General features: G+C 42.5%; 14 protein-coding genes, 1 long non-coding RNA gene and 1 other non-coding gene across 20 annotated transcripts in view; 10 read left to right on the top strand and 6 right to left on the bottom strand.

Moving 5' to 3' along the window:
* Positions 1-916, top strand: part of LOC121618460 (inositol-3-phosphate synthase 1-B-like) — a 7484-nt gene extending 6568 nt beyond the window's left edge. The window contains exon 11 of the mRNA XM_041953976.1: positions 1-916. This exon is cut by the window's left edge and continues 498 nt beyond it. The gene's annotated coding sequence lies outside the window, so the exon portion shown is untranslated.
* Positions 917-1404: 488 nt separating this feature from the next.
* tpgs1 (tubulin polyglutamylase complex subunit 1) lies at positions 1405-3676 on the top strand. The gene is made up of 2 exons (XM_041954448.1): positions 1405-1851; positions 2538-3676. The coding sequence occupies exons 1-2, from the start codon at positions 1514-1516 to the stop codon at positions 3184-3186; spliced, it is 987 nt and encodes a 328-aa protein (XP_041810382.1). The 5' UTR covers positions 1405-1513; the 3' UTR covers positions 3187-3676.
* A 778-nt stretch (positions 3677-4454) lies between these two features.
* LOC121618858 (protein ALP1-like) lies at positions 4455-8300 on the top strand. Its single transcript, XM_041954488.1, has 4 exons — positions 4455-4721; positions 6221-6769; positions 6853-7013; positions 7198-8300. Exons 1-4 carry the CDS (start codon positions 4557-4559, stop codon positions 7625-7627), a joined length of 1305 nt encoding a protein of 434 aa, XP_041810422.1. The 5' UTR covers positions 4455-4556; the 3' UTR covers positions 7628-8300.
* A 3832-nt stretch (positions 8301-12132) lies between these two features.
* On the top strand, positions 12133-38890 carry gna11b (guanine nucleotide binding protein (G protein), alpha 11b (Gq class)). 2 transcript variants are annotated; one of them, XM_041954386.1, is made up of 8 exons: positions 12133-13240; positions 24284-24468; positions 26516-26670; positions 28502-28630; positions 29674-29802; positions 32303-32432; positions 32649-32802; positions 33493-38890. In XM_041954386.1, the coding sequence occupies exons 1-8, from the start codon at positions 13105-13107 to the stop codon at positions 33681-33683; spliced, it is 1209 nt and encodes a 402-aa protein (XP_041810320.1). In that variant the 5' UTR covers positions 12133-13104; the 3' UTR covers positions 33684-38890. The 2 variants fall into 2 exon arrangements, with proteins under 2 accessions (XP_041810320.1, XP_041810319.1); XM_041954385.1 differs by lacking the exon at positions 28502-28630.
* Positions 38891-40420: 1530 nt separating this feature from the next.
* On the top strand, positions 40421-50383 carry LOC121618297 (TLE family member 5-like). The gene is made up of 7 exons (XM_041953715.1): positions 40421-40802; positions 44189-44286; positions 44928-44991; positions 45436-45480; positions 45569-45631; positions 45859-45933; positions 46447-50383. Exons 1-7 carry the CDS (start codon positions 40776-40778, stop codon positions 46684-46686), a joined length of 612 nt encoding a protein of 203 aa, XP_041809649.1. The 5' UTR covers positions 40421-40775; the 3' UTR covers positions 46687-50383.
* Positions 50384-53229: 2846 nt separating this feature from the next.
* On the bottom strand, positions 53230-75347 carry plpp2a (phospholipid phosphatase 2a). Its single transcript, XM_041954492.1, has 6 exons — positions 74985-75347; positions 57932-58083; positions 57583-57845; positions 56560-56617; positions 55489-55665; positions 53230-54408 (listed from the first exon to the last, which is right to left on the bottom strand). Exons 1-6 carry the CDS (start codon positions 75043-75045, stop codon positions 54259-54261), a joined length of 861 nt encoding a protein of 286 aa, XP_041810426.1. The 5' UTR covers positions 75046-75347; the 3' UTR covers positions 53230-54258.
* Positions 75348-76442: 1095 nt separating this feature from the next.
* On the bottom strand, positions 76443-91952 carry LOC121618352 (interleukin-6 receptor subunit beta). Of its 2 annotated transcripts, XM_041953816.1 has the most exons (16): positions 91839-91950; positions 91439-91501; positions 90173-90321; positions 89007-89157; positions 87237-87415; positions 86992-87155; positions 86571-86736; positions 85519-85601; positions 84949-85180; positions 83350-83538; positions 82230-82334; positions 81002-81148; positions 80287-80424; positions 80092-80188; positions 79831-79912; positions 76443-78177 (listed from the first exon to the last, which is right to left on the bottom strand). In XM_041953816.1, exons 3-16 carry the CDS (start codon positions 90228-90230, stop codon positions 77443-77445), a joined length of 2526 nt encoding a protein of 841 aa, XP_041809750.1. In that variant the 5' UTR covers positions 90231-90321; positions 91439-91501; positions 91839-91950; the 3' UTR covers positions 76443-77442. The 2 variants fall into 2 exon arrangements, with proteins under 2 accessions (XP_041809750.1, XP_041809751.1); XM_041953817.1 differs by lacking the exon at positions 79831-79912 and having other exon boundaries at positions 78061-78177; positions 91839-91952.
* Positions 76720-76784, top strand: LOC121619044. The gene has a single exon (XR_006007507.1). It is a non-coding gene; the product is annotated as a small nucleolar RNA SNORD42 (small nucleolar RNA).
* On the bottom strand, positions 91835-96273 carry theg (theg spermatid protein). The gene is made up of 7 exons (XM_041954020.1): positions 96212-96273; positions 96068-96129; positions 95913-95970; positions 94391-94517; positions 93229-93382; positions 92917-93144; positions 91835-92040 (listed from the first exon to the last, which is right to left on the bottom strand). Exons 1-7 carry the CDS (start codon positions 96271-96273, stop codon positions 91835-91837), a joined length of 897 nt encoding a protein of 298 aa, XP_041809954.1.
* Positions 96274-97681: 1408 nt separating this feature from the next.
* Positions 97682-104728, bottom strand: shda (Src homology 2 domain containing transforming protein D, a). The gene is made up of 8 exons (XM_041953838.1): positions 104561-104728; positions 103419-103668; positions 103131-103232; positions 102837-102999; positions 102019-102276; positions 101742-101916; positions 100572-100691; positions 97682-98831 (listed from the first exon to the last, which is right to left on the bottom strand). The coding sequence occupies exons 2-8, from the start codon at positions 103662-103664 to the stop codon at positions 98645-98647; spliced, it is 1251 nt and encodes a 416-aa protein (XP_041809772.1). The 5' UTR covers positions 103665-103668; positions 104561-104728; the 3' UTR covers positions 97682-98644.
* A 418-nt stretch (positions 104729-105146) lies between these two features.
* On the bottom strand, positions 105147-109776 carry yju2 (YJU2 splicing factor homolog). Its single transcript, XM_041954296.1, has 8 exons — positions 109653-109776; positions 109219-109319; positions 108013-108157; positions 107716-107850; positions 107456-107637; positions 107188-107341; positions 106186-106357; positions 105147-105930 (listed from the first exon to the last, which is right to left on the bottom strand). The coding sequence occupies exons 1-8, from the start codon at positions 109674-109676 to the stop codon at positions 105809-105811; spliced, it is 1035 nt and encodes a 344-aa protein (XP_041810230.1). The 5' UTR covers positions 109677-109776; the 3' UTR covers positions 105147-105808.
* Positions 109777-111802: 2026 nt separating this feature from the next.
* LOC121618845 (cocaine- and amphetamine-regulated transcript protein-like) lies at positions 111803-112705 on the top strand. Its single transcript, XM_041954473.1, has 3 exons — positions 111803-111937; positions 112054-112134; positions 112598-112705. The coding sequence occupies exons 1-3, from the start codon at positions 111803-111805 to the stop codon at positions 112703-112705; spliced, it is 324 nt and encodes a 107-aa protein (XP_041810407.1).
* A 4079-nt stretch (positions 112706-116784) lies between these two features.
* Positions 116785-128044, bottom strand: LOC121618965. 2 transcript variants are annotated; one of them, XR_006007455.1, is made up of 4 exons: positions 128012-128044; positions 124424-124543; positions 122350-122576; positions 116785-118408 (listed from the first exon to the last, which is right to left on the bottom strand). It is a non-coding gene; the product is annotated as an uncharacterized LOC121618965 (long non-coding RNA). The 2 variants fall into 2 exon arrangements; XR_006007454.1 differs by having other exon boundaries at positions 122380-122576.
* LOC121618963 (microtubule-associated protein 1S-like) lies at positions 117888-126696 on the top strand. Its single transcript, XM_041954621.1, has 7 exons — positions 117888-118454; positions 118581-118589; positions 118765-118851; positions 119556-122062; positions 122150-122288; positions 122367-122584; positions 124407-126696. Exons 1-7 carry the CDS (start codon positions 117938-117940, stop codon positions 124560-124562), a joined length of 3633 nt encoding a protein of 1210 aa, XP_041810555.1. The 5' UTR covers positions 117888-117937; the 3' UTR covers positions 124563-126696.
* Positions 127616-132472, top strand: LOC121618961 (interferon-induced protein 44-like). 2 transcript variants are annotated; one of them, XM_041954619.1, is made up of 9 exons: positions 127616-127741; positions 128404-128897; positions 129027-129078; positions 129216-129411; positions 130058-130210; positions 130323-130494; positions 131348-131448; positions 131576-131737; positions 132009-132472. In XM_041954619.1, the coding sequence occupies exons 2-9, from the start codon at positions 128417-128419 to the stop codon at positions 132015-132017; spliced, it is 1326 nt and encodes a 441-aa protein (XP_041810553.1). In that variant the 5' UTR covers positions 127616-127741; positions 128404-128416; the 3' UTR covers positions 132018-132472. The 2 variants fall into 2 exon arrangements, with proteins under 2 accessions (XP_041810553.1, XP_041810552.1); XM_041954618.1 differs by having other exon boundaries at positions 131576-132472.
* A 456-nt stretch (positions 132473-132928) lies between these two features.
* Positions 132929-135520, top strand: LOC121618962 (growth arrest and DNA damage-inducible protein GADD45 beta-like). Its single transcript, XM_041954620.1, has 4 exons — positions 132929-133035; positions 133718-133819; positions 133960-134176; positions 134448-135520. The coding sequence occupies exons 1-4, from the start codon at positions 132998-133000 to the stop codon at positions 134550-134552; spliced, it is 462 nt and encodes a 153-aa protein (XP_041810554.1). The 5' UTR covers positions 132929-132997; the 3' UTR covers positions 134553-135520.
* Positions 135521-139350: the final 3830 nt, after the last annotated feature.

Genomic DNA, 139350 nt, shown 5'->3' with positions numbered 1-139350 from the left:
CTGCATAATATTGTTGAAGGCAGGCTATTTTGTGAAAGTATAATTCACAGTATTTTATTGTTGTTCAGGATTAACCATTTATTGAATATTTTAAAAAGTAAATGCTGCATTTTAGTTTTCTTTGCGGTGGTTGGATCTTTATTTAAGTCGTTTTCCATGTGTCATGCAATTGTAAAATACAGTTGTACAGTATAGTCCTCAGAAATCGTTTCATGTGTTAAACAAGCATATGTGACACTGATGTTGCAGCTATGAAAATGAAATTGATAAATTGCTGTAATTGTTTGAATATACTGTACATTAGCGAAGTGAATGAGGGGCATCTCCTGAACTTACTGTATTTTGTGTGATTGTGTGTCGCTGCCTTTTTGTCGGTGTTTCTGTGTGAAACTACAGCCTATGACAAAACATGGAGGTAGTTTTGACTATTTTGTTAAAGAGCAACACAGGCTATTTATATACAGTAAATGTTTTAGTATTGTTAGAACTTCAAATATCTGAGGTATGAATTGTTGTGTTTGTCTTTTTAATTCACCTTTCCTCATATTGAGCTGTCTCTCAAGTTCAATTATGCTTTATTTGTGTAAATGGGTAATAGCCATTGTTGCAAAAGAAACTATATGATACACCATATAAGAAAGACGGCAATGTGAAACAAGCACATGCAAAACCAGTGTCTTTTAATCTATGATTGATATTAGTCAAGTGAGTATCTCCTTTGTGTGCAAGCACACACTGAACACTATGGCTGGATGTTAAACCTCAGTACGTGTTTTGTTTTGACTAAAATGTGTCTCCTCAGCACAGATTATCAAGATGGCGCTGAATGTCTGCTGACTTGTTCACATCTATCTGTTCTTTTACAGTTCCTGGCTTAAATGAAATAAAATGAGATTTTGATGTCGTTGCATTTGGACAATGTTCTGATTGTGTTCAGACATAAATATACTGTGTCTGTACTGAATTCCAGGTATTGTAAAATCTGGCTCAGCTCTAATGCACACCATTGCTGGTGGTATAAAAGTCAAGGTCTGTGAGATATATAGTTTAGGTTATAGATTTATTTTATCTTTTGAAAAAAAAAAAAAGAACGGTCGAGTGAGCCAAACAACGTTATTCTATAATTTTGATAAAAATGTGTTTTACTACATAACAAATCGGGGCCAGGTGTTAATTTAGTGATGTGTGGAGTGGGAGGAAAAGGAACTTTTTGTCCCGCAGCAGGTCGTTTTTTCCCAGGGGACCCCGCCATATTGTTTTTGGGCTGGGATTTACGCACGCGCGTCAGACAGCGTCCCCAGCAACCAGCTCGAGGGGAGTGATGGCGGTTATAAGGTTTAGTAGACAAGTGTTGAGTTTGGGGGCTTGACAACCGTAAATCACCGGATAATTTTCTGGAGTTACAGATCACCAGTATAAATCGACGGGTATAAATTGCTTCGTTTCCTGTCTGCCGACCGTTAGCGTTCAATCACTTCCGCTGCTGTTGCTGCGACACGAGACGTCAGCAGCAATGGCGGACAAGGAGAAGCGCCGGTCCGGGGCGACTCCTCCAGGGATGCTCGAGAGCAAAGCCACCAAGTCGGACAGCGACAGAGACTTCCTGACGCAGGCCGGGGTGGGCGAGCTGCTCCGCGGAGCCATCCTAAAGATGGTCGAGGCCAGGTCGGATGATCCCATCGGGTTCCTGGCCGACCACTTTTGCCACCTCGCCTCCGTGACAGAGACCGGCACAGCTGGATGCGGTGATGGGGATCAGCTGAGCAACAGCCCGCTGAGCGCAGGCGCGCAGGAGCAGCAGTATCTCAACCGGGCGCTGTGGCACCTGCGGCTGGCGCACCATTCCCAGAGGTCTGGGTTCATTTCTCAATATCATCCTAATAGAAGCTATAATCGAGCTCTCAAATATTCTCTCACTGCGCTAACTGAGACTTTTATTGTTAAAAATGGCGCCCCTGGGTGTCTGGTAGACTCCAGACTGACTTAACTTATTAATGCAGGCGTTCTGTTTAAAGCTCTGTTTAAAGGTGTAGCCTTCCTTTACTCTCATTGTGAAAACCATAGTAATATTACGGATCCCTCTGTGGCTGTAGAGAGAAATATGTATCGATTCAATCATATCAGTGCATTCCCACGTTTTGGTTAATGTGTTTAGCGTATACTATGTTGAACACAAAGGTTGGCATGAGATGTAATGCATGTTTGCGTTTGCCTTTTTTATTCCTTTAATTCATCAGGGCGACAGTTTGACTTCTGATTTCTGACAGAAAGTGAAACTCTTGACACTGTATTAATGATTTGACCTTATTGTTGGTGACTCAGCAGCCAGAGAGATTTTGCACAACCTGGCAACCCCAAATTTGATCTTATTGATGGCTTATAACAGATCTAAACACGTGTAAACAATTCACTTATGAGCAATAAAGCCATTAGTTCCACCTTCTAGACCCTTTAAAAAAGGCAACATTGACATATAATTAAAGATTTCCTCTTGACAGTTAGAGACTAAAATCTTTCTTTTATCTCACTGAACTCAGATCTGCCTTCAGCAACAACGTCCGTGTGGCCTACGACCTCCTGAACCTCACCGGACCCCGCAGACGTCCGGGTGAGGTCCCTGAGGGCCCTGATGGCTCCTGCGCTGACAGCCAAACAGGAGGAGGAGGAGTGAGAGGAGGCCTCTACACACAGACTCTTCAGTGCCTGTGCAGTGAAGGTGGAGTCCCTGCCTCCACCTCCGCCCCGCTCCTCCGACGCCTCCACTGCCAAGACCACGAGGCCGTCCCTTATGACGTCTTCCGCCATGGCGTACTCACATGTGCGGTTTTCTCAGACTACATCCGGCAGGCTCAGAGGCTTTACGCTGAAGTGTGCTGCCCGGACGAAGGGCCTGCCTCTCGGGCACTGTGCCTGGCCGTGCTTGGGACCTTAAAGGAGGCCCTGGAGACCTCTCAAGGCTGTGACCCAAACCGCTGTGCTAATGCTAATACTAAAGCTAATTCCTGTCTGGAGGCTAACATCAAGGCTATACGCTACCTGGAGGCCAGTGCCAAGATCTCTCCATACAAGGTGGCTCAGGCCGTAGCCGGGGCACAGACACGGGGCCCGGGTGGTGATATGGACGCAAAGGAATTTGAGAACGCAGCAGCAGAGCTCTTCATCACTCGAGTGAAAGTTGTGTCCTAGAATATTTTCTCTTGTATAATTTATGAATGTACAGCTACCTAAAGTATATCCTAGAATAAATGATATCCCTCTGTGTGCCATACCCTCTCTAACCTCTAACATACTGTTGCCTAAATTGCAACAATAGCTACTGAACACCCAAATAACAACAAATAAAAAAGCAGAACATATCACATCACAGATGCACTAAACCCAGTAATTCCATTGTTTGGAAGATTAACACTAACTGTGAAACATACTGCTTGATGTCTGTTATTGTACTCATTGAAGTGGAAGAGACGAGAAATCGACATCTGCTGTGACTAAGCAAGCAGCGCTGTGTGAAGGACAGCGAGTCCCTTTCATAGACTAAATGCATTCCTGCAGATCTGTGCACATCCTGACAGCTTTCATTGTTGTTTTGCCTTTGCCGTGAATTGCTCAGATTAGAAAGTAACACTCTGTACTGATCTGGATATAATGCAATCCACTGCAGCAACTCTGTAATAAATCCTGCTTTTTTTTTTTTTACCTCATCGCTTTCATGTTTTGTTGAGATGGATGCTGATTAAACTCACACATTTTGGAGGCTGTAGTTTGTGATGAGGTTGAATTGCATTGCATCATATTTAAGCCTTTCTAATGTCCTGGTAACCATTTGTTACCCAGTTTTACAGGAGCCACTCTCATATGCCGACCTGATGAAGGCACTGTAGCAGAATACATTTGAGGAATAAACAAGGATTAGAGGAGAAGAGTGCTGCACGTTGATGTTCACTTATTTATCTCAAATCGAAAGAGAGTGCAAAGATAGAAACCCTGATCAGTCAGAGCAAAAGAAAGAAGCCCGCAGATGGAGTTTGAGAAACAAAGATGAATGGATAATAAAGAATAAAAGGGCTTTTAATTTTGTTCTCTTTACCCTGGACTCACGTATGCATGAGTGAGTCATCATGAAGATCAAGCTAAAAGAGACTGAGAGAAGTACAGCTCCTAAAGAGCCTAGAATGAGAAAATGAGCAAGGCCCCAAACATGTACATGATGTAAAAGAACTGAAACATGAAAACATTTTAATAAGATTAATCAATCAATCAACGTAAAAGTGCCTCAAAATGTGCTTAAATACAGCACTTAAGTAATTGTAGGCTGTTGCTTTCCACTAGTGAAAATGTAACCCGTCAGGATGCAGCGCTCTCAGTTTCAGCCACTAGATGGCAGCACCACTCTGCTCAGGCACTAAGTGAGAGAAAGCGGAAGTACACTAAACTAGTTCACAGCGTATGTTGAAATGACGGGATCCACAGCGACACCTGAGCGCCTTTGTTTACATCGCGTTCCTGATCCTAATCCCTGATGTCTGGCGTGCTGCCTCCCGGTTGAACTCGTCAAGATGGAGGAAGAGGAGCAGCTGCGATCCTTCATGTTCCTCATGACCTACATGCTGCTGAAGCGCAGGAGAGACATCAACAACGCCAACATTCAGAGGCGCAATGAGATCCAAAGACGCATCAGACACCGGCAGTACTTCTTCCAGAGGCAGAGGAGGATGCTCATGGTCAGTCCCTGCCTCTCCGCCTCACAATGTTACATGTTGCATTAAACATGCCACACTGGCTGTACTCTGCTTTTAGCAGTAGAGGAAGAATAACTCTTTACTGCAGTAAAAGTAGCAATACCACAGAAAGAAAAAAAAAAATTTCTCACAAGGAGAAGTTCTGCTTCCAATTTGTACACAAGTAAAAGTAGTTTAAGTACTCCTTATGCAGAATGGCCCATTTCAGTCTAAAGTCATTTCAATCTAAATTAAAATACTGAATTATAGTTGTTGATGCATTAACATGTACATCACTTAAATGTAACAGCTGGTAATGAAGGGGCTTATTTTTTATAACATATACTGCTGGGTAATGTCTGAATTTCACAAAGGGATAAATGGAGTCTTATCTTTATCCATAATAATACACCAATATGTATTTGTTGTATTACTGATGTGAATATGCAACTAGTAGCTGAAGGTATCAAATAAATGTAGTTAAGTAAAAAGCACAATTTCACTGTGAATTGTATTGGAGTAAGTAAAATCAAGTCAAGTCAAGAGTAATTGTACTCAGTTGTGACTCATTTTTAATTATCTTTGGACACTTCCTGGGATGTGTATCCTGGGATCTAAACACTATATTTGTGGATTGTAATTGTTATTTTTTCAGTAATTGATCAATTTAGAAAATAGTAAAAAAAAAAAACCAAAAAAAAATAGCCATCACACTTTGTCAGAGCCCTATGTGATGTCTTCAGCTGACTTGTTTTGTCTGACCAACAATCCAAAAAAATTGCAATCATATGAATAAGGAGAAAAATAAGAATTGACAGCCCGAAATCACAGATTGTCTGGCTTTTTCTCAATAATTTACTGACTGAAATTAATAATAGATTATCAAAAATTTGGCAGATTAATTTTCTGTCAATTGACTCATGGACTAGTTGACTAATTGTTTCAGGCCTGAGCATAAAATATGAGAAAAGCTGCAGTTAAACAGTCAATAGTTAATTGTTAGTGTATTTACATTTATTGGTATAAGATTTGACTTTAAATAGAATCAACTTGATCAGGTAGAATTTGTATTTCTTGCTGTAGTCAAAGAAACCAAACAAAACATTTTCCCATTTACAGGTGCAGTGAGTCATTCTGGAGAAAGAATTCTGATATTTGCTGATTTTGAAATTCAGTTAGCAGCAGGTGGCATTCATGCTTGTGCGCAGGACAAGGGGACGGGAGAGCGAGAGGGACGGAGAATCTGGCACACCAATGGGAATGCATTGTGAAGAAGGAGAGATGGAAATATCAACAATTTGGCTTTGGAGTGACTCACCTCACCTTTAAGAGAAAAAGTACAATGAATTCTGTAGAATGAAATAGCAGAGAGATCTTTCCAAAAAAAAAAAACCTCTGACGCACAAGACAGTTTGAAAATAAATGAGTCACAGTCTCAGTAGAGCCACAGACTCAGTTATGTAATTTAAAGGAAGTCTTATCTTTGATCATCTTCTCCCCAGATGATGATAGCAGGAGGGATGCGCTCCAACGTCCGCATCCGCACACGCCCCTGGACCACCACTCCGAGCACCGATTGGTGGGAGCGGGTGGTGATGACAGAATTCCAGCCGTGTGATTGGCTGGACAAGTTCCGCATGAGCCGGGAGACGTTCTTCTACCTCTGTGACAAGTTGAGGCCCCGTCTGGCTCGTCAGGACACCAGCTTCCGCCTGGCGCTGCCGGTGGAGAAACGCGTCGCAGTGGCTCTGTGGCGCCTGGCCTCCAACATCGAATACCGCACCATCAGCACCCTGTTTGGCGTGGGGAAGTCCACCGTGTGCAGGTGTGTTAGAGACATGTGCCACGCCATCGTGGCGCTCCTCAGCTCCATCTACCTGCGCTCCCCCAACGAGCAGGAGCTGGAGGATTCAGCCCAGCTCTTCCTGTCATATTATGGCTTCCCTCACTGTGTGGCTGCCATATCAACGCTGCACACAGCTATCATCACCCCGTCGAACAACGTGTCCGACTACGCCAACCCTGCCGGCTGGCTCTCTGTGCTGTCTCAGGTAGAGGCGCTGCTGCAAACACATGCTCGCCAGCTGCAGCAGATTTTGATTTCTTACCTCTTTCTGTCTCTTCTGTGCTTCAGGTGGCCGTTAGTGGCCGGGGGCAGTTCTGGGATGTATGTGCCAGTTTCCCAGGCGGGACAGACCCAGGTGACATCTTACAGAACTCATCGCTCTGGGCCACAGCTGCAGAGGGCGGACTGTCGCCTGCCCCGCCACCTGTCTTCATGGGAAAACCACTCAGGTGAAGTTAAAGCAAACTGCATGACAGTTGAGTCAGGAACCATTCATATGCATCTACTGTATATGCATTACATGTAAACCCTGATACCTGAGAAGTTGGAATGGTGTGTAAATAATAAATAAATATGTTGCAGTGCTGGTAGGATGTCAAGTATAACTTCCTGAAAACCATCTGTTGTGTCTAGATATGTGCTGCTTGGGGAGGCCTGCTACCCTCTCCAGAGCTGGCTAATGAAAGCCTATCCCGAGGAGAAGGGCAGGAGGGCCAGCCACACGCTGACAGAGCCACAGCGGCTCTTTAACCGGCGGCTCAACAGAGCGCTGCGCGTGCCCGAGGAGGCGCTGCTGAGGCTGAGGGCACGCTGGCAGTGCCTGAGCAAGAGGAACGACTGCGGACTGGACGTGGTGCCCACCATGATTCTAGCCTGCTGCATTCTGCACAACATGTGCGAGTCCCACGGGGACACCTTCAAGGCGGAGTGGCAGGGGGAGGTGGCCGAGGCAGAGAGCCCTCAGCCCGGCCACAAGCAGCTCGTCTCAACCGGCATGGACCAAAGTCACGCTGAGGAGGTCCGACACCTTTTCTGTGACTATTTTGAAGAGCACAACAATTGAAAAAGCTTCCAGCAGAAATTGAACTCCTCATTTGTATTTGTACTTTTACGTTATACTTTTAGGCATACTGTGTTGACATGCATCCGAATGCTAACAGTAACCACATGTGTTAAAGCGTGGCAATGTTAGCATCGATCTCAAAGCATAGTTAAACCTAAATGAACCGGACGTGGGCAAAGGAAAGTTTAGACCGACTGAAAATAAGCTAAGTCTGACTGTGTAGACTTGTGCCTGTCATATCGAGTCTGAGATGTCTTCAAATTATAATACATCCATGGAAAAAACACTCAATTTCAGCAGGAACACATCTTTACTTTGGGGGCCCTAATGTAGCAAATCTTCTAACCCTTCTAACCCTAACCCCAAATCTGGTCATCTGCTTTTGAAGTCTGCAACCAAGGGCTGTCCTTGCAGAACTTGCTCTGTCATGGCAGAGCCAACGTTTACCTGGTTGCAGGTTAATGTTTCTGCACCGCAGCTCAGGCAGGAGTTTTTACACAGAGCACAAAAAACGTCTCACTCCCGCTTGTGAAACGTTCCTGCATCTGGTGGCCGTGGAGCATGCTCAGTAGCTAATGATATCAGAGTTGTGTTGGAGACCTCAATCTCATTGGAGGGACATGATTGAATTTTTTTTATTCATGTACAACAATAATGAATCATTTAATGAACAGAAACGCAATAAATTCATTCAATGCGAACATATTTGTAGTTTGGTGATCAAATACGTGTCCTTGTTCATTTCCTTACACTTCAAGTCTTTTTTGTCTACAGTGCATGCACAAGCGTGAGGTTGATGCACAATGAAATGCATTGAATACATCTACATTTTGCAAACTAGTTGGAGCAGAGTGTGCTGCTCTCTGGACAGACAGCGACACACACACACCTCTTTTGCACCGAATTTACTGAAAGCTGGAGGTATTGTGATATTCCGGATGTGTTGCTTTGTAATATTAGTGTTTGTACAGTCGTGTTTGCAACGTGTGCGCCACTTTTGTGCTGGTTTACATTTTTAATGATGATGTTTCTTGACTCCTGCTGTATTGAGCAAAGTCTTTAGGTGGATCATTTCAAACCTCTCAACATGTGGCAACACTGTGAACAAAGGAGAGAAAAGAATAGAGGCGAGAGCGATAGTGGCTCTTACCAAAGAGCCGGGCAGGACTGCAAGCGAGTGTCAGAAACAGAAGAAAGAAACAAAGAAAGAGCTGGAGAGGCTAGAAAACAACAGTCCAGAACCTCTGGACAGTGGCGATTGCCACTCAGGCGAGAGAAAGTGCCAAGAGGAAGACGAAGCGAGACCTCCAAGTAGATTATGAGGAGGTGCAGGTGGCTCACATAATCAACAAGGAGAAATCTGCAGCTGAGCTCCAGGTGGAGAAGAAGAAGAACAAGGCTCTCTAGAAGAACTGGAGAGAATCAGGGCTTCACACCAAGAGGTCAGCCTAAGCACTGACAACAGTGTCAGACAGCAGGCTGAGGGCCTTCAGTGTGAGCTTGATGAGGAAATTGAGTCTCACGCTGACACAGAATGCCGGCATGTGATCGACACCTTGAGGGCTGAGCAGGACGCCCTTCGTCAAAAGATGGAGGAGGAGATGAACATCTGGCAGCAAAACGTCTTGGAGACTGGTCAGGAGAGAACTGGAGGAGCTGAAAACTCAGCTCAACACGCAGATCTCACTCAACCTTGAGCTCTTCACCGAGCTTGAGGCTGAGAGATATCTATTGTCCCTGTGGAGAAATTTTTCCTGGACTCGGTCGAGCTGTAGTTTACAGGTGTAAACAGAAAAGAGAGAACCAAACAAGAAAGTGCAGCAGCAACATACTTCACAGAATAATATGTATATATATGTATATAAACAAAAGTATATTAAAAATATATAAATATACACACACAGATATACATATATACACACATGTATATACGTACACACATATGTACAGTTGAAACCAGAAGTTTACATACACTATATAAAAAAACGAGTCCTGTACCTGAAAGGCCACTCTCCCAGGAAGAAGCCATTACTCCAAAAGAAACATAAAAAAAGCCAGATTACAGTTTGCAAATGCACGCAGGGACAAAGACCTTAATTTTTGGAGACACGTCCTGTGGTCTGACGAAACTAAAATTTAACTTTTTGGCCAAAATGACCATTGTTACATTTGGAGGAAAAAGGAGGAAGCTTGCAAGCCTGAGAACACCATCCCAACTGTGAAATATGGGGGTGGCAGCATCATGTTGTGGGGTTGTTTTGCAGCAGGAGGGACTGGTGCACTTCACAAATACTGAAGCAACATCTCAAGACATCAGCCAGGAAGTTAAAGCTTGGGCGCAAATGGGTTTTCCAAATGGACAATGACCCAAAGCATGCTGCCAAACTGGTTACAAAGTGGCTTAAGGATAACAAAATCAATGTTTTGGAGTGGCCATCACAAAGCCCTGATCTCAATCTCAATGGGCAGAGCTGAAAAGGCATGTGCGAGCAAGGCGGCCTACAAACTTGGCTGAGTTACACCAGTTCTGTCAGGAGGAATGCGCCAAAATTCCTGCAAACTATTGTGAGAAGCTTGTGGAAGCATATCCAAAACGTTTGACCCAAGTCATACAGTTTAAAGGCAATGCTACCAAATACTAATGAAATGTATGTAAACTTCTGACTCAAGAAAGTAATAAAAAATTGTCTAAACCAAATCATTTTCTTATTATTCTGGCATTTAGCAAATAGAAATAATTTTGGTAATCCTAATTGACCATAAACAGGAAAAGTTTAATCTGATTTAATGTTAGACGGTGAGGAAAAAAAAGGTTATGTTCTTTTTTTATATGGTGTATGTAAACTTCTGGTTTCAACTGTATATACATGCATACATATACACACCTATATACAAGAGAGATATAAACAGATTATATTGCACGGATAGGAAATTATTGTACCATGTATCTTTTTGCACTAAGAGGTACTGTTGGTTGTTTAGCAGTCTGATGGATGTTGGCAGGAATGAGTTTTTGTAGCGGTTCAGCCTGGTTCTGGGGACCCTGAGTCTCCTGCAGGATGGTAGGAGCTGGAACTTATGGTGTAAAACGTGAGTCGGGTCAGACACAATTTTCTGTGCCAGTCTGGTGACAGACTGCTCATAAAGCAACTGGAGGGGAGGATGATTCCTGACCCCTATAATCTTAATATAATCTTCGACCTCACAGTCAGGTTGCTGTACCGATAATCCAGCAAGATGTGTGCATGACTGGCGTGACTGACGTGCTTAACACTGTTTTATACACTGAATAATTACAATCTGCATGTGTGCTTTGAAAAAAAAAAAAAAAAACATTAGTGAAATTTTTTTGGAAACAAGCGTTCACAATTGCTCCAGCCACAGTTTTTTTTTTTTTTTTTTTGAATTGTGCCTTGGACAACAAGCTCTGCTCTTTCAGATGTAGAAGAATCTTCTGCAGGACTTTAAAAGTGCATTTGAGATGTGGTGGGTAGCTCAGGTTTAAAACAGTATATAAGGCCAAATAACAGAGCACAAGCAATTGCTATGTTCCCCGAACCACTAAGCACCTCCACACCTTTAGTCAGGAAGCTGATGTCCTCTGGGTCATCGTTGACCTCTGCACCCTCCTTCTGCATGACATACACTCAAAAGCTTTTTCTGTGGCAGAATCATTTTCTACATCTATGGATGTAACCACATACAACTTGCGCGTGGTTTCATCTCATCTTTGATGCTGTGTTCTAACCAGCGTGTAATGGAAGCACAGTTGTGGAAAATATACAATATTATTTTGCCACGTTCCTGAACATAATGCACATTAGTTGTCTCTTTAAAAGTATTAGAACCGTTACTGTTAGCTATAGGTGGTTAAATATAAACCTTTAAGAGTCAAAACACAGTAATAGATGAAGACAGCTCAGTGTTTGTGGAGATGCAGATGCAGAACCCAAACCTGCAGAGTGACAAACCTCCTCTTGCACTTCCTGGAGTACTGTGAAAAGCTCGTACATGTAGGTGCACGCTGGGGCCACAAGATGTCGCTGCTATCACAGCACACGCCCACCACGGTCATCGCTATTAAGTCGAATGCTGCCTTCATTACACTGCAGATTATTGATGAAGTGATGCTGATTATCTACTTATTCTGTCTTGACGATCAGGAACCATGGTGCACCACACTTTGAAAGATCTTGCTGTATTGTGCAGCATACAGGCAGCAGGTGGTGGACTATTTTATTGTTGTTGCATCGATCTCACATGCATTGCCCCAGGGCATATAAAAACTGAAAAACACCTCTTCGTGATTTAAACATATTTGGGCTTTTTGGGCTTTTTTTGTTGCATCTTCTCATCGACCTAACTTGTTCGCCCACGGTGAGATCCCACCACAAGGACCCGCCTCGTTCATTCAATTGGTCTGTCACAAACCTGTTTCATGCAATTCCCCGTCTGTCACTCAACACCACAGTATCTCCTCCTCTTCGCCTGGCATCAGACTGGTGTGTGCCGACCTTGTTCCAGCGACGAGCTACCCGAAAGCCAGCTGTTTGTGGCGAATATATTTCTGGCGAAAAGCCGCCGGTCCGGCACGCATTTTGTCCCCTCTATCGGGTCGTGGTAGTAGCCGTGCATTTTCCCGTCAAAATGAGTCAGGATGTGATGGGGTGCTGCTCTGCTATCGCTAGCTAGGCGGACAAATTCCTTCAACCAGCTTGCTGTTTCAATCACTGCGGGTTGACACAACGTTAGCCGAGGCGTTGTTAAGCGAGCTAACGGGCTAGCTAGGCAGCTTTCGTAGCCGTTACGTGTAATTTAGCCACCGCTGGCTAATGTAGTTACTTGGTAAATGGACGCATTGCTGCGGCGTGGATAGTGCAATAACGTTTGTAACTCTAATGTTGGCTGACTAGCGAGGACTACTACTTTTACTAGCGAGAACTAGCTAGTTAACGTTGGAGAGACTGCACAGATATCAACTGTTACGGGTTTGGATGTCGCGACACTGCAGTTTTGAACCACTTTTGACGGATTGTGAAGATAGAACCGGACCACAGTGACAGACGAAAATATAGAATTGGACCACTAACTGACAGAGGGGGTTGATGTAAAAAAAAACCCAACAGGTATTGAGTGGTTTATCTGTTTCAGTATTTTTTAACATTAGCTGTATTGAGGCAGAGCATCTCGGGGAGGCCCCACCGTCTCCTGACTCCCTCCCCTGTCCGAATCTCCCGTGATTTGCCGAGAACACCCGGGCGAAGTCGCAGTTGCTGCTCGGCTGGGGGGACAACTTGACAGCGAGGCCCCTAGCTAGTCTCCCCTCCCCCAGTCCCGTCCATCCATCCGTCCAGCCCGACAGACCACCGCCTCGCCTGAGATCGAAGCGAGTGCCGGGGATTCGGGATAAGCTGAAACCGTGGGCAAGTGAAGTGTCGCCGGGTCCCGTCTAAACTGGGCTGCCAAAACCAGTGGGGATGACTCTGGAGTCCATGATGGCTTGCTGCCTGAGCGAAGAGGCGAAGGAGTCGAAACGAATCAATGCAGAAATTGACAAACAACTCCGCCGAGACAAGCGAGACTCCAGGAGAGAGCTGAAATTACTTCTTCTCGGTATGTGGCATGCTAATTCTCAAATACATGTTTTATTGTAATGTCTGCGTCGTTATATGGAAAACTAACCTCCTTGGGCCTTCTTGGCAGTGCTAGCAAATATGCTACTAGTTAAGGTTGCTAACTGGAAGCCTGGTTTGAGTATGAGTAACGTTATGGCATGATATCCGAAATGCGTGGCTTGTCTTTTAGCTTGTTGAGGCAAATTAGTTAGCTGGCTTGTCCAGCCGAATGTCCGCAAGAGCTGGCTAACCAGCGACAATGCATCTTTATCCGAGTATATGTAAGCTATTTGCATTGGTGTGCAGACAACAGCTCATTTGCCATCGGAGTTACTAAGATGTCACCGTTTACAGGCTACCACATGCTTGTCAGTGGGCCAGTTTGACATTATTGACCAGCCCTCAAGCTAATCAATTGGCCAGCCTCAGAGCTGCCACTGTGGTTTGTTAGGTGGTGGCGGTTAAAAGGTGGAGATGGTCGCCTGATAATGGAAGAAGCAGCCGCTTTGGTTTGCTTTCCACTGTTGCTTTCACCAGGTTGCATAACACTTGTACAACTGGACGAGGCTTCAGGTGCTTATGCTAGACCTAGCTTGGTGCCCATTCGTTAATTTATCAATTTGCCTTAATTAGCCTGCACACAGTGTCACAAATCTGCCCTTCCAGAGGACTAAGATACTGAGGGATTTGCCCCCTCATCCTGTAGTCTAGCTGAGTAGGTTAGCTATTTTTATAGCTGGTGTGTGGGCAGGTGGGAGCTGCTGTTGAATAAGTTGCACTGCACTGCATTGATTCATAGTTCTGTGGACACAAAGAGGAACAATAGGCTATGCTTTATCACAAATGTACTTTGCATGGCTTTCAGGAAGATGTAGTCTGTGTGCATGCATCTTCTGACCGGCTAACGTTCAACTGTGTATGCATTATGTGACCCACCAGCCACTAAAAACAACAGATATGTGCGAAAGCTCCCTAGGAATAAAGCAGGTGTCCATTTTTAGGACAATTTGAATTATCTAGGTTGCATGCTTAGTTTCCAAACGTTTGCTCCCATTTCTCGCCCACCTAAAGCAGCCCTGGTTATTTGACATGTGTGTCTCCTTTCATTTCCCTGCTGAATACCTCAGCTCGGAGAAGTAGGCCACACTAGAGCCATGCCATTGATGGGACATATTCTCTTCTGTGTCTTACGTTTAAATCACTATTTCACTCTGGTCTACCTGGTGGCCAAGGTGAGTGGGTCGAAAGGGGTGTTTGTTTTTGTGTCGCAGTTTTGGAATGGTTTGCTTGTGTTCTGCAGTTGTATTTCTCTTGCCAGATGATCAATGAACAGCTGGGTTGACCAAGTGATTCCAGGATGTTAGGCATTTAAGCATAGCTTTTGCATCTTGTGTTTTAGTATTTCCAGAATATTCCTTATTTTTGACAACAGATATAAAATAAAAAAACTTCATCAAAGTGTCAGTGTGTGACAAGCAAAAGCAAGCAAGAACTGTAATCAGTCGTGGTGTAAGTGGCCCATCCTGTGTGAGTTAAGGCTGTCAGTGGACGCCCGGATAAGGACGTGTAAGGCAGGATTAGTCCAGGTCTTAATAGGCTTGGTTAAACACATCCGCTGCTCAGACTTTGAGATGTCACTGACTCCTATTATCCCCAGGCATTATTCTCAGGCCCAGGGCCCTCGGTGAGCTGCCTGCCTCTCCACACCTCACTAGAGGAAGAAGTCAACCTGTTTCTGAACATTTAACCACCACGTTCCATTAAGTGTATTTTAAAGGGGAGATATTGAGCTGCATATTGAGTACTGGACGTTTATCCATCTCAGTAGAATGTAGTGGGAGTTGTTCTGTCATTAGCTACCCTGCAGTTCAGTGCATGTACAGGAGATAGGTTGTACATTTCAGCGAGGCCCAATGCAGTGTATACAACAGCTCCTTCTGGCAAAGCATCCTCAGTTTTAGTTGTACACAGTGTCTCACAGGGAACTGCTGTACCTTCGGTACTGAAATATTTTCGTGTGGAGGTATGTATTTTCTTTTTAACCGATTAGCTGATCAAAATAAAATGATTCAGCAACAATTCTGATAATCTGAATCATTTAAGTAATTTATTGAGCAAAAATGCCGTTAGTTTAAGATCCCAGTTTCTCCAGTGAGACACGTTGCAACTATTCTGTGTATATATTTTAAATGTTTTTTCATAGACTAACCATTAATCAGAATACTAATCATGAAATGAAGCCATCCAATTAAAATAATCCTTTGTTGCAGTACATTAGAAACAGAAACTACTTGAACAATTTCCAAAAGCCCAAGATGACATCTTGAAATGACTTATTTTGCCCGTCAAGCAATCATGTTTACAGTAGTGTAAAACAGAAAAGGGCATTGGCAAATTGCTTAAATGATAAATGGGTAATGAAAAGAGTTGCGGTTTGACCAACTAATAGCCTAATCTCCTAAATGTTTGCGCTCTAGATTGATATAAGAGCTACTGCTGATGCTGCTTGTAGCATTTCCCCCAACACAGTGTTTTTCTCACACCAATTCAGGTCCAGCGTCCCTCCGTGTCTCTCTCCCTTCCTGGCAGGGTTTACGATATGGCCAGGGTGCGTTGCCAAAATAGCTATGTCTCAACAGCAGTTATAAGGTTTGGTTCCATTTTGTGCCAGACACAGGCATGAAGCTTTCAGACTAAGAACACGGTGCGGCTGAATGTTAGTTTTGTAGGTAAAGGCTATAACAACCTCAAGCTTAGCCACTTTGTCAGAAAATAACAACTCTGCCAGGGCTGCAGAGGTGCCCACAGTCTGGCTGCCTGTCACTGAGGGCCATATCAGGCTATACCGCCAGCTTCCTGCTCCACACACCAGTGGTTTGCCTCTACTTGGTCAAAACACAGTGGGCCAGGAGCTCTGGCCTTTGCTGCATCGGGTAAATGAACTGCTGGAGCGAGCGAACGGTCGGTAAAGTGAGATGGAAGGGCAAACGCTTGAGGGTTTCCCAAAGTGCTGACCGAGGTAAACTGTAAGCTCCCAGTCAAGCTGTCAGTGTACGAGTTGGCAGTCGCTTTTCATGAAAATGTGGGTTTCTCATGAAATACGAGGAGAAACAGAATGTCTGATTAGTCAAAAATCCCTACGATGACGTCAGAAAGGCATTTTTGGTCATCAGAGAATTTGTCATGCAGAATATTTAAGAAAAGGGTCGGACAGGGACAGAAGTTGGCTCAGCAGCCAAAATGTTGTGGATGACTTGGTTGCACACCATCCCAGGCAGTCGTTTGCCAAGTCCTCATTGATTGAATTGTTCTTGCTGATCCTCCCTGTCTCAGCAGAACGTCTTGTTACCAGGTTAAGACATCCTTTAGAGGAACAGTCTGATTGAACCAGGAAGAGGATCAGGGGTTAGGCTCAGATGTTTATTGCTGACCTTCCTTCTCTTGCCAAGCCGTCTTATTTTGATCATATATGGCAATAGGGATCTTCTAGCTCTACTCCTCAGTGGTTGTGTGTGTGTGTCTGTGTGTGTGTGAGCACGGTGCTTTTAATGCCAGTGAATGTGGAGCTATGTGGATGGTCAGATGTTACTGAAATCCCCTTTATCATGGTCAGATCTAAGGCTTTTTAATATGGAAATCATTATGAGACAGGCTTGTGCAATATTTGGGGCTTACGAAAATGAAAAGAAGAAAATCTGAAAATGATATATTGGCTGATGTAGATTTACATATGAAATCAGCATTTTTGTTCAAGACTTCTCATATGTACTGGGCGAGACATTTTCACAGTTGAGAAATAAACCTTTCTGGTGGACAAACTGTAATGGAGGCACTGTTTCTCGTTTATCTCACACATATCTTTGGTGTTTCTGTACAGCAATTTCTTGTTTCCAATCGGTGGACATGTGCATATATTGTCCCAACATGTAGTACACACAGCTGTCACTTATTCTCAGTGTAGTTTTATGGAAAACAGACCAGAATGTCTTCTAAAAACAGATCTGATATTGTAGGTAAGTCGTTTTCTGAGCACATGAGGTTCCAAATGCGTTTGCTGCATTGCTGTGAATGGAAGTATTTTGCTGACGCATTGTTCAGTCTGATGCTTCTATAACTTGAGATTTTATATTTATTATATGTATTTCATGTTAATATGTGTTTTTCTCGTAAAAATTCTTGATTTTTCTGTGTTAGCATGAGTGCTAGCACAGTGGCACAACTACTAATACTGCTACTGCTGTTATCCAAAACCTGTCCAGATTTCTCTGAATATCTTTAAGGCCAGGTACATTTACCTCTGGCAAAACAGGAAGGTTCAGCACTACGCAGGTAGTGGCCAATCTGTCTTTTCATTTAAATTTTGTATTTTTCACCTCACTGAATGCCTTTATTTTAAAGTTGACAGCACTAAGCGTAATGGGGGACATGTAATGAAGGTCAAACTCAACAGGAGATGTTGGAGTTGATGGTCAGCGCTTTAAATATCCAGGCCCAAAGTTTGTCTTTATTCATTTTATTTATCTACGGTTCTGTTAGGGCGGGTCGATTAATCAAATTTGATTTTTATTTCCGATTTCTCTTCCAGCAATTATGAAACAATTAAAAAGATTAATGTCCCGCATTATGTTTCTCTTTGCCTTGTGTTATAAATCCAGTGCACCCTTTTCCTTCACGGCAGTGCGCTTCCGCTAAGCTCCTCCCTGAAGGCCCGAACCAAGTCTCAGCCAGGCCGCGGCATGTTTAGTTCAGCTCACTGCGTATAAGCCAGCCGCCGCTGTTTGTGCTGTTGCAGTACAGGTGTTTGGAGTGGCCAAGAAGAATGAGATTATCGCTATTCTGCAAACATTTCTCACATTTTGTACACCAAATATAAACAGCTTTATAATTCACATCATATATTAGATGATGCATTTATGTTTATTACATTATTATTAGAGGACATTTATTTTTGTAGAATTATATTTAAAGTTCAAGGAAATCCAATGAGAAAATGCATTTTTTAAGTTCAGATTTTTATTTTATTATTTTTGCCATAATCGAGCAGCCATATGTTCTTTTGTACTTCCAAAGACCAGAAAAGTGTAGTTTTTGTGCATTTGTGCTAATTGCTTTTGGTTTCATGGAGCAGGTTTAAGATTTGTTTCAGAAAAAATCATGCATTATGTGTGAGGCCTTGGAAACACTGCAACAACTTTGTATGATCCTTTTGTTCTGGATATGATAGAGTGAGGTACTCTATTGAGGAGCACGTATTGGTTATTCTTATGAAGCATGATAGCAGTAGTTGCTGAATGTAGTATCTATTGCACTCAACACAACAACTTGTGGCCAGTTTGGTTTATTTATGATATTTAACTGTACAAGTATAAAATTTGAAATGTCTCTCCAAGTTGCTTTAAGTCATGCATTAAACCTGAAGTCATAGTGATGTAAGCACATGCAGTCTGTTCTCAATCACAGCACATAGCCAGTATCTCCATTCAGATTCCTCTCTATGCTAGTTTTTTAGTAAATATTCACACCTCACCTCAGCCAGCCTTGCACACACTCTTTGTCTCTTTCTCCGACATGGTGTCTTTTACACAGTTGCTCTTATTGCTCACTAGCGCACAGAGGAACACGCACACACACTCTTAAATGGGGTCATTGCTGGTTCTCTGGAGATATGGGGGTGAATGAGGCTGGATGGTGAGTGTCCCACATACCGCTGCTACCCCAGTCCCCAGACAGGTGGGGACATGGCCTGCCACTCTGTTCACTGCCAGTGTCTTCAGTCCTCTCTGTGCTGACAGGGTGGCATGTTCATTCCTGTTTACTCCCACCAGCTGCTGTGTACAGTAAAGCCCACACGTCTCTGTGATCGTACTGTTTCAACTTCTGTCACTTCATCTTTCAGTTTCAGCTCGGATTTGGAATGATAGACGGTGCTGATGCTTGTCTTTATTTTGTTTTTTTCGGAGGATGTTAGGCTTGCATTGGGGTTGTGAATTATAGCGTGAAAACGGATTCACCAGAGATGTGTAATAAACGTGTTCTGCCCATGTGTGGACACGGGCTGATGTTATCTCACAGAATCTCCATCATGAGATTTCCTAAAATAAATGCTGTGGCTTAAGGAATAATGTCAACATCTTGGATTTGGCTGTTTTTAGTTCATAGCACAGTGTGTGTATTGCAGAATAAAATACTGCTGCTTGCTCCAAATTTTTTGTAAAGCCTGCATTTGATTTTTCTTTTTCGCTCACCCACACCCACTCGAGCAGAACAGCACTCGATGCATACTCGCTGGTGAACAGACAAAGCCTCCTAAGGTGGTCAAATGAAGGTGTGTGAGTTTGCGAGCGTGTGTGTGTTCGTAATATGCAGTGCATGCTATAGCATGTATATTCAGTTAACAGCTCTGACACCCACACGCATGGAGCACTCAGCAGATGCAGAGACACCGGCACGAAGCAGAAATCTTGTGCCTAGATCCTGACAGCAAGCAACACATGTTGAAAAGCTGCAGTAGAGCTGAGGGAGCATAGTCCTCTTTCCTTTGTCTTTTTGCTCATGTATGTTTTGCTGGAAACCTGTATGGCTACATTGCCATGGCCATTGCAGGAAAAAGGAAAGAAAATGGGCCAGCACAGTGAAGGTAACATCCGTGCCTTGAGGTTGACCACAGGATCCGTGTGTGTCCACAGTTGGTTAGGCAGCTGGTGTGTGTGTTTTGTAGCTCCAGGCTGCCTTGGCTCAGTCCCTTTCCTTTGTACACCTGAAAGAGGCCAGTTTCCAAGATGAATTTAGCAAAAGACTGAGACCCACGCTACATTTTGGTCAGCCTTGTCACTGCCTGATTCATACAGCATCTTTCCAGGGCGCTAATAAAACGACTAACACCTGGCTTGTGCCAATTTGGAGCTTTTGAAAATACTTTAACCTCTGCCTTGTCTATGCAAATTCCTTCTCTTTTCTCAGATTGGATTGCCATGCACTGTGTGAAAGGACAGTTCGTAAAACCCAGATAAGCCAACACTTATCATGCCAGTGCACCACTTTGTTTGTGCGTATTTGCATGCAGGTTAGCTGTGTTGCTGATAATCCCAGTGTCTTGTTCGTGGAAAGCATTGCAGAGGGGAGATGGGGTTAGCAGGGATGCTTGTGCATAAGGCCTTTAGTGCCCAACCATGCCTGCATTTGAAGAACAATGGAAGAATTGTAGGATATGAGCAGACAGTGTAAACAAAGCAGGCGCCGCAAACACACACACACGGACATAACCAGATTGACTGACAGTGCGTTAACCTTGGCTCCACCAAAACTGCTTTACTAAGGCAGAGGTGTGTCAAGTCCATCAGATGTTGTGTCATGAGCTGACAGTCGCGTTATGTAAACGCTTATGAAAGCTAGCCTGGCAACGGAGGTTACAGGTGAGGTGTTTGTTCTCTTTACGTGTTAGATAGCTGTTACTATTTACATTCTGCTTTCATTTCACTAGTTCGTCTTAATTTGGCTGTTCAGAGCAAGTTTTCATTTTGTGCTCACTGTTGTCACGTTACCCCTGATTGAGACTTCAAGCTCTGTTCCAAGAAACACATCGGCTCCACAAAAGCCCAGTGTTGGTGTGTGGGCTGTGTAGTGTACCTTGCACTGTTGCATTGGGGCATAATCTGAGCTCTCTGTCTTTTTCCTCTCTCACGCTCACAGCTACCTGGAACAGAAAGCGTTATCAAACCCGAGTAGTGTGTGAGCTATTAAAAGGTGACCTCCTTTTTCTAGGTCATTACCAAAAAAGAATGGATGGATTCTAGTTATGAATATCCAAAATTCTTGACAGAGAGGGATGAGAATGGAGAGGCATATTTCTAGCCTAAGGGAGGCTAGGAAGGGTTGTGATGAAGGGGTGGAGGGGAGGGGACGGGAGAGAGAGAGAGAGAGTGTATTTGGGGGGGGGGGTCTGGTGAGGGCATGTAAATGGTTGTGGCTGGTGGTGGCACAATCTGGAGAGGAAAATGGGAAGACAGAGGCTTGTAGTGTGTTGTCTGGTGAAAGAGGGACACGACAGTTAAGAGAACACAGCGGAGGGAGATCTTGTGACAGGGTCACGAGAAATAAATCAGACATCAAGCTGGAGAGTGATCCTGTGCCGAAGCAGTCTGCCGTCACTAGGAGGACACCACCGCCACAGCCCAATACAAAGAATACGCTCTCTGTACGCGACTCCCTTTGTTAGCAAGACAATCACAGTTTTTATTAGGCTGACTACCTTATAGGCAGCAGTCAGTAGCATGTAGTGAATGCATTGATTCATCCAGGAGAAACTATAAAGATGAGGCCTTTTTTTTCTAACTCAATCATAGCCTCTGTAGTCTCTGTCTCTCCAAAATTGGACATTTTGTTGGATTAGAAGACAGAGGAGGGTCATTTCCCCTTATGGACACAGAGTTGAAACCCAAAATGTCCATCTAAGATTAAGGCATTTCTTCCTGCATCAGTGGAGAAGCTGCTATCTCTCCCATCATTTTTATAGTAGTTGGTGTTAAGAGGGAGCCCCTGGTACTGACCTCAGACCAGCGCACCCACCCCTCAAAAGAGCCAAGGCCCTTCTTCTCTGTGGTGCGCCAAAAGATGAAGAGCACAGAGCAAGCCTGAGGGGCTCGCAGTTATATTTACTGTCTGCTACGAAAGAGAGGAGAGAGAGAAGGGGCGGATGGGAGGGGTTTAAAAAAAAAAGAAGAAAAAAAAACACAGGAACGAAAAAGAGAGGGAGACAGAGGAGGGGTTGCTATGGTAACGGAAATATGGCTGCTCTTCAAAAACCTTGAATGTAGGTGGTGGTGAGATGAGTGTATGTGTGTGTGTGTGTGTGTGTGTCTCTGTGTGTGTTTTTTCCTCCTCGTCTTTCCCTTTCAGTTTTGCAGATATTATGGATGTGCTGCTGGATCCCTTTTGATTTCACTGAGGACTGAAATGCCATCAGTTTTTTTTTTCTTTTTCTTTTTCTTTTTTTTTTTGTGGCCTGAGGGCGGCGTTTCTGGGCATGTAGAACATAGAGGGCTGGTGTGAAAAGTGGGTTAGGCCCAACAGACCCCCCCAGCAATTGGTGGTTTATTTGGCACTGTGGGTATTGAAAAGCTTAAAAACTCAATACAGTGAAATTTCTTTTTTTCCCCCTGAAATCAAGGAGGTTTTGGTAAATGAATAGAAGATGAACAAATGCTTCAAAGCGTATGCCTGTAATCCAGTCTTCCAGACTACCATATGTGTAAATGTGGAAACCTGACACTACTTGAAATATTGCATGATCTTACAGCCAGATATGGACTCAGGAGGGCAGAGGAGGATCACTGAAGGAATGCAGCCTTTTGACAACGACCCCTGCTGTCACCTTTTGGCTGAGGCAGTTTAGTGTCAGATCCTGAATGTAGGGCAACTCTTCTTAATCATCTTCATTAAATTAGCTTGCCCCCCCCCCCAATCTCTCTTCTTCTCCCTGGAAATATTTTTAATTCGTTCTCTTTCCAAACCGTGTGATAACATCCTGACGCCGGACAAAGAAGCTTTGACATCTTAGCAGTCGTAACCAGTTTAGTTAATCTACTTGGAATTTCACCGGAGGGATTTCATAACGCGTAAAACTTACTTAGATGGGCATCCGACGTTAATCGAGTTTTGAGAGAAGTATTACTTTGGCTTCATTTGTACTAGGTTGTGCGGATTTGTCTGATTTGCTTATTGATTAACAAATTTCTGAATACTAATCAAACGTCAGTTTCACAAACAGACTGCAGCAAGCTCTTGGAACCCTTCTAAATGGCATTAAAAGTTTTTGGTCATTTTTTGCTTTTCATGGAGGGGTTTTTGTTGTATCAAATAACCAGAAATGGTTATTCGTAAAGTCGTGGTACTATGTCACGTTGTTGTAAAGTTGCAGAAAAATCCAACATTACCATGAAGCAGTCCAGTTCATTGATCAGCTACATTGCACAAAAATGGTCTGATACATCCAGAGATTAAAGGGATACGGCAAAATCACTGCCAGTTGACAAATTTCTGTCATCTCACAGTATTTAACGTGATTTCACCAAATCCTTGTGTTTAGGGATGTGGGCTCTAAGTGTTGCCACGTCTAATGTAGATATAAATCTGAAATAGTTTTATCATTAGAAGCACCGTCAAACTGCTTCTGGTGCAGTTTGTGTGCGCTTGTGTGACCTTCAATGTACAAAACTCGGCACTGCTTTGTAAAAGCCTGTGTATACTTAGAAATACATAAAAGGTAGCTGAAATAAAAAATAAAATAAAAACAGAACTATAGAAAATGATCTGCACTCATTGAAATGTCATCTCTCTTACTGAATAGAGACATGACTGTAACTGGAAAGTGGTCAGGGTCTTGATGCTGTTGGTTTATGAAGAATTTTTCTTAGGAGGGCTTCTCACGCAATGTTTTTCTGGCTGATTAATTCTATACCCATAATGTGAAATTTCTGTTATGTATTATTCTGATAATGAAAGGATCAGAAGCAGCTTTATTGGCAATTAAAAAATTAAAACCTTCAGGTGCGCATAAACTTTTTTTAAAACAAAAAATGTGAAATTATCGGTTATTGTATCAGTACTGGCCATGAGAAGCAGGTTATCAGTTATCGGTGTTCTAGACTGAAAAGAATCCATATGGTGCAAACCTCATTTTCTTTGAACTCCATCTCATTCTTTGAGGCAGAAAGTCTCTTTCCACTCCTTTCTCTTACTGTCCTGCCATTTTCTTATATCCTTGCTACATTAATGTACTCTTGTTGTATTGTCTTTAGCTTGTATTGGGTTAAAAAAATATTTAAAACTGGCATAAACAATACTGCACATCTTACCAGATTGGTTTGAAATGCTTGTATGCAACGTCACACCCCTTGTCTCCGGTTTCTTAGTCTTCTTGTCCAACAAGAAGATGATCTAGAGAGGCCAGACCTCCAGCTGCTTTTCCACACTGTCTCACTATGCCCACAATGTAAATTTGCTCTGCTGTTGTTTCTAACTCTGCCTCCCTTGTTGTGTTCAGGCACGGGAGAAAGTGGCAAGAGCACCTTCATCAAGCAGATGAGGATCATTCATGGAGCTGGCTACTCAGACGAAGATAAGAGAGGCTTCATCCGGCTTGTTTACCAAAACATCTTCACCTCCATGCAGTCCATGATCCGCGCCACTGAGACCCTTAAGATCCCCTACAAATTCGAACAGAATCGGGTAAGGACTGACCCACAGAAAAAGAGCTGCAAGGATTGATCGATTAGTTGCCAAGTATTCTAATCATTGATAATTATTAATGAAGAAAAGTCAAAATTCTCTGCTTCCAACTTCATAAATGTGGCTATTTCTTAATTTCTCTACTCTTTTGTGATATAAACTGAATATCTTTGGGTTGTGGACAAAACAAGACATCATTTTGGACTTTTGGAAATGCTGATTGACATTTTTCACCATCATGAGAAAATAATCAAGAGATTAATCGACAGTGAAAATAATCGCTAGTTGCAGCCCTATGCAGAAATATGAGCAGGAAATATTCTTAATGTCCTGCCAGTCATTCGTTCCAGAGTCCACTTTGATTACTTCAAAGGTCTGATGACTAAATTTGGAATCTTCTGCTCTGTACAGTGGTATGCTATGGAGATAGATTTTGTAAAACACCATAGGCTAAATGCAAAAATAGGCTCTATTTTAAGCCTCGGTACACAAGCCATTCCAGTTTTTGACTGTTAGTCAGTGTTTGTACACAGACAAGCCTTTAATACACCCAAACGACTGAAAGTGAACTAGTTAGTGGTGGTGTAGGCACAATACAACTACATAATTATAGTCTATAATGGCATGCTTACAGTGGTTCTCAATTCCAGTCCTCAGAGCAGCATAGTCACCTAAATATTGTGACTTGAAAGAGCAAACAGATGTTAGGTTCCATAACAATGCTTCGCACTGTTGGCATCCACAGATAACATAGTGACACAAATACCTTGTATAAAGAGACATCTCTTATTTAATTTTCTCAAAGAAATAAGTTGAATTGTTGTATGTAAGCCATCATTTCAGATTACACACAAAATCGCACAATGTTCTGAAAAGGTTGCAGAAACGGTGTTGTCACTGCGTGGTACTCTACTTGCTTTGGCACAGTACTTTTCTCTACTACGTTGTCCACTGCAGATAGTACTCCCTCAGCATAGGCGGGTTCCTCAGCAGATCATTGAAGCGATGCCACGCCCCCTTCACTTTTGCAGCGTTGGGGGAAACAACACATGGGAGCTTTACTTTGGTCTTGAGAAGCTGCGACCTTTATTCACCAAACTATAACCTACACTGTACGTTTACTGCTGAACTAACACTGCTAACCTTTTCCTCTGCTGGACTCACACTCACTGTCACTCCCTGCCGCTTGCTCGCTCAACCACACACTCGCTCCGCACACACACACACACACACACACACACACACACACACACACACACACACTTATAGGAACTACGCTGTTCTTTTAACAGAGCTTATCGAAGGGATGTTATTCTTGATGCATCTGCACTTCGTCAGTCGACCACTGTGTGGCTTTTAGGGCTGCCATTTTTCAAAATCTTCTATCTTAAGTAAATAAAAAAATTGCAGCAGCTATTGATAATAGCTTGACTGTTTAAAAATGCCAGGGTTGTGCACAATGTCCCCTGTGGCACGAGTGATGATTCAGAAATGCAGCTAAAGGTGGCTGTAGTGGGACAGCAGTTACACCTTTGCTTTGTCCTCTGTGTTACTGTGTTGTCCCACGGACCTATTAGTAAGTTACAGCTATGATAATCTTGAATAGTTTGGGAGGGTATGAACTGCTCACATTGTCTAATATCTGTCATTTGGGGATTGTGAATATGTCCTTCGTAAGGCAGTCTAAATAAATGGGGGCCCAAATGCTTTATTTTCATATGAATAAATGTTCAACCTGCATCCTCTTCATTGTTGTTTTTCTCAGTTATACCAACTGTATGTTTTTGGTGTTTCCTGGGAAAACTCTTACACAAGAAATGATGCATTTACTTTGTCTAGCTGAAAAATTATCTTTGGAATAAGCAGAATATGTGGGTGATTTGGATCACCCACAGACCTACAGATATCTCAGATATTTCCAGCCGAAAATTAAAAAAACAAGTAACTTTGGTCCATTCCTGTATATCTCATATGGTCACTACTGCTCTCTCATCATTATCCTACTGCTCTTTATCTCATCCTTTTTCCTTTGCCTGTGTCTTTCCAGTCCAATGCCATGCTCGTGAAGGAAGTGGACATAGAGAAGATCAATGGGTTTGACCATCCCTACATTGCAGCCATCAAAAGCCTGTGGGCCGACCCAGGGATCCAGGAGGCCTACGACCGCCGCAGAGAGTACCAGCTCTCTGACTCCACTAAATAGTACGTCTGTCTGTCTCTCTGTCTGTGCGTGTTTGTGTCTCATTAGGTCTCTTCTCTGTCTAGGATATTAGAATGGTATTTGTGTGACTGTCTGTGACACAATGTGCTAGTGTGCTAATGAAATTTTGTGAGTGTATGTCTGTGATGCTGGTTTGGGGACTCATACAGATTTATCAGTGTTGGTAATATAATTATTGATTCCTAATGACACTGTGCTGTTCTTTTATTGGATCATTGTTCTGTAGATGAAAAAGTCAGGATTTGTACGGACTTGGTTGGCATCCTGACCCTTTAATTTCATGTGTGGCAAGGAGACAGAGTTGTCTCCAGAGATCAAGACGACAGTTTTCAGACTAATTAGGGTGTGTTTGGATGTGTTGTTGGAGGCAGGTTATGTGTGTCTGTTCCTTGTGTATTACCTTGTGGATATTGTAACATACACAGGGCAGGGCAGAACATTAGCCTTTTATCCACACATGATATTGGATGACAAATGTCAAAATTCTCTGCATTTTTCACAATTTGTAATTCTCTTAGAAAATCGAAAAGCCACAGGTACAAGAGTCACTATTTGGCTTTTAATTGTTAGTTGTTGTCCACCACGTACATTTATTTACAGTATTAGTTGTTGGATGATTTGTTAACAGTTCAATGTGTTGTGGGGCTTCCTTACAACAAAGTTCATGTTGTTGCAACCAGCTACAACCCTCAATTCCAAAAAAGTTGGGACGCTGTGTAAAACGTAAATAAAAACAGAATTCAATCATCTGCAAACAAACTGTGTTTAGTCACAGTGGTTTTACAAAGTGTTCCTGAGTCCATGTATATTAATCTCCTTTATACAATCATGTGTTCACAAAGTGGTGAACCTCGCTCCATCCTCGCTTGTGAGCGACTGAGCCTTTCCACGATGCTCCTTTCATACCCAATCATGATACATAACTCAATGAAGCTGATGAGGTGAAACATTAAATATACTGTCTCTGTACTGCTTTCAATTTTGTACAAGTCAGTGATTAGCAAATGATCACTTTCTGTTTTATTTATGTTTTACACTTTTTTGGACTTGGGGTTGTTGCATTGTAAAAATATATCTATATATGTATATAAATAGGCAAAATACAGTATGTAATATGTAAAACCTAGACACTTATAAGCAAATATAAAATCCTGAGTATGAAAGTATTATGCATATAAAAAGATATCTTTTTTTAGAGTATTAAATTAAATCTACTCACTTACAACTACTTACTTCCGCTACTTTAAAGTCAGGATCCTGCCTTTGATATCACACTGTATATTAACTACATGCTGTCATCTGTGTACATACCCGAGCATTAAACAGATAATAAACAGTATCCATTCTAATATAGGTTTGATGTCTGTGCTCCCCAGTAGTTTCCATTTTATTTGCACAAATTAGCAAAAAAAAAAAACTATGATTTTAATATATAATGTTAGTGATAAGAGATAAACTGACTCTTAACCACCCATTGTATTTGCACTATGTTGTTTTAGCCAAATGTGTCAGCCCCCTGATCTGTGGTTGTGTGTGTTTGCCACAATTACATTGTAATAATAAGTGACCCCAGGATAAGTGGCCAAAGGCACTTGACTCACTTTCTAGTGCCCCCTGGTTGCCAACTTGCTGCACTACAGTTTAATGCTGCCTAAAGTCAGCAGACATGCAGATGTGCTTGCTATGTTGGAAGAAGTACATTATGATTAATATGCAAGCTATGTTTTTTGTTTTTGCATGTGTGTGAGTGAGAGAAAGATAAGGAAATCATTGAGTATGTCTATTCCATACTGTTGTCATGTATATCTCCAGTTACCTTAGTGATATAGACCGTGTGACTGCGGAGGGATACGTTCCCACCCAGCAGGATGTGCTGAGGGTCCGTGTTCCCACCACGGGTATAATAGAGTACCCGTTTGACCTGGAGAACGTCATCTTCAGGTACCCCCGTGGCACCAGGACTGCAGCGTCACCATAGCTAGAGGACAGAAACCACTGATGGCTGACAGGATATTAACACATTAATTAAACAGGGCCTTATACTCTTGTAGTTTATCAAAAATGGCCAAAAATGAACAATTACCAGATGATTTATAGTGTGTAAGTGTTAGTATATCAGGAGCCTGCAATTCCAAACTTACAAATGTCCTCAGATCACAACGGTCAGAGCATGTTACTTAGCAAGAACTCATTTGTCTGAATAGAGCCAGTTGTCTTACACAGTGAAATAAAGATTATGTTGAACTTCAAGTGCTTCGTCAGTAAACCTGATTGGATATCAGTGGTTTGTGTTCACAATTGTGCTGAGGTTCTGGCTCCAGGACAGAAACGAAGGCCAGATGTGCTGCACTGAAGCATGTGGGGAGCAGCCACCGAATACCAGATGAAAAAGGATCAGACAGTGATGTCAGAGATTCTCCAGGAAGTTGTTATAAAATCAGTGAGGCAATTGGTCGCAGTTTAAAATACAGAGGAATTGAAACTTTTTAACAGGAATTTCAAGTTGAAGTGGCTCATTTACATGCCTTTCAAAAAAAGAGAATAGAAATGTTTCCAGCTATCCTTGATATCGTACTTGTCCAAACCTTCTTTATCTAGTCCAGGTGCTGCTGTCTCTGCTGCCGAAGTCACTGCTACTACTGTCACTGATGCCACCTCACTGTCTGCAGCGTAATCCACACACTACTTGACCTCACTGCAAATTGTTGTCAATTAAAAAGAGAGTGAAGTTAAGCCAAAGCTACAGTTGCAAGTTAACAGTCTTATGTGGTTTATGGACAGAGTGTTGGTGGAGCAGTGACACTGACTAACACCCTTTCGTCTCTGAGATGTGGCCTTTTCTGTGAAGCTCCCTCAACAGGACTGATCCACACTTCCTGGAATTACAGGGGGGGGAGTAATTGCCTGTCACGCTTTATATAACTGTTTTTCTCTCTTTTTTTTCTCTTTATCTCTTTTTCTTCCCCCGACCGGCCTGCCTGTAGTTATCTTTCCGATCTGGATCGTATTGCAGATTCCAACTATCTTCCCACTCAGCAGGATGTGCTCAGGGTGCGCATCCCCACTACAGGAATCATAGAGTACCCATTCGACTTGCAAAGCATCATTTTCAGGTAGAACAATGCCTGTTTTGGCTCAGTCCCTCCTTGTTGTGTCATAACGTCATTAACCATATGTCATCTGATATGTTTTTGTCCAAAGACCCATATAAACCATGTTTTGTCCATCCCGTTTAATAGAGAGAAACTGCAACCCGTGACTTTAATTTATGCATTGACCAGTCGTAGAAATTAAAGTTATGCCATTTTCTAGTCTCCTCTTAGGCCTACTCTTTCTTATACCTCCTGCCACCAACTGCAACCGTACCACACATAACACAACCCCCTAATGAACACAAAGTCCTACATTCTGGTGCCCGGTCTCTGTAAATGGGTCACCTCCTCTCTTCCTCCTCCTCTCCTCCTTTCCTCTCCGGCTGGCAGAAGAAACGAGGTCGTCCTCTCCGCGGTGGAGGAATTTTATTTTGGGCAGCAGGTCCTGCAGGGCCTATATTGGCCCTGGGTCTCTATGGACCACAGTGGACTGGGCCACCACCAGGGGGCAGCCTTGCAGCATGAATTATGCTAGAGTTGTGCAGCTTTCTCATAGTTGCACCCGGTCTGGAGGCTTGCACCGGTGCGTCCAGAGGTGCACCAAAGTCCAAAAAGCTGGGAATTAAATTGCACAGATGCCATTTATGTAACGGCTTGACATCAGAGGTTCCTGACAGGCAAGATTTTACTGAATCAGTTGTCACAAAAGAAGGCTTAATGAAACTGGGACCTAAACTCCCTGAAGAGTGAAGGGTGACCTTGTCAAGGAGAAGCTCAGGAAAGCTGAAACCTTATGAGGATCCACAAATCTATCTGTTAGTATTTCAGCTAGGTTTGCTGTCCATGAATGGGTTCAGCGAATGCCAGCCTGTCTGCCTGCAGGCCTGTGTGCTCAAGTCAAAGTTTTCATGCTAGTCTTTGCTTGGTTAGCTGTGTTAGTCCATCTCTTAGGAATCATATATATCGTACTTCTTGAGATTTTCTCAGCTTGTAGCTTCTCATTAGGTTACATAGGAGCCGTCCTTCTGCCATGAAAAGGATCCCACCATCACAGGTGCCCCCTGTATCTTGCATCATTTCAACTCTGCCTCCTGTCCTCTGTCTGTCTTCTATATTTTGTCCTTCATTTCATTTGTCTTCTCCAAGTGCCTTTCAAAACTTCAGTCGTTGTTGTGTGGTGCTTTATTCACACACCCACCAGGGAAGGTTGAGAAAGCTGGCTAGTAGAGAGATGAATGCGTTATGACCCTCCACTTTCACCATATCACATAACCAGAAGTACAGGCTGATCTAGTATCAGATGTTATGTTGACCCCTTGTATGACCAGATGGATGCCACTCAGTTTAAGAACTTGAGCAAGATATTTCCTTCCACATTGTGTATTTCCTACTGAGACTGTTCAGATGCACAAACCAATTCCAGAGTATTCCAGTGCTGCTTGACTTTACCAGTTTCTGTCTTCATTATAAAACCCAAAGTCGAGCCGCACCTGCATTTTTTGTTGTCTATTGTTTGAGAATAAGTTGTTTTATACATACAGTATGTAGTGTTCTGAGATAGCAGGACGAGGACGTGCTATGCAGACCTAGCTTTGTTTACAGATCAGACTCATTCATCATGTATGGAGAAGCTCGAAATAACAGATTGTGAACATAAGCAGCTCTGCTATGTGAATCAAACTGTGACTTTCTGGTCTTTGACAAACTAAAAAACCCAATTTCCTAGACTGAGTGGTATTCGTTTCAAAACTGATCCTAGACCTGTCTCGAACAGGAAGCTTTCATCTTTGTGGTGGCACGCATGACTCACGTACTTATAAGGGCAAACGCATATTCACACTGCACATTTGTGTCTTGTTTATTTGTTTTAGGGTTTTTTTAGCCAAATGTAGAGATCGGCACAAGTTTTCTCTGACACTCGTGGCCAAAAAGTTGTGAATCTGATTATTGCTCTTCTTAAGGTGTTGAATCCATCAGGTTTTGATTGTTTTTTTTTTCTCAAACAAGGGTGCTTAAAATGACGTTAATAGGACTACAGGATAGTCTGTCTCTCTTTTAAACAAAAGATCAGGACCCAGAATAAATTATAGTAAAAATATGCTGTCATGGGTCCCAGGATGAGAGACTATATCTTTATTTGGGTCATGTGCTGAAAATGTTTAAGGAAGACATACACCAGAGAATGTCTTTAGGACAAATCTCCACAGAAAAAAATGTTTCTTCTGTTATAGTTCTTCTGCTATATAAGCCAAAAGCAGTTCATAGTTCATTATATTTGTAATGTAATAGAAAAAAACAAGGTTCACTACTTGGTGCCACCAGAAATTATATCTTGATGGATTCATAACCTCCTTTAAAAACAAAAAAATATTGTTTCAGAATTTGTTAAACACTGTGCTACATTAGTCACTGGTCTGCAAATAACATGAACTAGACCACCAAGAGATATATGCTAATATGTTTTTCCCCTTCTTGCTTGTTCACCTGTTATTCCCCCTCTTCACCTCCATCCTGTTGTCAGGATGGTGGATGTAGGGGGTCAGAGGTCAGAGAGGAGGAAGTGGATTCACTGCTTTGAGAACGTCACCTCCATTATGTTTCTCGTGGCGCTGAGTGAGTACGACCAGGTCCTGGTGGAGTCAGACAACGAGGTAGGAGGACATTAATCAGTATCTGCCACACCTTTACCATTCATTAAAAAAAGTGCACTCTGAATGTTGCTTAAACACACAAACTGTATCTTCACACACACAAGCAGTATTACAGTTGTGACTTCATGAGAAGCGTGCTGCATTCATCTCATCAAGCTGTGTCAAGAGCTGAAACTAAACCATGTGGCTTATCTGTTCCCCTGCTCTCTGCACCAGAACCGTATGGAGGAGAGTAAAGCTCTATTCAGGACTATCATTACCTACCCCTGGTTTCAAAACTCCTCCGTCATCCTCTTCCTGAACAAGAAGGACCTGCTAGAGGAGAAGATCTCCTACTCACACTTGGTGGACTATTTCCCTGAGTTTGATGGTGAGATCATCTATAAAATGTGTGTGTGTGTGTTTGTGTTGAATAATCTGGCCCATTGCTAATCTAGCAATGTACAGTTAGAAGTGTGGATTCTTTGTCTTTGTGAGAAACATTTTAGCAAACTTCTGTCAGTGTCAATTTATTTGTCCAAGTATAATCTCTATGAACAGATACCTGCATATAAATACAGAATCTGTGGGCAAGGGACAGGACTTTGGTATCACAAGAGTTCTGGTTTCCATTTGTATTTCAAGTAGTACTGACCAGTCACGTTTGTGGGTTTTGGGTGCATGCAGGTAAACAGTCTGTAGAGAGCAAAAGAGATGATCCGTTACCTAGATATCTGCTGACTACTGTAGAAGCCTCGTAACACTGGCTGTTCCCCCCAGATGCTAAATCATCTCAGATTATATCCGATGGGTTTCAAAATTGTTCCCAGTACAACAAAGGGTGTGTAATATTTAGTGTGATATGGGCACAGAGTGATGAGTGATGCTGGTACCAACCTGTAAAATCTCTGGGAAGTTTGTGCCAGGCTAGCTGTTTCCCCCTGCTTCCAGTATTTATGCTAGGCCTAAACTAAGCCTACATTCTGAAGTTGAAACTGAATGCACACACAGGAAAGACGGACTTTAAATGATAAAATAAATCAAGATTTGCATGATTTGTTTGCATGTGTTTATATCTCAGGTCCCCAGAGAGATGCACAGGCAGCGCGGGAGTTCATCCTCAAGATGTTTGTGGACTTAAACCCAGACAGCGACAAGATCATCTACTCTCACTTCACTTGTGCCACGGACACTGAGAACATCCGCTTTGTGTTTGCAGCTGTCAAAGACACCATCCTACAGCTCAATCTCAAAGAGTACAATCTGGTGTGAGGGCTCACGTACAACGCGCATCTCCTCCCCATTGCACAAATGCACACCTCTTTGGGAGTGTGTGCTCAACTCCACATGCATTACACAGCACACTATGCTGGCTCACACACAGACACAGACACAGACACACACACACACACACACATACACATGCACACACAAACACAAACACACACACACACATACACACGTCAACAGAACCCTTCCTGTTTTGTTTTTTTCTAGTACAATACATTAACAAATCCTCCCTCCTGCAAACGCCGCCCCTCCTCTTTTCACCAAAGCTCACCCTCTCTTCCTCCTTCGCTCGGCAGCTTGTTGTGTCAGAGTCCTCGCTCCTCCCAAAGCTGCTCCGCGTGTCAGCTTTGGCCTCGGCTGCTGGCTCTGGCACATTTCATCTGGCACACAAACCTTTCACACGGGCTGTACAGTGACTGAAGGGGACTTTGGTGTTTGTGTGTGTGTGTGTGTGGTAAGTGGGTGTGTGTGTGTGTGTGTGTATTTGGGGCAGCATTGACTAGCGAGGAGCTGTGTTTTGGTGAAGAGCGGCATCAAACCCCTTTTGGCCCTCCGGAGTTGACCCTCAGCAGTGTGAGATCAGATCCTCCGTCGTGTCCTCTCTGAGCTCCTGCCTGCGTGAAAAGACGTGAATGCCCTGTTTCCGGAAGACAACCAAGCGGGCGGCATCAAGCTTCTTGGGACAGAGTGATTCGGACAGGAAGTGAGGTTGCACACCGGACACAAGAGGACGGGGCCGAGGATTCTGTCTCCACCTCGCATCTATGAATGTACCAGTGTGAGCATCGCAAGCGCAAAAAAACAAAAATAAAAAAAATAGACATATATATTATGAAGTAAATGCATATGTAAAAACACTTAAGACAAAAAGCACGAGAGGGCAAGACATCGCTAATCAAAATCTGTTCATTGCTGAGATTTTTAAAATGTTTTTAATGATAGAAATTTGTTGCTATGTCTACTTCTATTTAACAAATAACGGCTAAAAGGAATGGTTATGAGAAGTGGTAAGAAAATCTATAAAAACTTTTAAACTTTGCAACACAAAGACATCTAAAAAGAAGCAACCAGAAATTTACTTGACATAAGTATCCTTTAAAGATTTCTGTGGGATTTGTGTTTTATGTTTAAGTTAATCACATCGCTTCCCTCCTCCAGATGTTTTCTGTACGGACTCACAGGGACAATCTTGCATGTGACCTTCACAGCATCTGGCTCCACCGATACTCCCCTCCCCCCCAACCACACCCTTATTACAAAACACTAGCAGCGGGCGAGAGGTCCCTGCTTTCGACACGGCTCTGCTCTGATTGGTGGAAGCAGATGTGGAGGGGAGTGTGATGTCATCAGTGTTTATCAGCCCACGGAGCACAGCTGCAGCTCAGGCTGCAAGTAGCTTATTCAACAAAATAAAAGCTGTAAATTAAACACGCCCGCACCCCGAGGTGTGAATGGAATCCACGTGGTAACATCTCTGATGACGTCACACCTGTGTCACTCAGCCGTCCAATCAGACACACTTCCTGACGATGACATGGTCATCACATCAGGATGTGCTTCTGTTTACTTTTTCTTTCTTTTTTTTTTTTTTTTACTGTATAGTCACTTTGTTTATATATATAAAGGTTGCTTGCTGTCGAGTGGTGAGAGGAGGGGGGATATGAACCTTTCACAGAAACCGCACTCTGAAGTCTGCAAATGTTTGTGTATATTTGTTTGTAAATACATATACACAAAACACTCCTGTACAAAAACGCTCTGTGGTACACCATCTTTGGCAAAAAAACAAAACAAAAAAAAACACACACAAAAAAAACAACTTCTTTCATTAGCATACAGTTTTTTCCTATGAATTTATGGTAGTAGTGATACTGTGATTATGGATTTTGTTCACTTGATTAATAGGACTACACAGAGCTGAGTGGTGTTGAGATAACGATCGGCAAGGAGCAATAGTCCGAGAAAAGAGGTTCCTCCCAACCAGCCTCTCGACTCCACACTACTGCAACAGCTCTGGCTGCAGAGTACACCAACTAGGGCTGGTAAAATCTTCACAGTATGGTGACAAGATGATTTTAAGAGTAATTAAAGATTTTTTTATTTATCTAATTTATGGACCAGGTTTGAAGGTGTTGATAATTTGACTGCTTTTGATTCTGTCATGTTGAAGTGCTCCTTTTCTCATGCCGGAGCCTACTTGAGTCTGAACTGCTGTAAAAACGAATGTCTGGTATAGTAAGGACTTTATCTCTGCTTTCTATTTCTTATTGAGACATTTCCAGTTGTACTTGCCATCACATCTCCATCCATGATAATACTGTTTGGTTTTCTTTAGGAGCCCTCACATTCGTTTGATTTTTCTTTTTTCTTTTTTTTTTTTACGAAACTTGTATTTCCTCTTGGTTTATAGATGCAGCGCTGTAATGCATACCTAGAAAAATGTACAGTACGAACGTAGGTGGACTTTTTTATCAGTGATTGAAGACCCACGAGGTCCATGCTTGCTCTTTGTAATTTAACACGAAAATTCTGTTGTCGGTTTTTGCATTGTTAATTTCCAGTTTTTGAGGCTTGCTTTGATAGTGCCAGTGAAGTGCAGATATACTTTTTTGGTCTTTGACCTTTTCTACAGGTGACTTATCCTTCATCCTCATTAAGGGCTATCACAGTGCATCAGGCATCAGACAGCGGGGAGTGGAGTACAGGACCACAGTGAACCAAGTCATCCACTACTAATCCTTGTTTATAAATGGAGATTACTTGCAGTATGTGCTATAAGAAGTATAGACAGGGTGTAAATGCAAACGTAAGGTGTGTGTAGAGAGTTTACCAACACTAAGCAGTTTTCTTTATGTATTTCTTTGTGTCTGGCCCTTTCGGTGAATGAAGTGGACCCAGTATCTGGCTCTGTAACCTTCATTACTACTTGTTTTGTTTGCATTGGTATCACAGTGTAATACCTCATGCAGTGTAGAAACACTTATCACTAAAGGCACTACTACCAGGACAAGTATTGCATGTTTCCCCAAGTATTTGACTCGTAGCTGATAGCCAAGTACTGACCATACTTATGGCTTTGCATGTTTTAACCCATTAACTACAAATCTCTTACTTAATTGTTACCCATTTTTTCCAGTTTCTAAATTGATTTCCTGCTTTGCATGCAGCTGTTGGTTTCCGTTCATGCCACTGAGGTTGGAATTGTAACTTGCAGGGAGTTCAGACTTTTTGCCAAGCTTACGCTACTGCACAATCGTAAAGTACAATGGTAGGACCATGTGAATTTGGTACTTTAGTGCCATTTACCAAAGTACCGGTCTAACAAAGTAGAAATGCACAAATCCAAATCTTTATCTCGATTCCACTTCTGATGCCTCAGCTGAGAGTATTAGTCCAATGCTCGTGCTCTCCTTTTTCCAAATGTAAAATCTGCGTACCACACTGTGTGGACCAGAGGTCGCTGTGGCACTAAAAACAGAGTTAGGGTACTTCATAACTGACAGGAAACACTAAATTTCATAATGGCACTGACAAAGACACTGTAGTTAATGTGGATCGGATGCGTCTGGCCAATACAGATCGCTAAATGAGGTCAGTATCAGCACTGATAAACAATCCAGCATTTCTGATCGGTACAGTTGATAGGAGTTTTCACCTCTATTCTCAACTGTATTAATGTCTAAAAGATTGTTCTCAGATGAACAGAAACCACATGCTGCTGAAAAGAGAGGCAATCTAAAAAAAATCTTGCAGTATGTTTCAAAAACTAAGCAGTGATGTAAAGTTTGACTACCAAGTTAATGAGGCTAAAATATATATTTCAAACAAGCCAGTGTGGTCCTCAACTGCCATTTTGTCTGCTGAAAATGACACTAACCTTTGAGCAGAAGACGCAGACAGCCAGCCATTAGCCTGCTGTCGTAAAGAGGGTCTGGATTTCAGTATTTAAGTGAAACGATATACCTGTCTGGATACCCAAGTATTTATCAGTCGTCGTGTTGAGATTTACGGAGTGCTGAGTGCAGCTCACTTCCATGTATTATTATTACACTTGACACTACAACTCTGGCACATGGTGAAGGGCTGACTGGCTGTTAGTGTGGGTTTGGTTGTGTGTTGGCAGCCCAGTGTTGCACAGTGTTTTTTTTTTTTTTTTTGTGGACACATTTAATCTCAACATATATTAGTTGGAAAGAGTGGGAGGCACTCTTGTATGGAACTTAAATCTCCTCATTATTTCGCTCTCGTCCGTTTTGAGCAATGAGCAGTGGAAAGACTGGATTGGTTTTTCACTACAACACTTATTTATTGCCTTTCATTGCCTTGAATAATGAAATACAGTGTTGCTGGCCCCCTCTCGGTTTTCGGAGCATGCTCTGCGGCCTTTTGGGTGGCCGTGGTTGAGCGATGTCCCTTCCTGCGGCCTTGTTGTTAGAGCCAGTGGAATCGAACTTATCTTTCGGACGTCAGCGTGGAGTCGGTGCATATTCAAAACTTAAATCTTGTTCCCTTTTTTTTGTGTTTTTCCATTTCCTGTACGATAAGACATTACCAGAACACTATTATTTAGGACCACTTGATTTATTTTTCCTCACTCCAATGAAACCTGAAGGTCAATTGTGTAGTGGTGTATAAAATGCTGTTTTTTTTTTCTTTGTTTTGTATGTAAACCAAATGTAAATTATGTATTATACTGAGTGTGCCAACCCCACTCTCTCTAGAGCCAGGCTCTCTCTAAGTGCCAACGCTGTGGTCATCATCAAAGGACCAGCACCTGAGATGGTCCCCCTTTTTAAATAACACACACCGGAGACTAAAAGGATAGATGATTAAGTACACACAAAGACTTTATTCTGTATTTAAGATTGAAGATTTAAAAGATAATCTGCTGTTTTTTAAGAAACTGTAATTATAATTGCATGTGCTGTTTATTTTGTGTTGGAAGTGAGGGCTTTGATGTTTTCATTGAAGCAGAGCCCTTGATGAAGGGGGTTCAATCAGTTGGTTATTATCGATTATTGATTTACATAACTCTTGCCATATTTTTTTAAGTGTTTCATGTATTTGTTTCAACCACTGTTGCCTGATCCTCATTCAAACATGAACATGACTTATGATCATTGCCGCCTTCTAAGAGAGAAACATAATGACAAGGTATCTGTTTTAAATTGAAATAAATTTGTTCCTATACTTGCTCATGGTGTGTGTGTTGAGTGGGTTTCATGATTTGTATATTTTAAGGTGTTGTGGTGGCGGTCTGAAGTCACTCACTGCGTTACGAGTATTGCATCTTTGATGTCCAAGACACCACAGGCAGCAAAGATCCAGCATTGCTTTGTTTTACTACAATAAATCACAGTACAATTATCTGTATCTTGATTTTCAAGGATCTAAAATTTCACATTGAAAAACAAATTCTAATGAAATGGGAGCATATTGTTTATCCACATGTCCTTCAGGTCTGGCTGTTCTGCTGTAGCTGCATTTTTCAGGCTACAGGTAGGGCTGAGTTTAGATTATGGCTTCAGATGCTGCCCACTATAACTAAGCTCTACTCATGATGATGAAGGTTACCTGCTGGGGTCTTGGTTTTCCTTTTTTCTCTTCATGTAAGTCGTATTAATTCATTGTGGCTGCAGAGCAAGCAGCCACCAGGGGCCACGAATTAAAGGACCAGTGTGTTAGATTTAGGGGGTCTGCTGGCAGAAAAAAAAAAAAAAAAATTAATAATCATGTTTTTATTATTGTATAATCACCTGGAAATAAGAGCATTTTGTGTGACAGTTTTTAACTGCTTTGGTTTCTCTCACATTCTTGGAAAGGGAGCGGTACTCAACTGGTTGTAATTTGCAACCTCACCACAAGATGCCACTAAATCCTACACACTGGTCCTTTAAAATGATTTTGCTGTGATATCCAATAACAAACCCAAAAACAGAAAATTTGAGGGTGTAATTTTAAATACTCTCCCAGCTCCAGGCTGTCACCTGGGTGGAGCTGTAGGGACATGCTCAGGATTTGGGAGGTGCTATGAAATAATTTGAAGTGATACCAAAAAAGTTATCCAGTTTTTTGATTTTTATGTTTTTCAAAGACACATAATGAAATGATGGAGTTTTTTCCTCCAAGCAGCTGTGTGTATGATTTGAACATCTATGACCTGAGTAACTCTTAGTGGTGGTATCATGCAGGCTAAAATGCACCCTGATGTCTCCACATCCTTGACAAATACCACCTGGGGACACTGAATGGCCAAGAACAACACATAAACTTTACTAATTGTCACTCCAATTTTCTCCTTCAAATGTATGCAGTCAGCAAATTCTGCAAGATGCCATTGAACAAAAACATTTTTTTCATTTCTTATTTGATGCTTTTTCTCTCTTTGAGGGTAAATGTCATAAATTGTATTTAATTGCAGGGGCATTAGGGTGGTCAGTCAATTGGTGGTGACGTAAACACAATTTACCAAAGTAGAACTGTGCACCGTGTGAGCATAATATCGCACATTACATTTATATATCTGACAATTTTGTCTTAATAAGCGCATTCAACCATGCGGATACAGGTCTTGAAACGAGATGTTGACGGGTATCGAACTCGGCTCCAGGGCCGGCAGCTCCGGCCCTGGCGGCTGTGACGAAGCGCTTCAGTTCAGCTCTGTGTCACACGGGGCGCCCGCTCCTCCGCTGCTCGGTTTGTTTTCCGGGTGATGCTGCTCTTCTCTTCAAAGCAGAGGAAAGTCGGGGGCTCATGTGTCAACATCCAGGGTTTCCCCGGGGAGGTGTAACGTTAACGTTATTCCAAAAAAACCTGATGTTCGCTTGAAGACCGTTTCGTTTTTGCTAGCCTCGTCATCCTCGGAAGCTGTGGTTTTTCTCACTGCAAAGACCAGAAGACGATCTTCGGCTCCTGCTGCTTTGACGTTAGCTAACGATATTTTAAACGATGACAGAGTACAAAGTGCGAATAGCGTCTCCAATCATATAATAGTATCTGGGGACCTGTTAGCTTAGCAAGCTAGCCTGGTTATTCGATTTAGAACAAGGGAACACGGCGAAGCACACTGCTGACATGATGTTTCCTCAATCAAGGCACTCGGTAAGTTGGCTAGTTGAACTTGTCCCAGTAGGAAACTAAGCAACTAAGCAAGCTGAGCTAATGCTAGCTAGCAACCGACAGCTGATACTAGCTGTGCTTGCTGCAGGTTGCTGTCAGCTTGCTTCACAATGCCAGACCTCTCTTCATCTCCTCACGACGTTTGGCCCGTTATCGTGGAGGAGAGATGGCCGTTTAAAGCTTGAAATTAATCTAGATGCCAGCTATAACGCTTGCTTACCGGTATTTGGCTGCTAACACGGTCTGTCGCTAGCTAGCTGTTTCTCAAAACGGCTAATTTAACAGTTGAGTTGATAGCATGAGAGTAAGTTCTGCGTTGGTTAGCTTAATTCACCGTCAACAAACCAAATTGCACAAATGCAAGGGTACAGCAGATGTGTATACAACAGTTGACTTTGACAAAGCAATTTGGGCTCATGTTTTGAAAATATTTTATTTCTGAAATGATTGAATGTAAGTTACCAATACTGCAGAAATATTGGGCTGTTTGTCAGCCATAAAGGAGCTCTGGTGAATTCATAGCAAAATGAGTCCAACAGCTGCTCTTGAAGGCCAAAAAAATGCAGGTAAATCATGCAATATGTTTACTATAACAGTCTAAGAAGTCATGACTACAACTAATGTCAAAATAAGTGCATTAAGCAGTCACTGTCAGCAACCAGCAAGTGAACAAAATGAGGCTTTTAAATGATAGTGAGGTCAGGAAAGAGGTGCACATACAAGTAGACAGAAATTAGGCCTTAACTTAAGCAACACTCCTATAACAGTGGATGTTGCTGCAGAAGTTTGCATGCTAATGAGTATTAATATTTGGAAAAATATATAGAGGTGAAACAATCAGGACTGCATCTCATGATAATTTTCTTTATTGATTAATTTGCATATTAATTGCTAGATTCATTGCTGAATTGTTTGGTCCAAATCAGAAAATTGTGACAATTGCTATCACAGTTTTCCAGAGTCTAAGGAGACATCTTCAGACCCAAAGATACTCGCTCACAATGACATTGAAAAATGAAAAGCAGCGATTGCTCACATTGGAGACGCTGGAACCAAAGTTTGTTTGTTTAAAAAAAGACTAAAGTGATTTATCAAAATCTGTTGATGGACTAATAGATTAATCAGCCAATCATCGCATAGTCAGTTTTTGAACATCACAATATAAGAAGAGCTTATGCCAGACAAACTGCAGTAAGCAACACACGCCCAGAGCAGGAAATGACCCTTTAAAACCACAGGTGAGGGAAGCGCCGCAAAAGCATACATAAAATAACACAGAGCATTAACTGAAGCACCATCGCAAACACTCGCACTGTGGCGTCTCGTGTTCATTTAAGGTTGCATGTCAAATATTTGCTCAAAAAAAAAAAAAAAAGCACATGCATTTTCTTGTTGGTTGGTTTCAACATGCGACTGCTGTTCCTCTTTCTGAGTCGTGTGACAAGCCGTACTGGACCAGCTTTAAACTGCTGGTGACTTCGATTAGAATTAGTCTCTCAAGGTTTATGCGTCTTATAAGCATCTTATTTTTGGAGAGCTGTGGCTGACAGTTATTTTCATTATTGATCACTCAGTTATATCTATGATTAATCAATTAGTCTTTTAGTCTAGAAAATGTCAGATAATAGAGAAAAATTCCTGTCACATTATCCCCGGTGCCCTGTGTGACGTCAACGTCCGACCGTTTCAAAACCCAAAGATGCCGAGTTACAGCGATGCTTAATATAACAGAGAAATGCAGTAAATTCTGACATCGTGAGAAGCAGGAAAATGAGGTTTAGTATCCTCTTTTTGATTAATTGATTGTCAGAATATTTTCGCCCGATTAATCAATTGATCATGTCATCTTTAATTGTGACTAGAGGCTATTTTTTATGATCGATTAATCAGATTATTAAATTTACTGTCGAGCACCTGAATGTAAGAGAATATTCGAGCATGCCTATCCAACATTTCCCAGAAGTGACAGCAGTTGTGTTGAACAATGCATCGATTCAAAAAGTCTTTCAAGTAATCAGTGTAAATAAAGTAAACTAATAGTTTCAGCACCATATTACGTATAACTAATAAATCCAGTGTGTGTTTTGGATGCAGAGGTCTGACCGCTGTGTAACAGGTCGACTCCATCCTCTCTGTTCAGTCTCATAATCCCACTGGAAACCTCTTGCCCCTGTGCCACTTATTTAGAGAGTAATGAGGTTTAGGGCATTAGATAAACCCTGGATTACAGCTTTGGACGGATGGTTTAAGTGTAGTCTATACATATCCAGACTTCTAATGCAGCCTCTAAATACCTCTCACATATGGTCATCATAGGCGCGCTTTAATCTCGCCTTCTGTAAACACATTTCCTCAATCACAGCCCTCTGTGGTCCTGAGAGAGTTCAGCCGGGTTTTCTTAAGGACAGATGTTGCATATCGATTTGTCAGCGAGTTTATACTGCCTGCTTCTCCTTAGGCTGACCTTCAGTTTAGATATCCTCTCAAAGAGTTAATCTCAGAGGTCAATCTAATGTTTCTAAACAAACCTAAGCACACACAGCGCCCCATGAAATCCATTTTCATTTTTTCCAGATTCTGTTTTTTTTTTTTCAAAGTTACCTGTTTTCCTGTTTTAAATTTTCTTAATTCTGTGTTTTGCGATTTGAAGCACATTTTGTGACCAGAAAGATTCTCTAATCATGTGGATGAGTACAATTTCAGCTGTTCAATATGAAAATCATAAAAAATTAATGAATATGAATCATTTTGATGAAAGAGAGTAGAGGAGTATTTATTTCATACGGCACTTGTGCAGGACAGCCTCCATACGCTGCTCGAACACACTGAGTAAGTGTGTCTGACGGAGGCTGCTCTCCTCCTCGTCTACAATGCTTGACCAGAAACGGACGTAGCTTTTTCATTTCTTCCATCGGAATATCTGACTCTGCACATACAGCCACGAAGCCTTCAACAAACCTCTTGCGTCTTTTGATGTGGTTACACTTGTGTGAGACACCAAAACATAGCAGCATAGTTTTTTTTCTCTTTGCTCGGCTGAGACTCTATACCAAAATATATATAGATATACCGTATATATAGAACTTTTACAGCTGATTCTGTTTTTCTTATCAAATTGCAAGTTTCCTTCCGTGTTTTCTGCATCGCGGAAATCATCTGATGCTACATTGAATGAAACGCAGGCATTTTTCAGGAACAGGACACAGACATGTGCACCACTGGAACCAGTGTCTGCAAAGGACATTTGGTTGGGATTAGTTAGAAAATGTTTAAAGCAAAGGTTGTGAATCCAATGTGTGGTTTCAGAGTAAATTTCTTGTTGGAAATAAATTAATAATAAAAAAAAACGGGCCACATTGTTTTTCCAGGCATCCTCTCAGTCCGGTCAACCCCTCAAGTTCACCACCTCTGACTCCTGTGACCGCATCAAGGATGAGTTCCAGTTCCTCCAAGCACAGTACCACAGGTATGCAGCTAACAACCAGACACACACTTTAATATAGTTGCAAACATTTTCACATAGTTTATTCTTATAGCAAATGCAATTGACTCTGGTAGAGTAGCTCTATTCAAGGCAGCTTTTTCTGCTTAGTAAGAGACACATCTCATATTGAGCAGGGCTTTGAGCTCAACCTTTGTTTTTTCTGGAAGTATGGCGCTTAATACAAATGTCTGATTAGCATGGCAACTGCCTCAATGTAGATATGCCTTAAAATTTTGTGCACATGCATTTGTACTGAGCCTTTTTACAATTGGGTGTCTGCATTGGCCGAAGTGAGTAGGAAAACATTGTTTATTCATATTGGCTTAAAAAAAAGATGTTGTCTGCCCTCAGTGCTTTTCTAATCCAACAAATCCATATTGTTTGAATAAAAGTTCATTTGGGAAATATTTTGGTAAATACAACTTGTTTTTTTTTTGCTTAGAAGAAGATGAGAGGATCAATACCCCTCATGTCTGATTTCTGAGTATGAAGCTGGAGCCCACAGGCGACGTCTTAGCTAAGCCTAACTCCCAAAATGTCAAACGCTTCCTTCACAGAACAGATGCATATGCTTGCCTTCAAACTGACCTCGTTTGTTTCATATTTCTGCCTTTTCCGCGCAGTTTGAAGTTGGAGTGTGATAAACTGGCCTCTGAAAAGTCAGAGATGCAGCGTCACTATATCATGGTAAGTGTCTCTTTAAATCTCGTCACTGAGACGTGGCTGTTTATCTGATCTCCTGTAACATACCAGCCAAAGTCACTTAGTGCTGCAGTGTAATGTCCAGACCGTCTCCATTTATCAGCTCAGCTGTACAGAATCACGGATTTGGGAGCGAACGCGTTTTGCTTAGTGGCTTCTTATCACATGAGCACCAACAGATATATGCTTCTAAAGCGTCTCTGATAGCCCGTGATCAATTACAGATCATATGACAAGAACCTCTGTATTTCTCAATACATAAATTACGTATATGAGTACATATTATATATGATTCTGATTCAAAATTATGTGTATGTTTTGCTCTTTCTGTTGTTCTGAGGTGTGTACTGAATACAGAAGGATTAGTTTGTGAGTCTATGGCTTCAGTTCATTGTAATGTTTGTCTTTTTCCCCCTCTTTGTTTTGTAGTACTATGAAATGTCCTACGGGCTGAATATTGAAATGCACAAACAGGTAATCACCGTCTCCTATAATCAGTCCATCTTTTAGTAGCTCAGATCCTAGTTTCCTGGTCTGACCTGTTTTTTTTTTTTCCTTTCAGGCTGAGATAGTGAAGAGACTGAATGGGATCTGTGCTCAGGTGCTGCCTTACCTGTCACAAGAGGTAATGACATGTTCATGAATATGTTCAATCTCCACCTGCACCACCTGAAGCAGACATGGGGAAACTAATCAAACCATTTTCATTGTGCAACCTTCAGGCTGGGTTTTATTTAGCAGTGCTCAAACTTTTAACAAGCTTAATGTTTTACTGTTTATTCTTTTAACCATGTGAATAATTAGCCCATCTGAAGAGTTTATGACCACGTGCTGTCTTTCACGTCGTTTCAGCATCAACAGCAAGTCATGGGCGCCATAGAGAGAGCCAAGCAAGTCACGCCCCCTGAGATGAACTCCATCATACGGGTGAGCTGAAGGCTTTTCTCCCTGCGAGTGGGTTTAGATAATGGATGAATCATGTCTCATCCCCAGCATGAAATAAAACTAAAGCAAACCGTACAGAAAGCCAGTAGGTTACAGTGACTTTGTGTACTGAGTGGATCTTTTTATCTTTTTTAGTTAACCTGGTTGCAACAAGTAACATTTCTTGTTTAAGTGAGAAGTTCATTTTGTGTAATAAGATAATTGCTTGCTAGCATGTTAACGGGTATCTCACCAGCTACAACACTACAAAAGCTAACTCCACAGCTAGTCACTGCTTCACCAGTCTTCTACCACCACCTACTTCATGGATAAACTACGATGTCCCACTTTTTTCAGATTTTCAAGACGTTGAAAGCATTTAAATGGGGAATATTAATGTTGAAAGAAATATGCACTTAATAAGAATGTTGTGCTGCATTATGAGGCACTGAAACATGCAAAGCAGGAGCTCTAACTCATGAACTCAAAACCTTTTGTACCTTTTGTGTGTTTCAGCAACAGCTCCAGGTGCAACACCTGTCCCAGCTCCAGGGCCTGGCCCTGCCTGTGACCCCGCTGCCGCTGGGCCTCACCCCTCCCACCCTGCCCGCCGTCTCCTCCAGCTCCGGCCTCCTCTCCCTGTCCTCCATCTTGGCTAACTACTCCCACGGCCAGGCCCAGGCGGTGAAGGAGGACAAGGCCCGGGAGGCCGCAGAGAGGGCGCCCCGAGGAGAGGACGGGGACAAGTCAGATTAATGCAGACACAACAAGAAGGTTTGGAGGGGGGGGGGTGTGAAGCGTCGGGGAAAAAAGCAAGGTAAAACTGTAAATGGAGATTGGTGTAAGTCTGGCTGCCTGTCTGCAGAGTGTTGATGTAGAAGAGTAACTGCAGGGATGATGACAAGCAGAGAGGACAGAGGTGAAACTTTTGGATGTGCAGAGAACGAAACTGCTGAATGGCTGAGAGTTCAATGTTCTTATTATTTAGTGGTAATCGGCTCAGTTCAGGCTTCTAGACCTTAAATAGATGCTTTTTTAGCGTAAGCCACTGTTGTTAGGCTTAACCAAGATAAATGTTTTTCCCATTTGGAGTGAGAGCTGAGGAGGAAAGCTAACAGCGGTGTCCCTTACATGGATCTGCCTCTCACAGGTTTATATTTCTTTACCTTTTTTTTTTTTTGTTATCAGATCTGTTTTCAGTGTTTTTTTTGTCAGTCCCGCAGATTGTTTCTTGCTGGCCCCTGTCTGCCAGTCACAGAAAGCAGTTTTAACAACATCTTACTCCTTTCCCTCCGCTCACTTACAAAACTTATCTTAAACAATAGCTCCTTCATCTTTTTTTTTTTTTTTCCAAAAATGAAAAAATGTTGCCTAGAGATGTTTGGACACTGATATTGTTCTTTTACGTTCTTGGAGCCAAACTAAATCTTAGTCTGATGTTAAATGGGATGTTTTTAAAGGGACATTTCACTTGTCAGGTGCATTCAAACATAATCCTCGCAGCTTTTCACCATTTTCCTTCATACGACCAACCACTGGATGCGTTACCTTAGCTGTGTACCTCAATCCCAAATAAATGGGATTATATTAACGTTTAAAAACCTATAGTTTGTACAAATGGTAGTATACCCATCTTGGGGGTTAATTTGTGTTTCTTAGGCCTAGCTGCTGCTGCTGCTGCTGCTACGCACGCTACATGGCACGGACCATGACTCATCTTTAAATGACAAGACTTTAAGCTCTGAAAAAATTAGACTTTATTTTGACACGTTGTTTTCGTGACGTTAAAGACAGGCTTAATTAGACATTCAAAACGTGTCTGTGTGTGCTCGAGTGAATGTGAGCGGAAAGAAGAAAACACTTGTTTAATTTAACTTTTTTTTTTTTCCTTAAAGCACCTTTTTGTATTTTCCTCACCCTCCCACGCTCCCGCTCCTTCCTCGTACTGGTCCACTCTTTAACTGACCAAGACAAACTTGAACAGGATCTAAACTTCAGAACCAGGCAGTCGTAAAAGACACACATGTACTGTATTTCTGTAAGTTAGCACACTTCAGTCTATACTGAAACTGTATCAAGCACCTGTCTTTTCCTGTCTTGTTTAACTTGTGTGTGATTGTCAGGGGGAGATCTTCCCTTTTTCTTTTTTTTTTTCTTTTTTTTTTTAATTTTCAACATTGATTTAATGAAGAATGTGTCCGGGGTGAGTTGCTAAAGCTCTGTAAGCAACATCAAAAAGTGTTCCCACAGAAAACAACACATTTAACATGATACTCACAGTCAGAATTTGAGATGCAGACGTCTGGACCGAAGCAAATGTGAGCACATGACATACTCAAAACCTTTTAACAATTTTTGTATGTAGTACAATTCACCAAAATGCGAAACTGTAATATAGTCAAGTCAATATCCAGATTGCAGAAGCTGCACTTTTTTGATGAACATGAAATGTGTGACAAACCAGCATTATAATGAAGTACTGTCGTGCTAGAGAGATGTGCTTACCCACAAGTCTTGTTTGTTTGCAAGAGACCCCAACAATTGTCACATCGTTATGATTTTAATAGATTTTTCAGTGAAAATGAAAATGATGAAAAATGTCCATTCTCGTTAATCGTGAATCGTATGAAAAATATGTCAAAATAATTTTACACCATATTGTGCGGCCCTAGTATGTAGTACGGTTTTGAAATCTACTAAAGGCTCCAGGATGCTTCATCAGAAGCTTCTCCTCTCCGACACTTTTCAGACATCGTAATTTGAACAGCTGCGCCTGATTCTTTAACTTCACAAAACCAACAATCCGACATTCACGCCCATTCAATGCAGCAGTGAGGCAGGCGTGAGGAGGTGATGAAGCTGGTGTAAAGTATCTTCTCTCCCTTTGAAAAGTGTTAGAAGTGTGCACTGTAATCCACATATTTACGGTTAGCGCTGTAGCTCAGCAAGCAAACACCGTCCACCCCTCTCTATGAGGATTTTTTGCCCCACTTTAAAGTATGGCCGTTAGAAGCAGCTATCAACGGCCATGCCTTCTGACCTGGTCGAACTACTCCAAGCAGGTTTTGAGTATGTATTGTGTTCACACTGGAAAAATGTTCAAAACTGGCCGTCTTGAGCATACTTTGATTTTCGAATATGTTGCTCATTGATTGCATTGTTAGACAATGCAGTGCACGAAGGAAACGGACGAGCTGCTGTGCACAGCTGGAGAATATTTAAACTATTGGCAGATGGTGGTGAAAAGACCTCAGAAAACAATTACTGGAAAAGCAGTTTGATTTCCTTTTGATGTTAATTTTAATTGGCAGTGGCTTTCTGAAATCGCAGTTTAATTGACCTCCGATGGAGTGAGTTGCATCATCAGTATAAAGTATAAAACTGTTATGTATGTTGATTAAATGATATACTTTAGCATATTAAGGTTAGTATACTGTTCATACTGCATGCAGTTAGTGTGGAATTGGTGTGTGGTTGAGGAGTACGATTGTTCATATTTGAGGCAGCAGAGGGCAGCAGTGCTCTCTCATTGATCATTAGTAAGTCTGATGTCTCCTGATTGTCTGCCGAGGTCCAGGTCAGTCTGCCGTGCTCACTTTGTCACCGCCGCTCTCCTCTCGTCTTCATTTCCTGACTGTGGGCCGAGTACCTGCAGGCTGCAGGTGTTGGCTGTTATTCCCCTGTAATGTGAGTGCTTTGCAGAGCTTTGACACCCCACCTTTAAACGTCTGAGCACGTCCGAGATCGGAGCTTAAACCTTTTTCCTCTGTCTTTTAATTTGAAAAGCACTTAAGTTGTGGCTCAGTGCTCCTTTTTTTTTTGTTTTCTTTTCCTTCTTCCTGTCTGTACTAGTGTTGGGGAGATTTTCCCTCCCTGGAGATTTGACCTTAACATATCGAGAACAGATCATTTGCGCTCTTTATGCCGATGTCAGTCTCTGTAGAAAAGCTCCTTTGGCAAAACTCAGACATATGAATGGTATGTGTGTTTGTTTTTGCTGTGAAGGGCCAATTTGTATACATATGAATATATCAATATACATATTTTTTAAAGCATTTTTGTATGTTTCAAAGCTGCTTTTTAACGTGTGTGTATCATGGAGGATTTGGTGTTGTACGTGTGCATTACAAGCCTACAGTTAAGAGAGGCACAATGTTGTATACCATGTTGTTTTTTTCCTGTTTTTTCTCCCATTCTCTCAGTAGACAGTAACACTTAACATTGTTTTCTAGGTTGTAAATGTTTTATCCTTTTTTTTTTTTTTGTGCAAACAAAAACCAGTTCGATGTGTTTATGAACACAGTCTCATTTTAAGATACCTGGGACAAAAAAAACAAACAAAAAAAACAAAGATGTAAACAAGCAACTGTGTACTCTAATGAGAATGAATCAACCTTTTAGCAGTAAGGAAGCTTCTCTGGTGCCTTACAAATAAAAGACGTGATTGAGAGTGGCCGTTTGTCTTTGGCTGGTCTGTGTGGGGAAAGGCTGAAGCAGTCCGAAGGGTGAAAACGCAGCATTAAAAGGGCATCAGAATCATTTCAGCGCTGGTTCATTGAAGCTGAACTGAAGCTTTCGTGAACCTGTTGATGAAATCTTTTTCGGTATGAGGTTGGGTACCGGCTGACTCAGATGCAGTTAGCATTTTGAAGGATGACTTTCAATACAGGGACATGCAGACTCACAGTGTGTTCAAAAATGAAGTGTTACAAAATTCCGTTTGGCAGTAACATGTCGCTGGGTGAGTCAGCACCAAACCATTTTAGCTGTGTTGTCATTGGCATTTTGCTGAGTCAAACAGGCTAAAGCGCGCCTGATCCACCTCCAAACAGGTTGAGGTGACGTCTAGCCAACCTGTGGCGACCCCCCTTCTCCCCCTCAAACAGTCGTATATCGTGAGACTCAACTTTGTTCAGCTCTTAATAGTTTTGTAGCTTCCAACTGAACCTCTGTGGTAGGAAGTTTGCTTTCTTTCTTTCCTGTGTCCCTGTTTGTACTCTGCTTTAATTTACCGTTTCATGTTCGCTTTCAGCTGTATAGCAGTCGTGTTGAGTTACTGCTGATGAAAGCTCAACATTAGCTGCTTCAAAATAAAAGCTTTCATATAACAACATAACCGGGAGGCTTTTATTGTGAAGGATGTATAGGAAATGAAATGTGTTCAGTGAATTAGCGGAGCTTTGTTAGCAGCTGTTGTGTGCAGGGAAGAACAGGTTGACGACTTCTGCAACCTGCCCGGCTGTGTGGTGGGAAAACACTTGCAGCAAAATTAGCATGGGACCTTTTAATGTGGAGAGTTCACAGGAAATGTGCTTGCCCACCGTTTACAGCCGCTCCTTTGACAATTTGTCACTGCCATGGATCAGCCTGCAGCTTTTAAATCAATTGAAGACAAGCGAGTCATCAGTTAAAGGTATAATTTGACATAACCAGGTGGCTTCCACTCAACATATCTCATAATACCACTTTGTACCCCCAGAGGTGATATATAGCCCACTGTAGTTTCAGCTGGGAGATGTATGCAAGCGAGTTTCACAATCAACCACGCTTAGCTTTTTTAGTCAAATAAAACACACTTTATTCAAACTGGACAGAAACGAAATAAAATTCACCAGCACCGTCTTGTCTTTCCAATGTTGAAACAGTCACAAACCGACCCTGCTTTTCCACGCTGACCGACATGACCGACCCTCCTCTCGTTGCTCTCCCTGTTCACGCCTCTCCTGTCCAGGTCAGAACCGCTGTAAATTACCTCTGCACTGTTTTCCCTTTCGCCAAACCTCCTTCGGTCTTGAAGGCTGTGTTTGATCCAGATCCAGCCATCTTCATTTGGAGGCTACTGAGCTCGGTTCTCTTTGAGTTTTCTTGCTGGCGGTGGAAACGCCAACAATCCTCCGATACTCCGAGCTCCCAGTTGTGTCCAACTCCGGTCAGCTATTAGGGACACAAGTTGCACAGCTAACTAGCTAGCAGCAGAAAGTACTTACATCCAAAGATAGCCAGAGCAAAGAGTTTAGTGAGCAGCAGTTGGCAGCTACTCTGGTGATATGTGTTTCGCCGTTATGCTGTTTGTTTAGAGTGGCCTTCAACACGTGGACAATCTTACACTTTGTACCTTTTAAAGACGCACCTTCAGGGGTGCAGCCTGTTGTAATGGAGATTCAAATTAACAGCATTCAGCATTAACAGTTTGGCCTTAAAGCTGCTCTAATCAAAATCTTTATATTAATAATCAAACAAGTATCACGGATCACTGCATTCCCCCTCGCTTCTAACCAGTGTTTTGGTCTTTCAGCGCAATGTTTTGGTTTGTGGCCGCAACTTTATTGTTTTGGTTCACTCTCACCTCTCATCCACTTTGCTTTCGCGTAAAAACAAACTTGACACTACCTGCTCAGAGTAGCTGTTGAGCATTTAGCAGTTTAAAAGGCAGATATTTCCCTCAGGAGTTGGTGGAGACCAAAATGGAGCCAAAAGAGAATGAACAGTTTTAATGGGGATTTCTTGAAAGTACTGTAGTTAAATGCACAAACTACCCACAGTGTGACGTAGTGCCTGACCAATGCTGGATTTTTGAGGCTAGTACTGATCTTCCAATCTCGAAATCTGCTAACATATTGGCCAATACTCACATTTGTAAATGAAGAAAAATGACACATTGTATAACGGCGACATTGTTTCTTCATCAGCATCTACTGCCTTTCTGTACTTGTTGCTTATTGGCTGACGTACTGTATTCACTGATAGTTACAAAATATCTGTCTTGTTCTTGCGTATTATCCTGAGTAACTGGACACTTTCGCTGGGAAAAAAAAAATCGCTGATGTACCACAGATTAGTCAGTTCACCTCCATTGTACTGGGGTGGAGGCGCATGCCTCAAAACCTGGACCAGTCAAACCAAAACCCACAACTGCACACTAGTAGAGATACGTGGCAAAATGGTTTGTAATGTGGGTGAACTGATCCTTTAAAAGCAGATCGTGGCATGATTCTGTAATGAAGCGCTCTGATCGAGCCAGAATAATATACTCTGAACAAATTTTTCTTTTTTCAAACCACCTCTGACGTGGCCTAACAGCTCCATTCCTCTGGCACTGAGGAATCCATTAGCATCAGGTCCAGACATGAACCCTGCGTCAGCGTGCTATGCACTGTTTTCAACAAGAACACAGCAGAGAAATGGCCCATTGAAAACAAAACAAAAAGAAAAAATCAAAAATATCCCCCTGCTTCACAACCAAAGGACTCCTGTGCATTTTGTTTTCTTTCTTGTCGAAGTAAGCACTCACAGACGACATGCTGGCTAATATTTATAGAGAAAAGTACACAAAACAAACGACAGGCTGAAAGAAGTGATTACATTATGTGCAGCTTCACAATAGGTTACACATGTTGTTATCAAGAGGGAAGGAAGGAGGTCCATGAAGGTGTATTTAGTTTGTGTCAGAGTGTGGTTTCACAAGCAAGGAAGCTAAAAAGATGGTTTATGGGATGCACATGTCTCCATTTGTCTTTGGTCATCCTTTTAGATGAAGTTTGTCTTTAAAAGAGAAGAGACACATGTTGCCAGCTCAAAAAGTTGCACTGTGACATCACAGCAAAGTAGTGGTGGCACATTCTTTAAAGGCTACACTAATTTATTAGATACAGTAGTTATAAACATAATAAAAATGTTAGCAATGTTTGCATAATGTATGTAGTAAACAAGTCCATCATTACACATGGATATCTTCGAAAGACGGTAAAATACAGAGACATCTGCAGAGAAAAGTGAGATCTAATCTAGCTCCAGTGTAGGTAAAACAAACGTCTTATCTGACTGCAATAAGCAACAAAGTGGAAAACGTTCAGCCTCCAAGGTTTTGTCATTCCATCCGAGGACACAAAGAAATCTTTGCTTGGCGTTTTTGAAGTTTACAGATTTCTTCAGCAGCCTTTAGCTCATTTTTCAGTTTAACTCACAGCATAAATCCCCCTCCCTCCAATCTGAAACTTTTTCCTCATAAAATGCAGTTAAAAAAAAAAAAAAAAAAACATCATAAAAATACATATCATTGTACACTTTCGAACATCAATCACACATATTTTCATAACACACACACCCTAACTAAAAGACACGCAGACGGAGGAGCTTCTGTTCCAGCAGGTTTTGGGGAATCTCTGAGTTGTCAGAGCCGTAAAATTGTTGGGAAGTCGTCTCCGAGTGGAGCAGGTCTAGTCTGGATTTCCAGGTAGTGGTTGCTGTACAAGTCACAGGTCCTTTGGTAACAGAGCTGCTGTTAGAGGGTGAAGGCCCAGGTCAGGAAGAGCTGCTGCTGCTAAGAGCTCATACGGGTCCAGAGTAGCTGTAGTGGTTTCCGTGCTGTGAGTCGGGCGGCTGCGGGCTCGGTTTGCGTTCGAGATGTTCCACCTCTGCCGTGTCCGGCCGCGTGCAGCGAGGGGGGCGCTGCTTGAAGAAGTCGGACACGTATCGGACCTCAAAGAGCAGAAGAAGAGTGAAGATCAACAGCTGATTCTGAACTGATCAACAGCTTTTGAAAAGATGCTCGTTTCATTTTGTGGGTTTGTTTTGTAAAAAAAAAAAATCTGTTCGAGGTTATAACACAGATGTGATTCAACATGATGATGAAACATGTGGCTCATTAGAGCTTTTTGTACTTGCTACTCTCGGAAATGATGCACAGACAAGTGATCAAATTTTAAAACCTTCAACGTCATAATGTATCCCAGCCCTTTAATACTAGGCTTATTTTTAAATGTTGACACAGTCAGAGAGATTTCGACTCAACTCATTCTTCTTGTCTTATATTGTGGTGTTTTAATTGCACAATTTAAATTTAAGGGGAAAAAAAATATTAGATTTTAGCAAGTGCAAAGCCTCAAAGTGTGTCACGAGGTCAACACACAAACAAGCAAAGTAGTTACTGTTCACAGTTTCTATTTTTCTGGTCACTTCGTACACATTTCTCATTTCTTGTTAATAAACTGAAGAGGATTTTAGGTTGTGCTGTTGCATCCTCTGTAGTCGTATTTTAATAAGCAAATATGCTCCATGAAGCTGACGCCCTGTCCCACAAAGGATCTAATAATCAAGAAACGCAGCCTTTTCTGCCTAAATATGGTCACAGGAAGCGTGTGTGTAGCCCTCAGTATCCCATACTCTATTGCATGCCGGCTAATGTTTTTTTTTTTAATGGAGGCTCCAGGCAATATTTCTCAAATCATAAAGTCAGGAAATGTTTATCATGTGACCACATTAAATTACCTATTCAGACCACATTTTGCCAGGTGTTCAGGACCACTTCCTGCTGGTAAACTAGAAAATCTTGGACGTTACAAGTTGAGAAAGATCGCCAAAGTGCACCATAAGTTTTGGTCTTTGTTTGGCTACGCTCAGTCATACGTTAAAGCCTTGAGATATCACATTTTATGCTGCTTTAATCATATAAACATCCTGCACACGGGGGCTTTAAAACAACTGCAGCCTGGACCGATTTTAATATCGCATTCGGCCCCTTTCTGCACACAAGAAACGGACACACAGTGTCGTACTCACAGTGAGCACAGCGATGAGCGCCCCCTGCAGCAGCCCCACCAGAACGTCACTCCAGTGGTGTTTGTAGTCAGACACACGAGTGTATCCCACGTACAGAGAAAAGGCCACCAGGAAGAACTGGATGGTTGGTCGCACCAGTCGCGTCCACTTCCCCTGCATCCGGGCCTGGACGTAGAGCTGTACACACAGACAACACAGTCAAGTCATTAAAGTCGACCTTTTTATTTCTGAATTCTGTGTATATATAAATCTGCTTAGAGAGTAGTCAAATACACACTTTTTATAAAGGAGTTTAGCAGTCCAATGTTTTTTTGGTAATATAAGTTTTTTGATTTTAAGAAGCTTCTTCTCATTGGAAATCTATATTTAATTACACAAAAAGATTTCTGATGATTAAGATGTATTTTGAAAAAAAATGAGGACCCTACAATGTTTATTTTTACATTTAATCAACTAAAACTTGCCAAAAAAAAATAATTTACCCTAAAACAAACAACTTTTTACTCAGGATTCATAAACACTCACTCATAAGAAACATGAAATTAGATCAATGATAACATTCTGACGAGACATGATTGAAAGGATGAGGCTGGGATTGTTTGATTTTTGACCTGCTTTAAATTTTATTCTCTGACAGAAATTAATTTGTAAAGAAATTTTACCTACATGTAATTAACAAAACACTAATGAACATGTGTGACAGGTGTTTGACAAATAATCTCTAATTCTATATATTTCATATCTCTTATTTCTGATATCAAATGTGTTCTTTTTGTGGGGCACGCCCGGACCACCTGCCTCCACAGAAAGGTCTGAGGTCAGGCTCAGTTCCAGGACAGCGCTGTATATAAAACTGACTCTCAGCATCTCGACTGGAGATTAAACAGTTTAATCTGTCATCTTCCTGCCATTGTACAGTGTGTGGTGTTACAACAATGATGTTTTCAAATGTCAGCTATGCATTCGTGTTGACCGCCCCCTCCTGTTTCACTTGTGAGCGTCTTTGGTAAACACACTGTTCTCACATACACACACACGCACACACAGTGTCACACGACGGCGGCGACTCACCGACAGAAAGAGCATGCTGTACATCCCGAAGGACGAGTGGCCGGAGTAGAACGACAACCTGAGGAGCCAAACAGCAACACAACACAATTCATGGACAAAATTCACTGCGATTTTCAATAAAAATGTTAATGACGTGATGAAGAGTAACAATTAGTTAGACCCACTTATCAGTTTATTGTCCACGTGCAACGTGATGCATATATAAATATATAAATAATTTCTGTGTTGAGGACAGAATCAGTTGCACCAATCCCAGCAGGACATTTTGATGTGATTCCATGTGTGTTAACATTCAAATTATTTAACAATGATCCTAATTGAGCCGCAGTGACAAAACTAAATATGTTTACAGCTGAACTATCAGTCGCTGAGTTCAATGAACTTTGACTGCAAGTGAAGGACATTTATCATCATTTTGTCAGCGTCATAAAACAGTTATTTTCTCAATGTGGAAATCTTTTCCATGCCGGTTGACGCTGACTGGAACAGCGAGACTGAGTTCAGGAAATTGATCCAAATGATTTGCATTAATTATAAATTAAAAGGTATTTTATTATACTTGACATCTACTCATATATGAATTTAGTGTGTAAACAAGAAACAGGAAATTAATCAACTTTTATAAGAAATTCCTTATTTAAGTAATTTATCAAGCAAAAATGCAGAAAATATCCTGGTTCCAGCTCCTTTAAGGGGTTTATACGATTGCAGATTTCATATTTTGGAGATTTTGACTGTTAGTCTGACAAAAAAACTTGAAGACATCCAGCAACTTGTGATCTGGGAACTTGTGGCATTTCGCTTTTCATCTTAACCGTATATTGATAAAACAGTTAAATAGATAATGAAAATAAAATATGGTTACCAACTTAAATCTATCAATGTGCTGCAATGCTCGTGTGCACATATTTTCAGAATCTTGTTTCTGGGTTGAAAAGAGTTCATTTAAAGTCACAGTCGACCTTCCCTTGATGATAAAGATCTAAAAAGCCGGTGAGAGAGGCCGTTTACGGTGGCGAGTACCTGGATTCAGTCACATTGCGAGGGCTGCCGGTACAGTTGATCTGCAGCATGTATCCGTTACAGCTGACCGGGGCGCACACGGCTAAGAAGTTTGGACGGGGACGACCTATAGTGAACTTGGCCAGGTCGGTCAGCGATTGGCTGACGGCTCCTCCGAAAAGGAAGGTGCCCACCACCTTATAAAGGGCTGACAGGTACTGGTTGAACTGGGAGTTGGAGTGCAGACGCTTCGTGTGAACGAGGTAGGCCTCCCCTGTGGTGATCTGCGGGGTGAAGACAGAGGAGACATCAGTGAGGGTTTGTTTTTATCACAGGGTAAAACACAGATGAACGAGACGTTGGGACTCACGATGACGATGGAGCAGGTGATGGTGACGGCGGCGATGCCTCCGTGGGAGATGGTGTCTCTCCTGTAGGGATAGCTGATGCTTTTATCGTCGCAGTAGATTCCTCTTTGGTACGGGCTGAACATCAGTGTCAGGATGGCTGAGGGCAGAGCCGCTGGAGGAACAACAGACCACAGTTTATGAGCTCAACATTCACTCTACTGCTCCAGAAAGAGTCAGTCAATACAACAATGAAGGGATGCACGATAATTATTGGGCCGATAGTTATCGGGCCGATAACAGGAAATTATGATGTCATTCCGATAAGTCCGATATCATGACGAACAACCCCGATAACATATGTGTTTTTGTCAGCACGGCTTCGCTCCCACTATGACACCCGAATGGCCTGCAGTGAATGCTGCGTTCAAGTGACGTTAGCATAATCAGAAAAACTCTTTCTCACTGGGAAAAATCAAGAATACCCCCTCATGCCAGAAAACAACTCGTTAACTCGGTCATAATTTTGCTAGTTGCTGACTTGAATTAACATTCGCAGTATTTTTTCACATGTTACACACAAAAGTAGAAACATGAACTTAAATAGGCCGAAAGAACGACTGGCAAACGAGGGAACGGGGGAATGTACGTTACACCTTGAATGCAGCATGCGGCACAGCGTGCTGATGAAAACAGAGTTCAGACTTCTTCAAAGTTTCCGAAGAAGATTGTTCGCTGGTTATTCGTAACAAATGTTCCAAGCGATTTCCACTAGGAGCGAGAAATGGCACAAGCTTTAATACCCGATCAGTCACCTGAAACGTTACCACTGCTTTGACGGAGTTTGGAAAGCGTATGAGGACGGCCGGCCCGCTAAAGACGCTAACGTTAGCAAGCCAGCCGCAAAGAAGCCACCGGGACTTACGTGTCGGCGAGGCTTTCGAAAAGTCCAAGAAATTTGCCAAAGATGACCCACGGGCTGAGGTTATTGAAGATTTAATCATGGATGTGATGGTGCTTGACTTACTATGGACTGCCCTTCTTCAGTTTGTTTACATAGATAAGTCTAAGTAAGGGATCATGAAGCCTGACGCGACGCTTCTCTGTCATGGGAAACTGCTCACTATACATTATCCCGCTTAGAACACGGCTTATTACTAAAGCATTCAATAGTGTGACACAAAATAGTGATTAAAACATATTTTATTGATTTAAAATGAGTCTACTCTTGCCTGTCACCGCTCTCACTGCGCAGCGGCTCTGAAAGTAAACACGTAACTCTGCGGCGGTCGGCTAGTTTAGCTGTAGTTCGCCACTGTCACAAAACCGTTTTGAGCCGGAGTACACGGACGAGGAGCTAGTTGAAAGGAGGATGCGGAGGCAGAGAGAGGAACAGCTGGCCAAACAACAACAAACGCGTATCTGCTGGCCGCAAGTCCCACTCTGAGCAACAGAGGCATTCCTCCTCTGTTGTCATCGATGAACATTGTCTACAAGAACACCACCAGTTGCCGTTTACTCGTGGACGCGCAGCCGTTTGTTGTTGTTTTGGCCAGCTGTCAGTGTGTGATGTCATTGTGTGATGTCAGTGTGTGATGTCACAGTGTGATGTGATGTCACAGTGTGATGTCAGCGTGTGATGTCAGTGTGTCATGTCACAGCGTGACGTCACTGACATGGTGATGTCAGTGTGATGTCGCTGTGTTATTTCTGATGTCACACTGTGATGTCACAATGTGATGTCACAGTGTGATGTCACAGTGTGTGATGTCACAGTGTGTGATGTCACAGTGTGTGATGTCACAGTGTGTGACGTCACTGTGTGACATCACAGTGTGACATCACAGTGTGACATCAGAAATAACACAGTGACATCACACAGTGACATCACACTGACATCACACTGACATCACATGGTGATGTTAGTGACGTCACGCTGTGACATGTCGTGACATGACACATGCAGCATGCGGCTGTGTGATGTCACTGTGTTATTTCTGATGTCACACTGTGATGTCACACTGTGATGTCACACTGTGATGTCAGTGTGTGATGTCGTCACAGTGTGACGTCACAGTGTGTGATGTCACTGTGTGACATCACAGTGTGACATCACAGTGTGACATCACAGTGTGACATCAGAAATAACACAGTGACATCACACAGTGACATCACACTGACATCACATGGTGATGTTAGTGACCGACATGACACATGCAGCATGCGGCACAGCGTGCTTATGAAAACAAAGTTCAGACTTCTTCAAAGTTTCAGAAGAAGATTGTTCGCTGGTTATTCGTAACAAATGATCCAAGGGAGTTCCACCAGGAGCGAGAAATTGCACGAGCTTTAATACCTGATCAGTCACCTGAAACATAACCACCGCTTTGAGTTTGGAAAGCGTATGAGGACGGCCGGCCCGCTAAAGACGCTAACGTTAGCAAGCCAGCCGCAAAGAAGCCTTGGACTTAAGTCCAAGAAATTTGCCACAGATGACCCACGGGCTGAGGTTATTGAAGATTTAATCATGGACATGATGGTGCTTGACTTACTATGGACTGCCCTTCTTCAGTTTGTTTACATAGATAAGTCTAAGTAAGGGTTCATGTATCTTCCTTCAGGATGACATAGAAGCCCGACGCGACGCTTCTCCGTAGGAAACTGCTCACTATACATTATCCCGCTTAGAACACGGCTTACTACTTAAGCATTCAATAGTGGGACAAAATAGTGACTAAAACATATTTTATTGATTTAAAATGAGTCTACTCTTGCCTGTCACCGCTCTCACTGCGCAGCGGCTCTGAAAGTAAACACGTACGTTGCGTAGCAACCGCCTCTCACTGTGCGCAGGCCGGCAGGCAGGAAAACTTATTTCTTTACAGATATTCAGCGAAATCATGTCAAATGTGGAGAAGTGACAGGATATCCCAAACCTGAGAGAGACGTAGCTGGAGACAGAGTTTGGTTTACCGCTATTTTTTCGGACTGATGGATAAAAGTCCTGCATCAGCTGATTTCTGCTTTCAGCGTCAGACATTAAAAAATCTGCCTCCAGTTTTGTCTCCATCATTCTCCAGCCAAGTGTTTGGTCCTCTCCAAACAAATTAAAAATAATGTACGAAAACGCTCCATATTATGCCACTCAAATCAGCTGGCGATTTGTTATTGAGCTTGGTACATTAAGGGATTGCCCCTTTAGTCTGACTGTTAGGAACACGCGATTGACCAATCAGAATTGAGTATTTAAGAGTGCCGTCTTCTAATTTCTGTCAGTACAATATGCACTGTGCATTATTTTTGTTGTCATTGAGGAATGCACTCAAAGTTATCGGTATCGGTTTTAAAAAACAGTTATCGTGCATCCCTACTACAATGATCTCATCAGAACATCCTAATGAACACATGTTTAAAGTAAGAGAGCATGTACCTCTACTGCAGCTGCACAGTCGCCTCCATGTATCTCATTTATCTTAGAAAATGTTATAATTTTCTTTGTTTTATTTGAAACACACCTGAATCGCTCTCTCTACCAGTTAGAGACAATCATAGGATGCATGTGCTGGACATTTGCATCCAAGTAGCTGCAGCAAGCATTGAAAGTGTGAAAAAAAGGCCCATTTTTCAGCGTTTTCCAAAAATATATAAAAAGATTCCTGGATCAGCAACAAAAAGGAATCAGGTTGAGTCATCCTGCTCATTAAAAGACACCTGAACAAGCAGGACCGCAAACGTAACACACTGCAGATGAAAAGATCAGAGGAAAACAGCACCCTGGCTCACACTGAACACCTGAGGTGGAAAGTTTCTCCGGTTTTATACACAAGAAGGATTTGTAAGTTTCAAGTAAAAGTACTGCACCAAAATACAATTTTGAGGCATTTGAGTATTTCCATTAAATGCTTCTTTACATTTCTACTCAAAGTATCGTTTATTTTATACTCAACTATATTTATTCCAGAGCTTCAGTTATTTTGCAGATTATATTAGCATAAAATATAAGCAACAAATAAATAATCAAGTGTTTTTATGAATTAAGCTGCCTGCAAAATTAGCTCCACCTTTTAGCTGCAATGTTAAATTTATGGTTACAAATTAATGTTTCTGAAATGGGCCATTCTGCATGTGTAATTTTACTTTTGGTACTTTAAGTATGCAGATACTTTCTTCCTTTTACTATGATAAACTTGAACTTGAACATTTCTGCACTGTGGTCTTGATACTTTTACTGAAGTATCAGTGTCACTACAGAGTGTTTTTCTATTTAAAGCGGAAGACTTTGGATTTGAGCTGCTGTAAGTGAGACACTGCAGCAGTAACACTGCAGGGGGCCACGCTGTATTGTTCGGAGCTGGAGGTCCGTTCTGACAGCAGCTTCGACCCTTCAGCCGCACGTTGACGAGTGAGCCACGACACAATGAGGTGCAGCTCAGGAAACAGCTAAGAACACACTGACGGCTTTGGCCCGACGGCCCGACTCTGCCAAGTGCATGAATTTGTCATCGGTGGAGCTCAGTGGCAACAGCTTCACCTCTGCGGGTCACAGCCACCCTCTGTGGACGAGCTGCCTGTCGCCGTGGAAACATGTGCGACAGGACAACTGCGACCTTTGACATCAGGGCAATGTTCACACAGAGAAGGGCCTGGGATCTGAAGTAGGACACACACTCGTGTACCAAAAGCATGTGCACGCACACACAGCCCTGACAGATAAAAAGGGCTCCAGAAAACGCTTGTGTTTATAGTTTCCATTAGTGCGACAGACAAAAAAAAAAAAAGGTGGTTTCACAGTTTCTCTACAAGTGCAAACAAAATAGTCAGAGTTCAGCGTGGCACAGCAGCAGCAGAAGCACATAAACCTGCCTCTTAAATCTGAGCCGGGACAATAGTCCAATCTCCAGGGCTGATGTCACGGACCCTCCAGACTACAGCTCTGAAATAGTTTTCCTGTTTTCAAGAACTGCTCACTGAACCGCTGAAGGAGGGAAGAGCGGGGAATGGATGGACTTTGTTTTTGCAGGCAGGAGCTGTACATTAACTGGGTAATGCCATAAGAGCGGCTCTCCACTAACAGATTGCTTCCTTCCTGCGGAGTGTGTGACCGTCGCTCTGACAGGCAGCACCGAACGAAACCACAAGAGGAAAACATGCTCCAGACTGGCAATTTTGGGAAGGCAATTCACGTGAGCCGGTCAAGAGTGCGAATTAAGTCTGAGGTCATGCACACTGTGGCCTGTCAGGTGTGAACATTTACAGCCAGCGCTTCCTTCTACATACAAGAATAATAATGTGTGCAGGTATGAATGAACTTTGCTCCGGTGAATGTAGGCCATCCTGAAGAAGGAAGTTCACAAATGGGAGTGTGGAAGGAAGCAAAAAGTGAGGGTTTTCTAGCATGAAAAGAAACAATCTATTACCATAAGCTGTTAATTTTAGCCTTAAATTTCCTTTCAGGTATCATAAATTTAGAAGAAGAAAAAAAAACACTGTTTCATAGTGTTGATGTACAGTTTTATGGCTGTTTAGCTGTGTATGATAAAAGAAAATGTGGCTGGACCCACTATTCCTCATTCTTTAACTTCATTTTATGTAAAATTATGGTTAAAGGTGCAATTGCTGCTTTTTGGGCACTTGGGGGCAGAGGAAAAAAGCTGTGGACAAAACGTCGACGCATCACGTTTTAAGATAATGTCATGAACTCGTTAGCAAACAGTCACTTATTGACACATCCGGCAGTTACAGAGGAACAAGTCCGATAGTCACTCTCTGTTAGCTCTGTTTTTGGTCTCCACCACTTCCTGAGATAGAGCCCACTTCCCTTTCTTTAGCTGCTAAAAGTGCCACTATCTTAACGAGGTAGTCGCTAACTGTGTCTGTCTGCTGCTTGGTGCTGAGCAGGCAGTGTGCAGTGGGCTTTATATTGCCCAACCCTAAATCATAGCGAGGGACCACCGTTCACGTTGTCTCTTGATACAGTGATGCTATTCAATTACTGATCACAGCTGCTCAGAGTTTAATGTTTGTGCATGTTGTATTGACGGGTGTGGGAGTGCTCTTTCTATATATACAGTCCACAGTATATATGCACTATAGGCAACACCTGCACAATCTCATGCAAGAAGCAAAAAGAGAGAGACCATATGAAATGCATTATATTTTACAGATGTCCTGCATATACTATGACCAGTTTATGTCTCTACACACTGCAAACAAACACACACGCAGCATTTTTGAGCGAGCGCGACTAATGATCCTTGATGACGAGCAATTTCCTGATTAAAGGGAGTGTATTTCCACGTCGCTTTGCTCTTCGCGTCTCAGAGTTCATTATCCCAGCAGGTCAGGCGTGCTCGCAGCTCGTCTTTGAAGTGACGTCGGACCATTGTTTACTCTGCGGGGTGCAGGGATAACATTTAGATAAGAGGCTGCTTGTTTGACACAATTCTCTGGTGGCTGCACGCTGCCAGGGTGGAGATGTGAGTGGACGGAGTTGGGCAATGGCCTTCGAAACACACACACACACTCTGCTGAGCTTATTTAACATCAGAATCAGTGAGGAAGTCGATTCCCCTCCGTATCAAACGCTCCAACAGCCTCTGGGAGCTGAGCCCGTAGAGGGCTCCTATTATCTGAGTGGGACTGACTGTTTTTATCTGCTCTATTATTCCAGAAGGCCTGGTATGTTTTTGTAGGCCCGTGCTGGTGGGGCGGCCTCCCCTCCCAGAGGCTGGGTCAAGTTGAGGGAAGAGAGGTTCATTCCCCAGATTTACTCAGAAAACCTCGGTCCTTTCCTTCCATGAGAATTTCTGTGCTAGATCAGAGTATTTTTACTTTACGCTGCGTATTAGTAGTTTTTAATATATTTATCAGAAGCATTGATACTTCAATGCTTTTTCAATACCAAGTGTCTAAAATGATACAATCTCCATTAATTATTATTAATTCTATCCATCAGCATTGAAAGTACTGAAGCTATAAAACAACAGATCTACTATCAGATTTTCAAATCAAGGCTGCACAGGTGAACCATCAGGGAAGTAATTTAACTGGTTCTCAACCATTATTATTAATTTTTAACCAGTTTTATTGGTTATATTTTATTGGTTGTGGCTATGTGATCACTGACTTTCTGTAGCAGCACTGTGTGCAGGCTGTTAATATTTGTTTTTTAGTTATCCCTTTTGCTTAAGCCACATGTTTTGTGGTAAGAATACGAACAGAGCTCACCATGCAGAGGTGCATCAGTGGGGAATAAATCAACACGTTTTTACTTATTTACTGCACTTAAAGGAACAGTTTGACATTTTCTTAAATACTTTTATTTGCTTTGATGTACACGCTTTGGTATCTGATCAAAACAACTTTTAGAAGGAAATAATTGGGCGTCCAACAGAGCTCACCATTATGTGAGACACATTAGCAGGAAATAACTTTTTCTTTTTGGTTGTTTTTCTTTTGTTGCCAGGAAGTCTCATTGCAACAGCACGCCAATATAAAAACAAACACGATTAAGAATATCAGCAACTTTAAAGTCCCTCAGACAAACAAACTGAAGTTAGAGTGTCTCTAAACTTCTGCAGTTCATTCCAGTAATAAGATGCATGAAAACCAGTCCACAGTTCAGAGCTGGTACGAGAAGCATCTCGCAGTGATTGCACATTAAGTACAGAGCTGCACCCTGAGTCGATTAGCCTAGCTTAGCATCAAGACAGGAAGCTCACCAAAGTTCAGAAATGCTAAAACCCCAATAAACACATTATAGATACATCTGAAATTCTAACGTGCTGTTTGATAAACTAAAACAGCATAGTGTGCCTGAAACCTTTATTATTTGAACTATTTCTGGGGAAATACTACAACATGCATCCACTGGACACTACGCTGACATAAATATCCCACAATGCAGTGCAGCAGTGACAACAACATAACAGGTAATGGTGGACAGCAGCCAAAGTTTGCTTCAAGTGATACTTCTTTGTTTAACCTGTTCTTGGAGATCACATCTTAGAGTCTTGTTGTCGTGGTGAGGTTGCAAGGCAACCGGCAAAGACGATGCACATTAGAAACAGCTACGGCACAAAACTCCCCACAAGTTGTGGTTTTTTCTTTACGGTTTCTGTGCAGAGGAAACAAAGAAAACACGACCACTCGGGTTGGCTCCCAGCACGACTCTGATCTGAACGCAAAGAGTCACATTGATCTGTTCCACCTCTGAGAAACACTGAGAATACATTTATTTCCAAAAACTAGTCCCTTAAGTATAGTTTTGAGGTATGTCTACATAACTGAGTAATTTAGTTTAAGCTAACAGCTGTTAGTTAGCTGTTGCTTGGCAGGTTGTCTTGTAATCCCCCAAATCTCAACTTTTAACTAAAAATTTATTGCAGCTTAGTGACAAAGGTTTTTGGAGAATGTTCTCAACTTCTCAAACTTTCTTCCTTTCTTTTCTTATTACCTGCTTCCTACCTTACTTCCTTCTGCCCTGTCGCTCCTCAGATCCTTCCTTTCCTTCTTTACCTGATCTGAAAATTCCCAAAACTGGAGGTTTTTCCCCGAAAACTAAACTCCTGCAGCATCTGTCCTTTTCTGAGTGCATACGACTACAATAAAGCATTTGAGTGCATCTGAAAACAAGCTCTTCGGTGGGCTGTAACAGCTTGTCTCATCCTGCTCTGACATTTTACATGGAGCTGTTGATTTTTTTCCTCCCTTTTTCACTTTCTCTATAAACTTTAACGGCTGCAAACAATGTAGAAACCAGTTTCAACGTCTCGTGAAAAAGACACACACACACGCGCACACACAGAAACACACTAAGCCTCTGCTGGGTTTTTGTCTCCAGAAACAAAGCGTCCACAGGAGAGAGAAAGAAGGAAGAAGGGAAAGTATTGTTGTACGCTTTCACAATCTCTTCTGGCGAAAGCGCACCCCCCCACGATTCCACTCTGAGAAAATAAACATGATGGAATTTGGGATCAGGCACAAGTACAACTTCCCCTTGACCTCTGACCCAGCGGGAAGTGGGAAGTGTTCCTGTTATTCAGCCCTGAAGATGAGTGGCAGAGGCCCGCGAAGCGCTGAGACGTTGATGGGAAACAGAAACAGGTAACGCGGTTGCAGGTGAACCTTTGCTTGAGGTGTGCGAGTAAAATATGACTTGAGCGTCTGCTTGGCGACCGTGTCAGCATGTCAGCTGAGGGGGGTTCAGTTAGTTTGAGAAGTTCCCTCTTTGGTTGATTTGCATATCTGCATTGTTGTGGGATTTCTGCCGTTTCAGTTCTGTTTCTTCTCAGTTTCAGTCTATAACAGCTATCACTGCTCTTTATTTTTGGGGGTTAATCTTCAGTTAAATCCCCCCCAAAAAAAACTGTCGTTGGAAGGAAAGCTCATTATTTGCGAGGCAGGGGATTTTTCCTGGGAAAGCCCTAAATGACACCGGATGATAATAAAAAAAAGCTTATCTTGGGATTTTTCTGCTTTGGAGAGGCAAAACTGTTCTGTATGAAAAGGCTGAGTGTCACGACTTTAACCTCTTCAGACCTGAATTTTGTTATTTTGAGAGAGAAGGGTCAAAAATCACATTTTTTTTGTCCTGTCATCTGAACTTTTGGACTTTCCCATTCATGCTTTTTTCAAACCATGTACTGTGAGTGTTCACCGTGCACATGGAGAGGCCTGCAGGGAGACGTTTTCACCATTTTTACTCAAATTTAGTTATTTTAAACCTGTAGTAAATTATTTTTGGGCACTTCTGTTGTGCCAAACTTAAACATCTACAGCTTCTTTTATCTGGATCAAACAGTTCTAACGTGCAAAAGACTTTATATCCATGGTAAATAGCAAAGGTATTGAAATTACTCTGGCATGATATTTATATGTGTTTAATACATACAATATCCTTGTTTAGGCCTACATTTGGAAACAACACTGTATTTAACAGGATTAATGGATGGGTTACATATAAAACAAATGATCTCTTTTGCAATTGTCCGTATGCCTTTGCATTATTTCACCTGCAAGATTATAACCAATCAATCAAGTCATTTTTACCAGTTTAAACATCTTTAAAACAGACTGCGATCAGTTTTGGGCATGATGGCAGAGACGAGCTATAAAGTCTCCCTTTCAGCTCCGTTTTGGTCTCCACCGACTCCTGAGCGAAATATATGGCTCTTTGGCTGCTCGTCGCTTCCTGTGTCTGTCTGCTGTTTGCTGCTGAGCAGAGTGGGCCCCATCCGATGGAGACGTCTAATTTGGAAATAACTAAAATAATAAATTTGTTGTCTGAGTGAAGAAATCTGCAAATTGATTAAATTATAATCAATTAATATTGTAAATACTATATTCCTTTCAAGAAAGTGAGGTCTGCATGTATATAAATTGACAGAAACAAGGGAAATGTGACATTTTCATACTATGTCACCACCAAATATGATTGGTTCATTATAATGGACAAACATTTGCTGGCTTTTTAGTTAGCAGTACAGCTCATGTGTCAAATGTGTTAAAGTTGTTGGTGTGAATCCAGATGTTGTCATTTAAAAGGTTTCTCAACACTGTGAGTCATTTTTCCAACATGTCCTGTTCCTCATTAAAGCGCCGCGCTTGAATGAGAGGGAATCTGGCATCATGGTGATCCTTCACTTTGTGCTGAACACTTCCTATCACTCACACACATGCTGAAGGGTTGTGTGATTGTCTTCAGTGGAGGTACGTTCTCTCTGCAGACGTGTTCGAGCAGCCTATAATTAAAACGATCAATCCTGCAGACCTTTGAAGCTCATATCTCAGTGAAGGGAGCACAAGAACAGTGAAAAACTGACTTTGACCTTCAGTCAAAGGCAGAAAACAGAAAGAGCTCTTCCTCTCTCGCAGGAGACCACGACAGTCCGCAAGAGACCCTCTGAATCCCCCGGGGGATGGTGCATTTAACTGCACAAGCACAGTCTAGTTACAAAGCTGGGTGTTACAAGAAGCTAACACACACACACACACCAGCATCTATCTTTCATTTTCACACAGGAATGTCAGGGAGCAGAAGTCAACACTTGACTTTGGCACACATTTGGCAGAAGCAGATACTGTGTGTGTGTGTGTGTGTGTGTGTGTGTGTGTGTGTGTGTCACTAAAAAAGTTGGGACCAGCATCTTGAAGATGTCAGCAACATGTTAACATGGCACATAAATAACATTCTGCAGAGACAAACAACAACAGCTGCTGACAGGCGCCTCATCAGCTCTGTTACCAAACTGTCCGGACGTTTCTGGTGTGAGAGTGGAGCCGTTTCCATAACGACACAAAGCAACACTGCCATTTCATCGCTGCCAAGTCTCACCTAAATTAAAAATGTATTTATTGACCATTGCCAAGTCATTCTGTACTGAGCTGAAACACCTGATTAATTGATCACTGATTCATCAGTGTAAATTCTCTTGTTCCAGCTTCTGAAATGTTCATATTTAGAGTTTTTCGGTCTTCTGTGACAGCAAACTGAATATTTTGGGGTTTTTTGTTTTAGTATATTCTTATTGTCTTAGTATATTTTCATTCCTGGTATATTTTGAATCTTTTAAACTGTCGGTTTGGTATTTCCTGACTGTCTATACACCAAACACTTTCCATCCAACAGGAGGTTTCTATAAAACTTGACACCAATAACACATAATAATCTGACACAACTCTCATCCTTCCCTTTCATTAATCACCTTTTCTCCCTTTTTATTTACATTGGTTCACATTAACAGTCACTTTTTAACTCTCTCACTCCACTTTGTCCTGCAACCAACATGCAGTTTTAGCCAAAAATGCTTCAAATTAAATAAAACGCTTCAAGTTGCTGTCAAAACACGCAGAATTTTTATAATCCAGACAATAAAACTGTCATCAGGTGAATAAACAGAACTGCTGAATGCTAGAAAAGGCCTGAATTTAAAGTGGAGACAGTGAGGATATTACAGTTAACGCTGCATACGTACATGTTGAAGTGAGTCGTTCAAGCCCACAAAGTCTGCCAAACCGTCTCCGATCCCCTGACTGACATGTGAATTTTCAGAATGACTGGTATTTGCTTTTAAGTTTTGCAGGTTGCTGACCTGCGCCTCCCGTGTTCCTCCCTGACTGCAGCGAGCGGGAGTTTCTCCTGACACCAAACCTATACATTACACATCACACGCATCCCTCGACCCCGCTGGATGGGCACAGACCAGGTACTGAATGCTGCAGGAAGTGAAATTCTACCTGAACCGAAACAAGGAAGAGGTACTAGAGCGGCACAGAGGGATTTACTGGTGGTGGTCCTCGCGGTGAAAAGTGCAGCAGCAGCTGGACTCGATCTCGCCGACAGGCGGCCGGAAAGGCTTCAGCTCGTCACTGTCTCATAATGGACAAACACCATTAAAACGGAGACAAACAGCGTTTAAAACTGCCAGTTTCTTTGCTTTGGGAGGTAAACAGCTGGGAACAGATGGTTTTTCTAAACAGCGACGCTTTAGAGAACAGTTTGTTCCAAGCTGGAAGAGGTTTTTCTTTAAGCTTTCTTCTAAATATTTGTATTTTACATCTACTGCAGTCAAGATCCTCCCATTGTTCAGATCAGGTTCGAACAGGAGGAGCATTCTTCTTGCTTTGTGTTAATGCAGCAATTTAATGTTGTGTCGCATGTTATATGAACATAAAACACTGTTTTTCATGGTGTTAACATTTTAAATAAAATCTAGTTTGAATAGTTTGAGAAGGTTATCTTAGCTTAGCATAGCACAAAGGCTAGAAACAGGGAGAGCTGGCCTGGCACTGTCTAAAGCTGGTAAAACCTCCAAAGCTCACTAATTAACACCTATCTCTTTTGTTTGATCCGGGGTTTATGTGACAGACTATTTCTGGGCCAGGCAGCCAGGTTAGCCGTTTCCCCGTCAGGTGACAAGCTGCTTCATCAGCTGACAGCTTGCCTACAGCCAAGAAACAGCCCATCTCATAACCCGCTGAAAGGCCACATGATGTTGGAATAAGAGGTGTTGATTAGTGAGCTTTAGAGGAACCGAGAGGTGGATTTTGTTACCATCAGACAGGTTTAGAGGTCCCCTATCCACCGTCCCCCTCCCTCAGCGCCAATTTCTGACAATCACCGTAGTTTGTAAAACGTCTTGTCGGCACTGATTAGTCAGCCACATCGATTAATCGGCCGACTTCTAGCTTGGTGAGATAGTCTAGTCCAGTCTATTCAAGCTAAGATAACTGGATGATTATCACATGATCAGTATCACAAAAGAAGATGTGAAACGTAACTGTAGCCTGAATTTCATGACTGACAGTGTACCAACAGTGTACCACTGTGCCTGTATCACAGTGAGATATGGATGTGCAGTAGTGTGTGTGTGTGTGCGTACACTTGCGAGTTGTGTTGTACCTACTGTGTGCGGAGGTTACAAATAATGGCAGGATGGAGGTTTGACTGCAGAGGGGAAGAGCGAGAAATAAAACACTGAGCAGAATCGCAGATCAGTTACAATCTATTCACTCAGCACATTCCTGTCATATCTCTCTCTCTCTCACACACACACACACACACGCAACACAACGTTTCTAAATGAGGGGGAATCAAACCTACATGTTTACCCTGCACACACACAGACAGATCACGGCAGATTAACATCCTCGAGATGGAAGCAAACAGCAACGACTGAGGGAGAAGAGAAATGAAGCTCTGGTGACTAAAAGAAGGAAATTAAAAACACGGAGATGAAGTGTGAGTTTGTACAGAGATCGGCCTGTTATCACAAACCTGGCTATGAAAACTAACACAAGCTGAGGCAGAGCGGTAACACCTGGTGATGAAAATGACACGAGAGCTGGGAAATAAAATGATATATCATATCAATGTTGTGACACGAGGCTCGTTTGGGGTTTTGGAACGTCAAGAATGTTTCAATTCGTCAATGAACTCATTTTTTAAGCAAAACTGCCAAAAGTGAGACAGCTCCAGCTTCTCAGATGTTCAGATTTGCAGCTTAAATTATAGTAAAGCATCAAATATGTGACATTAGAGCTTGAAATCAAATTTGTTATCAAAATAGATGCATCTTAATTGTCTTTCGATCGGCTAATTGATTAACTGACGAGTTTCAACACATGCATAAATAATCTTTAAAGTGTTTCCTTAAGCACAGACAGTGATTCCTGTATTATACAGTTATATTATCCATACGGAGGTGTACTTCTGCTGAAATTCCACAATATTTGAGGTTATTAGTGCTGATTTCATCTGGTCTTTTTATCTACAAAAGGTTTCTCAATTGAATTTGCAGGAAATGCGATACGATGACATAAAAAAAAAACGTTAAGGCGATATCAGGCTTGATCTTTTCGCCCACGTCTCAGCGACTCACACGAGATGATTCAGAGCACAAATCTTAAAACTAATGGTTTCACTTTTTAAAGGCTGATGACTAACCTACACCTAACCCTGCAGGTCTCACACACACACACACACACATACACACATACACACATACTTTCACACACCCGATACACCATGATTGTGACATGATAAATACCTGAACCTCAAGCTTAAGTCAGCCAAAGAAATGGTTGACTGAGTAATCTATAGCTGACTCGTTATTAGTCATCACATCTGCAGAAGGAAACACTCTGTCCGTCTGCCTCCGCCAAGGACAATGTGTTTCATGTTTTATTTTTTCAGTGTGTCCCTGTTTGTCAGCAGGATTATGGAAAAACTACTGGTCCAACGTTCATATAACTTGGCGGATGAGTGTAGCATGGGCCCAGGAAGAACCCCCCCAAAATGCTTCAGGAAGGCATAACCCTATTTAGACATAATTTTAGAAATAAATGCAGTAGAGGAGTGGGCACCTGGTGGAGCTCAGTGCTCTGAGTGTCCTTGTAGTTTTTTAATGAATGCAGATAATCAGCAAGTCCAAGAAATCCTCATCTTTCTTCTCTTTTCTACCAGTCTTATCCTCAGAAAGAGCGTCTTTCATTGAGTTTATCCCTGAAACCATCGATGGAGGAAGTAAAGTACCAAAACCACACGGTTACCATTAACAGTCCTACATTGAAAATGTTACTAAAGCAAAAGTATGTAAATATAATCAGGAAAACGTATTTAAAGTATTGAAAGCCTATATCATATATTATAGGTTTTTATTACGCTTAATGTGAAAGCAGGATTTTATTGTTGTAGTCAGTTGAAGTGGACATAATTTAAACTAATTTAACTAATTTAACTAACTAATTTAAAATACTCTGACTCATTATTATTACGGATTAATGTGCTACTGATTATTTCTCCTCTATTAATCAATTATTGGGTTTGTAAAATGTCTGAAAATAGTGAGAAATGTCGTCACGATGACCCAAAGCCCACAGTGACACCACAATGCAAATCCTGACGCGTGTGAAGCTGGAACCGTCAAATTTTCATGTTTTGTGTGTACAAATCTCTATTTGTAAAGTAAGTAAAGTAAAAAATACAATATTAAAGCAGAAGTAGAGACGAGCACGACTCAAGAACCTTAAATTTGTACTGAAAGACAGTAAACGAGTAAATGTCCACAACTGCCTCCAGACCTTTTCCCACCTCAGAATGGACACGCAGGGCGTTGACAGAGGACTCGTCATATGTGAGCACACACACACGAACAGTGAGGGGGGGTTGAGCGGCAGAGCGGTCATTATCATTCCTCCCTGTCAGTCAACAGATGGGTCCACAACTGGATGCACACTCACACACACACACACACGCACACACACGCACACACACACACACACTTCAGTGTTTCTTGCGGCCTTCACAGGGATTCCACTGCAGCTCTAGTGTGACCCCCATAACTCACCCCTAAAAACATCCACAGCGAATAAACTCAGTGAGAAATGAGCGTCCCTGATTCCTCCCCCCTTTCATCACCTTGGCTATGGCCCCCGTCAGCCTCGCGGTGACAGGGCCGTGTGCAGATGTGACACAAACAGCTGGAAGATGTCAGTGCTGCAAACGGGTCCAGAGCGAGTCGCAACAAGTCGTTTTGTGCCCCGTACAGCGTTCACACGGCAGAGACCACTCTCAACACACACAAAACACACACACACGCCTGGCCCCCATGTTTCCAAAACAGGATTTTAACTGTCACAGAGAGATTCATTGAGAACGATCTTTGCTCTTCCTCCTAACCCTAAGATTCAAAAAGAGAAAGGCCACAGGGTGAAAGCATGAATGCATTCAAAGAGCCTGGAAATTATTCATCAAAGAAACAAAAGCGACAGCTGGAGACACACACACGCACACTCACACACGCACACACACGCACACGCACACTCACACGCGCACACACACTCACACGCACACGCACACAGACACACTGCACTTCATGGTTACTTCCACACACCCAACGCTGTCCGAACTCGATGGATCCAAACTGTTCGCATCAGCAAATCAGCACTTTACAGGCCAGATGGTGAGATAAGATAGGATGCGTTGTGTCTCATGTCAAATGATTTCAGGGAACAAAACATCTCAGTGACAGCCAGTTAAAAAAAAAAAAGTCCCAGCAGCATTCTTTGTTGAGAAAGACTCTGTTTGGCCTGTTTGAACAAGATAGAGACCAATGATGACTTGCAGTGTTTCATTGCACTATTGCACTGCTGAGAGTAAAATCACTGGCAATGAAGGTGTTTACTGTGCAGGTTTGTGTCACAGAATAATGTGCAAGGTGAGTTTTTACAATGCAGATGTGGAATTTTTAAACAGGTGTCAGTGACTTCTTCTGATCTTGCACAAAGACCCATGAAGCAACAAGTGGATTACCTGTGATAGATCTAATAAATCACGCATTGTGTGCGCGTGCGTACGTGCGTGCGTGTGTGCGTGCGTGCGTGTCCGTGCGTGTCCGTGCGTGCGTTGTTGGGTAATCCCACGCGTCACTGTGCAAGCGTTTCAATAGAAGCCTTTATTTGTCGTTTTGGAGTCATGTTTCTGATTCGGCCGCTTGTTCACGCACAGCGACCTGAAAGTGATCGGACTTTCAGCCATGTTGTCAGGAGGAGGGGAGAGTCAGGGTAGTCACTCACCGACAGACACGCAGAGAATATCCACCACGATCAGAATCAGCTTCTTCCCGTGCTCTGTCATGTTTCCTCCGATGCCGCTTCACTTTCATAAATAACCCGAGTTTAAAAAAACAAAAAGCAGGGGGGCAGAGTTGCCATCCAAGAAGCGCCTGGAGTTACTATGGACAAACTACTACCAGCACAAGTCGACCTGCTCGCTCTTCCGGCTCCACTCCTCTGTGTACCTGCCCGTTTGTCCGCCTGTCTGTCTGTCTGTCTGTGCGCTGCGCTGTTTCAGGTGAGCAGCAGCTGCGCGCAGCCGCGGCCCGTCGGTCCTGCCTTTTTACGCACGGGGGGCGCGTCTTTCCGCACAGACAGGGCGATAAAAGCGGGCTCCAAGAGGATTTGGTTTCTGCGGAGTGGAGGAAACATCCCCACTTTTCTGCCCCGTCCTCTGGATTCACGAAATCAAATCAAAGCAGTGGAATTACCCACGTGGTTACTCTTTGGGTAAAAGCATGGCACAACCCACCTGAACTACCTCACAGGGCACGAGGGTGGTCTGGAACTGATTGAGACAGCAAACATGAGCAGAGTTAAGATTTTGATTCCCCCCTAAAGAGCTCTGAAGGTTACTCACACTCGATTGATTTGACATTTAAGTCATAATCAAACTAATGAACAGCATTTGTTTTAGAGAGCTATCACTTATTTACGCTCATATTATGGAAGACATTCAGCCAAGAAAACAACACAGAATGAGTTCAGAATGATGAAAACGGAAACACTCATTGGAAGTAATAATTATCAGATAAGAAGATAAAATATTCAGCTGCAATCTCAATTTTTGACCTCTCATGATTCTGACTTTGTATCTCACAGTCAAAGAAGTCACCAGTTTGACTCAGTATATCATAAATTTGACTAAGTTTTTTAATTTTCATTATTCCTAACTTGATCTGTTTCTTTCTGTTTCTTGGCAGAAAACAAACTTCCATAGCTATATCTGAAGGAGCATCCTGCAAATAATGCAAAATCAGGAAATGTGATTGGCCTTTGGACACTTTTTGTTCCCAAATGTGGGAATAAAACTCTTTAATATGACAATGTTAGTTCTGTTCAACCACAGTATGAAACCTCTGCTGTTAGAAGTCAAAATATATACTGTGATGATTTGTGCCATAATTTTGATTAACAGTGAGCATTTTCATTGTTAGTAATTTCTAACATTTATTCTTTTTTCTTTTTGCTTCAGGGTCCTGGTACTGTACATGCTGGCTCACTGTCTGAATTAATGGGACACTTGAATGGAGCAGGGCCTTTCTTAAAGCTGTTAGTAACACCTGTGATTTTCCAACCAGACAGTCAAAAAGTCAGCTGTGGAAAAAGCTACAAACACACACATAAGCTTTGCAGTCTAGAACATATCAAAGCAACCTGCTCAGCTGAGAGAATAACAACAACCACACAAGGTATGCAGGACGAATGAGTCCAAACTTTGAATCATCACACAGCATGTCTGCTGTTTTATTGTTGGAATGGTGGTCCATGCAACTTTAATGCTCAAGCACACAAATAATGTAAAGCGAAAAGACCTTCAACTCTCAAGTAATCGCAGACCTGTAAGGTCGAATTCCAGTAAGCAGCAGCATTTCAGCGATAAAAGAGGTCTGAATCTGAGGTATGTGAGTTTTAAACGCAAAGTGAGACGACTAACAGAACTTTGAGGAGGCGAGAAAGTTCCTGTCCAGACTGCCAGCCCATAATGGAAAAAATATGTAATATGTTGAGAAAAACGGCATCAACAAAGAGAACCGGCTGCACCAGGATATAAAGTAAGACTAGAAATGCTGTTAACTAGCATGCAATACAGTGTTAAGATACTTATTTCAAAATTAAAATTCTCATTTCACAAAATGTTTTGGGTTTTTTTTTTTTTTTTTGAAAATTCATACACACACTATTATAAGTCCAGACAACCAAAAAGCAAAGCTTTCATAGACTTCTCAAATTGCTTTTAGCTGTATAACAGCACATTCAAATATACATTTAAAAAAAAGAAAAATACAACAGTGTGTATGTAGAGAAGACAGTGTGCAGGCAGTGTTTTGTACTATTTACATTCCTCAGTACTGCAATCATGGCTCAGACATACTGTGCAGTAGGTGTACCAAGTGACTGTCAAAAACACATCCTAAAATCTTCACAATGGATGAAACATGGACAAAAAACAAATGTAGCAGTGTCTATAAAAGGCGTTCAACCCCTGACTTTTTCACGTTTTGTCAAATTGTAACAAAGTGGATGTAATTAAAGTCAGTCTTTATGCTAAGCTAAGCTAACTAGCCGCGCTGGCTGCATATTGAACAAACACAGAAACAATACTGAGAGTTTTGATAAAAAGTCAACAGGTGTGTGAGCATATTTTTTATGGACACTGTTACAAAACAAATCAAAGCTTTATTTCTCTGGCATGAAACTAAACAGTGATGTAAGGATTGCACTCCACAGGGCAGTATGATAAATCTACAAAAACAGAGTGAGGTAAAGGTGAAAGAGCATCAGGGCGAGTGACAGCGTCGGGCTGGAGTGACGGGACCGAGTTACAGAGGTTTTGAGAAAAAGAGCGTTGGGGTGACGTGATGGCAGCTGGGTGAGAAAGCAAGACGGAGGAGTGAGAGGTGCTGAAGGAGACAGGGCTTTGACGCTGCCTCAGAAAATGATGTAAGGTTTTCAGTTCATCTGTTTGGGAAGGAGAGCTTGTGGCGCTCCTGCCCCGCAGAGACACAGAGAGCTCGCTGGCTCCACCTGGCTGTAGCTTAACATCATAAACGCTGACGGTGCTGTGCTGCCAGGCATCGGTTTGGACATAAGAAGGGGACAGGAGGGGTCTAGAAGGACTTTTGAGAGTGTGAGAGAAGACGACATTGGAGTAGATGGACGGACAGGAGGACAGATCAGTGTTGGAGGTTGTCTTGGTTCTGGTGGAGATTTTGATGATCTTCTTCTCCGAGTTTCTGCTGTTTTGAGGTGTCTGAGCGCCTGAAAGTGGCAGCGGGGAGATGCGGTGAGAGGAATACGTTTGGAGATTGCAGATGTTTTGATAGACAAGGTCCTTATCGGGGCTGGAGTTCTGCAGCTCGCTTTCATCAAGCAAAATGACTTCAGAGTATTTGATGTCAGTCTTCTCTGCCATTGCAGGCTGCTTCATACTCTGAGGTGAAAAACAAAAATGTAATTATTAATTTTTTAAAGCAACATACAACTCCCCACTTTTCTCCCCCACCTGCAGTAACAGACTTTTCTGTCCACTTGGGGGCGGCAGAAGCAAATCCCAAACACCACACAGATAATTGTTACTTTAAGTTGTGGCAAACTTGTTGGCTAACAGTTGCTTATTTACACTTCCAGCAGATATGGAGCAACATTTGCATTCAATTGTACTTTCTGGCCACCTGGCAAGTCCAGTTCACTGTGTTTTAGCTCTATTTTTGGTTCCTTCCAACTTCTGAGGTAAATATCTTGCTCTTTAGCTGCCAAATGCTCTGTTTTTCTCACCAGCTTGTTACTAACTGTGTCCATCTACTGCTGGGTGCTGAGCAGCTAGCGTACAGGAGGTTTTTAGAGCTCTTCCACTGCTTGCTGGGATGAAAAACAATGCTATGAGAGAGCCAAAACAGTGAAGTTGTGAGCCAGAGAGCTAAACATTGAGCTGAAATTCACTATAAAACTGCATAAAGTGAGCGAAAGGGAGCTACAGATTCAGGTGATTATTCACCCAGGGTTCATCACTATGAGAACCCCACCTCTCATTACACATTGTCATTTAAAAAGTTGTTGGACAGTGTGTATATCCTGTAACAGCTTGTTTCAGCTCTTCATTGAAGTTACATATTGCTCCTAAAATGTCCTTGTTGGAGAGCTTTGTCTTTTTATTTCAGCTGTTTTTTTTTTAACTTTAAGTTTTTAAGTTAGCAGATCAGTTCAACATAGCCATGAAGCCAGCTGTCTGTGGTAGCCACGGTGGTGCTAATAAAACATGGTGGTTAAAAGTGGTTAACTGTTGACTTTACTGTTGGGCTAAGTATTCCTTGTGACTAGCTTTCATAGTTGTTTATGAAACCTTTATCCGGTAATGTTTTCACATGTTGTCAGTTGCTTGCAGTAAAAGCTCTTAAACCTACACACATCCTGAGAGCAGAGGGATGGATTAGAACATGCTTGTAATGACTAACCCGCTGAGTGGCTGTGAGGTTCATAGAAGCTACAAGTCTGCTTTTGCTGCCATCTAGTGGTTGAAATTTTAACCTTGCTGATTGTGGACTGCCTTTTAAAATGAGAATGCTTGTTGTCAAAAGTGTGACAGAATTCAGCTGTTGTTGTTGTTTTTCTAACGTTAATAGCTAGAAACTGTGCATCCACCCTGCAGGTGGGATCTGCTAGGTCACAGAAGGCTGAATGCTAATGACTTCAAATTCATCCGGATAGACCAAACTGACCAAATTTAATCTATCTGGGAAAACAGGGTAAATCTACAGGTTCCTTCTGGGCTGGTTTAAAATACCTTTCAGTTGCAACACATTTTAATCAAGGATGGTAAAACAAGTGTAATCTAACAAAAATGGGGTAGTGGGGATGTCCTTGTGGTCTACTGATTAAGATGCATAACATATAAATGCAATTCTGGGATCTTTATGTCATCCACCTCTTTCCCTCCACATGTTTGCTGAGTATATTTTCACTTTCTCAAAATGCCAGAATAACATTTTTTGAAATCACCTGGTATAGTTTCTACATCAATGTTGTGGTTAGTGTTAAAGCATCTAGGAGACAGTTGGCGGGAGAGGGTGCAGGAGTTAAAGGTTACCTCCAAAGCAGTTTTTGGGGTCCAGTGGGCTAAACTGCTATTGGAAGGATCAGGGATGTCTTGACACAGCTTCTGTTTCACTCTACATGGTTATTTGTCAGGATAAACATGACAGGATGAGAGGAAAAAAAGCATTTCATAAAATGATCAACTCATTCAGCCAGTTTTATACAAAGTAGGCAAAACAGTAAAAGCAGGACACTGAGCTTTGAGTAGGTGTGGTTTTTGTGCTTGTGTTGTTTAGGATGACAGAGATCTTACATCGTACTCTGTGCCAGGCAGGCCATCAGCACCAACGCCAGCGTGGTCAGCACGAGAGGAAGGAGGGCATACATCAGTATCGAGATTTCCTCAGAGCCTTCACACACAGACACACACATACACACAAAGTTACGTTTACGATTTAACAACATCCCGTTTTTTACTTTTAGGGTACTGTAATTCTGCGTGTCCCACCTTCACCTATGTGCACATTAGCGATGGGCCCAGCTGTTCCGGCTCCAGCGTCAGTGTTGGCCTGCATGAAGATGTCGTAGTTTCCCGGCAACAGATTCCTTAGAGAGTAGCGGTGAGCGGCACCAGACACAAACACTCCTGAATAAACAAGAACAGGTACAACATGGACATAATGTGACAAGGTAAGAAAGAATAGGGACATATAAGACTACAAGCCAAATTAAAAAAAAACAACTAAAATAAAATAATACATAAATATGTATAACCTCTCTTTCGCTATATGAGTGTTGATTCTATCCTCACAAGGATACAAAGATAAGGAAAATCCTGTACAATTGTGTTTTACAACATTTTCTAATTAATTTGTAACTGATTTCTGTTTCTGTGGTTGTTTGTTGTGGCAAGTCTTTTTGTTTTTTAGGTGTATCTTCGTGTTAACAGCTATGTAAACTCTACAAAGTACAGCTGAGGCTCATGGGAATGTCATTCCCATGGAAGGCATTTGATCATAAACTGAACTATTGGACAAACTACATGTTTTACCACAAGATGGCACTAGAGGAGATCACCAAAGTCCATAGCATTCATACTGCAACATGGATATATGTGGTGTGCTTTGAGCCTGTTACAGTGCAGTGTCTGTGTTTACACATGTCAGGATTTATGTGCACGTGAAGTGCAGGCCTGCATTGCCTGTGTGTAGGCTACCACTCACTCCAGGGTGGTTGGTTTGCCGTTGAGTAGGAGACTGTGTAGTTGCGGATGAAACCATGACGTAGCTCCACAGGTACGGGACTCCAGGTGAGCGCCACAGTGCTGCCAGAGATCTGCTGCACCTGCACGTTTGGACCAGCTGAGGGAACTACGCAGGCAGAGAGATACTATAAGAGCATGGAGGACATGCTGTGAGAGCTCTTTCTCAACAACTGATATGTTGTGTTTGTTTCAACCAACTGAGTGGATCCTGTCTGGCTTGACAAATTAAGACAGAGACAATACTAGCTTACAGGTAAACAAAACCGATGTAGTTTTATTTACATATTTTATCGGCATGCCAGCAGAGGCGTAAATCAACAAAATTAAAATGACAGCAGCACCGGGAACCGATTTTCAATCATTTGATATGTACCAGTCTTAATATCATGATTGAGACAACATCATCAAGTCAAATATAGACAGATCACCTCATAATCACCCCATCACCAAGTCATCAGCTTTTATACTGAAGTAACAAACTCCAATCGATTGTTCCATTTAGAAAGCACATAAAAAGAGCCTCTAATGGTGCACTCTATAGAAGCTGCTGCAGTTTCAGCAAGGAGCCAAAGTATAAAAGAGAAAACAGTCCAGCTCACTGATACTGACGAGGGTTAATCCTTCCTTACAGCTACTAGCCACCACTTCAAGCCTTTTTTAAATCTTTATTTTATCACGTGCTTTCTGCTTTCCTTACCTGTCCACATACGCTAAACTGAAAACAATGTTTCACATGAATGATTAAATATTTTTCAGTTAAATTAACTCCATTTTACTTATGATATTCATTTTTTTAAATTATTGCTTACAACAAATTGATCCTAATAACAAGTAACAAGTATCCTGCATCGTGTGTTTAGTGATTATTTATTTAATGCAGTTATTTCCCCGGTGATTTGATATAAGGGTATTTACATTGTGGCTAATTATTGTCAGGCTTCCATACAGTGGTCAACTTAAAGCAGATGTGTTACTGTCCGCGAGGCTACAACCAAAAGGACTCTCTTTGGTGTAGGAGAACTGCAAAAGAAACTACCCACACTGGTGGATGTTTGAATCGAATAATAAAATACGTATATAAATAAGTAAATTTAAAGTACACTCTGATGTGTTGATCAATAATAAAAACTTTTCTGAAGCTACTTTTCCAGCTTGGCATGAACCCACACACTATGGAGATGACGTACCTCCTTGGCGTGTATAAATTTCGACCGTCCTGTTCTGTCCCGCCCCTCGTTCACCGTACAGAGCTTTGACAGAAACAACATAGCGCTCCATTGGCTTTACACCCTCTGAAACAACACAAGGGTGACAGCACAGATCAGTGCCTGTAAAAATATGCTAATTCTACTTCTGTCCCACAAATAGTTGCTTCATAATTTTAGCTCTAAATTGGCAAAAGGAACATAATATTTTACACATTAAAGGTACTTTGTGGAACTTTCAGGAAATCCTTGTTATTAATGACACCAGTGGCTGTTCAGTGAACTGCAAAATAAATCACGATTATATTTAGAATAATGTTACTATCTGTAATGTTCTCATATTTTATTTCGACCATTGGGTGAACAATACTAACTAGCTTGTTGGTTTCCAGATTATTTTATCAGCTAATGTTACGGAGCAACCAATGCCAGATCCATGCCGCATAGCTAAGCTACAGCTAGCCGGCTAACCTTAGCTTAGCTTACAGTTAGCTAGTTTGCTGCCCCTGCCTCACCTTGCTCATAGCTAGTAGAAAGTGGACGTTAGCTATATACCATTGCTTTGTATTGTAGTATCATTTATTGTCAGCTAAAATCACTGTTTGTAAAAATACATGGGTTAGTGTCATGTATCACTTATGTTAGCTGGTGAAGTAATTCAGCAAACTAGTCAACAAACATATCCACTCAGATAATTTTTTGCTAGCGATAAAGTTAGCGAGCAAGCATGCTAAGCTTAGCCAGCCAGCTGAAACTTGTAGCTACGTTTCATGTATCTGACACTGGTTGTTTCCTAATGTTAGCTGATGAAGTAATTTTAAAACAGGAAGCTGGAAAGTTTACCAACCACATCAGCCCTGGGAGTCTGGGTGAATCAGCTGACATTATCCACTCAAGACAGTTTTTTGCTATGTTAGCTATGTAGAAATTTGTCCTCTTTAGCAAGCCACAATATCACAATATGTTTGACATAGTATGCATGATGTTAGCCTTGACTTTGCATTATGTTGTTATTGGCAATTAATAAGTGATCAATACATATAAATTGCTTCACATTCTTACATATAGCATGTTTACACTGTTGTATGTACTGTTGGACTACCTGTGATGACCAGCGCTGTACAGGATCTGTTCAACCTTTGCCAGTGCAGGATGCTGCCATTTTTCTCTCGAACAGCGAACCACTCCACGAGAAAGCCGCTTGTTGACCGATTAGCTGGAGCCGTCCAACGGACATCCAAGCTGCTATCATCCAGCCGACTTGCACTGATTTGGCTCGGGGGTGGTGGCTCTGAAATAAGAAATAAGGGAGAAGCTGACAAAGAGAAAGAGGTTGGTAGACATATGTTGCATGCAAAACATCAAATGCACATATTGCTGAATGTAATAATTGTTCAGTCCACCATAATGTCATAAAAAACACTGCTGCTCAACATGGTCTCATACTTTCAGGGACTCTGGTGAATCTGACACAAGGACGGGACTAAGAGAGGAAAGTGCAATTACAAGTCTGTCTGCTGCTCAGATCAATGAGTCAGGTTGATTAGACTAACATATTAAACTAAACGAGCCCTCCACCCCTGCACTGTTTCTGCTACTAGGGGATTTGGGGGGGGGGGGGTCGCAGAGGGAGAAGGATTTTGGTTATTTTGCCAACAAGTAGGATGGCATGTCCCATCATTAATGTCCAGTCGGCCCTCAAACGGTCTGCTGGATAGGAGACAAATTAAGACAAAGCCTGAATAAATGAGTGGCGAAACATGACAAAAAGGAAATTTTGAAGCAACGTATTAAGGAGTTTCAAGGGTGCTTGAAATTAAGCAGTTCAAGTGTCGTCCAACCACATCTAAAGACATAAACGAGTACTCCTGTTCTGGAAAGCTGCTGTCGTCATTGGCTTTGTTCTGGATGTGTCACGCTGCTTCCCTTATCTCTCCCAAACAACTCAGGTTGTCGTCTTGAATTTGTTCATTGTTGCGCTCCGTTGTACACAAAAATTGACAGGTAGATGTGTGAAGAGTGACGAAGGAGACCTTGAAAGAACCTGCACCTGCACACCTGTTCTGTAACTGTATAAAGCGTGCCTGGTTGGAGGATTTTTTGACGTTTCAGAGTGTTGAAAAAATGACCATAGCCTCTTAGACAGGCTAGACAGCGCTCTCTATTTATTTGAACACCAATGGAGGGACTGTCTTTTAGAGGAATCATCCCTCTGGAAGAGTTCCAGAGACTTTATGTTGATGTTCTTCACTTTGGACCCGTCTCTAAGTCAAAACCTGTTTAAACCGATCAAAATCACCAAGTTCAGGTGTAGAATTTCAGTCTCAGGTGACGATGCAGCAAAGCAGTCATGACCCACTGAGGAATTTAAAGATTCAATGTGCAGGTTTTAATGACAGCTGTGAGGTTACAGATTGCAACCAACTGGATATCCCTCGCCTCACCCTCCCATAATGTGGACAGTAAAAACCACACAAAATGTGGGCTACTCAGGAAACACGGCGGTGCAACATTGTGGAGTCGGTGGAGGAAGATCCACTCCCTCTGTAGCCACAACATATAAAGATATGTAGACATAAAGAGCTCATTCTAAGACACCAACACAATGATTTCCATTCTTAGGCGATTATACACTAGTGAAAACATGATTATGAATGTTATAGTCTTTTTCTGACAATAGATCCCCCAAAATCCTACACACCTGTCTCAAAAGCTCCAAGGAACCATACTCGGGCTTCTGGCGAGGCCCCTGCAGAGGTGGAGGCCGTCAGAGTGCAGGAGCACCGTCCAGCAGGCAGCCACAAGCTACAGGAAGTGCTTGTGTTGTGCAAATCTCTGCAGCTGCCATGATCCTTCAGCACCTGAGCGCTTTCCGTCTGACAGGTCACATTGTAGAAAAGAACTCTGCCATTGGCTAGAAAGCGAGGCAAGGCCTGAACGGCGTGAAAAGAAAACAGACAGCAAGAAGTAACTGCTGTGAGATGATGAAGAGTTAAATCAGAATTCACATAAACAGAGATTTTATGAAATTTTATTCTCTCGTTCTCTTGTCTCACTTTCACTCTCAACACGAATCAGACTATAGTGCAACAAATAAGTAATTTATGGCAGATATAAAAACAAATTAGGCACAGTCAGCGAGGAGGTGGTGATTAAAAAATAATCGGATCCAAAAGTTATTAAATTGCAAAACTCGAAAGCTCAGAGTGATAAAAGGAGTCAGAATGTGTGCACTCATGACTCTGATTCACACACAATTCAACACACACACCTTCCAGAGCAGCGCGATGAGTCTCCAGCCGTTCCTGTCTGTTTCTGTCACTCGCCTCCAGAATGCTGGGGCGACAGACGGAGCTGGTGGATGAAAGGAGGGGGCAATGTGAAAAATAAATTGGCGGAGATAGAGCAGAACATGTTAAAGGAATGCAATTACAAGCGGGTGGTATGCATACGTTTTGCTAGCTTTGGAAACCAGATTCACATGTGCCTTCAACATCAGTGGTAATTACAGTGAAAGTATGAGAGGTACACCGCCGCTATGGAATCGTCTGTGATACTGATGTTTTCCTTTTTTTCTTTTCAGTATGGCTATTTTAACATATAGATAAGAACAGCATAGTTCAGACACCAAATGCATTATTTGCAAATGAAATTGTTTTTGCCTCAAAAGAAGTATAATTAAATGAGTAAAACTACATTTGTGACAGGGGAGAATACTGTTTTAACCATCCATTTAACCTCCAAATGCCTTTTTTTGATTTTGAATTTGTCTTCCAGTCCAGAAAAAAAAAAAAAAAAAAAACCCACAGTGGTGCAACCACTCAAGAATTCCTGCAAAATAACATCTAATAGTGAGGCGGACTTTGTACAACCTGAAAGAATGAAAGCATGTCAGCTATCTGACTGTTGTGAATGAGGCTTTTGGTTCCCATTTTTAGCCAGAAAGGCTGCGTTTAGGCAGACCCAGAACATGCTGAAGGTATTATAATGTATATCTACCTGGCATAGCCTGCTACTACAACAACCTGGACCCAGATTAGTGGCAGAAAATGGCACCTCAGTAGGGGCTGCCTCCTGCGCGTAACATTTGCATGTCTTCTCTGTTCTGAACTCACCTCCCGACTAAAGGCAGATCAGCCAGTTGGCTTGCTGATCATGCACGTCCATGCATCACATTACTCTCAGCAGCTTTCCCTGCATAGTTCTGCAGAGATGTATTTTTGTTGGCAGAAGCGCAGCTCTAACCTAAGGGCCCTACTGCAACTGTGATTGAGGCTCTCAGCAAACACGACACACGAATGCGTCAGTCCAGTTTCCCCTCACCGTGCTCCCCGGTCATCCCCTGGCCGGCATTGCTCCACGGGCTCCAGGGACTCTGTGGACCCCTGAAGCTGTGACGAAGCTTGATGGTGTATGAAGTATCAGGTCTGAAGAGACAAACCAGGAAGCTGTTGTCTGTCACTGTCACGTTTTCAACCTGACCGTTAAACTATATAGGAAAGACAAAAAGGACATTTTAACGATAATAATGAGCCTTTACATTATATTCCTGTGTGCTGAACACCATCTTCTGTAGGTAATTCACTGACTATGAACAAATACCTCACACAGCCCCACTACAAAGAAACCACACTATCCCTTTAAGATGCTACATCTCGCACATTTACTTTATGAATTGCTTTCTTTGGTGCAGGTGTTTGTGTGTTTGTGTGTTTGTGTTTGGGCATATTTGGGAGTGGCAGACCTGCCCCTGCGCAGTGAACTCAATTTGGGATATCAGGTTCCCGCCTTTGATTTCAGAGTAAGCCACAGGGAAGAGAGCCAAGGTGCCGGTCCAGGTTATATTCAGACAGTGAGGTTTCCCTCTGACTGGTTTTACGCTGTTTAAAGTCACCGGAGGCAGCATCACTGAGGAGGACATGGCAAAGAGACTGAGAGGGTAGTCAGAGAGGAACAATAAGGAACACATTAGAAGCACAGCGACCTCACCTTCAGTCCTACCGGACTGACACCGCCGCTGTGACGATACATCCCGGCTGTGGCCGTGCGCTGTGACGGTGATGCAGAAGTTAAACCTCACTGACGAGTTGGTGACCGCCGTGCAGCTGGTGTCAGACGTGGTGCAGGTGAACAGGTTCAGAGGGCTGTTTGTTGTTGAGGGATCGGCTCTGTGCATCCCCAAATAGACACACACACACACAATAATACGAACACAATGTTCATCTTAGTCCTGCTGTTGCCTCTGGCACAACAATCAAAAAGTGGATGCAACACACAAACAGCTATGAAGCCAAAGAGTGGAATGCCTTCTCGCCCTCTCACGCAAATAAATATGTATGTTGCGTGCACACATTTGCATGTATGCAAAGCCTTGCCCCCCCTCCACACACACACATCATAAGACCGCTCACACGCTGTGCAGAAACTGAGCCAACCCATCTCATCTCAGTTGACGAACCATGCTACAACCCCTTCTGGGCCAACAGTGTTACCCAAGATGTCGTGAGATGGGAGCTGTGTGACGGTTATCATCGCAGTGTATCAAACCCGCCATCAAAGCCTCACACGAATGTGACATTCAGAGCTGATTACAAACCCAAGCATTTGCATACAGCACACGGAATTATTATCAAACAATAACACTGGCACAAACTTACAAACATTCCCACATGCAAAAACACAACGGTTTGCGATTGGTGAACAGGGACTCTGCTAATTCACTTTGACAGGCTCAGATATCAAAGGCACATCTAAGACGAAATCAGACAAATCATTTGTTTCCTACTTAACATCCACTCAGGCTTATTTCAGCTGTACAGAACGTCTGAACTTCGCACCAACTGAATTTTACTGTCGTAAAGAGTAAATTAAAACTGTTTGTCATCCTGTAACTGTCCCAACTTATTGCTCATAATGACTGATGGAGCACAAACTGTGTGGTTGCAGAAATGACAAACGTTACGTCTTAAGGGATGGAACAAAATCAAGTGTGGTGCTGCCAATGAATATTCTGCTATTTAAATACCTGTGGTAATTATTGTTGATATTTTTCCAAAATGTATATAGAACTCAAATAGGAGACAAATTAAAAGATAAGGCCAGACTTATTCTATTTTTTCCTTAATATCACAAGTGTTATATGTCTGGTTTATGCTACAGAGCTTCACTATTGTCCAAAAACTATTAAAAACACAACAATAAGCCACACAGTTGCATGAGCAAACATGGGCAACCATTCCTGCTCTTAACGCTAGCTAGATGTGTATTAATCCGCGGTTGAAAATAGTCCCCCTGGCTCCCGAGTGAGCGACATGGGCTACAAAATGCAGCGTCTTGCTGTTTTATAAAATGACTGAACTTTTTCTTGAAATGAAACTACATATTTGTGACACATTTTTAAAGATTTCCATCTTCATTAGGAACAAATGGGCTTTGGGCTAATGACACTAGCCTCTCCTGCAATGATTCTCAGTCATTTAGGTCATAGTTTTCCGAGGGGAAGAAGGAGGTCTACGTCACCACTTATCCTCCACCTACAATGCTGTCCTTTCATCCCTTCAGGAGGTTTAACACAGTTGATTCACAGTTGGCCTCTTGAGATAACGCCAACAACTAAAACACCCGAATCACCCAAAAAAACACAAAGAAAAACACAATGTGTGTCACAAACCCTGGATGACTGGAAGCTGACGCATGTTTCACATACTTGTATGTGTTGGAGCATCCCTTTCTAGTGTATTAAAGAATGTTTCGTCTCACCTGGCAGGTCTCCTCTCAACTACCAGAGTGTAGTGCGTCGCTGGCGTGTCTCCAGCCTCCCAGCGGCAGGTGACGTTAGCTCGATTCAGGAACACGCAGCCAATTAGCCGCGGGGGTCTGGGGACAGCGCTGGAGTCGCTCGTCGAGAAGGCTGGGGACGAGATTGAAGATGGAGAGAGGATGGGGTCAGTGGCATGGAGGGGCAGATACTGCGAGTCCTCCATGAGGAAGTTTGAGGTTTGTCATTTAGCTGTCTCTGGGATGAAGAAAAAATATTTGTGCAGAACACAGATATGAGTAACGGAAAAAGAGGAACATGGGACAGAGCAGTGAGAGGGAAATAAGTGAATCTGCTCTGTTGCCGCACATCAGCACTTCAACCCTTCTTGACGACCTCGTTAAAGCAAACCTTAGGAGGATCTGAATCCAGTCTAACTGTGTAGGATGCACGCGATTTATCTTGTCAAATATTTATGAACGGCTGCAATTACTATTTGGCCTGAGGTTTAAACAGAAGCTCAGACAAGACCGTGCAAGATGCATGCTTTCATCTGACTCTAACGCCTCACGTCGGCTCGGCTTGCCTCTGGGTATGAGTGGAGATGATCAACATCATTGCAGCAGATCTTACATACCGAAAGCTTTTTAATAAACACGTTGGCAGCTGGAGGAACCTTTTCCGGCAACATTTTTAGGAGCTTGGGAGTTTTGTCTTATACTGTCCTGTATTTTCCGTTAATTTAAGTGTGTCACAATGCTGTTGGTCCAGTTTTTCATTTATTCCTGGTGGTTAGTCTTTGATATTTTTGCATTTTTGTCTTCTTTCTGATTTTTGAGTGCTCACTCACTGAACAAAAGTTAATGTATATAGTGTATAATTAGATCTTTTGGGGGCCAAGGGTTAGGGTTTTTGTGGACAGAACTCCACACATATGATCTATAGCTAACTGTTTGCTAAAATGCTAGCAACGGTGAAGTTACCAGACTCACTGCATCTGTCAGAGCCAGATAAACAAGCTGGTGATATTTATCAGATAGTATTGGTGCATTGTATCTGTCCAACCCACAACGAGTAGTAACCTTGATTACACAATCTCATTTACATAACGAATCATCATCATCTACCTCAGTCAGTCTGCTCTGGAGTAAAAAGGAGAGGAGGTTACCCTGGACGAGTGCAGCCCACAGCAGGCAGGTCCACACCAGAGCCGGCTTCTGGTCCATGGGCACGAGCAGGTGTCTCCTGGTACTGCAGCCCTGCTCACTCCCTGTCCCCCATCAGACTACCGACGACTCGGCAGGAGGATCCTACACACTGGACAGTTTGAACAAAAACAAGGTGGCATACTGTTTTCACACGGTCACATTTGAAAATGCGGCAGTGCCAGCGAAGGATGTCCGAGAATGACTCAGTTCAGTGGTTACATTTCATCATTTGCTTGGAACAGCTTCCCGTGTAGTAAAACTAGTTTCACTACATTTTTGTTTTCCCACCATTGCAACATAAGGTATGGTTCAGCCAACGTGAAACGCAGCAGTTTGTCCAAGCAGAGACAATTTGACTTCCTGTAGTGGGAGTGGGGGGTTTGAGTGTGTAATTGCATGGATTGGTCCTGCATTAAAGTTCAGGTCTGACCTTTTACCTTCAGCAGCCTAGAACCATCACCTGGGTGTAAGAGATCAGACTCGTCGTGACGGTGCTACAAAGATGAGGGAGCGGCACCAGATTTTCCAATTGTGCGAATCCAGAGTGTGAAATTTAGGGTCGGGTTTACTGTTCGACACACCTGTAAAATCTTCAGTGAGCACTCTGCATTATATCCAATCTTTGCAAAGCTTGTGATGTTCAGATTGTGGTGACCCTGAGTGAGAGGTGAGCTCACTCACTCTTGGGACTGCTGGTTGTGGTGGCATTCTAGCTGGACTGTGTGCAAAATGTACCTGATGTAGGTTATAACAAGGAGAAGCACTCAATAGACAGCAGAATAAACCCTGTATCACATCACTGGATTATTATTCCTGATGCAGCAACTACTGTTGGGTACTTCAATCACACACATCACACATAATAAGCAGTTTCTATTCTTGGTGGTGAAAATAACTACATCTATCAAATAAATGTGAAAGAGTGAAAAGCACAATATTGACCCCTGAAATGTAGTAAAGTAGCATAAAATGGAAATATTCAAGTAACTCAACTCGAGTTACTATCCACGAGTGATTGTTTTTGTATTAAATTGCATTAGATTGTAAATAACTCAGCATTTTGTCCACTGTCAAGTCCCGCAGAGCTGCTGTCAATCTGCAGTGGAGGAATGTCGTTTTCTTTTCAAGAAAACTACTATTTTCAAGTTATAATTGTAACAATTATGGCTGCAAATTTGCTAAATATATCAATTAATCAACGCATCGTTCAGAAAATTGTGAAATACCTTCCACGAGCTCCTTGATTCTTAGATGATCGCTTTCAAATGTCCTTTTTTTCCCGAGACCAGCTGTTCATAACACAAAGATATTTAGTTTGCAATGATATGAAACAAAGACAAAGGTTGGTTCAGTAAACCTTTAAACAGTGTTGAAGATTAATTAAATTTCTGTCAATCAATTAATCGATGCAGCTCCAGTGACGATTCAAACTATATAAAACTATTGCACAGAAGAAAAAACTCAAAAACTCAAAGATTTACACAACATCGGAATAAATTAATCCCTCTTACTGAATAATAATAAAGTTATTTAGAAAACACAGATTTCAAGCAGCCCAACTGTTGAGGATGCACTCGTTTCATTTCGCGTTAAACTACCGAACTGCCGCTGGAACCAGTAACCTACCCCAGAGTTTGATCTGCGGTGAAGATCAGCGACGCTTCATGGACCGCATGACCGCGACGAGTCAAGTGCCGCGTCCACTTACCGGCGTCCAGCTCCGGCAACATGCGCGTCTGCGCGCAGCGGCCGCCCCTCAGCGCGTAATAGACGCTACTGTCCCGCCCAGCGGTCCGACAGTGACCCCGGTCCCGTGCGGGCTCCCAAACTGAGGATCAGGGTCCCCTGGAGGATCACGGGAAGCTTTCCGCGGGGTCGGAAAGAGAGGGAGTGATTTCACTTTTATTCAACAACTGAAATTTGACTAAGCAATGACCATCAACCTGTTAAAAAGGAAGCAGGTTTCACTTTCTCCACTTTCAGTAGGTTGACAGTTTAGGCAGACAACATCTTAAATGATGGCTCATGCATGAACCTGGATTTTGGATCACATCACATCTTAAAGTTCTTAACTGTGTCTTTTCCTCTCTGCAACAACAGTTATGGTTCATTTAGCCTTTTGCATCTCTCGTTTCAACATTTCACCGCAGAGCTGACTCACCGGCTCTGTGCCTCATGTTAACAATAACTAAGACAACAATTAAGAAGTGAGGGATGAGCGCTGCAGGATGTCTCAAAGCAATTTCAGCTGCAGTTAACAATGTCTCCCTGATCGTTCGTTTGATTTCATGGTCTAACTGTGACGTTCTTCATAATTAAATGGCACATGTGAGCAAAGCAAAATGACGTAGAGCATTCATGATGGCTGTCAGAGAGGGACTAATGACCCCCAAGTCCAGTTCTGCGCAGACCAGCTTCATAATTTAACTTAACACGAGCCTTTTCCTGGCTACTGAAGTGTGTGTGTGTGTGTGGGGGGGGCAGAAGATGTAGAAACTGTAGTTTCCAGTGAATCCAGGGTGGCGAGTAAACAAGTTCACACACAGTAGGATGCTGCTGCACTTCATCTGTACATTCATGTAACAGAGCAGAAAATAGACCTTTGTCAAGGTGTTCCACAGAAACAACTTTTTCACGAAGAGGAAAAGGAGAACAATCAGCTCTTCTCCAGAGACCAGACCTCTGCTGTCCTAGTTTGAGCTACATTTGCGAGGCAGAGGCAGGCAGAGCTGCTGAATCCGTGGCGAGGGGCTGGCAGAGCGGGCCGCCCGGCTGACTGCGTACGGGTCGTAACCCTCAAACAGAGCCTTCCTCTCTTTGGGGCTGGACAGCTCATGAACTCTCTGGCTGGCTACGTAGCTCCTGGCTGCTCTGGAGACGAGCCGGCACACCGAGCGCTCTCCTTTAAACTCGGGGTGGTCACGCTTGGGGGCTGCGAAGACAAACGTAATCATGTCCAACAGCAAGTAAAACAATGCAAAGAAAAAAAAATTGCATGATGGCAAGATCGACTCACTAGCAAGAAGCTCTATGTGTGCCGATGCTTTGCAGGGTATGTGGGTCACGGGTGCAGGTTTAGATTTGTGGCCCTCCTGAGCCGGCCTTCTTGTTGGTCGGGCGAGCTGGCAAATTCGTGGAGTGGCGACCGCGGTCTGCGTCGCTCTGTTCAACTACAATCACATCTCAGGTGATCAGTGAGATTATATTAAACACACACACGAGCAAGTATAAGGTGTGAGCGAATGAAACGTATATCACTCAGTGCTGACCCGCCATGTTTAGCCACTCAAGGGGCAACAGTGTCGGCCGGTCAGCAACTTCAGTCCAGACTGAAATATATAACAATTGTTGGATGGATTGGAACTGAAATTTTGTGCAGGCGTTCATCAGCATCAGCTGTGCTTTGTGATAATAAAAATTAACTTGCTGACACACTTAATATGAGGAGCATGAACTTTATGCCTGTTAAACATCAGCATGTTAGCATGTTAGCATTGTCACTGAGAACAGAGCTGCTGGCTTGGCCCTGACTCTTTTGTCTTGTTGAATTGTGGGAAAGTCAAAAACAAAACAAAACAAAGATTTATGTGTAATTTCGTCTTCTGTTCTGACAAATACTCAACAATATGGTGGAAGACAGCAAATTGGATTTGACTATTGCCTCCTCAAAGCGCAGAACAGGCAGCATTATACGTTGTAAATTAGCTATTAATGCTCAAGGCAGTCAGAAAGTTAAACTACACCTTGTTGTTCTATTCAAGTAAAGTACAATAAGTCTGCTGTGGCTTATTAGACTCCTCCTGTAGGTTTATTCCATGCGCTGGTGCTTCTCTTAAAGATTGGTCTTAGACTTGCCTTAGAGTTAATGTTTCCCCTCATGTATTATTGCTAAAGGGATATGTACAAAACCAACTTAAAGACGACAAAAACAACTGTTATCATTTGCACAATCAGGAAAACACAAAACCTGTGAAACCACAGGGGGGCAAAGTGACAAAAGTGCTGCACCAATCAAAAGCGACGAAGACAGACTCACAGATAGCCTTGATTTCAGCTGTCAGACAGTCGGCTGTGGAGTTTAAAAGACATGTTCATGGCAGACTTGGAAAGCTGCCGACTACCTCGTGATCTACCACACAGACAGCAGTTTTTCAGGAAATGGAGCGTGTGTTACTCACGGGGGCCAGCAGCAGGCGGTCCGGCTGCCAGCCGGCTGCGGGGGCCCGAGGTCGAGCGAGACCGCACAGCCTGCTGGATGCAGCGGCCCTGAGAGCCCATTCGCTCACCTCCCATATGGGCGAAATTCTGGGGGAAGGCATAAAGAGGAGTGGAGGAGGTAGGCAGGGGAAGAGGAGTGGAAAATAAGAGGGTGTGAGAGTGAGTGAGAGAAGATGCAGAAAGAGATGTGTTAGGTGTGTGTGTGTGTGGGGGGGGGGGGCGATAAAGGTAGCAAAAATAGCAGGGGAGGAAAGAGGAAGGAAGGAAGTGGACAGGATGGCAGATAAGAACAAAAGACACAAGAAGAGAAGAAAAAAATTAAGGCAGGCGAGTTTAGAAAGATCTTAAAGGTGTCCTGTGGGGTTTTCCTGTCAACAACTTGAAGCCTGACGAACAAACAGGATTCATGTTGTTATTCAATGAACTATTATGATAGGGACAGATATTATCACAATGAACTCTAATCTATACCCTATTTTCAATTGGTTATTTGGCCAAATTGTTATTGTTATATCAGAATTACTTAGATTCAATTAAGGGATTTTCTTCCAAATAAAATAACCCAGTTTTTTTTTTTTTTTTTGTCAATAAACATCACAAAGTTGTTCATTAAGTATATTGTGATCCACATGTATAGGAGGTTTTAACTTGAAAGAGTGAATTTAATAGAAGTCAGAACAAAGTATGGTCATTGTTTGTTTTTGGCTGTCCAGTAAAGGAGTGTTAACCCATCGGCAGGAATGTGTACAGTATCGCTCATGTGGACGTTCATGTGCACAAGAGCAAACAAGTTGGGGGCCTATATATATGTGTGTGTGTGTGTGTGTATACACGTATACATATGTGTATGTATGTGTGTGTGTGTATATATATATATACACACAGAGACAGACTTTGTTGGGGATGAAATGATGAATGAAATTGAAATTCATTGTCTGACATTAAGAAATCTGGCATTTAAAGTCTCAAGTAATAGCCAGGGGCCAGCACATAACGCATAAAAGCCAGTCACTAATAAAACACACTGTGGGGGTGACAGCAACGACACTAAACTTAGTATAATCCACATTCCCACAACACAGAGCTGTCACGTCATACTTGTTTCTTCTTTGCCGTACTCCTGATCAGACAAGTTCCAAAAAAGTCCAAAGTCAACTTCATTAAAAGCCTATCTATGATGGGAAAGCTGCAAGACTTTTAATTTGTTGGGGGGAAAAAGGCAAAGTGGAACGCTTGACATGATTCTTGCTGTACTGATGGAATTAGTGATCTAATACTGAATTCATCAAAACAAAAAGGAAACATGGAGGAAGTTCGGGTTTATATTAACGGGAACAGGGGAAATGAGAATTAAAGGCCTGTCACAAATAAAGGCATGGATCTCTGTGTCACACAGGAAAAAAGAAATCACACATGCATTAAGCAGTTATTTAGTCATTTGTAGCAATTTGCATTAGTAATAGTAGAATTCGTTATAATTACGTGACTTGAGTGTAGAACTTTTTACTTCTACATAGCTCCGACCAGCGAGGGGTTAACTCTACAAAGACAAAAAGTTATGCACATCATCACAAAAAAGCAGTGCAGGGCAGGTCTGTGAATAGAGGACAAAAAGTGGACGACAGTGAGAGAAGTACCAGCTTTTGTGGTGGATCCAGTCGTGTCTCGTGGCGGCTCATCCAGCCAGTAAACAGACCGACTTTAACAAAAATCAAATTAAATTAAAATCATCGTCAGAGAAAGAGGGAGACCTGGACACAGAGGGGTTCAGTCAGGCCTACCGGTCCGGATATCTGAGTCTGTTGGGCTTGGGTTGAGCGAGCTTCTGCGTCCGAGTCGCCATGGAAACAGATGAAGCTGATGGGGGAACAGAGCTGTTAAAATCATCCCATCATCCCATTATCCAACCGCTATTACACTGACAGCCCCTTTCATCCAACAGAAGTATAGACAGAACGCTTTGTTTAACACATCCAGAGACAAATTTACATGCAGAATTTGCATAATAAAAATGTAGCTGGCTTAAGTTTACATATTAAAAAACAAAAACAACAAATGATTAATTTATAGTCAAAGTAATCATGTACAACACTCTATTATTTACATTTTCTTTTACACCCACAATGAATTTTACCATCACGTTTATCTTTAACATTAATGAGCCATCAGATACAGATAATTGTCAATCTTCAATTGATAACGGTACTTTTTAATCTGAAAGCCACACTCAAATTTACCTGTTCTCTACCTACCTGCAGTCGCTCGTTCTCTCGCGCTGATACCGACACCTGCTGGTTGCTAGGGGATCAGGTGACGCCGGCAGGGTACGGTATACCAAAGATCGTCTACGTGCAGGCAGAGTCAAGATGGACAACTCTGCCATCCCGTGCAGCCATGTATTTCCCAATTAATTACAAATATAGAGTAGCAGCAAATGAAAATATCTCAAGTACCACTTTCTAGGGAAATGTCTGTTGAAATGTTATTTATTCATTCAACCATTATTGGTTGAGTGAAAGAATAAATCACAGAGTGGTCCAGTGCGTGGACACCCCGTGTGTACAGGACAACAAAAAACTAAAACAAAACACATGCTTATAGACAAGTATTAAAACTTACAAAACTGCAATTACAAGACAAAGATGGTTAAGTATGGCCTCAAGCAGCAATAAATACAGAAACTTACAGTATATATATGCTCTGGATTCTACTTTATTCTGTTTTCACTGCAAAGCACTTTGTAACTTTGTTTTGAAAGATGCTTTATAAATAAAGTTTTTTATAACTACTGCTTAACTAACGTAAACAGCAAACGTAAAATCATGTGCTGAAATTAAAAAATGAATGTCAAATAAGAGAAGACATGGGCCAACAGAAGCACAAGTTTATTCTACACATTTTCTAAATCATTAAATTTGCAGCTAGTTGAAATTAACTATGATTTTTATAGGCCATGCAAGATACACGGCTCAGCCTAATTAAAAACAAACAAACAAAAAAAAAAACATTCAGGAGCAGCACCTTTAACTTAGCTTTAATTTAATTCCCTACCTTCATCTGTACTTACCCAACCTTTACTGTAATACAGCAAAAAGAGAGCCTCCAGAATCTAAAATCTTACATTTGGCCACAACAATCTGTTTATGTGACATTTATGTGGTATTCTCAAGCCTTCTGTATGCTGTGAAAGGTCAAACACACAGACTGACAGAGAGCCAAATTAACACACAGACAATTTAAAAACAGACGACACCTTTATTTTCAACACACATTTAAAATCTTATAAAACAGCAAATAACAGTAAATAATCTACCAAAGCTTCTTTAATAGTCATGATCACAAAGCCACAAGCTTTCAATATAATACTGTACTTATTACTCTCTAAACTAGTATTGCAGAAGTCTGTTACTGTGTGAAGTTAACAAGTCGTTGATACCGTCACTTTGTTGTCGTTCACACATACAGTAACATGAACTGAGGAGGACACCGCAGGGCTCGCAGCTACAGCATCAGATAACATTCACAGGCCTCTGATACATAGAGAAACCCAGAGATGGCCAAGGTTAAATATGTGGGGTTTGCTTGATACTGAAACTAACACCCAAAAGGATAATAACAGTGTAGTTTGGAGTTACGCTTTTTTTCTTTTTTTTTACTGCATTGTCTACTGTCTACATCTAGTTTAAATCCCCACGCCTTCATATTCATCACTTTGTTTTTTTTTTGTCACTTTAAAAGATACAATTCACAAGAAAATAACCGCTGCCTTGGCTGAAAAGTCAACCTATATGATTGGCACAGACCAAACCAAAACACCACCATTATCCTTTAAGTGACCTGGCAGTACAGTCTATCTCTGCAATACAGTCAAAGAGAAATCATGCAATCATGAAAGTACTCAGCTACCACTCTTAATATTAATGATGGCTGATTCTCAGGAGTCCATGGTATTAAAATACACGGATTTCAGTGGCAAAACCAGTTCACAGGCGTGTATCTATGAGACAAGAAGCTCTCTTATTAAGCTGCCAGTGTAGTTACTGGGGTTATGGTAAACGGAAAACATGGCACCAAACAGTCCAATCTCTTATGAGCAGTGCAGGTAGAATTGAAGTGTAAAGGCGTGTAGGAAGGGAAAGGGGCAAAAAAGGGTAAATATTGAGTATACATTGTATCAGTAGCACCAGGAGAAGGAGCGTGTGAGGGTGTCAGTGTCAGAGGGTCTGCACTATGACAGGATACAGTAGGGACATGTGCTCGGCTCCTCGGATTGGCAGCTTGTGTGTAGTGTAGTAGTGGATGACCTCTGGGATGGTGGAGAAGGGAGGGCTGTTCTCCCCGAGCACGTAACGCCCGTCTGCAGACTGAGTGAACTTCATGTGCATGAAGCCCTTACAACTCCTGACAGAGAGAGAGAGAAGGGAAAGATTCGCCTTTGCTTGTCTGATTCTATTAAAACTAGACTGCTGTGACATTCACAGAACAGAAAAGAACGTGCATCAATGCCGTTTCTGAGCAAACACTCACAACAAGAGATTTTTTCCTGCGGAGGAATGTTGCAGAGAGTGAGTAAGCACATCTGGAAAAACACACACCATCTTAGGTTTCTGAAAACAATTAAACATCACACACATTCTGGGAGTAGATGTGAGGAAACGATGAAAGCTGGTACAGTCTCCACCTCACACCAAAAATTCTTCTGCAATCTTGTCTTTGTCACTGTAACGCTCATGGTGGGCTGCAGTCAAGAGGTGTCACAATGTTGATTCTAAATTGAAAAGCGACTGAAATGAGCGTGTGATTTCGATCATCCAAATCAGGAATAATCTGGTGGATTTGTATATTTTCCAGGAGTTGCAGGTCTTGGAGGTAATGAGGCTGAAGCTGCAAACCTGACTGACTGAGTGAACATATTGTAGATTATCACTGTGACTGAAATGTGAATACAGATGCTGCATTTGAATCTTTATTTCCTGATTTGATTTGGTTTTGTGAGGATCTGCCGTAAAACCTGGACCAGACTTCTGATTTGTCTTTCTGTGGTTGTGAACTGAACGGAATTTTGGGGTTGTGGAGAAAACTACACCCTAGTTGAGGTGTGTTTTGATTTGTGTCATAAATAATCTCAATGTAAGATCTGCTTACTGAGATATTTCTCCAGCTTGTGACCACATTAAACGGCCTTCTTCAGGTGTCAATATATGACCACATTTCAGGAATTCAATCAAATGATTACAAGTGGTCGTAATGTCACGTGACTCTAGTCCTGTATTTAGGTCACATGCTGACACCTGAGAAACCTTTATGTAATCCTCAAACGATCTGCAAATGAGTGATGGGCAAACAATTTGATTTTCTTGGAGTCTCTTTCCAAGCATCTTTTTTGTCTCCGCTTTTCAACCTCCTCTTACTAAACTACTTACTTACTTTTTTTATCTACATTTTTTTTGTGACACTAAACGTCTCTCCATCTATCCCTGCATTGTTGAATAATTCATTTGATTTAGGTTAGCTACACACAAGTGCTTTCAATTGGGTGCAATCAAATCACATGATTGTGTTCCACCACTCAAGGAGCAAAGAGCACAGATGCGAGGTTAGGAGCAATTCCCCGCATGCAGATGATGATTTGCAAAAACAGCTGCTTTCATGCATATTATTCATTCGGGCTGAAAACACACTCGCAGAGAGGGTTGTGGGGGATGGTGGAGGGAAGAGCAACACAAATGAAGTGACTGGGTGGGAAGAGAGATCATGGGAAATGGTGAAAAATTAAAAGTTGCCTAAGGGCTCGAATCTGAGGAGACTCTCTCACCACCCACAGACCATAACAATACCCAAATGAGGCAAAAACTAGATCAGATAATTTTGGAAACAGCAGCAGTGCAGCACACGGGGGTAGAATTCCCCTTTAAGAGAGTGCAATAATGTTTCAAATCAAGACAGTATGAAGAGGATTTGTGTTTGTTTTTTTGTTTTTTTTAGATCCAGAACAGCTTACAGTAAAGCATTAAAAAACTGCTGAGATAGGACAAGACCAGGATGTGCAGTAAATAACTCTTAATGGCTGAATGTGGGATATTAATGATTTAATCTGAAATGCAGCTGGGGTCAGAGTGTGACCCCACGCTGAATGTCTACCTGAGTGACAGCGAATAGTCGTTCCTGCAGCTCTGGCTGTTCCTCACCAGGTAGGAGCTCTCCTTGCACAGCGTCAGTAGAGTCTCTGCCTCCGAGCGGCTCAGGGTTCCATGGTACCACCTGCAAGTGCCCAGAAGGAAATTTAAGGCGGAATTCTGTCTAAATCTGGAATGCTGATGGCACAAAAGCCATTTTCTAAAAGTAAGTGCATTTTGCCATTCAGTGAGGCGCTGTGATCAATGTATACAGTGCAATCATCTATGTTGCAATTGTAACTGCCATCCTTGCAAAAAGTCAGCTTCCTTTAATTTCAATAATGCTTACAGTCAGTTTCTACAATGAAGGAAAGGCTCAATAACTAACCCTGCATGTAAAGAGCAAGTGGAGATGATAAGTCACCTAAATGTTACTTGCTTGTACTTCACTGTGTACCATGTGGAGTCATTGTAATAAAAAGAGACTAGAGCCAGTGTACAAACATAATTAGACACAACCAGAGGAAATACGAAAACGTTCCCAAAAGAAATTAAACCTGACACTTTGATTTGATCGACATCAGACTGCAAAGTGATTTCCTCTAAATGCTCAAGTGAAGAGTTGTAAAACAATCTTTAAAATCCAATTTGTCCCAAACATCTTGCCACATGTTCCTAGTGTCACACACACACAGTGCAGTAAAACAACCATGGTCAGGAAATCAAGATCATGCATATACATTCAAGAAGAGTTATATACTGTAGCACTGTTAAATTATAGTACTACTGCCAGAGATATGTTCTCAATTTGTGTTTGCTTAGGTGACCTTACAGTTTCCGCTGACAAGTGACAGTAATACGTTCAAAGCGTTTAAACTTCTTTAAATATAGAATTCAATTTTATCATTATATAATATAAACTATATCCCATTTGTGTGTGCAATTATTCCAATTATGTACATATCCTTCAATCAAATCATCCATCAATTTTACCCAAAGAAAACCCACCAACCTTTAAATGTTTTGGAGGTATTCTACTTATGAGCAACAGAATTTGAATTAGATTATCAAGTGAGCGAGCAATGTGAAATTAAAAGTTGTTGTGCAAGAAAGATGATCACAGCTTTCCAATGAAAATGAGAAAAAGCATCTGAAGCACTGACACCATCTTTTGACATTGCAGAGGTCTACTTACACTTGTCTCTCGAGTGGCATAGATGGGTCCACTCTCTCTCCCAGGAGAGGTGGAGTGTCACCAACTAGACGGAGTGTAGTTGAGTCAGCTGTGGTTGGTGTAGTGCCCGTCTTGGTGAGCCTGGTCTGCTCTGTCTGAGCTCGTGAGCGCTCCCTTTCTGCCCCCTCGAACTGAACTGTTGCCAGACAGAAGATACAGTAGGTTAGTTTAAAAAACAACAACAACAACAAAAAAACAACACACATTTGAAACGTACATACTGAGAATGCCAGTTTACCTGCTAGAGCTTTAGAAATGTTGTCCTTCTTCCACTCCCAGGGCTGATCGTATTCATCAGCCGGCCTCTCATCATCCTGAGGAAGCCTGCTCTCTCTGCTGTCGATTTGGGCAAGTCCGCCCTCAACCCTCTGAATCTGTTGTTGTGCCGGAGGGGCAGCTCGGTGGTGGTGACGAGTCCTCTCCTCATATGGGTTATCATATAACTGCCCGCCATCTCCACTCCCAGATCTGTTAGTTATCATGCTGTGCTGCAGTTCTGCACAATAGACAAAATCCACAAGCAGGCAAACAGTGTGACTACATTAATCACACTTTGCCTAAAACTGAAAATAAGGAGCCAGAAATTTGGAGCACTGATGTACCTTCAAGTCAAATTAAATCTGTTGAGTAAGTGTTTTAGAGTTTTGTCTGTCATCTCTTTTATCCAGTCATCTATCCACCCTATTCCCATCAAGGGAAACAGTGTTTTGCAGAAGTGCTGGCTGTTGGCCAGATGGCGCTGACTCATATCCTTCCAGAGTCTAGTCAAGATGAAAAGTTAATCTTGATGGTAAGCTGCCAGATGCATACAAATGTCAGTATATACTAGATGACACCTTGCCCTGAACTTGCTGAAGTGTTGTAAAATGGTCCACTGTTCGTGTATAATGAACATTAATGTACCGTCACGTTTACAGGGTTTACCTCTGATAGCCAGTGTGCCATACTTTCCATGCCTTGACTTCATAGGGCAAAGGGCCAGCAATTGACGTTAACTGTTAAGTTTACAAAGTACTGCCTAGTGAGAGAAAGAGACATAACTAACGTGTAACTAACCTGAGATGATCCTTTGGGCCTCAAATGGCTCCATGTAGCTGCAGCAGTCTGTTGGTGCAGATTTAGGCTCCCAGTTTGGTCTGCCTCTTGGGTCTGGACGAACATCAAATGGATCAGAGTAGTCTGTGTCAGCGTCCAACGCTGCAGGGGCAGAGGGAACGACCTTGGTAGGGAGAGAGATACAATGAGCGTCTAACAAATGAGAGAGCTGCAAATTCAATTGTCGAAAACCAAGGATTGAGTAAATAAGGGGAGAAATGCATTAGGAAAAATGCACTGCAAAACAGTTCTTACAGGCTCCTCTTGAACAGTCACAGGACTCAGGGGGACTTTACAGCGGCCAAACTCCTGAGAGTCCACTTTAATTAGTCTGTGCTTGGGAGACACCACTTTCACCTGGAAAATTTAAACAAAACGTGTAATACTGACTCAAAAATCACCTCAATACTTGATGTCAATGGGAGATCAAGGAGAAAATACTGGGTTGTCCAAGGGTACATTTCTCTAGTGTAACACCATACCTGCTACACAACAAGAAAAACTGTTGTTTCATATATGACTGTAAAAACATATGTCTCATACCTCCACGCCATTAGGCAGCACTGAACCAAATGCAGGGAAGGAGGGGAGGCTCACTGTGGCACTACAGGGGCTGAAACCACCATTCTGATGCTCCTTATCAGAGTGCTGGTATGGATCCTCAAAATCTAGCTCCTTCTGAGCTCTGTAGGCCCTCAAAATCTCACTCTCAGTGTAATCTGGCCTCGGGGGCTGCGGAGGGTCACGCCTGGTGCCAAAGTTTAGGTAGTCCTTCAGCCACTTTGCCATGGATCTGGGGATGAATTGGCAGGTAGACTGCTTTCAATACTTGAAAAGTGCTGACAAAGTGCTGGAATGATTAGTGAATAAGAAAGTTAGCTTGATTCCCTTTTATTATTTAGTCATTTCAAATGTTTCACTCATTTAATTAATGACAAATGACCCCATTCCGTCATGAAGTCTTGCATCAGGGGTATAAAAGACTTACTGATCAAATTAAAGAATAACTTAACTGTTATGGCCCAAGAAATAAAGTTGTGTGGATGTGAATCAGTGAGGAAAATCAACAAACTTACAGCCAAATGGCAAAACTGTCACCTTGAGTTGAACCTGCTAAGCTTTTTCAGTACCTAAAGCAGCCTAAGAATCACCATGAGGTTTTTGTTTACGTTAGCCAAAATGAACTTGGCTGAAGTTGTGAAATTCCTCGAAGAACTGACCATTCCCTGGACAAGAAAGGTGTTCACATCAAGCAACAGGTCCAGCGAAAATATTTTTTCTAGCTTCGTAAGGTTAACGTTGTAAATTGAAGCTGAAAAGTGGGGTCTGATAACAGAGGTTAACCTAGCCAGCTTGCTAAATCAGCAAATCACCGCAACCACTGACAATAGCTAGTTAGCATTACAGGGTAAATAAGAGCGTTTCAATCAATCACTTATTCACAACAATAAATTATGGACAATGTTTCCTTCTAAACTACCAGCACCAAGATAAATAGCTTACTAGTCTTTCTGCTCTGTTATTTACATAAAAACAGTAAAAGGTTTAAGGAATGTGAGTAGTAAAATTGATGGTCACCGTTCTGTAAATATGCCAAAGCTAAGTTAGCCAAGTTAGCTGGAAACCAGCTAACGTCGAAGCGTCTTAACTAACGTTAACTGCTAACGTTACTTCTTTAAGCTCACCCTCTTTCTTGGCATTGACGGCTTCCCGTTCCAGTTATGTCTTCCCGGTTACCATCCAGCGTTTCGGTTTAACGTTATCAGGCTTAAAAATGAAACATTGTTATCCGTGAAATCCGTCTAGCCTCTGAGCCAAGCAGGTCAGTCAGCTAATGTTAGCTGGACCAGACCAGACCGTGGAGCAGACCGTCTCCGACACAACACTCACTCACAATCACACGGCGGGTTGGCTTAAAGGGGAGTACTGGGCTGTTTTTGGTTGGTCGACATTAAACCTTCAGATATGTAGTATGCATTAATACTGCTGCTAAATCCACTAATATAATCCTTTGTCTCACAGATGCAGCTCCAGCAATATGGACATTGCCATCGTTTATATATATATTTTTTTCTTTTACCAGCTCTTGTCCACCTTTAAGATTGAAGACTTCTCATCACCTCAAAGAAACATTAAGATGCAGCAGCATTTACAGCATTGATATTAGTGCTTCACACAGTCCACCAAACCAGGGGTGGATTATAAGGAACACTGAGATAAAAACAGTGATATGATGGCAAACAGGTAGGCCATTCATTTTAATGTCAAGGGCAGCCATATCTATTATTTATCAGTGCAATTCATGTCTTAGAGGATGCAGTCGACTCATAAAATCGGTTAGCTGTGAGAGAGCTTCTGATAACAGGAAAATACAAAATAGGGTTAATGTAAATAGCAGTCATGTTATGGCTCTGAAGACAATCAAAGGTCCACAAAAATTAAGTGGACCTTGAGTAAGGAGTGTTTCCAGGGTCCCTGATCCTACATTAACATGTATATTAAAAGAGAGGTATTTAAAGATGTCAAAACATGTCAGAGACAAAGAGTTAAAGTAAACAGATTTTAATAAACACTAAAATATATACCTGATATTTAATCAGGACAAATATGACCCACAAAAATTCAAACAAGAACATTTTTCTGGGTTAAATTCTCTGTAACAACAGGTCAATGAACCAGTGGATCAGCGAAGGAATTCTTTTTGTTTCACTGTGTTTCAACAGCAGACAACACAATTCCTGCTCATGACTGCCAACCATCACAGTGACTTGTTAATCTTTACATCAGTGTTTATGAAAAAAGTTTTCAGAGAAGAGACCCAGAAACTGGTTTACATATGATTTCAAGTTCCATATTATTAAACTCCTTTCTGCATCATTTATGCAATTATATGACAGTCACTCAAATCAACGTCCATCCTGAGCATCTTCTTTTCAGTCGCTGTCATTGCTGTCACTGTCTGAATACGCCCCCAGCAGGCTGAGAGATGATGAGGCATTTTGTGAGGTAACGGGCTGAGAGGCATTCTTGGAGTCAGCTGTAGATGCCTTTGAATCTGTAAAACAAGACACATAATGATTGTGCGTTACGAATCATATACACACTTGATTAACTATGTGAACAAGCAGCAAAAAATATGGTTGTGTGTCCAAGAAAATAGAAAGCCTAAAAGCATACAAAAATCACACGTGTGCTAATGGGAACACACGGGACAAATGTTTGGAGAGGAAAAGAAATTAGCTCATGTCTTTCAGATGAGTGAGGCTAAACATGGCTTTCATATAACCAGTAACATATACAGATGTGTTACCTGTTTGTAATGTGGGAGCAGCAGCGGTTGCCACTGGACCAGGTTTGGTGACAGTCACTGCTGGTTTCTTTCGCACCACCAGAGACCCTAATGCCCCTCCACCGCCCAGTGCCCCAACACTCCTCTCCCAGCTCTCCACCTTGGCCCTCTTCACTCCTCCCGCTGAGGCTCCCTGTGGAAGCAAAAAGCATGAGACAATCCACTATTTCCTGCTCACAGGATGGCTTCTTTAAGTTCTTCAGTTGAGTTTTTTTTAGTGTTGGCACCTTCATTAGAGTAAAGGAAATCTGTACATTTCTACATTTTAGTTCATAAGGCTTTTAACACCTTTTATACTTTGAACAGCATTTAAGACCAAATCATACAAATTATAAAGCTGTCAATACCATGTAACACTTTACATCTTGTATCTTATGAAAGTTCTAAACCATACAAGAAAAAAGGCCATCTGCATAGTATGTTACTCATCCTGCAAGTGTATTTGTCCTCTTGTGTGGAAAAAAAAAACAAAGAATATAACACTATATTGACCACACCAACATTTTAATTCCCTTATTCATCTTTTCAGCAATGTCCATGAAATTAATTTGCCTTGTGTAATTAGCTCACTATGGTAGCTTTCAACATTTCCTCCAGCTGCTAATTCCTATTCAAAGTTTTCAACAGGTGAAACCGAGGGTGACCGTTATTTGAAGCAGTCTCTGGAAATGCAACGTACCACCAAGCTTAGCACTGACAGCAATAGTTAAGCAAGAATGTATCTGCAAAACAAGACACAGTCCTTTTCAGGCAGGTGGACAGCGGATCAGTTTGAAATATTGCATAATCAAGAAGGAGCAGAGACAGTGACCACAATGAGCTGTTGGATGAAGACCTGAAGGGCTGAAATATTAACTTGGAATAGACTAAAGCAAACTGCGAAAGATTTGCAAATTTCATCTAAACCCAATTAAAGCACTTAATAGGGCAGACACTTTGCTGAATGTGGGTGGTTGTACATACCAGTGCCTCTGTGGGTTTGTCAATGGTGAGGATATCTGTTGGCTTGTCTGTGTTAGATTTGTTTGACTGCGAGCTTCTGCTGCTCTCCTCCTCCTTCTCCGAGTCAGAGTCAGAGTCTCTGAGTCTTTTCACGAGGGCACGGTCCAACATCTCTCTGAGAAAAAATGGATGCGTTCAGATTTAATTGAGTTTTTCATGACACAGGTAAGAATACAAATGACAAGCAGAACTTATTCTGACACTGTCTATTTAAACCTTCTTCACTCACTTTGTCTCTCGCTCATCCTCTTCTTTCTCCCTTTCCCTCTCTCTCCTCTCCAGCTCTCTGTACCGGTCAATCATTCCCTCAAAGTCCACCTGGGCCTGCCTCTGGTTCAGCTCCTTCAGCTCCTGGAGGTTCTCCAGAACTTCCATCTCCATCTTGGAATCCTTTGTGCGGTTCTCCAACACCTGGTAGAGAATTGGGAAATCATCAAATGTTCATCCCAACTGCCAGTTAAAATAAAACAGTAAAGGAACAACACTGACCTTCATGGGATTGTTCAGTTCTTCTTCCTCCCTCTCCTGTTGGATTCTCTTCTCCTCCTCCTCTATCAGTTTCTCAGCCTGGAAGTTTCGTGTTGCACCATGCTCCATTGCATAGTCTGTGTTCTCTGGATCAGTCTATCATCACAACATGAGATGAAAGTGTCAGAATTTATCTGATGCATAACGCTGGAGATGCCTCTTTCAGAAAGTACAGGCACAGTTTTACATTTACTTTTAGAGTACTTGTTTTGTCTCATTTCAATAAACATCACTGTGATGAGCATTAAATACTCTCACCTTAAACGTAATCTCAGCGAGACACCGGGTACATTTGATGTAGAAACGGAAGATGGGAAGTCCCATGTACAGCTCATTCTGAACAGTCTCTTTGCGTGCATTGAACTTCTTCCCCTTGTAGATGTACTCGCCACATGTTTTACACCTGCAGACAACCAGATAGGCAACACTGATAAATCCACTGTCACAGGATTTATTCACAGAGGCCAAAAGTCCTTGTCACTAAGAGGTAGCCTTGGTCCTACTGTAAATACATAAAAATATGAGGAATGGTTTTGGCCTTTAAATGAAACAAGCTAGCCAAGATTCCTGGACTGACTGACAGCCATCCATTTACCAAGAGCTCTACAGGAGCATTTCGTCCATGTCAGGACAGCATGGAAGTGCAAACAAACCAACAAAAGCAGCAAAAATTACCAGTTGCAACTTCCTTTCAGTCCACTAGGTGCTTCAGACAAGTAGATCATCAGCATGGTGGATTTTATTGACCAATTTTTGTCTATCAAAGATATAAAGATATCTGCGTACATGTTGGTCAATAAGTAATGAGAAATAACTGCACAAATAAGCCCAAAACATGTTTGGGGTCATTTAGAAGCCATTACATCGTTTGTTCACCGGTAAGTGGACAAGTTCATTGTGGGCCAATTCTTTCAATAACCACATTTAAGGAATCCTTATCAAAAATGCTTGTTTATATGGTCTTTAATAAATAAATTGGCCAATATATTGTAAGACTTTATATGAACTCTCACTTGCTTACATATTGGCATTGGCCCCAAAAATAATAAGACTTAATAGGTTCACATTTGTTCACCTGCTTCCTGAGAGAAATGGCACATTCCCCAGATGGACAGACCAACCTCACTGGAAGCTTATTTTCCAAAGCAATCAAGAATAGTGGATTCTACTCTTTAACTCTGTCCCCTTTCTCCTAGGACTGCTCTGAACGGCTGTTCAGTTCAGTTATGCTACAGCATGCTGACTACTGGCAGTTGTGAGATTCTGAATTAACACTTGTGACAACTGCACTATGTTGTTTATATTTGTGTATTAAGAACAGCTCCTTTCTCCCTGTAATCGAAACTCTGTCCTCTGCCACAGCAGCTATGTTGCAGTAAAAGAAAGTGAAACTTACAACATGATATAAGATGAACAAACAGTGTTTGAAACACACACTGACAAACGTGGATGGAACAGACGTACCTCATATTGAAAGGAGCCATCAATCTGACCACATACTGACGATCTTTTGGGAGTTTAAGTTTTGGGATTTTGGATGGATCAAAATCCGGAGGGTAGTATTTCTGTGGAGGGCAAAACACAGACGTGAGCTACTGAAAGGCAATGAACTAGTAACGAAACAGTAACGACAGAAGTAGTAATAACAATGACTTCTACACAGACTAGGCGTAGCTAACACATAATTTACTTGAGATGTCCCAAATGAGCAGTTATGACAAATCTACCAAGCCAGCGTTCACTACGAAATAGCTCAACGTTATCATTAAAACCACACTTAGCTTCAAAGCTAACGTTATCCTGCCTGGTTTCATATACAGCTCGCACGCTAAAGGTAACCGTTTAAAGTTTAAACTGTGTTAGCAACGCTAGCACACCATTAGCGTCCCCATACTTACATTCAATACTTTTCTCTCGGACATGTTGCTTTTGCTGGAAACTCAACGAGAAGAATTAAACGTTAGACTACAGACGGCAACTTCAACAACACTGTTCGAGCTAGCTGCTTGTGAGAAGTACCCTGAACTTCCGGTTGACTTATTCTCAGTTTTGATGTACCTCAAAGTACGCTGCTGCCCCCCTGCGGAACAGGTGGGTACTTATAGCAAGAGCCGTAAAAAATCGTGAACGCATAAAATACTAAAAAAAAAAAAAAAAAAAAGACAAGACAAGGAGTAATCAGATAAATAGAGACAATTACAGGAAATTGAAAGTAAACATTCTTAAATTAGTGCATTATTTGATGCATTGGCTTGTCTGTGTTTAAGTTATTTGGATTTACTTTACTTATCTATACTCTGATAGATATTTTGGAGGATGGTTGACACATAATTAAAAAATATTGTTTTTTGTTTATTTATTTGGATTCCCGTTTCTCATTTTGTGAACCACAAGAACCAATATTAATAAGGAAATTTCAAGATGTAATGAAACAACATTGACAATAATATTCCAAGCATATACATAAACACACAAATGAAATAAAACAAGACACAGTACTTGTTTATGGTCAGCAGCACTGCAGCAACTTAATCTACAGTATGATCACTTGTAAATGCAAAGTATGAATATAAAAGCATATCTTGACTAAAAACTGCCAAATCTCTGTACATTGATGCATTCATACTGGTTTTGACCAATCATTTAAACATTAACCATTTGAAATCCAATATTGCCATTAAAGATTTACATATAAAAAAAAATCAACACTGGGTTACAACATCACAAACTGTATCTGCTCATTCTAACACATCAACTGAATCACATTTATGAGGTGTGAAATATGTCATTTTTAATGGCTGCACCTTACATCACATTGAATGGACACGTATAGATGCCTCATGCATCATCCCACATGCTTTTATGATTGAAATTAGTTTCTCTGTCCTCACTCAGTCTGTCAAAATCTTCTTCTTTTGTCACGTCTTTATTCCAGCTCATGTCAAAGAGTGAGCAGGCGAGTGCTGGGTCACTAGGCTATGCAATCTTATAATAAGATCCCAATGCAGTGCAATATAATCTGTTAAATGTTAAATATATAATACCTTGTTTTTCTGTACATGAGTATTGGGTCAAACGCTCCAAAACCAGACCTTGAAATGTGTTTTTCCATTGCTTTTCATCAATCCGAATGAGTCACAGGCTTTGCATTGATCATTGCAGTCATTTTGCTGTCTGCTTTAGCCTTGTCTCTTTCTCTGAGGAGAAGATCATGATCAGCAAGGTGGAGGAATGGCCTCTCGGGGGTAATGAGTGACATGGGGTCTCTGACAGGGTAGGTGTGTAAATATAGGCCTGCCAGCCACACACACACACAGATTGCTTAGGAGGTGGTTAAGGTTATTCCTACAAGAGGAAATTGGATCCTGATTACAGATTGGTGTCAGTGTGGTTTAACCTGAGGTTTGATTTCATCTTTATTGAACAGAGGTGACAGAAGGAGATTGGCAGAATAGATTAGCAGCAGCACATGAAAGGGAAAAGTCTTGTATTGACAAAAGCAACCCTCCATTACTGGAAGTTAAGAGTATAATATTATGCTTTAGACAGTGCAACGTCCTTACATTACAGTTCCAGATTCACAGTTTCTTTCAGCGATATGTGGTGAGTTCTCAGCCTGATTCTGACTCATCCAAATGACTCATTAATGGGTCAGAAGTATAATATATTTAACTGAAAAAGACTTCATTTGCACAAAATAGACCATATTAAAATTTGAAATCGATCCGTTTGGAAGGGAAATAAGTTTGACGTCCTTTCAGCCACCAGATGACTTTATCAAATATGTGCCATGAAATGCAAACCCACCTTTCCCCACCCTCATCATGTCACCTCCCTTCCAGTGATCATCCAGAGATACAAAGGTGCTGAGCAGTGTCACCCGTGTCAAAAATGGCCATGAATATTTCAGAGGCTGGCTGATGTCAACAGCAGCCGTTTAGCGCCTTTAAAGAGGGACAGGACGCCTCCAGACCCTCCACACGTCCAGGGAGCCTCCTGACCACCCGCTCATTTCCGCCCGCCCAAGTGCTCCTTGTGTTTCAGCACCATGGTCAGCGCCCGAGCTTTTCTCCTCGCGGCCACCTGCTGCTGCGCCTACCTGTGGCTCGCCCGTGCGGAGGACTCCTCCCTGGAGACGCGCTCCTTGGATTTCCCGCTGAAGACCCAACAGGAGAAAGACCTGGTGAGAGACTGCAGAGGAGACATGTGTGAAGTGTGAAGCAGTCATGGCAACCTTTTGTGGCATAATTTGTTGTATGACAGGAGAAATTTAATTTGTAGACTTATTTTCTCTTGCAGATCGACGCTTTGCAAGAAGTTTTGGAGAAGCTGAGGAGCAAAGAGATGCCCTTAGAGAAAAAGCTCGGCTGGCTGCCTTCGGTATGTACATTTAACTAGAAATAATAAAAGAGGTGATGATTTATCGATCCACCTGATGGGAAATTCGGGTTACAGCAGCACAAAGACAGAAACCTAAAGGGAATAAATTATTAATGTATATGAAATATGAATAGAATTAAATAGAAATTATACAAGAACAATTTGACACAAAACGCTAAATAACAAGCAATAGCCCCCACACACAGTTAGTGTTGTACTTGAACTACCAGTGCAATGTTTTCTGGATTTATACTATCTAGAAATATGTTAAAATAGATTCATTTTTATGTATGTATATAATTTTAATTGTGATTTCTCAGAGTTTCTGAGGTTTGGGGTGATTTAGGAAACTGGAATCAAAGCGTCATTTTCTAACGTTTGAAATGCTGTTCTCTGATCAGGTAAGCGAGCCTACAACCTACACCCGCATTTTCAAGCACCCGTGTTGTTTTTATCATTGCAGTGTGACGCAGGGGAGCCGTGCGCCGTGCGTAAAGGCGCGCGGATTGGCACGCTGTGCAGCTGTCCGCGAGGGACCTCCTGTAACTTCTACGTTCTCAAATGTTTGTGAAAGAAACGGTGGTGCAAGAAAACACAGGAGAGAGTTTGTAACAAGTTTGTAACAAAATAAAAATGTCACTCGTGATTTCTTTTATATTCTTGGACCGGAAAGTCTTTGGATATTGGTTTTGAATAGATTTGAAGGTCCGTGTCCATCTGTCCCTCCCCCAGTGTTTGTGATCGTGGGAGGTATTTGTGCAGGACTGTGGCATTTTGCGACAGACTTTGAATGTAGTTTTTGTCATAAATCCTTGTTTTTCTTTATCATTTGTCGTTGTTGTTCCTGTTATGTGGGGGAGATAGTAAAGCTATCAGTTTCTAGACACATTTGTAAGACAAGGAGGTCAATAAATCAACTAAATTATAATCAAGTGTCTGTGTATCTGTTGCACTTTTATTAAAACATATGCAGCATCATAAAAACAATAGATCACCTCACTGTAGCAGCTGAGTTTTTGTCATTTTACCTCAAACTTGTTGGTAACTTGCGTTTGATTAAAACCACTAAACTAACACTGAGCGGACAACAATAAAGAGAAACATATTGATCCCTCTTTGCCGAGTGTCATCAATAATTCATCCCCTTGCTACACTTTCGCTAATGCGCGGCTGCAGTCCGGCGCAGCAGCTCTCATCTCTCGCTGATAAAAGGCGCTGTCAGGCGTTTTCAATGACATCACACCCCAGCTGCAACTTTCCAACATGGCGTCCAGCCGGGTGCCGGAGAGGGAGGTCCAGGAGGAGCCGAGGCGCGCCGCGACCGCAGACCTCCGCTTCTCCCAGCACAAATACTCCCTGCTCATCATCATCGGACGGACCGCTCGCCTCGGACAGACGGCGCACATCAGCGGGGAGATTGAGCGAGGTACGTTCATGTCAAGAAGCCTCTTCCAGCCACCGTCCGGCGCTTTGCTTTGCTCTGCATGCGCGCAAAAAGCCAGACGCCCGCGAGTTCTCGTCGCCTAAATAATCAGCGACGATGCTACGCTGACCCCAATGCGGTGTTTATGTAATTCTATCCACCCTACTGACCGAAGATGCGTCATCTGGCGGTGCTCCACCATCAGCATCACCTCATCCCTCTGGGCGCGTTAGGATTAAAAGCGGTCTGGAGCGGGCCATCCGTCTTTTGCTTCAGTGTGTCTTTATGCAAAGAGAAGATGTTGCATCTGGGTTTGTTGATATTCAGCCAACACATCGCCACTTGTAAACGATGTGTGTGTTTATGCACAGCTGTGGAGGCTGTACGGCTGTACACGTTACATGGCATCATATCATAGTTCGGTGCAGTAGGCGTGTTGCTGCCAGAGTGCAGCTATGAGGCACGTTTGAGTCAAAAACAAACAAAAAAAAAAGAAAGAAAGAAAGTGCAGAAAGGCTGTGACTGGATGAGGCGACAGAAACACAGATTCAGACATTATTTACAGACAGGATGCAAAAGGCCTTTCAATATTTCATCACTGTCTGCTGAAAACCACGCAGCCTCCTCCAACATGTCAGCCTGTCACGAGGGAAGAGAGGCAGCCTAGTTTTCAGCTGTTAGACGAGAATTTTCCAAGTATCCCAAAGTGCTTTTAAACGTATGAGTGTGAGAAGCAGAAATCTGAAGGCTTTTCTCACTGTCATGCTTTTTCTCTCTCTGACTGGCCGCTTTATGACACATGCACAACATAACTGCTCTGCCATGAATACTGCTTTTAGGAAGCTGATATGTTTTTTGTTTATTATTTATTTACTGCATTCTTTGTCTCCCTCTTTTCCATTTTCCTTCAAGTGCATACACCTGTTTGAACAAAGTATATTCAGGATATCTCACCTTGTCTTGTGAGGGGGCCAAATATGAGCCCCCATTCACTGAAAAACAAAATCTTTGAATGATGACTATGGCTACTGTTGTAATTGTGCAGGTCTATAGTTCACTTAAACACCAGCTAATTGATGATTTGCTGTTAAAAACAGAACCCTATTAACAATATTTAAGCATTTTATTGATTTTAATTGTCCTGTAGTCACAAATGTAATTTGAATGAATACACATCCGCCATTGAATATCAAGAAATCATGTGTATGTTGTTTATGACCGCTGATGTCGCCCCACGTGACCATACGTATGTCTGTTATGTCTGCAGGTATTCGGTCGTGGGACGTCGACTTAAAATCCTGTAACCTGAACCTCTATCTCCAAGAATTTCTCTCCCATCACACGGCGTCTTTCAAGGGCACAGGTAAGTCGCTGTTTGGGTCTGACTCCTCGTCCAAACCGTCTGACACTGCTTCGTGCAGAAAGCCCCGTTCCCACGGCAACCCCGCCGGTTTGGCTGGTCAGGGGTCAAGGAGGAAGGAAGGAAGGAAGGTGCAGGAGCAGTCGGGCGATTGTTGAACATGGGTGGGACCTTTTGGATAGAAAACAACAGAGACCTGCAGCCGTGCTGTGCCACCTCTCTGCCTGCATGTGTTGCAGCGGTTTAGTACGCTGACAACAGACGCAGACAGACATCAGTCAGACAGTCGGGTTCCAGCTGAGCTGTGAAGTGAGGCGATGAACACAGGCAAGAACAGACACAGCTCTGTGTGGGGAGGACAAAATGGCAGCCGGAAAGGCGTCCTGCATGCTGTGAATGCTCCTGTAGTGAATTCTCTTTTGATAAATGATAGAGGTTACATGTTATTCTGGACATCTGGCTTGTAAAATGAAGGAATTTGACATTTTGTAAGAGGTGGAAGGTGAGAGAAAGAGAGCTGACTTGAGGGAAGAGTTCAACATTTTGGGAAATGCACTTGCTCACTTTCTTATAAGAGTGAGATGACAAGATTGACGCCTTCATGGTAAATAAGCAGCTGCAGCGAAAAGCTTGGCTCTGTCCAAAGCTGGGTTTAAGCAGCAAGTTGTGGTTTTACAGTTAACTGGACGGTGGATTTCTTTGTATGGATCCAACAAATCCCCTCCCCTCCCCTCATATTTGCAGCCTTTATGCTAAGCTAAGATAATAAACTGCAGGCTGTAGCTTCATATTGAAGGTGCAGGCATGAGAGATGTATTGATCTTCTCACCTAAGTCTTGGCAAGAGAGATGATCAATCTATTTCTATCACAAAGATACTTCACATTTGAATGTGGGAAATGTTTTTCAGTGCAGTAGCCAATGAGGAGTGGCCTTAGTTTTGTTCCTAACTTGACCTGAAGACAAAGAAACTTTTGTTCTTGTTTGGGTTGTTATTTTCCAGTCGGCTGTGTCCGCCTCTGTATCCTCAAAGCTCTGCTCAGACTGGGATTTCACTGCAGACTGAGTTAACTTGGCATCTCATCCTCAGACAGTCCCTCCGGCTCAGCTGCTCAACTCTTCTTCCTTCCTCTTCTTCGCTCAGTATCCCACTTCACTTTCACGTTGACCTCTTTGAGTTCCCCTCCTATTTGCTTCTGGCCTCTCGCTCGCTGCTCAGATCTGTTCGCTACCTCCCTCAGCTCTGACTTTCCCCGTCTCCTGTTTGCTTCTCCTTGGCTGGCTGCCTGTCTGTCCTCTTTCTATTCTTTGTTCTTCCCTCTTCAGGGCAGAAGTGTCTGCGCCACAGTACCAGAGTGTTGGACACTCAGGTGCTGATCAGTCCATCTCAGGAACAGGTTCGTTCAGAGGTGAGGGGGCAAATCCCGGGTCCTTCACCGAGCTCTTGGGAGATAGCTGACCAATAAGCAGGTGTTATACTGATGAAGTGGTGCAAGTATTCTGATACTAATTCATTTGTATCTCAGTTTTTCAGTTCTCTGGAGCAAAGCATTATTGTTTTATTGTCCATTTTAATTCATTTTAGACTGAAATTTGACATAATTATGATCATAATTTTCATAGTATTACAGTATCATGCAAATATACTGAAGTATTTTCATATGATTATAATAAGGGCACAGCAAATATCTTATTTGTATTTATTTTAATTCATCTGATGATTATTTACAGATCAATAAATTATTTAAAAAATCATATTTATATTAATAATTATTTACATTAATTTAACTTATGTCCCAAAGCTCAGTCTTCAAATGGCTTGTTTTGTCCAAATGCTGATATTTAATTTACAGTGACATAAAGCAGAGAAAAGCAGAGGAAGCAGAGAAAGTAGTCACATTTAAGGAGCTGTTGTCTCCAAATGGTTAAATTTATTTGCTTGAAAAGAGTACAAGTCAAGTCAAGTACATTTATGCTGATAAACCTCAAAAAACCTCTTATGGACAGTATCAGTATACAATGACTATGTATTAGTGTATTAGTAGAGGATGTATTGGCATACTATGTGTCATTCTTTGATTCTTCTCTTTCTGTTTCTTTTGTCTCTCACGCTGTCCTTTCACTCTGGATTATGGGGGAATAATCTTTCCATCTGTGGCTCGGTCAGGTGTTCGCTCTGCTGTCCAGGGAATCGGCCTATAAGCTGTTGATCTTGGCCGGTCAGAGTGAGGAGGAAAGTGGAGACGTGCTGTTTCACAGAGGCCTGTTCTCACCACACCAACTGAAACAAATACTAACAGAGCAGGTACGACACCGTCTCTCTCTGACCTTTATTTCTTTGCCGATAAGAAATGTTCAGTAATCTTGGACAGAAATCTAGAAAATCTAGAAATATGGGCTTGAATTAACAGTTATTTTCACAATAGCTCTCTGCAATCAAGGAATCTTTTTGATTGTTTGGGCAATTAAATGACAGAAATAGAAATAAAGAAGTATCCTTGGTCAAGATACTGAACCCTAAATAGCTCCCGATGCTGTACCTGTGTGAGTGTGTTAATGCTCGTAATGAGCAGGTGGCCTAGCTACCATTGTGTGAATGGGTGAATGCAGACTTGTATTGTAAAATCGCTTTGAGTATGTAAAAATATAAAAATACAGTCTAGTCCAAAACAGCCACAATTTCCCAAAGCTGGATGTGACATTTTCAAATTGCTGGTTTGGTCTGACCAAGAGTCCAAAACGGTCCAAAAAAGATTTTTACATCTCATAAAATGCAAAAGAGAGAAAAGTCGCAAATCCTCAGAATTAAGGAGCAATCATTGATAGATTATCTACATTTTCCCAGTTTATTACCTCTGAGTGAATTGTCTCTTTTACAATTCTGGACACACTATGCCATGCAGACACTCTATCTGTGAAAATATAACACTGGTGAGACTAATTAATCAGTTGGTCTCTAAAGTATTGTAAAACATGCAGTAGTGTAAAAGAACACAAATCTGTTGGCTGTATGCTGAGAAGATGCTCTGTCTGAAGTTCATAGATCAAGAGAGCTCTGCCTGCTCCTCCACGCTCAGTCTGACCCTCAGCTGTCCCAACATCGGCCAGTGGAGGAAGACTCTCCTGGAAAACAAGCCTCTGCAGGGTCCTTTCACGCTGCACATCAACCCCCCGGAGGTGCTGCCCGCCATGGAGGCCCTGGGGGAATTCACCTCCCTGATCTCTGGCACCCTTTCCCCTCCATCTTCCTTCGACCTCCTGCCTCCTCCCACCACCGTGGGCTTCCTCAAGCTGTCCCGCCCCTGCTGCTACGTGTTCCCCGCCGGCCGCGGTGACTGTGCCTTTTTTGCCGTTAACGGGTTCACGGTGCTGGTGGACGGCGGCTCGGACTCCCAGGCCTGTTTCTGGAAACTGGTCCGCCACCTCGACCGAGTTGATGCGGTGTTGTTGACTCACGTTGGGACAGAGAACCTCCCCGGGGTCAACGCCTTCCTGGAGAGGAAGGTGGCGGAGTTGGAGCTTAGTTCTGATATCAAAGGTAAGAAGTCAAGTCAATTCATACAGGCCAAAATCACAAATTTGCCTCAATCGGTTCATCATACATCACCCTCTATCCTTAGACCCTTGATTGAAATAAGGTAAATTCCTCTTAAAAACCTAACAGAGGAAAAAGGTAGAAACCTCAGGAAGAGCAACAGAGGAGAGATCCCTTTCCCCAAGTGCGGTGATGTTTATGATCTTCCTGCAGGAAGATGATACAGTGACAAAGGGATTTCTCTGTAGTCCTCTTTACTTGTTTCATGTTCAAATATCCATATCAAATGTCTTATCTTCTTTTGTCTGAACAGATGACTTGTCGAAGAGGCTCATCTCCCCAGAGCTTGGAGTTGTGTTCTTTAACGCCCCCAGCAGGTTGCAGGTGGCAGAACAGCCTTGTGAGTGATGCATTAAAGCCTACCCTGGTACAGCACTCAATAAGACAATATGACTGAGCGTGGAATATGAGCTCCTATTAATCAAACTCATGTATATTAACATTTGTATTGCAATATGTTGGAAGATGCACAAGGGACTTCACTTCATTCATTCAGCCTGAAGCTGTGCTCATGATAGTCAGTTTCTGTTTGGAACAAGGGGAATTTATTTGTTCCGTTTTCAGTCAACACAAAAGCTGCAGTAGTGGTTGTTTGGAGCCATTAACCAAATGTTTTTCATAAGAATTGAGTTGTTACTTCTGTAAGTCGAGGTACAACAGCCTGTGCAGCTGTGTCAATCACAGTTTGGCCATTTTTCTGTCGCTATTTTTCATGATTGTAGCTTGGGTGCTGGTCATCTGTGCAGGAAGATGAACTTGTCAGAATTCCAAGTCAGAAACTCGTTCAAGTTCGAGTTCACCGACATAAACACACCAGACATCACAGCAATGTGATGGCGCATTAATCACGCCTAAAAGGCTTTGACTTCACCAGCTTGTCCTTGAGCATGTGCTAGTAAAGAAAAGGAGACTCATTAATTGAAATACTAGAATACTAGAATACTCAACTTGTGCTCAAAAACCCAACAGAGTACCTTCACCTGATTGTTCCCTTGTCATGACTCCAGCTGGATTTCTAATGTGAGTAATTGCTTTGAAGTAAAGTTATCATTCTTCTCATGTCAGGTGTGGACAATGTAGTGAAGAGCACACACCAGGCGGCTCTCGCCCTGCAGTTGTTGAAGAAGTTAGACATCAGGCCACAGCCATTGTTTCGACCACAAGGGGTCCCCATTGAGCCGCTAACCCTGTTCCAGAAGATGGGAGTGGGACAGTTGGATTTATACATCCTGAACCCTGGCAAAAACAGTCAGGAGTACCAGACATTCATGCAAAACTGGCCCGATGCGGTGTCATCAGCATCCAAATCCCAAAGCCTCCCTCTCACCGCCCTGGCCTCAGTGTCTGCCCTGCTTGTGTGGCACCCAGCGTGTCCCCAGGAGAAGGTGGTCAGGGTTCTGTTCCCTGGTGTTACCCCACAGGCAAAGCTGCTGCAGGGGCTGGAGAAGCTGAAGGGGCTGGCCTTCCTCCAAAAACCCACGGTGACCACCGGGGACCTGGAGAGGCTTGGGGAGGATAGGAAGACCATGAGGACAGAGAGCCAGGACAGTGGCAGGTCTCAAGGGAAGGAGTCAGCACCCAAACATGGAAAAGATCGGGGAGTTAAAGAGGAGGGTAAGGACGTACTGGTAAGGGAAAAAGGAAGAGTATTAAACGGAGTTGCTGCTGATAAGAACAGAATCAAAGAGACCGGTGTAAAACAAAAAGCAGCATCGTCAGAGAAGAATACTCCAAAGAAAGGAGGAGGGAAGGATGGCAAAAAGGAGGAGAAGCCTGGCAATAAAGAGGAGAACGGTGTTATGAGGAATGATCAGGGGAAAAAGGATGTCCTCCCTCCCAAATCAAAGAATGAAAATAAAACTAAACTCAAAAAAGAGGCAAAGAATGACTCTAAAACAGGGGCGAAGAAATCAAGAAAACCATCAGGGAAGGAAGCAAATAATGGCAAGAAGGTGCACGCAAACGCTGAACTGCCAAATAACAACTCAACAAAACCCGATTCTGGGACTGTGTTAGAAATCTCAGAGCCAGAGGGCCAGAATCAAAAAATGGAGAAAGAGTCTGACGAGAACCCTTGTGGCTCCAAAATGTCTACCCCTGAGGATATGACGGCTGACTTTCTCCGGCTCCGGGAGGAAACTGAAGCCGTGGTGGAAACTGCTGATAAAGGAAAGCAGGAAAGTAGTGAGTCAGGAAATGAAAAGAGCCTCGGAGGCCTGAGCAAAGAGAGATGTAATGAAGCTGCTGATACGCTGGGGGAAGAAGCAGCAGGTGGCGCAGAAATAATGGGAGGAGAGAGTGGTGATAATGGAGCGCAAGATAAGGCTTGGACTGGAGAGAAAGCTGATGCTGTCCTGCAGAAAGACCATCCTGGAAATGCTTCTAAACCAGCAAAAGTTGTAGGATTTCCATGTCCCTTGAACAAGGCGCCAAAGAAAGACCTAACAGTCCAGCTGGACCTAACCCCGACTGAGTACACTCTCCTGGATGGGGCTTTGAGAAACAGCCCTCCTTCGCGATCCTCTCCAGAGAACCAGGCCCCAGTCAGCCCTGACGAAGAGACCGTAGAGCCTGCCTCCCCTGATTCACGGCCCAACAGTGCAGGCCACACTCCTTACTGTCTGTCCCCAGATGACGTGTGGTGCAACAGGGCCACTCTCAGCAGGTTACAGGCCCAGATGGGTCACTCTGAGTCAGCTGATGTCAACCAGACAAATGGGTCATCCAAGCAAAGTGAGGGGCAGCCTAAAACCACTCCAGAGAGCCACGGAAACCACAGAGAGAAGCATCTAAGTTTCCTGTCTTTGGGTACATTTAAAGATGGATCTTCAGACCCTTCTCCGTCTGTTGCTACCACCACCACTACACACTCCATTCCAGCAGAGGTGAGTTCGCCTCAGTCCACAGAAGTCGATGAATCACTGTCCATGTCCTTAGAGCAGGGACCGACCACTGTGAGCCAAAGAGAGGGGGACGACAGCGTTCATCACTCCAACTCCAATGGAGGCCACTTTGTGGGGATGTCTTTACCAATGAAGAAGCCTCCAAGATCTTTAGGGCAGGGTTCAGAGATGGGCCGGCCTCCAGCTCCGAACACACTTTATTTTGAGGAGTCAGCTCACGATGTGGATCTGTGTCTGGTTTCCCCCTGTGAGTTCAAGCATTACAAACCACCTGATTCCAGCTCAGGTGCGAGCGAGTCCTCCAGAGGAGCCTTTGCTCCACATCATCACGGCAACAACAACAACAACCCCAAGGACACGTCGCCCAGCGAGTCAAACGCCCCCGTGTGCACGGAGGACTGCCCGTCCACCACAGCAGATGGCGCTTTGGACTCAGATGAGGACGAGTCATGTAGTGAGCCATCTAACTCCCCCCATGACCTCCGCACCAGCCAGGCTCTGCCCCAGGACCCTCCTCCAGCCCCTCTCAGGGACAGTCCGCCCCTGCCCCCACATCCTGACGCCTCCATGCCCGTTCCTCAGTCTGACTCCGATGCACATGGAAAGGGAGCAAAAGCCACGGGCACGCGAGGCAAAAAAACACCAGCGGTGAGTTAATTTTATCAGCATAGAAGAAAATGTCACATATTTGCCAAGTTATTATGATTTTAAGGATAAAATTATCTTTTTTAATAGCAGGTCACTGAGGCCTCCCAAAGATCAGGAAAAAGCAGGACTGGGAGCCAAAGTGGAGTCACAAAAGGGAATGTCTCCTCTACTCGTACAGCTTCCTCCAGCCCCCGTTCAGCACCAGCAAAATCCTCACCCAGTCCAGGTATGAGGAGTAAATGATATGAAATACTTTAAATTTCTCTGATCTTAATTTTTAAACTCACACTCTCTCCTGTCACAGGCTTGAAGTCTACCTCTGCTGGGGAAGTCAGCGTGTATGTGGACTTGGCCTATATTCCCTCTGGAGCCTCCTCTGCGACAGTCAGTGTGGATTTCTTCAGATGCATTCGCTCCTCCTGTTACATCGTCAGCGGGGACAGTCCAGAGAGAGAAGAGCTCCTGAGGCATACGCTGGACTCACTACTGGACAGCAAGACGTCCTGGCCTGACGCTATGCAGGTAGGAGAATATACACAGTTAGATTCATGCATATTGAAACATACATTACGTGATATTGGTGGTTATAAAACGGAAAGGTGAATTCTGGCAATCTGATTGGCTGTTAACTGTGATATAATGAGCATATATCACGCCTACCGTTCTAAAAAGCCTTATCACAGCAGATCACTCCGCTTTGGGGAAGCAACAATACCTCTTCAATGCTGTCATTATTGTCAGATGGGTCGTATTATTATATTAGATTGTAAAATCCTGCACTCTGCGTCAATGAGTAATTAGGAGTCACATCGCGATCGAATTGATAGTTTACAATTCTTCACATTATTTACTAACGAAATAACGTAAATGTAAATAACGTAATTTGGCGCTTTTAAAGTCATGATATTCATTGAGGTTTTGGGTGGATTCTTCCGGACCACTCACTCATAGTTAACTGCGGGGGGCCTCGCATGTTTACGTTACGGGGCTGATTGACAGAGAAGCAACAACGTCTCCATGACAACAAACTGTTAGATAGCAAAAAGTTGTTGTTTTGACAGCGTTAACAAATAGACTAAATTAGTTGAATTCACATGTTTAAGCTTAACTTTCACCTCCAGATAGGGTTAACAAGGGTAGAGTTGATCAGTGACTTTCTCCAGAAAAAAAGGCGAGTAATACACGTCAAACAGAGCTAACGTACGGAGAGGTGGGACTACTTTTTTCACAGAGGGGCTATTTTATTAGATAATATGTAATTCTATTTAATTAAAAACTACATTAAAGTTATTGTGTATTCTTCTTTACATATTGCCATTATTGGTAACCGTTTTATAAAAGCAATACATCACTCCAGTCCGTGATATGTGCTCATTATATCACAGCTGAGGGGCGTTCTTCGGCCCGATGCGAAGCGTGTCGTGATGTATTGCTTAATTGACTTATATAAGCCCTCCTGAAGAAATCAACCCTGTGAGATATGATTTATGGGACACCTTCCAACCAATCAGGAAGGAGTCAGAAACGCTGCGAACCAGCTAGTGGTTTTTTAGACTAGTCGATGAAGTTGTTTTTAAGTAGTGGCAAAACAGCAAATTCCTCTTTCTTGATCCAAAAGACAACTTAAACCTAGGCCCTATTTTGGTATCTAAATGACTAATGAGTAGAAAAAGTTTTGGAACCGGTTCAGTCGGTTGCCTCAGCCAGCAGCCACAAAATGGGCTGCAATGTAACACAGGAGTTGCTGGTCTGCCTCCATCACTCGGTTTGTTTGTAATGTTGTGTGGCTTTGGTGTTTTTAAAGTTTTAGTTTGGATCCAAACTAACGTGGCAAAAACAAACACTTTAATTGGACATATTTTGATGGGTGCATTTGCCCACAAGGATTCTGCTGCAGTCACTGCAGCCTGTTTCGCAGCAGCCGACTGAGGTGGTCTACTGCAGCAATGCCAAAACTTTTTGTACCTATTAGTCATTTCGACCGCAAAATATGAAAAAATAGTGCTCAGGTTTAGATACCTGAATTATCTTTTAATCTTGATGGGAAACAAACTGTATGGCTGCAACCACATGCAGCAAACCAGTAGATCCTGAAGCATGTAAATCTATCAGGGGAATATGTTTGTAAGGAAACTGGCTTGAAACCTGACACCAAATTGCATCCCCTGCATGACTCTCTTCAAATGATAAAAACATATTTTAACATGTGCAAATCCAAAGTTAACAAGTTGGAAACTGCACCACAGATACTGAGGATCGACTGAAAGTGCTGGCGGTCAAATGTAAGCAACTCTGCGGATAATTTCCCTCTTTTATTCCCCCATCCTTTTCTCTTTACCTCCAGGTGACAGTGATCCCTACCTTTGAGTCTGTACCGATGCAGGAGTGGTACCAGCAGACCCTGGACAGACAGAAGGAGCTGGGCATCACCGTGCTGGGATCCAACAGTACTGTCGCCATGCAGGACGAGACCTTTCCTGCCTGCAAGATAGAGTTTTAAGGCAGATGTTGGGATGCAGCAATGGAGGCTGGATGGTGAATATGAGCTGAAGTATGGAAATGTGTGTGTGAGACAGAAAAAAAGAGACAGCATGACAGGAATGACAGAAATACAGAGTTTATGCGGAAATAAAGGAGTTATATGGTCACTTTCTGCACAAACACAACCAAGTTGGTAATGACGTGGGATGTTCACCCCATCCCCTCCAGGTTAATCACTTCTTTGTGGGCTACTTTTGCACCAAAAGCCCTCGTTTCTCTTTATCCGAGGAGAACACATTCCTGTGGGGAGTATTGCATGATATTTTTTCACCCATGACCCTGCGCAAACAGGAGAGGAGATCACACTGGCTGCAAGAGAAGCATGTCGGGCTGCAAACATGTGGATCCACATGAAAGCTGATGTGGTAGATTAGTTGATATAGTTACATACATGTGGTCAAAGGCGCTATGTGTAGGCGTGTTTTCTTAATACATTATACAGCTGTGCTATGTTTAAGTTTTCATTTTGCTGCTTCTAATGCAGCATTTTTATCACACTTATTTACAAAAGGAATTCAATTCATCAGATCAAACTACCCCAGATTCTCCCAAATGGCAAGAGTGTGCAAATTTTGGTTTATGAAAGCATAGGTTGAGTTTCTCTTATTTACTAATTAGAAGATGTTTGTATCATAAAGAGAGTCTTACAGCGTACCTTTAATGAAATCTCATTCACAGTGCGTGCTCAGGTGTTTGTTGTGTGCGCTGTACGCAGACACGAGGTGAGCCGTTTTGTATGCTTGAAAAAAGCGTTGCGCCACCGTGGCTTCACCTCGAGTTCTCAGAAAATATTCTGACCTGATGTGACGTATCTGACGTTAGTGAGTGATAATCGCCCGCTAAATCTGCGATGACTGAGTCTGAGCGTGCAAAGACAAATCTGTCAGCAGGGATTAGAGTATCAGATTAAATGAAATAGCATTACGGCAATCATCCTATTGAGTGTAGTCATTAATTGTAATCCATTACAAGTGCTTAAAATCATACTGATCAGGAATCAGACAGCAGATGCTTTTGTAGAAATAGATGTTCACTTGTTATCTTACTCAAAAAAAAACACATAAAGTGATGTAATGTATTTGGATTGTGGATATGATGGATATGATCATGTTGTTTAAAATCATGGCGTAGTTACAGTGGACGGCAGCGACTTTCCAAGTTTTCTTTGTAATTATCGGCAAAGCAGTGTACAACTCATTGCACCGTTTAATTCATAGCATAACAGCAAATTGACTAATTAAGAGTACTTCAAGGAAATTCCTCTGGTTCCACTCTGAACTCACCTAACTGAACAAACTCATTAGTACCAAATTACATGCATTTCAGGAAGTTATGAACAAATTACAGCTCTGTAAGATAAAGCAAAGTAATTGCCGATATGTGATGTAACAGATTACACTGTAATCTCTCCAGACCTGTCTGTTTGTCCATCGTTTTCCTCCTTATTTAGGTTTGTCTCAGTCTGGATGTCCCGGAATGAATGTTATGTCATTCTGGCGAGGTGTAAATAAATCGTGACTGATTATCTCTGTTGCTGTTCTGCCTTTAAAGGATCAGTTCACACAAACGTGAATGTGACATACGGAGTTTCCTCAATACCAAAGCATGAGATTGCAAAGACACCACTAACCATTCCCCCCTCCGTCTGAATGCTGCCTCCAAATACAGAAACAATGTCCTTTTGGTTCAGTCTCTCTAAATGATGAAGTATTTTGTACTAATGTCAATGCACTGTTTAAGTTATATCAGCAGACTTGTTTTATTTTGTGTGATCATCTCTCCTCTCTTTTAACCACCTTTTGAAACTGTGTTTAAGTCACATATGTCGCCCAACCCAAATTCATTACAAGTCTTTTTTCTACAAAAAGCTGCCCGGCGACATGATTTATTGGAGCTGAACTAGATCTGTAATCATGAGTACAAATGACTTGAACCTCACAGTGGCCAAGTGAATTATAACTATGTGTATGTGTCCCGCATGTATAAAATACTGTATGTCTGTATGTTATTCCATTCATGATATTCATGAAGACAGAGAGCAAAGCACTGTGGGAGAGCGGGATGAAAATGTGTGGGTTGTTGTGGGGCCGGGAGAAGTGTGTTAATAAAGAATGTGCATCACCATTCAGAAGTGTCTGCGGAGAGTTGTGGAAGCGCAGAGTCTACAGCAATGCTGCTGTGTGAACCGTGAATGTAATCATGAAGTTAAACCTCTTGTTGTTTGACACATTTTCTTTAAAATTTACTGCTGGTGCTGAGTTTCATTCCAACAAAAGATGCTCCTTTTAAGAATCTAGACTGCACTGTAGCCTGTTCACCTTCATGATCAACGTGACAAGTAGCAACATGTGGTCACAGAAGAGTGCTGCCTGGATATACAGCGTACTGAAAATGCAGTATACATATATAGTACATACTGCATGGGACTGCTGGAGTACGCAGCATGTAGTACATGTTGCATACAGCGTTGGTTGGTAGTATGTGGTAAGCAGTTCCTCAGACTGATCTTACCTGCTCTGGTTAATACACCTGGTGCTCAGCTGTAAACACAATACTCCCCCTAGTGGTCAAATAAGACAGTACATAGAAACGACTCCCACAAAGAATAAAACTGCGTGAGACACAAAGGGCAGTTCAGATATCAGCCAGATCCTTTCTCTGTGTTGACCTTTTTAGACCTGCAGCACTAGCTATTCAAAACATTTTAACAAATGATAAAACCAAAAGTGTTTAATCAAGTACTGCTTATACTTCAGTATTTTCATTTAAGGCTGCCAACACTTCTATATTTGCCAAGCAGGAATCTGAATGCAGGATTTTTACTTGTCATGCAGTATTTATCCATTGTGGTATTGTTGCTTTTTTAAATCCGATAATCTGATGGTGAAAATAGGTTAAAACTAATTTGTCACATTAACACAACTCATGGATATATTATAATAAAAGTTAAGAGTTTTCAGCATTTTATATTGAAAACTTCAAACACCTCAGACTCCATGACAGCGTCCCTCCTCACAGATCAGTCCAGAGGGTTTAGTGTGAGCACACTTTCACTTTTGCTTTGACCTGAACGGGCAAGCACGCCGGTCTGATCCACAGCGGTCTGCTGCGTCTACAGCTACGAGCCCCCACCTGCAGGTAAGTCTGACCATGTTAACCTATGTGCTGCTAATCGGTTATCTGTCCACCATTTGTGATTTTATTTATTTATTTATTGCTGTTTGTTGAGCTAAAGGGTTACTTTCGCTTTCTGTTTGAGGGTTAGAACATTTCGCACACATGCAAAATAACTTTTTTTTTTTTTTTTTTTTTGCTTTTTAAAGAAAGGAAAGTTTGCTTTACCGGAGGACTATTTCAATATTAAATCATATCCCACTGCTGTTGTCCAGTACACCATGCTTTACTCACCAGAGGCTGCCGTTGCCTTCACCGGGGCGGTGCTTGAGGCTCATTCCGGTTTATTTATTTTAGCACCTTGATCCGGGATTGAGATATCACCATTGATGCCATGTGTACGAAACTTTACAACCAATATTTTCTTCAAAAATACTCTTTACATTGTCCTTATTTTATATTAAAAACCATATAAACTGTTCTCATCATTCCCTTACAAAGCTCTTTCTTCTTAACCCATCAATGGGAAAGGATTAATTATTTAGATTGCTTTAAAAAAACCTCCATCTTTTAGTATTTACAAGTAAGCCAAGTCCATCTATGTTTGGACTTAATACATCCATCCAAGATCCACACTTCACATAGTGTCTGATCATGGTGCTGCACCCTCTGGTCTGTCTGGACAGCCTGTCCTCCATCATGCCTGTGATCACGTCCAGCCTGTCTGAAGACCAGCAGAAGAAGCTGCTCTCCCTCCTCGGTCATGTCAGACTCCACCTGCTCTACAAGGCCAGCGTGCACGGCTTCACCGCTGCTGCTTTCCACAGCCGCTGCGACTTGCAGGGACCCACGGTCATTGTGGCCTACAACGCCGCCGGGTTCGTCTTCGGGGCTTACACCTCTAAGGACTACGCCCAGAGGGGAGAGGGGGTTGTTGACGGGGAGGCCTTCCTCTACAGCATCGGTGCAGAGGGGAACAACCCGCTGAGGGTGGCAGGTATCAGCGGACAGTCTGCTTTCACAGATGGGGCTACTGGTCCGAATTATGGCGCTCTGGTGTTCCTGCATGAGGACAAGCCCGAGTTCCAGTCCAACCCAGGGACAGGCTTCCACTTCCAGGCTGCAGCCATGCACGGAGACGACTTGACACTGACTGAGTTTGAAGTGTATCGAGCTGAAAGTGAGTGACAAGAAGCACTTTCTCCTATCCAATAGAGTCAATAGAGTCTAAGTTGACTAAAATATGCAAGTAAATTGACTTGAATGATATATGCAATCATGTTACAATGAATTGATTTTCCACATGCAGGCTTGGGAGACCTCCTGGCCAAACCCTGGAGGAACATCCAGTGGACTGCTGAGTACGTAGAGTCAACAACAGGGTTGATCAACTCATTCAAAAGTTGTGACTCAAGCACACGGTACAACTATTTTAGTATCCAAACGTGAACAAAACTCTACGTTAAACATATCCATGCCTTGTTTCTGTTCTTTGCAGGAGGAGGCAGCAGTTGATGAGGACCATTCAGGTCTATCAGCCTGACATCAATGCGGTTTGCCAAGCCCGGGTGCTGCTGCTGGGCCCCGTCGGAGCCGGCAAATCCAGCTTCTTCAACTCCATCAACTCAGCATTTAGAGGCAACATGACGTCCCAGGCCATCGCTGGTACAGCAGACAAGAGTGTGACCACTCAGGTAGCGGCACAAGTTTTTCTCTATGTGATGCTCTGATGTGTTGAAGATGAAGTTAGTCCCTTTTGTTTTGCTGCAGCCTAACTATGAAAGTCAGATGCAACCGGGGCTAAGAGCATTGCACTTTTTAGTCCAATATTTTTGTACGATAGCGAATTACTGGTTAATTTTCAGATTAAGATTAAAAAATTAAAAAGATTAAAATGCACCAATAACACACTTCCCCTATAAACCTTTCAGATGTTTTCATTTAAATAACTGCAGAAATTGCTAAAGTACAGGACAGAAATATGAATACAAATGTGTCTGTCAGAGCTTTGTTTTTTCTTTTAATCTCTCCCAATAATCATCTCAGGACCCCTCAGATTTTCCTGGTGACCCTTTGGAGGGGCCCGAGGCCTAGGTTGAAAAAAGGTTGTGGGCGCAAACTAGCTAACTATGTATAAAGCAGTTAAAACTCGCTTCTCCAGCGGGATTTTGAACACAGGACTTGTACATTTACATTAAATGCACTCTGAATACTTCTTCCACCACTGGTTGTATGAGGTTTCCATTCCGTGTCTGCTGTTAATATGAGTATCACACTGATTTCTCATGCTCCAACTATACAGTTTGTCCCATTAAATTACAGTTCATGTCTCCTCTGTAGTTCCGCACCTACACCATCAAGGCAGGCAAAGGTGGTGGAGCTCTTCCTCTGATCCTGTGCGACACAATGGGGCTGGAGGAGAAGCCTGATGCTGGTTTGGACATTGAGGACATAGTCAGCATCTACAAGGGTCACGTAAAGGATCGCTGCCAGGTCTCCGACAAACCAACATGATTGCCTACATGTCCATGTAACCGCCTTAGTGGTAAGAGTGCAGTTTATTGAGCGATTACTAACAGGTGAATCTGCTTCATTTGTTCCTCAGTTCAGCCCCTCCGCCCCTCTCCAGGCGGATGCTCCCGGCTACAGGAAGAACGTGACTCTGAACGACGTGATTCACTGTGTGGTTTATGTGGTCGACACCTGCAAGGCCTCGCTCCTCTCCCAAAAAATGCTGGACAAGTTCACTGCCATCCGGAAAAAGACCAACCAGCTGGGTTAGCAGTGTAATAATCTAATTTTCAGAATGATCCCACTGTTTCATGATGCATGTCTTCATATTTTTTTGTATTTTTATTGTATACTGTATATATAGTAGTATTGGAAGTAATAGTACTTTGTGACACCAGCTGATGCCTGCACATGTCTGCCTTTTCACATGAATGTTTATTTTGCTGCTGTAATGACTCTATTTCCTCCCAGGGGTCAGTAAACGTCCACTCTACCTTATCTTTTCATTGGTTCCCAACCTGGGGGTCTGTCCCCATTATGGGTCACCAAAGCTTCACAGGGGTCCGAAGGACTTCTTGATTTTAAGGGGTGTGAGAAAACTCGTTTTAGGAATAGACAGCAGGCCTATATCTCAGCATTTCATTGATTTCTGTGAAGGAAATGAAATCTTATTATTTCAGATATACTCCCACAGGATAAAGGCACAGTGAAGACCTGAACACAAGCTTTAACCTCAGAGCCTTCACTCTCTGCTAAATAGCCTCATAGCCCATCAGAAAGGGACACAGTCAAAAGAACCAAAGAGTTAAGAGAACAATGAGCAAGCACTGGCGAGAGAAAAACACTGAATTTGTCAAAAAAGAACTGATTAAGAAGCTCCGATGTATAAATATAAGAAAAACCCACCTCTGATCTGCTCAAAATTCATCCAAATCGCATAACACAAACTTCCTGTTCAATATTTGGATTTTTCGTACAGTTTATCAGTCGGAAATATCAATGAAATACGTCACTTAGTTGTCGTCAGTTTACCCAGTGACAGAGAAGGGGTCCCTTAAGGATTAAAGCTGGGAACCGTTGTGTCTTTTCTAACCTCTCTCTACTTCTGCTCCCTCGCAGGACTTCCTCAGATTCTGCTGATGACCAGAGTAGACGAGGCCTGTCCCCTGGTGGCGAAGGACTTAAAGAACGTTTACCGCAGCGTTTACATCCAGAGGAAGGTAACGTCCGACCTCCTGAGGATCCTCGTGTGAAGAAGTCACGCTGGGAGCGATGAGCCGTAATCAGTGCGGCGGCAGCTTGTTTTGTGGCCGATGCTGATGACCTGTGTGCGTTTCTGTCTTCCAGGCCCGGGAGCTGAGTGAGTCTCTGGGCATCCCCTTGTCCTGTGTGCTGCCGGTGAAGAACTACAGCGGTGAGCTGGACCTGGACCAGGACACTGACATACTGCTGTTCAGTGCTGTGGAGCAGATGCTGAACTACGCAGACAACTTCTTTGAGAACCAAGAGGTGAATGATGATCTGGAGCTCTACAGGTCCATCGATGGTCCCCGACCAGTTTTTTCAGAACAAACATGTGAACATCGCTTTGTTTGAAAGAACATCAGCCTTTCCAAAACCTCATTACCTCAAAACAAAGAGTGAACTGATCAGATTTACACACATAAAGGTTTAGTCATTTCTAAGGAGCTGTTTTTATTCACCACATCAGCAACTACAGACAAATGTCTCACTGACGTATGATCATCCCTAACACTTTTTACATTTCTTTCATCACCAGATGGAGTAAAGATCATGTGATGTGATCAAAAGCACCAGAAGTGCTAATGACGTGACCTTTGACGTGACGTTCATAGAATAAAGTACTTAAACCAACATGGATGAGAAGTCCTAAAACCCCTCAGACAAACATGGACTAACTCCAGCTGCTGATGAAGCTCACGCAAAGTGATCGAAAGCTCTAGAACGGCTACTAAATAAACCTTGAAATGAGATTTGTTTTGTCAGACATCTTGAAACTGACCATGTCCGTGCCTTTTGCTTTAATCTATCAACATCTGGGTGAACTGACCCACTTTTCTTTCAAAGTTGATGCACGTGACCACTGTTTTCACTTGAATTCACTTTTAATGCACTTGCTTAAGGTTTCTGATTAACGTGCACATGCAATGAAGCCCGTTGTTACACACTCTTTTGCTGATGTTGTTATCATTCTGCGGCCACAAAGTGGAAATAAACGGATAAAAAGCTTGAACGTGTGTGATTGTTTTCAAACTCCTGCGACTTTCAGTTAGTCAGACTTTTCCTTCCACTGGCAGCCGCTAGATGTCAGTCATAGTTTCATAAGCGCCGCTGTTGTGTTATGAAAACTCGGGCTGTTATGAACAGATGAGGAGCTCCTGTTTCACGTCTGCATCTGCCTCCAAAAACACATTGAAGAAGTTGGCCTTTATCGCTGAGTTCTCTTGCGATCGTATGTTTTTGTCAGATCAATAAGTCAGAATGACGAAGCAGATGAGCTCTCGTGTCGTGCACAATTACCGTTTCGTGCAGCCGCACAATCAAACCTGTCCACATGACGGAGAAAGACGTTGGATTTTCTTCGCAGCCAATTGCAATACCCGTGTGGTTTCGGTGCCGCCCTCCTGCGCCGCGGTATAAAGAGTGTCGCAACGTTGCCAACAACAAACGCTGCTGCAGAACCTGGACGCGCAGAGGCAGGGTTCAAGCCTCCGGACGGTCATCACGGTTAATTTGGGATTTGCAAACATGATTCCAGAGGAAAGCTTTGGATCCATCGAGAACAGGTGAGATTTCTCACTCGTTGTTTCTTTGTCAGATTGAGCGGCTTGTTTTGTGGCTGTCTGAGCCATGTGGATGGGAGTCATGAGGCGGACAGGAATGCCTCTCGGCCTTTGACCCTTGCGTTGCCTAAACTGATGAGGTCAGTGAAGTAAAAGCGCAGTTTGTGAGCTTGGACTTGCGACTCTATCCGGCTGTAGTGCAGAAGTATTCAGCATGTCGACGGAACTGCTGCCATCTTTTTTTAACATTCAAAAGTTGAAAGTTTGACAACATAGAGGCATAACACAAGGGGAAAAGATGATGCATAAGCCAAATTTGAGTTTAAAAAGTCATGTACTCTTAGTCCAAATTTAGGACTCGTTGCGCAACACTGTGCGTGCATGCTGCACAGCCTGCAGGAAGACCATGTGTGGACCACACAGTCAGTATGTGTTTATATGAGGCTTGAAGTCCCTCTTTACTGAGTCACAATCATCCACATGATTCATAAGTTGTGAAACTGTGACTGGAGGATTTATAAATATCTTCTGATGTCTTTAATCTGACTTTATTTAGAGGTATTTTAGCAACTTTTCATGAAATTGTTGTAATATAATAATGCAAGCTTTTATGAAAGGACTGCAGCAGGTGTATGACAGGACTAGAGTTGATTTGAAGGTTGATTGTTCTTTGTTTCCCTCTCAGGATGCAGGCTGTAGGTCTGGCTCTGGAGGAGTTGCTGGTGACAGCTCAGAAGCAAGACTGCCTGACCGTTGGCATCTATGAATCAGCCAAACTTCTCAATGCGTGAGTTGAATCTATTAAGTTTGGCTTCACCTACGTATCCTGCTACGGACGCACAAGCGCTGGCTTCTCTTACGCTTCAGAAAATAGCTTCTATCCCACACATGCGGGCGTCTTTAACTCATTTTCCCTCTCCCCCTCAGGGACCCAGACAGTGTGGTCCTGTGCGTTCTGGCAGCCGACGATGCGGACGATGTGGCGCTGCAGATCCACTTCACCCTGCTGCAGTCCTTCTGCTGCGACAGCGGCCTTCCCATCCTGCGAGTCTCGGGAGCTCAGCGGCTCCAGCAGCTGCTCGGTGCGGCGGATACCAACAGAAACCAGGAGGAGCACAGAGACCTCCACTGCATGCTGGTTACGGTAAGTTGACTCAACACAGCAGCCCTCTCTTATGTAACTGCAGGGCCAAAGTGGAGATGTATTATTACAGATTATTTTCATGCTGTAGCTAAAATGTTGCTTCACACTCTTGACAGCATCTGAGTGAACTTTTATTTGACTTTCTGAAACTTTTCTATATCTCACAATTTCCTTGTGATTTGGTTTTATGCTGTGCAAAAGCTTTCTGCCAGCCGAATTCACCTTTTAAAGCCTGAACATGAATTTGATGTTGTGTTTGTGTCCCGTGCAGAACCCCCAGGCTGACCACTGCAGGCTGCAAGAGGTGGGGACCTACTGCCAGGAGAGCCGGCGCCTTGACCAGTGGGTGCCTGAACTGGTCCTGCAGGAACGCTGAAGGGTCTTGAACCCACGTACATGAACAAAAACAGGAGCTTTCTGGGTCCAGATACTCATGAACTGTTGTTGCTCATGCAGGGATGGCCTGGATCGGACTGGGCCAGGCTATCCTGACTGAAGACCAGCAGGAGCCAGGGATTCCCCTTCAGTGACTGGTGAAACAGCCAAAGTGGGGACTGGTTTACACAATCTGCGTTGTACAAAAGATACAAACAGACAATCAGATTCCCACTCAGACCACACGGTTTTTACATTGTCACTCAAACTAGATCCAAGCTTCTATTTTGTGCTTCTGTTCGGCTACTTACAATGTTTATGGGGTTCGACAATCAAAAAGACGAGTAGTAGCATTGGCAGAAACCTGTCCCACACCCCAGCTCATACCTGGAAAACCTGTGTGTTTTCTACGGACCAGACAGGAATGCTGTAATGAAACTACGCTCAACATTCCTGTGTATTCTGACATGGGAGAGTCCTTGGAGAGAAGGTGTGTGTGTGAATGTGTGGCATGCATGTATAATACTTGGGTCTTTTCTTAGAAAAGGCTGGGCATGCGGCACGTGCATTCTTGAAATGAGCAGCCGAACCTGTGGAGGAATCGTCACCATGGAAACTGAGAAGGAAATGATGTTCGAGTTAAAAGTCACAAAGGATTTATTGGCCAAAAGAAGAGCGGAACGGGGCGCCGAACGTGATGCTTCTGGCCAGAGGAGGCTACAGAATGAGCAGTATAATGAAGTGCGTCCGATCTGATGAATGAAGCGGCTGCAAATGCTCATTGTGCTGCAAAAGAAACCACAGTCGATATCTACGTGCCTTCAACAGTGCTGCTGTTTTGATAAAATGCTGTTAAACTAATATGAACAGTGCTGCACCAGTAATTTATTGTATCAGTTGTTTGTATAGCTACGTATTTATGGTCTAATTTTGTGCTGTTAACTAAGTCAATAAATTATTGTATTCATATTTGACTGAATGCTTTGCTTTGCTTTATCAAAAGGTTTGCATGCAGATTTCAAAACAAAAGCCATGTGTGCGTAATGGAACAGGAACTACAATGGCTGAGTCGTGCAACCATAGTTTACGTTTGGGCTGAAGTCATGGAAAAAAATATGCACACTTGGGGCACGGTCTTTGTCAGAAGCCTTACAGCTTCCTCGTAGTAAACAGAAGACAGAGTGGGAAACTTGGGTGGAGACAGAAACTCTTTGTGTTTGGAACAAACAGGCAAAACAAGCTGATGCAGATCTGCGGTCTCCGCAAATCGAGCAAGGAGGGAAATGCTGCAGGAAAGATGCAGAACTTTGATTTAATTGCTCCCGAGCACTTTGCATTCTAGTTTTTGTAATGTTTATGATCATATCATGCAGCTAAGCTTGCAGATGCATGTTCCTGAGGGCCGACAGCCAAAGCATTAGACCATTAACTCTGATGTAACCCCACCCTTGCCACGCTATGTTCACATGATCCGGTAGCAAGATGTTCCTGCAGCACAGTGCAAGCGGTATTTATCCTCCCCTCTGCTCTCCTTTCACTCTGTTTTGCTCCCCACTCCACCCTTTGCTCTCACATGTCTGCTCACAGCTCAGGCTGAGCAGCAGAAGAGAGGGAACATTCAGGCACATGGACCTCCCATTTGTTTACCATCGACTGGACAGGGGCGTGGCAGACGACGGGATCTGCGCTCCGATTGGCTGTTGTTCACCCACCCTAAATATGATTGGCTTTGACTTGCAGAGGGGTTGGGGGGGCAACGGTTTGAAACTCGGAGGAGACTCGTGACTGTTGAAGCAGTGCTTCAAAGGGCACAGAGACGGGCTGAGACAGAGGATATCTAACAATGACATTCCTGCTAAATGACCCAAATGGGAGGCTTTAGCTAGGTCTTTGTTTACTCTGTGCAGCAAGTTTTCATCTTAGTACCGCACACCATGTACCTGTTAGGCTAGAGAGCGTGTGTGCACATGTGCATTGTGTATCTTTGCAATCAGTGTGAGAAAAAGCCACAGAAACTACATTCAGTAAACAGCAGCTAATAATTAACAAAAGCGGGAGCCTACAGCGATGCTTGCAGGCAGCTTTGCGTGCACGTACGTATGCAGCATTCATGTCATATCAGAGTTATATTAATTATGAGTTTGCCACTTGTAAACGGCATTCATGTCAATTTCCAAGTCGTGATTACAACTGGGATTTTTCTCCCGTGTATCTGACTCGGCGCTCACCAATAGGGAAGTGCCATAAACAAGATTGCCTCACATGAGCCAATGGTCATCATTCAGTGCAATGAAACACACATTTGACAGATATGATTTATTTTGTCAATGCACAGTTTTTAATATATTTTAATTGCTGATGTTTAGCAGGTGTAACCATCTTCACCATCTTGGTTAAGGACGCTGGCACGCTAGCAAGTGCAGATTCGCGGTAAACACAACACACAGCTGGGGCAGATGGGGGAATACCATCATGTTTTGCAACCCAGTGCATGAATGTGTGCACCAAGCTTTATGACACCAAGCATTTATGGTCTAAGTGAACTGTTCATTCAGACCATAAACGTCAACCTCGTGCTGCTGCTAGATAAAAACCCAAGCGATCATCAGACTGGAAGGGAGCGCTGCACGGCTCTGATGGCTGATCCGACAGCTGCTTTTCAGTGACGCAGGTGGAATAACAAAACCAAGATCCAGGAGGTCTTGATCTTAAATATCGCAGACAACCATGGAAAAAATGACCCTGATGAAGATCTGGAGTCGATACGCGTTGGTGTGTTTGTCTGCCTATGAATAAGAATAAATGAACATGATTTCACCTGAAGAGGGAGTGCTTCCTGGATCGTATTTATACACCCAGGAAGCATATTTTTGCGTGCACAACTATTAGGCAAATTGCACTTTTGAGGATTAATTTTATGATTGAACAACTACAGTGCTCTCAGTCAATCCAAAGTGTTACTAAACCTCAAACCTGAATATTTAAGAAAGTAAAAGTGAGATTTTGGCTTTCTTAGGAGAATAATGGGCAACTATTAGTGTGCAGAATTATTGTGCAACTAAATGAAAAACAAAATATTTCCCACCTCATTGTTTATTTTCATAGTGAGAATAATAAAGAAACAAATCAAAATTTACAAATAAACATTAAAAAAAAAAAAATAAAAATCAGTGACCAGTATGGCCATCCTTCTTTACAGGAACAGTCACAAGCCTCCATTCATGTCTTGATCTGTTGACGATCGACTTTTTGTGCAGCAGCAACCACAGCCTGTTCACACTGATCAGAGAGATGAACTGTTTTCCTTCACTACAAGTTCTATATAGTGTTAAGGTCAGGTGAGGAAGGGGACCATGTCACTATTCTTTCATCTTTCAGGCCTTTACTGGCCAGCCACGCAGTGGAGCACCTAGATGCATGCGATGGCACTTTGTCCTGCATAAAAATCACAGACTTCTTGTAAGATGCAGACTTTTTCCGGCACCGCTACTTGAAGAAAGTGTCCTCTAAAAACTGGCAGTAGGTTTGGGAGTTGAGTTTGAGTCCATCTTCAATATTACCAATCCATACCAGTACCCCACCTCCACCTCCTTGCTGGCATCTGAGTCGAAGTGGAGCTCTGTGCCCGTTACTGATCCAGCCAGGACCATCTGGTCCGTCAAGAGTCACTATCATCTCATCATATTTCTTGGCCCAGTCTTGACGTTTCACCTTGTGTGTCTTATTCAGTGGTGGTCGGGTTTCAGCCTCCCACACCTCGGCCACGTCTCTGAGTGCTGAACACCTTCTGGGCACTCGGGGTAGGTTGCAGTGCTGGAATATGACAGCGCTGGAGGATAATGGCTTCCTGGTAGCTTCATGTTCGATTCTTCTCAAATGTTAGGCAGTTAATTTGCGGCTCTGTTTCTCTCAACACGTTTCTTGCGACCCTGTTGACTATTTGCAACAAAATGTTTGATGGTTCTGTGATCACGCCCAAAAATCTTAGCAATTTCAAGAGTGCTGCACACCTTCATATAAGGTGTTGATCTCCTTAGGCCACACCCTCCCTCATTACACAAATACACATCACCTGATATGCTTGAATCCAATAAGCATTCAAGTTTATACAGCTTGGAGTTGGAAAATATACTAATTGTGCACACAGCATAGCTATGCGGCCAGCAAGATTAAAATGAAACATAAAAAAGACACAGGAGCATTTCTTATTATATCATCTTTTTATTAATGTTATCTACTTCTCAATATCATCTTTTTAACAGCAATATCCACAAAATATTAACAGTGTGCAAGAAAACATGAGTTATGGCACATCAGAGAACAGTTACAAAAAATAGATATATTTTCTTCATAATCAATCAAGGCAAAAAGATACATATACTGTATGCATACACAGGAGATCAGAACACAAAAGGTGAGTCTCAGGAAGGGCTCGGAGCCGATTGAGTGATGCCTGATTTCAAAGTCCACCAGCGGGGAGCCTCGACTCTCCCCACCTGACCAGAAATGAATTTGGGCTCGCTTTGTGTCACAGCACCAGTGGATTTCAACCTTCAGCCATGTGTTCCACTTAAGCGCTGTTCATTCTGTTGACCTGATAGCCCCAAGACCAGCATTAACACAATATACGCCAGGTACGCCACTATAAGGCAAACGAACGACCAGCCAATCAGACGAACTGTCAGCCAAACCAGCGATTCAGGCCGGCTGTCTCTGATTGAAAGCCCAACCGGCTAATGGAATGATTGAAAAAAAAGTAATGATAAAAAATAACCTCTGCCAGACATCTCCAGGACAAC

Source organism: Chelmon rostratus, chromosome 15, assembly GCF_017976325.1.
Source record: "Chelmon rostratus isolate fCheRos1 chromosome 15, fCheRos1.pri, whole genome shotgun sequence".
Classification (NCBI taxonomy): domain Eukaryota; kingdom Metazoa; phylum Chordata; class Actinopteri; order Chaetodontiformes; family Chaetodontidae; genus Chelmon; species Chelmon rostratus.
The sequence above is the reverse complement of the archived record's forward strand: the minus strand, read 5'-3'. Positions and strand labels throughout refer to the sequence as shown.

Coding starts and splice junctions, on each gene's coding strand:
- LOC121618963 (XM_041954621.1), top strand. CDS start 117,938: ATGCTCTGTCTGAAGTTCATAGATCAAGAGAGCTCTGCCTGCTCCTCC. Junction 122,063..122,149: donor GAGGCAAAAAAACACCAGCG/GTGAGTTAATTT, acceptor CTTTTTTAATAG/CAGGTCACTGAGGCCTCCCA. Junction 122,289..122,366: donor AAAATCCTCACCCAGTCCAG/GTATGAGGAGTA, acceptor CTCCTGTCACAG/GCTTGAAGTCTACCTCTGCT.
- tpgs1 (XM_041954448.1), top strand. CDS start 1,514: ATGGCGGACAAGGAGAAGCGCCGGTCCGGGGCGACTCCTCCAGGGATG. Junction 1,852..2,537: donor CTGGCGCACCATTCCCAGAG/GTCTGGGTTCAT, acceptor CACTGAACTCAG/ATCTGCCTTCAGCAACAACG.
- LOC121618845 (XM_041954473.1), top strand. CDS start 111,803: ATGGTCAGCGCCCGAGCTTTTCTCCTCGCGGCCACCTGCTGCTGCGCC. Junction 111,938..112,053: donor CCCAACAGGAGAAAGACCTG/GTGAGAGACTGC, acceptor TTTCTCTTGCAG/ATCGACGCTTTGCAAGAAGT. Junction 112,135..112,597: donor AGCTCGGCTGGCTGCCTTCG/GTATGTACATTT, acceptor TTATCATTGCAG/TGTGACGCAGGGGAGCCGTG.
- LOC121618297 (XM_041953715.1), top strand. CDS start 40,776: ATGATGTTTCCTCAATCAAGGCACTCG. Junction 45,481..45,568: donor ATATTGAAATGCACAAACAG/GTAATCACCGTC, acceptor TTTTCCTTTCAG/GCTGAGATAGTGAAGAGACT. Junction 45,632..45,858: donor TGCCTTACCTGTCACAAGAG/GTAATGACATGT, acceptor ACGTCGTTTCAG/CATCAACAGCAAGTCATGGG.
- yju2 (XM_041954296.1), bottom strand. CDS start 109,676: ATGTCCGAGAGAAAAGTATTGAAT. Junction 107,342..107,455: donor GAGGATGAGCGAGAGACAAA/GTGAGTGAAGAA, acceptor ATTTTTTCTCAG/AGAGATGTTGGACCGTGCCC. Junction 106,358..107,187: donor ACAAACCCACAGAGGCACTG/GTATGTACAACC, acceptor TTGCTTCCACAG/GGAGCCTCAGCGGGAGGAGT.
- gna11b (XM_041954386.1), top strand. CDS start 13,105: ATGACTCTGGAGTCCATGATGGCTTGCTGCCTGAGCGAAGAGGCGAAG. Junction 32,433..32,648: donor TGGTGGAGTCAGACAACGAG/GTAGGAGGACAT, acceptor TCTCTGCACCAG/AACCGTATGGAGGAGAGTAA. Junction 32,803..33,492: donor CTATTTCCCTGAGTTTGATG/GTGAGATCATCT, acceptor TTTATATCTCAG/GTCCCCAGAGAGATGCACAG.
- theg (XM_041954020.1), bottom strand. CDS start 96,273: ATGGCGACTCGGACGCAGAAGCTCGCTCAACCCAAGCCCAACAGACTC. Junction 93,383..94,390: donor ACCGCCTGCTGCTGGCCCCC/GTGAGTAACACA, acceptor ATGTGATTGTAG/TTGAACAGAGCGACGCAGAC. Junction 92,041..92,916: donor CCTGCCTCTGCCTCGCAAAT/GTAGCTCAAACT, acceptor CCTGATCCTCAG/TTTGGGAGCCCGCACGGGAC.
- plpp2a (XM_041954492.1), bottom strand. CDS start 75,045: ATGACAGAGCACGGGAAGAAGCTGATTCTGATCGTGGTGGATATTCTC. Junction 56,618..57,582: donor CGCAATGTGACTGAATCCAG/GTACTCGCCACC, acceptor TTGGCTCCTCAG/GTTGTCGTTCTACTCCGGCC. Junction 55,666..56,559: donor ACAGCATGCTCTTTCTGTCG/GTGAGTCGCCGC, acceptor CTGTGTGTACAG/CTCTACGTCCAGGCCCGGAT.
- LOC121618858 (XM_041954488.1), top strand. CDS start 4,557: ATGGAGGAAGAGGAGCAGCTGCGATCCTTCATGTTCCTCATGACCTAC. Junction 4,722..6,220: donor GGCAGAGGAGGATGCTCATG/GTCAGTCCCTGC, acceptor TCTTCTCCCCAG/ATGATGATAGCAGGAGGGAT. Junction 6,770..6,852: donor GGCTCTCTGTGCTGTCTCAG/GTAGAGGCGCTG, acceptor TCTGTGCTTCAG/GTGGCCGTTAGTGGCCGGGG.
- LOC121618961 (XM_041954618.1), top strand. CDS start 128,417: ATGCCTGTGATCACGTCCAGCCTGTCTGAAGACCAGCAGAAGAAGCTG. Junction 129,079..129,215: donor AACATCCAGTGGACTGCTGA/GTACGTAGAGTC, acceptor TGTTCTTTGCAG/GAGGAGGCAGCAGTTGATGA. Junction 130,495..131,347: donor GAAAAAGACCAACCAGCTGG/GTTAGCAGTGTA, acceptor GCTCCCTCGCAG/GACTTCCTCAGATTCTGCTG.
- LOC121618352 (XM_041953816.1), bottom strand. CDS start 90,230: ATGGACCAGAAGCCGGCTCTGGTGTGGACCTGCCTGCTGTGGGCTGCA. Junction 86,737..86,991: donor AGTTCACTGCGCAGGGGCAG/GTCTGCCACTCC, acceptor TTTCCTATATAG/TTTAACGGTCAGGTTGAAAA. Junction 82,335..83,349: donor TACAGCGCTGGTCATCACAG/GTAGTCCAACAG, acceptor GTGTTGTTTCAG/AGGGTGTAAAGCCAATGGAG.
- shda (XM_041953838.1), bottom strand. CDS start 103,664: ATGGCAAAGTGGCTGAAGGACTACCTAAACTTTGGCACCAGGCGTGAC. Junction 103,000..103,130: donor TGACTGTTCAAGAGGAGCCT/GTAAGAACTGTT, acceptor CTCCCTACCAAG/GTCGTTCCCTCTGCCCCTGC. Junction 100,692..101,741: donor ATGCCACTCGAGAGACAAGT/GTAAGTAGACCT, acceptor GGGCACTTGCAG/GTGGTACCATGGAACCCTGA.
- LOC121618962 (XM_041954620.1), top strand. CDS start 132,998: ATGATTCCAGAGGAAAGCTTTGGATCCATCGAGAACAG. Junction 133,036..133,717: donor TTTGGATCCATCGAGAACAG/GTGAGATTTCTC, acceptor TTTCCCTCTCAG/GATGCAGGCTGTAGGTCTGG. Junction 134,177..134,447: donor TCCACTGCATGCTGGTTACG/GTAAGTTGACTC, acceptor TGTCCCGTGCAG/AACCCCCAGGCTGACCACTG.